The following is a 144,179-nucleotide window of genomic DNA, read 5'->3' as shown; positions in this document are numbered from 1 at the left end:
TGATTTTTCTGTGTTTTTCGATTTTTGACCTGTTGTTGGGGCCTTGACCAGGGGTAGTGAGTGGTGCATGGGCCTAGTCTTTCTGTGGGCTGTCTTGAACTTAAACATCATGGAGGGCATGGATGGAATGGGATTGTGCTGATTTTTCTGTGTTTTTCGATTTTTGACCTGTTGTTGGGGCCTTGACCAGGGGTAGTGAGTGGTGCATGGGCCTAGTCTTTCTGTGGGGTGTCTTGAATTTAAACATCATGGAGGGCATGGATGGAATGGGATTGTGCTGATTTTGCAGTGTTTTTCGATTTTTGGGGGTGTTCATGGGGACAGGCCATGTGGGTGGGGGCCATTTTGAGTGCTGGTACAGGCAGGCCCTGGCCATGTGCTAGGAGGCAAGTGGCCATTTTGAATGCAGGCTTTGTTGTTAGGCCTCCAACCATTTTGCCTACTTTTCAACCTTTATTTATGCCCAGGGGTAGTGAGTCTTGCATGGGCCTAGTCTTTCTGTGGGTTGTCTTGAATTTAAACATTATGGAGGGCATGGATGGATTGGGATTGTGCTGATTTTGCAGTGTTTTTCGATTTTTTTGTGCTCTATAACTGAACTGATGTTCCTCTGTCTTCCATTTTTTTTAGGTGCACAAGACTCAAGAGAACCACCAGTGCCAGGAAGAAGTCCTGCAGCGGTGTGTGTGTGCAGCATAACGTCACGCGACGTCACGTCTGGCCTCAGACAACTCTACAATTCGTGCAACTGCGGCCTGCTGTCTGACCTGCTCTGAAGAAGATGGCCCCAAAGAAATTTCTCCGTAGCTCCTCTAGCAAGAAAGTTGCTAGTAAGGAGCAGAAGAAGCAAGTTACCAAGGAGGCTGGTGTGCCACCCGCCACGTTTTTTGGGAGCAAAAAAAAAAGTACGCCTGCAGCAGCAGGATCTGCTGGGGACCAAGCTGAGAGCAGCACCCCTGCTCCATTGGGTTCAGTGCCTCCACCACCACGCCAACTTAAGTCAAAGCCCTTGAGTGCTTCAGAGGCAGTCAGTGTACTTCTCCAATCACCATCGACCAGTGATGTTGGCTCATCGCAAGAAAGTAGCAGCAATGTCCCTGAATCAACACAGGTTGTTGTAACTCATCTGACAAGTGTTGAACAACCACAGCCGCAACAACAACACCATGTGCAAGTACACGCCCAAGTACATGTGGAAGGAGAGGCAGCAAAAGGAGATGCGCAAGCAAAGGTGCATGGAGGTTCACAAGTGCCCACAATAGTTGTTCCTCCCGAAGTAGGGGCACATCAGGAAATCGACAATGAAGCCGAGGAGGTATCATTGGAAGCCACTCCTCCTGATGATCATTCATTGTCTTCGACATCCCTAGCAAGGAAAAGATCAAGGGGGGTGTCTACATCTTCTTCAAGCCCACCTCGTTCTGATGCAAGTGATCTGTCTTGGGAACCACAACTGCGGTCTGACAGTGAGGCACACCATGATCTGACACCGGTACCTAAGCGTAAAAGGAAGGTCGTCCAAAAACTCAAACCTATGGAGTGTGATGAGGCTCAACAAGAAGTGACAGATACTGCTGGTGATGAAGCCTCTCACGATGACGACGAGCCAGTCATCACAAAGGTCACTGCAGCCCCACCGGGCATGCAGCAAAGAGACATTTTGACCCTATCCCGAGAAGCTGCTGAGCGTGATGATGATGTCGGCGAGGAGGCAATGGAAATGGAATCATTAGATTTGGAGTTAGGTAGTACACCAAAACCTACCGCTTCCATATTTCTTCCTCGCAAGAAGGTACCCACCTCGTCCTCGACCTCAATTCGTGGTGGTGAAAGTGCAAAACGTACTGAAGTTCGGCAATCCACATCCTCCACTTCATCTGGCATTAGCAGCAGGACCACCACCACCAGTATCGCCGCCTCCTCCGGCCCCCGAAGACATTTCAAGTCTCCAGTTTGGGACTTCTTTAGTGTTTGCCCAAAAAAGGAAAACGTAGCCATTTGTAGCCTTTGTAAGCTTCGAGTTAGTCGTGGTAAGCTTGGTTCTAACTATGGTACCGGAGGCCAGAGAGGTCATCTTGAGAGAGCGCACCCTGTCCAATGGTTTCCGCACCTAGAGGCGGTCAAGAAAGCCGGAATTGCACGTAATGAAAACGTTGATTTTTCATCTGATGATGACGAGGAGGTAGAAGACGATTCAAACACTTCACTTACACCCAGTTCCCCTGTCAGCAGCACACCCCATGGGAGCCACACTAAGAGTGTGGGAGAGAGTGAGACATCAATGCGGAAAAGTTCATCAGCGAGCGTAACTGGGTCGAAGAGATCATCATCATCCCGTAAATCCTTGGTCCAGGGCAACATTAAAAAGATGTTGTTTACAGAAGCGCAATATGAACGCAACCACCCAATGACCCGTCTGTATAACACTAAGCTGGCTAAAATGCTAGCTCTGGACCTTCTCCCTTTTTCTTTTGTAGAAGGGGTTGGTTTTCTAGAATTAGTGACAGCGCTCTGCCCTAAATGGAAGGTTCCTAGCCGGTTCTATTTTGCCCGAGTTGCGGTTCCAGCACTACATGAAGATGTTCTGAAGGTGATTGGGGCAGCTTTGCAGAAGAGTGCTGTTCACACTATACATCTGACAACAGACATGTGGACCAGTGGCGCAGGCGCTGATTACATGTGCATCACTGCACACTGGGTCTCTTTTTCAGGGGCTAAAGCAAAGCTAAACGCAGGTGTTGACACGAACATTGTTTTTAGAGGTGCTCGGAAACATGCAACACTAGCCATGTTTGGTTTGGAGAAACGTCACACAGCAGAAAACATTTTGGATGTCTTTAACACAAAGGTCCTTAACTGGCTGTCCCCACTAAAACGCAAGGTTGGTTATGTTTCCACGGACAATGGCGCCAATATAGTTAAGGCCATGAGGGACGGTTACTATTTCAGAGTGCCGTGTTTGGCGCACTGTATAAACCTGGTTGTCCAAAAATTCTTGGGTAATAAAGGCAGTGCAGCGTACAGTGTATTGGAGACCTGCCGAAAAATGTGCAAGCATTTCAGGCATTCTTTTAAGGCCCGGAAGCAGCTGAGGAGCCTGCTATATCAACGTCAAATGCCAGTGAAAGCACTCATCCAGGAGGTGGTAACACGTTGGAACTCAACCTTCTACATGCTTGAGCGTCTGTATGAGCAGTATACGGAACTCGATCAATATTTCCTTAAAGAGGGTACAGAGGAGCTGAGGATGGGTGGGCCGCAATGGAACATAGTTGAAAGCCTGACACGCATGCTTCGTCCTTTTGAGTTCTTCACGCGTGCAGTCAGCAAGGAGGACTCTAATTTGGGAAAAGCTATCCCATTGTTGTACATGCTGGAGGACCAACTGAAGGAGGTGTGTTCTGTGTTTGGAAAAGATGACAAAAACCAAGACTCTTTGCTTCTGGCTGAGCAATTATTAGAGCTCCTACAAGGTGATGAACGTCTTAAAAAGATCCACTCAGAACAGCATTACATTTGTGCTACTATTCTGGATCCACGCTACAAAAAGGCGCTGGCAGGCCAAGCATTCTTTCCTTTTGATGATGAACATGTTCCAAAGTACAAACGTTGGCTAGCCTTGTCAGCCAAGAAGTTTGAAACAGAACGGCTGGAAATTGAAGGAAATGGCAGTACATCAGCAGGCCATCCCCAGTCAAAACAATCCACTTCTGCACCTGTGGCTGTGGCACAAGTGACCTCTCAGCCGTTAAAGACACCGGCAACCGGATCATCTGCACGAAAGACAACAGAAACATTGGAGGCTGAAGAGGATTGGCTAGCTCTGCGTGGGTTTGGTTCTCAAAAGGCCAGAGGCACAGCAAGAGCTAAGCAAAGTGGAGGAACCTTGGATGAGGACCTTGAGTCGATGGTGAAGGACTATCTGAATGACTCAACAGAGGTCTATGTTAATTCTGACCCATTGGCGTATTGGCATGGGAAAAAAGAATTGTGGCCACAGCTCACCAACCTGGCTTTAAACTACTTGTCTTGCCCACTCGCAAGCGTGTCTTCTGAACGGTTTTTCAGTGCGGCTGGTGGGATTGTAACTCCCAAACGGAGCCGCCTCTCGCCCAAAAATGTGGAGAGGTTAACAATGATCAAGATGAATCAGCACCTCATACCACCAGATTTCAGAGTACGAGAGAGCGTGCCGGATGAAGAGGAGGTCGCCAGCAACATAGATGAGGGAATTTCTACTCTGTCAGGTGACACTGAGCTCACCCTGCCTGAATTCGCAGAGTATGATGACGAAGCCTTATTCTTATTCCTGGACCGTGATACCGAGCCCTGAAAATGAGACAACGAATCAATAACTTTCTTTTTCATCCTTATTCACTTTTATTCCTGTGTGTCTGTCTTTCTTTGTTGTGCACAGTTAATATAATTCAAACTTTAATCAGATAATCACAAAAACAAGCCCATCAGCAGAACTGTCTTCACTTGTTTGCTAATTGATTTGAAGGTGCCGCAGTCTGCATTCCTCAGGTTCACAAGTTCAGGAGAACATGCTCCTCTATCCTCCTCCTCCAGACTCCTATTTCCATCAAAGCAGAGGGCTGGTTTACGCCCAATGAAGAAAGACTCAGCACTTGTGGGGGTGTTGTTCTACCTCTCTGCAGGTGAGTTGACGGGTCTGGGGCCATTGCTGGGAAGCACTAAAAGTGGTTTGGACCAAATCCGAGGCGGAAAATTTTTTGTGTTTTTGATGACTTGCTTGCCTTTGAGGTGCTCTTAGGGGGGGTTCAGTCTGTTTGTGGGTGAGTTTCGTGGTCTGGGAGCACTGCTGGGACACTCTAATCTTGATTGCATTTGCTTTTCAGGAAATCCGTCGTGGCAACCCCGACTTATGGCCTAGCTACGCAGTGCGTTTGGACCGAAGGCCCAGAAATATTGCAAGTATGAGATTTTGCTTTTGGCCTGTTTGGGGGTGTTATGCTTCTTGGCGGGTGGGTTGGCGGGTCTTGGGGCATTCCTGGGAAAGGTCTAATACCGGGTAGAAGTGGTTGGGACAAAATCCAGGCCGATTTTTTTTTGTTGCTATTTCTGACATTTTGCTCTATGTAGCGTTTTCGGGGGCCTGTTTGGGGGGCTTCCTGGTGTTTGTGGGTGAGTTTCGTGGTCTGGGAGCACTGCTGGGACACTCTAATCTTGATTGCATTTGCTTTTCAGGAAATCCGTCGTGGCAACCCCGACTTATGGCCTAGCTACGCAGTGCATTTGGACCGAAGGCCCAGAAATATTGCAAGTATGAGATTTTGCTTTTGGCCTGTTTGGGGGTGTTATGCTTCTTGGCTGGTGGGTTGGCGGGTCTTGGGGCATTCCTGGGAAAGGTCTAATACCGGGTAGAAGTGGTTGGGACAAAATCCAGGCCGATTTTTTTTTGGGCTATTTCTGACATTTTGCTCTATGTAGCGTTTTCGGGGGCCTGTTTGGGGGGCTTCCTGGTGTTTGTGGGTGAGTTTCGTGGTCTGGGAGCACTGCTGGGACACTCTAATCTTGATTGCATTTGCTTTTCAGGAAATCCGTCGTGGCAACCCTGACTTATGGCCTAGCTACGCAGTGCGTTTGGACCGAAGGCCCAGAAATATTGCAAGTATGAGATTTTGCTTTTGGCCTGTTTGGGGGTGTTATGCTTCTTGGCGGGTGGGTTGCCGGGTCTTGGGGCATTCCTGGGAAGGTCTAATACCGGGTAGAAGTGGTTGGGACAAAATCCAGGCCGATTTTTTTTTGGCTATTTCTGACATTTTGCTCTATGTAGCGTTTTCGGGGGCCTGTTTGGGGGGTTTCCTGGTGTTTGTGGGTGAGTTTCGTGGTGTGGGAGCACTGCTGGGACACTCTAATCTTGATTGCATTTGCTTTTCAGGAAATCCGTCGTGGCAACCCCGACTTATGGCCTAGCTACGGAGTGCGTTTGGACCGAAGGCCCAGAAATATTGCAAGTATGAGATTTTGCTTTTGGCCTGTTTGGGGGTGTTATGCTTCTTGGCGGGTGGGTTGGCGGGTCTTGGGGCATTCCTGGGAAAGGTCTAATGCCGGGTAGAAGTGGTTGGGACAAAATCCAGGCCGATTTTCTTTTGGCTATTTCTGACATTTTGCTCTACGTTTTCGGGGGCCTGTTTGGGGGGCTTCCTGGTGTTTGTGGGTGAGTTTCGTGGTCTGGGAGCACTGCTGGCTATATATACTTTACTTTGCAAGAGGTTTGAAGCCAATCCATGGTGGCAGAGGGGAGTTAGGGCCTAGCTGCAGAGCGCGCGCGGAGTGATTTGGGAAATTTGTGAAAAATTGACTAAGTCCCCATTTTTGTACTTTTGCTCTTTGGCTGTTTGGGGGTCTTCTACTCGTTTTCTCCTGGGTTGACGGCTCTGGGGCCATTGCTGGGAAGCTCTAATACCGGATAAAAGTGTTTTGGACCAAATCCCAGGCGGAAAATTTTTTGTGTTTTTGATGACTTGCTTGCCTTTGAGGTGCTCTTAGGGGGGGTTCCGTCTGTTTGTGGGTGAGTTTCGTGGTCTGGGAGCATTGCTGGGACACTCTAATCTTGATTGCATTTGCTTTTCAGGAAATCCGTCGTGCCAACCCCGACTTATGGCCTAGCTACGCAGCGCGTTTGGACCGAAGGCCCAGAAATATTGCAAGTATGAGATTTTGCTTTTGGCCTGTTTGGGGGTGTTATGCTTCTTGGCGGGTGGGTTGCCGGGTCTTGGGGCATTCCTGGGAAGGTCTAATACCGGGTAGAAGTGGTTGGGACAAAATCCAGGCCGATTTTTTTTTTGGCTATTTCTGACATTTTGCTCTATGTAGCGTTTTCGGGGGCCTGTTTGGGGGGCTTCCTGGTGTTTGTGGGTGAGTTTCGTGGTCTGGGAGCACTGCTGGCTATATATACTTTACTTTGCAAGAGGTTTGAAGCAAATCCATGGTGGCAGAGGGGACTTAGGGCCTAGCTGCAGAGCGCGGGCGGAGTGATTTGGGAAATTTGTGAAAAATTGACTAAGTCCCCATTTTTGTACTTTTGCTCTTTGGCTGTTTGGGGGTCTTCTACTCGTTTTCTCCTGGGTTGACGGCTCTGGGGCCATTGCTGGGAAGCTCTAATACCGGATAAAAGTGTTTTGGACCAAATCCCAGGCGGAAAATTTTTTGTGTTTTTGATGACTTGCTTGCCTTTGAGGTGCTCTTAGGGGGGGTTCCGTCTGTTTGTGGGTGAGTTTCGTGGTCTGGGAGCATTGCTGGGACACTCTAATCTTGATTGCATTTGCTTTTCAGGAAATCCGTCGTGCCAACCCCGACTTATGGCCTAGCTACGCAGCGCGTTTGGACCGAAGGCCCAGAAATATTGCAAGTATGAGATTTTGCTTTTGGCCTGTTTGGGGGTGTTATGCTTCTTGGCGGGTGGGTTGCCGGGTCTTGGGGCATTCCTGGGAAGGTCTAATACCGGGTAGAAGTGGTTGGGACAAAATCCTCGCTGAAAAGCCTTTAGTTTTGGCACTTTTTGTAACTTAGGGTTCGTTAGGGTTAGCCCTAGCAGCAGGATTGCATGTGTTTCGGGGTGTTCTAGATTTTTCCAACTGAGTTCTGGGGTCTTAGAGCACTCGTGAGAATGTGTAATTTTGGTTGCAAGTCATTTGAAGAAAATCCTGTGTGGGAAAGGGGGGATTTGGCATAGTTAAAGAAAGCCTTTGCCACTATTCTTAACTTAGGGTTCGTTAGGGTTAGCAGTATTTCTATTGCATGTGTTTGAGTGGGGGGGATTTCGAGTCTTGGAGCGATGCTGGCTATGGCTACTTTTGCTTGGTTGCTTGCAAGTGGTTTGAATGCAATCCACGGTGGGTAATGGGTAATTAGGAAGGGGGTACTTCGGCCTACTTTTACTTTCAAAGTAAGTTTTGTCACCAGTTTTCTGCTAGGCCTCGTTTTTTGAGATTTGATTGGGGGTCTTCTACATTTTTGCGACTGGCTTTAGTAAGGGTCTGGGTGGGAGCACTGCTAGGAAGATCTAATTTTGTTCTAAAACACAGTTTACAGTACACCTAGCTTGAGGGGCAAGATCCGCTACATTAATTTGCCCATACTTATTTATCCTTCAAAAGGTGACTCAGAGTACGCACTTTCAAAAATATTGTACTGTCTACTAGGAAAATCAAATGTGACTTTTTGCACTCCACAGCCTACATACCTTATATTTATTTATCAGTGGTGTTGTAATATTATATCACTTCCTGTTTTTCGTTGAATAACTACAGGCTGGGTTTCAGTCTCTGCAATGGGGAAAAAAGGATGGAGTCAGGCTTCACAGTAGCGAGCCACAATTCAGCATCAGGCAGGCAGTGGACAGGGTGTCTTCTGGTGACCAACATCGATGGACGAAGCGTCGGCTGCAATGGAGGAGTGCCGCTAATAGGAGGATTTTTTTTCTGCAGGCAACTTACTTACCACTTCCAACAGGACCACTACAACCACATAGATACAGTATCCCTTGCCTTTTTCTCTGACTGTGACTGCATTTCTTGGATCTCTCTCTGCTTCTAAATTGATCCCTTAACACATCACTTAGTCCACTCCACTATCACATCTGCACCACACATAGTCATTTGTAAGTGCTCCTACGTAATTCGCAAGTCGCAGCACGCCCCAGGCCGTAGAGGACTGGGATGGCCCCAATGATGAAGCATGTCACCAAGGGGCAACCCTGGTGAGTGAGGGGACACCTAGAAAACAAGCAATTTCTCCTTTTCTATCTACTATACCTTCCAGGCCAACCCCATTGAGTGTTGTTGTGAATGGATTTATAGTGACCAGCAAGGCTCTCGGGTATCTGGCTAAGTACAGAGACCTTATGTTGAATATCGTTATCAATAATTCCACACAGGCCCTGTACTGTCGCATTCTTTCTTCCACAGTTGTCGAATGTACTACTTACTTTTCACTGACATGCATGCAGTAGTGCATGCACTTTCAAAGATTGATGGATAGGTTTGTACCCAAAGAATTGTTTATGTTCCATTCTTTGTCTATGCTGTGCTTTTTTTTACAGGGTGTCTTCTGGTGACCAACATCGATGGACGAAGCGTCGGCTGCAAAGGAGGAGTGCCGCTAAAAGGAGGATTTTTTTTCTGCAGGCAACTTACTTACCACTTCCAACAGGACCACTACAACCACATAGATCAGTATCCCTTGCCTTTTTCTCTGACTGTGACTGCATTTCTTGGATCTCTCTCTGCTTCTAAATTGATCCCTTAACACATCACTTAGTCCACTCCACTATCACATCTGCACCACACATAGTCATTTGTAAGTGCTCCTACGTAATTCGCAAGTCGCAGCACGCCCCAGGCCGTAGAGGACTGGGATGGCCCCAATGATGAAGCATGTCACCAAGGGGCAACCCTGGTGAGTGAGGGGACACCTAGAAAACAAGCAATTTCTCCTTTTCTATCTACTATACCTTCCAGACCAACCCCACTGAGTGTTGTTGTGAATGGATTTATAGTGACCAGCAAGGCTCTCGGGTATCTGGCTAAGTACAGAGACCTTATGTTGAATATCGTTATCAATAATTCCACACAGGCCCTGTACTGTCGCATTCTTTCTTCCACAGTTGTCGAATGTACTACTTACTTTTCACTGACATGCATGCAGTAGTGCATGCACTTTCAAAGATTGATGGATAGGTTTGTACCCAAAGAATTGTTTATGTTCCATTCTTTGTCTATGCTGTGCTTTTTTTACAGGGTGTTTTCTGGTGACCAACATCGATGGACGAAGCGTCGGCTGCAAAGGAGGAGTGCCGCTAAAAGGAGGATTTTTTTTCTGCAGGCAACTTACTTACCACTTCCAACAGGACCACTACAACCACATAGATACAGTATCCCTTGCCTTTTTCTCTGACTGTGACTGCATTTCTTGGATCTCTCTCTGCTTCTAAATTGATCCCTTAACACATCACTTAGTCCACTCCACTATCACATCTGCACCACACATAGTCATTTGTAAGTGCTCCTATGTAATTCGCAAGTCGCAGCACGCCCCAGGCCGTAGAGGACTGGGATGGCCCCAATGATGAAGCATGTCACCAAGGGGCAAGCCTGGTGAGTGAGGGGACACCTAGAAAACAAGCAATTTCTCCTTTTCTATCTACTATACCTTCCAGACCAACCCCACTGAGTGTTGTTGTGAATGGATTTATAGTGACCAGCAAGGCTCTCGGGTATCTGGCTAAGTACAGAGACCTTATGTTGAATATCGTTATCAATAATTCCACACAGGCCCTGTACTGTCGCATTCTTTCTTCCACAGTTGTCGAATGTACTACTTACTTTTCACTGACATGCATGCAGTAGTGCATGCACTTTCAAAGATTGATGGATAGGTTTGTACCCAAAGAATTGTTTATGTTCCATTCTTTGTCTATGCTGTGCTTTTTTTTACAGGGTGTCTTCTGGTGACCAACATCGATGGACGAAGCGTCGGCTGCAAAGGAGGAGTGCCGCTAAAAGGAAGATTTTTTTTCTGCAGGCAACTTACTTACCACTTCCAACAGGACCACTACAACCACATAGATACAGTATCCCTTGCCTTTTTCTCTGACTGTGACTGCATTTCTTGGATCTCTCTCTGCTTCTAAATTGATCCCTTAACACATCACTTAGTCCACTCCACTATCACATCTGCACCACACATAGTCATTTGTAAGTGCTCCTACGTAATTTGCAAGTCGCAGCACGCCCCAGGCCGTAGAGGACTGGGATGGCCCCAATGATGAAGCATGTCACCAAGGGGCAACCCTGGTGAGTGAGGGGACACCTAGAAAACAAGCAATTTCTCCTTTTCTATCTACTATACCTTCCAGACCAACCCCACTGAGTGTTGTTGTGAATGGATTTTTAGTGACCAGCAAGGCTCTCGCTCGGGTATCTGGCTAAGTACAGAGACCTTATGTTGAATATCGTTATCAATAATTCCACACAGGCCCTGTACTGTCGCATTCTTTCTATTCTTCCACAGTTGTCGAATGTACTACTTACTTTTCACTGACATGTATGCAGTAGTGCATGCACTTTCAAAGATTGATGGATAGGTTTGTACCCAAAGATTTGTTTATGTTCACAATTGTTTGTCTATGCTGTGCTATTTTTTCTTGTCTCCCAAAACCTTCCCAAAAACCCCGTACCCATCCATTTTTCAAACCCTAACCCTCTTCCCCCGGGCTGTGTGGTTTTGATTGATGTGTGACTAAATGACAGCAATAAATCCACATACTTGCTGGGGAGGATAAGGTGATAGCAACAGGCTGGTGAAGAAATCCGAGGATATATTCTTACTCTGCTTGACAAAGAACCATTGCTAATGTGAAAGAACTTCAACCAAATTAGTAGTTATACTTTACCATTTGTTAGGCTACAATGTGGCACTGTTCTACTGTACTTCTGTCACCTGCTATATTCTCAGTTGTACCGTTGAATTGCTCAGGAGGACAAACCAGATTTCATTTTCTTTTTTTTCATAGGCATGCAACTGCCACTGTGTCACACCACTAGTACCACCGCTATGAGGAAATTTTATCCGACCAAGATTGCCAACCATATTCGCTGTCTCCCGTGGAGCCAGCCCTGGGTCTAGCCCTACTTTCAAACACAAATTACAGGTAAGATAAGCGTTTGGTGGTTTGGGGGTATAATGGAGTATTAGTACGAGAGACGAGAGACTGAAGGTAGTACTACTAAAGTCCTAGGACTCTTGGATTCACTTCGTCTGTGAGAGGCACTTAGTGTTGAAAACATTTGGGCATTTACACTTAAAGGAAGAAAATGGAACTAAACTTTCAGGAAAACAAAGTCAACGTTAAACCCCCACCCACCAGGCAAGCAGTAAGAAACGGGTATGCTCAGATAAAGTTTGAAAAAGTATATTTATATCCCTAACAAAATAATCTCCCGCAAGACCCTCCCTAACCCCAACGATTGTCCTTCAAAAGTCCCCAAAAACCCAACTCCCAATTCCCACCCCCCAAAAGTCTCTAAAAAAGGGGCAAGGGACACTATGGGCGGATGCTGTCAACTTTTTGGGCCAGGGCATCATGCTCCTGGCGGAGCAAGGCGTGCTCTACGCGGAGCCCCTCCAACTGGTTGGAAAAGTGGTGGAGCTCCTGCTGGAGGCGGGACACCATCAGGGTACTGCGGCGCAAGCTTGCCTTCAATGCCTTGTAGGTGCAACGGCTGTGAGAGGAAGCTGTAGCTGTTGTCCTTGCTACTCGGCGGTGGCGTTTGGCTTTGGCAGCCCGGCTCAGTCTGGGTGGACCACTGTGCTGGGTGGCACTGGCAGCCCGTGGGGGAACGGAGGCCGATGCAGACGACGTAGTTGTTGTGGTCGACTGCACACTTTCTTCGTCCTCCAGGGTCACCAGCCGCCGATATTCGGCCACAGTGGCATCGATCCTCCGTTGCCGGGCCGCTCTAGCCAGCTCCTTCCTCCTTGTTCGTTTGGAAGGAGAACCTATATGAAGAAAGAAAGACATAGTCTGTAACCAATGCTCCTTAAGATTAGCTCAATCATTCAGCAGAAATTTGTGTTGCACTACAACTAGCAACTTGCAAACGCATTACATAACTATTGAGGCCAGTATCTATCTAACCTCACACTTCTTCATCCTTGCTCTAACATTAGTGGGAGTTTAAGGAACAAATTCTACGAGCACTATGGACTTCCATTAGAGTCGACTATGAAAGTACACCAGTCTTATTCTTCTTCTTGTCTCTTGTTTTGGAAAATTGGTACGTTATCTTCTGCAAGCCGGCATAATGCCAGCGCAGTAAACTTGCACCCGAGAAAAAGAGACGCACGCCATGAGGAGTGACCTAGACTTGCGTTGCGTTACTGTACCCGTCCAGTACATGCAGGTGGTGAAGCTCTTACTTTTCTATTACGGGTGGCACTGAGAATACTCTGTTACAACTCAAGGGCTACTCCTTAATTAATTTAACTTTCACCCTACAGTGGAAATGAGTACTAGAAATGGAAAATTGAAGAAGATAAATAATCTGATTATCTATCACTTCAAATGGGATGTTTTTGCTTATATATGGGATGACTTTTGGTGCTTTGCTTTTTATTGAGTGACCAGTGATACATCCACACATGAATGAATGAGTACTACTAAACTTATTAAGAGAGGTAGGGAGTGGCCACCGTAATAACCGGATCTATGCAGTGCTTGCAATACAAACTACTGCTACTATTGATGGTAGTATTTGGACAAAATTAAAAGTTCTTTTCCTTGCCTTTCCTACACTGGAACGGACGTGCGGGTGCAGTGTTACATGCTCTTCAAAGTTACACTTAGTTCATCCACTGACCGTCTACTCTCTCTAGATCATGGGTACTCACAAACTTTCTCTCAGGGGCTACATTTACAGTGTAGTTTGGGGCCGAGGGCCGCACTGGTGGGGGCGGAGTCAGAGGGGGCGGGGCTAAAGCAAAACGATAACTTGTGACCATGAGGTTGCACACAGGTCCCTGCAGCAGATGCCCTCACCCACTGAGCCACCAGACCCAGCATTTACATACATCTCTCTCCCTCCTGCTCTCCCTCCTGCCCTCCCTCTCCATCTCTCTCTCCCTCCTGCCCTCCCTCTACCTCCCCCTCTGTCATCTCACTGTGTGTGTGTCTATCTGTGTCAGCCTTCAGCCCGGGTTGAGACCGCTTCCTCAACGCGCACACACAGACAACAACACCAAAGTACTTAACAGGTCTTTAAAAGACCATTAACATATTATTGAGGCTTTGTTTGTTGTAGCGCCCCTGCTTCTCCACCCTGACAATCACTGCTTGCCCGGCCCCACAGAGGCTTTGTTCTATTTCACCTCTTTGTGGCCTTGCATCTCCACTCTGCTCTGTGGGGGCCGGGGGAGCAGTGATTGTCTGCAAGGTCTGCGCACTGCCAAGGAAGGCTTGCCGGGCCACCACCGGCCCGCGGGCCGTACTATGAGTACCCCTGCTCTAGATACACATATGCTATCTAAGAGTCAGATAGTAGCATGATCCAGGTATATGGACACATACAGTTTCTGTGTCACCCACCCAGGCTGTTGTCCTTCCACCCATCATTGCTTCATCATTCCCCCAGCCATGCATCTCATATTCTTGCCTTCCCAGCTAGTCTTCAATCTCAATAAGTAAGGAATATATAAGAGCTTACCTCTGGCCGCCACCACCACCGTCTCAACTCTCACAGCCGCCGCCTCCTCCCCTGAAGAATCGCCCTCCGCCTCCGTGTCGAGCACCACCACCTCCACACTGGCCCCGCCACCAGATGTTCCACCTACAAAGTACATTTAAGAATGTTAGAATAAAGCACTCACTAGTCTTTGGTCTAGGAATGAAGACATGTGAAAACAATGTAATTTGTGACTGTCTACGTTAAAGTTAAAAAAAAAGTCCCTTTTTCCAGGGAAGGTTGTCTTGCTGCACTTTTTGGCACAACTGTTGAAGGCTGTTTTTTTAACACGCACCATTTTTCTCCACACAGACAGAAGATGGACTTCTAACAACAAGATCAAGTTGAAACCAGGTGAGAGCTCGGCTCGACCACAAGAAATGTATTCAATTAATCGTCAGCACTAACCACTTTTCCATTATCAGTTAAACGTTTAGTTTTATTATGACTTCATTTTAATAAATGTGTTTACTTTTAATAAAGCTTTTAAACTTAAATACAATCTGTGTATTTTGGTCCAGACTACAGTGACTGAGCGAAAGGTTTTGCAATTTTTGCAAGCATGAGTCCAGATAGAACACTTCAAAAGACATTATGGACAATCCCAGAGGACTGCACTAAGTTGATAGAGCTATTGCTGACTAGAATCATGGGAGTTTCGCCAACCGTGCAATTTTAGTTAGCTACACAGACAGACTAATAAGAATAATCTAGTAATACCACAGGGAGTCATAGTAGAGGCAGGATAAGAATTTAGATACAGTCTACAAGAAGAGCAAAGACAATTTTGAAAAAAGTCAAATGAGGAACGCTAGGAAAAATAGGTACTTGTCTAAAATGAAAACTTACTGGGGCCAGCAGAGGAGCCCTGGCCTGCCCGATCCTGGCCCTGTTGAACAGCATCCGCCGCCTGCTGCTCCTGTGTCCTCCTCTCGCCCCTGGGGGGAGCTGACGTACAACATGAAAGAAAGAACAGAAAACATGGATGATTGTTGCTTGTCAATGTCAACCAAATCAACATTTCAAAAGAACAATAACAAAATATTTCCGCGAAATTATATTGATTAGGGTTAGTTTTCATTTATTTGCGGACCTGTGACTTCGAAAGTCACGTAACTCACTAAACAAAGTACTGAAACGTTCACCTAGGACTGGCAGGCAGCAGTCCGCAGGCAAGACACAAAGTGACAGACAAACTCCATTGTGATTTCAGTCAGATCAGTGACAACACTAACAGTTGCCTGCTACATTACCAGTCATTGAAATAGTCAAACTATCAATCCACCGCCACTATTTTTCTTATTGTCAGGGGTACAAAGGAAGGGGCAGATTTAAGCCCCTTGCGGCTCTTTTGCGCCGTTCTTGCGTGACTTTTGTGACGCAGCAGCTAAACAAAAAAGGGCGCCATGGTGCGGCGTATAATATAGGAGTGCCGCTAAAAGGAGGATTTTTTTTCTGCAGGCAACTTACTTACCACTTCCAACAGGACCACTAAAACCACATAGATACAGTATCCCTTGCCTTTTTCTCTGACTGTGACTGCATTTCTTGGATCTCTCTCTGCTTCTAAATTGATCCCTTAACACATCACTTAGTCCACTCCACTATCACATCTGCACCACACATAGTCATTTGTAAGTGCTCCTACGTAATTCGCAAGTCGCAGCACGCCCCAGGCCGTAGAGGACTGGGATGGCCCCAATGATGAAGCATGTCACCAAGGGGCAACCCTGGTGAGTGAGGGGACACCTAGAAAACAAGCAATTTCTCCTTTTCTATCTACTATACCTTCCAGACCAACCCCACTAAGTGTTGTTGTGAATGGATTTATAGTGACCAGCAAGGCTCTCGGGTATCTGGCTAAGTACAGAGACCTTATGTTGAATATCGTTATCAATAATTCCACACAGGCCCTGTACTGTCGCATTCTTTCTTCCACAGTTGTCGAATGTACTACTTACTTTTCACTGACATGCATGCAGTAGTGCATGCACTTTCAAAGATTGATGGATAGGTTTGTACCCAAAGAATTGTTTATGTTCCATTCTTTGTCTATGCTGTGCTTTTTTTTACAGGGTGTCTTCTGGTGACCAACATCGATGGACGAAGCGTCGGCTGCAAAGGAGGAGTGCCGCTAAAAGGAGGATTTTTTTTCTGCAGGCAACTTACTTACCACTTCCAACAGGACCACTACAACCACATAGATACAGTATCCCTTGCCTTTTTCTCTGACTGTGACTGCATTTCTTGGATCTCTCTCTGCTTCTAAATTGATCCCTTAACACATCACTTAGTCCACTCCACTATCACATCTGCACCACACATAGTCATTTGTAAGTGCTCCTACGTAATTCGCAAGTCGCAGCACGCCCCAGGCCGTAGAGGACTGGGATGGCCCCAATGATGAAGCATGTCACCAAGTGGCAACCCTGGTGAGTGAGGGGACACCTAGAAAACAAGCAATTTCTCCTTTTCTATCTACTATACCTTCCAGACCAACCCCACTGAGTGTTGTTGTGAATGGATTTTTAGTGACCAGCAAGGCTCTCACTCGGGTATCTGGCTAAGTACAGAGACCTTATGTTGAATATCGTTATCAATAATTCCACACAGGCCCTGTACTGTCGCATTCTTTCTATTCTTCCACAGTTGTCGAATGTACTACTTACTTTTCACTGACATGTATGCAGTAGTGCATGCACTTTCAAAGATTGATGGATAGGTTTGTACCCAAAGATTTGTTTATGTTCACAATTGTTTGTCTATGCTGTGCTATTTTTTCTTGTCTCCCAAAACCTTTCCCAAAAACCCCCGTACCCATCCATTTTTCAAACCCTAACCCTCTTCCCCCGGGCTGTGTGGTTTTGATTGATGTGTGACTAAATGACAGCAATAAATCCACACACTTGCTGGGGAGGATAAGGTGATAGCAACAGGCTGGTGAAGAAATCCGAGGATATATTCTTACTCTGCTTGACAAAGAACCATTGCTAATGTGAAAGAACTTCAACCAAATTAGTAGTTATACTTTACCATTTGTTAGGCTACAATGTGGCACTGTTCTACTGTACTTCTGTCACCTGCTATATTCTCAGTTGTACCGTTGAATTGCTCAGGAGGACAAACCAGATTTCATTTTCTTTTTTTTCATAGGCATGCAACTGCCACTGTGTCACACCACTAGTACCACCGCTATGAGGAAATTTTATCCGACCAAGATTGCCAACCATATTCGCTGTCTCCCGTGGAGCCAGCCCTGGGTCTAGCCCTACTTTCAAACACAAATTACAGGTAAGATAAGCGTTTGGTGGTTTGGGGGTATAATGGAGTATTAGTACGAGAGACGAGAGACTGAAGGTAGTACTACTAAAGTCCTAGGACTCTTGGATTCACTTCGTCTGTGAGAGGCACTTAGTGTTGAAAACATTTGGGCATTTACACTTAAAGGAAGAAAATGGAACTAAACTTTCAGGAAAACAAAGTCAACGTTAAACCCCCACCCACCAGGCAAGCAGTAAGAAACGGGTATGCTCAGATAAAGTTTGAAAAAGTATATTTATATCCCTAACAAAATAATCTCCCGCAAGACCCTCCCTAACCCCAACGATTGTCCTTCAAAAGTCCCCAAAAACCCAACTCCCAATTCCCACCCCCCAAAAGTCTCTAAAAAAGGGGCAAGGGACACTATGGGTGGATGCTGTCAACTTTTTGGGCCAGGGCATCATGCTCCTGGCGGAGCAAGGCGTGCTCTACGCGGAGCCCCTCCAACTGGTTGGAAAAGTGGTGGAGCTCCTGCTGGAGGCGGGACACCATCAGGGTACTGCGGCGCAGGCGTGCCTTCAATGCCTTGTAGGTGCAACGGCTGTGAGAGGAAGCTGTAGCTGTTGTCCTTGCTACTCGGCGGTGGCGTTTGGCTTTGGCAGCCCGGCTCAGTCTGGGTGGACCACTGTGCTGGGTGGCACTGGCAGCCCGTGGGGGAACGGAGGCCGATGCAGACGACGTAGTTGTTGTGGTCGACTGCACACTTTCTTCGTCCTCCAGGGCCACCAGCCGCCGATATTCGGCCACAGTGGCATCGATCCTCCGTTGCCGGGCCGCTCTAGCCAGCTCCTTCCTCCTTGTTCGTTTGGAAGGAGAACCTATATGAAGAAAGAAAGACATAGTCTGTAACCAATGCTCCTTAAGATTAACTCAATCATTCAGCAGAAATTTGTGTTGCACTACAACTAGCAACTTGCAAACGCATTACATAACTATTGAGGCCAGTATCTATCTAACCTCACACTTCTTCATCCTTGCTCTAACATTAGTGGGAGTTTAAGGAACAAATTCTACGAGCACTATGGACTTCCATTAGAGTCGACTATGAAAGTACACCAGTCTTATTCTTCTTCTTGTCTCTTGTTTTGGAAAATTGGTACGTTATCTTCTGCAAGCCGGCATAATGCCAGCGCAGTAAACTTGCACCCGAGAAAAAGAGACGCACGCCATGAGGAGTGACCTAGACTTGCGTTGCGTTACTGTACCCGTCCAGTACATGCAGGTGGTGAAGCTCTTACTTTTCTATTACGGGTGGCACTGAGAATACTCTGTTACAACTCAAGGGCTACTCCTTAATTAATTTAACTTTCACCCTACAGTGGAAATGAGTACTAGAAATGGAAAATTGAAGAAGATAAATAATCTGATTATCTATCACTTCAAATGGGATGTTTTTGCTTATATATGGGATGACTTTTGGTGCTTTGCTTTTTATTGAGTGACCAGTGATACATCCACACATGAATGACTGAGTACTACTAAACTTATTAAGAGAGGTAGGGAGTGGCCACCGTAATAACCGGATCTATGCAGTGCTTGCAATACAAACTACTGCTACTATTGATGGTAGTATTTGGACAAAATTAAAAGTTCTTTTCCTTGCCTTTCCTACACTGGAACGGACGTGCGGGTGCAGTGTTACATGCTCTTCAAAGTTACACTTAGTTCATCCACTGACCGTCTACTCTCTCTAGATCATGGGTACTCACAAACTTTCTCTCAGGGGCTACATTTACAGTGTAGTTTGGGGCCGAGGGCCGCACTGGTGGGGGCGGAGTCAGAGGGGGCGGGGCTAAAGCAAAACGATAACTTGTGACCATGAGGTTGCACACAGGTCCCTGCAGCAGATGCCCTCACCCACTGAGCCACCAGACCCAGCATTTACATACATCTCTCTCCCTCCTGCTCTCCCTCCTGCCCTCCCTCTCCATCTCTCTCTCCCTCCTGCCCTCCCTCTACCTCCCCCTCTGTCATCTCACTGTGTGTGTGTCTATCTGTGTCAGCCTTCAGCCCGGGTTGAGACCGCTTCCTCAACGCGCACACACAGACAACAACACCAAAGTACTTAACAGGTCTTTAAAAGACCATTAACATATTATTGAGGCTTTGTTTGTTGTAGCGCCCCTGCTTCTCCACCCTGACAATCACTGCTTGCCCGGCCCCACAGAGGCTTTGTTCTATTTCACCTCTTTGTGGCCTTGCATCTCCACTCTGCTCTGTGGGGGCCAGGGGAGCAGTGATTGTCTGCAAGGTCTGCGCACCGCCAAGGAAGGCTTGCCGGGCCACCACCGGCCCGCGGGCCGTACTATGAGTACCCCTGCTCTAGATACACATATGCTATCTAAGAGTCAGATAGTAGCATGATCCAGGTATATGGACACATACAGTTTCTGTGTCACCCACCCAGGCTGTTGTCCTTCCACCCATCATTGCTTCATCATTCACCCAGCCATGCATCTCATATTCTTGCCTTCCCAGCTAGTCTTCAATCTCAATAAGTAAGGAATATATAAGAGCTTACCTCTGGCCGCCACCACCACCGTCTCAACTCTCACAGCCGCCGCCTCCTCCCCTGAAGAATCGCCCTCCGCCTCCGTGTCGAGCACCACCACCACCACACTGGCCCCGCCACCAGATGTTCCACCTACAAAGTACATTTAAGAATGTTAGAATAAAGCACTCACTAGTCTTTGGTCTAGGAATGAAGACATGTGAAAACAATGTAATTTGTGACTGTCTACGTTAAAGTTAAAAAAAAGTCCCTTTTTCCAGGGAAGGTTGTCTTGCTGCACTTTTTGGCACAACTGATGAAGGCTGTTTTTTTAACACGCACCATTTTTCTCCACACAGACAGAAGATGGACTTCTAACAACAAGATCAAGTTGAAACCAGGTGAGAGCTCGGCTCGACCACAAGAAATGTCTTCAATTAATCGTCAGCACTAACCACTTTTCCATTATCAGTTAAACGTTTAGTTTTATTATGACTTCATTTTAATAAATGTGTTTACTTTTAATAAAGCTTTTAAACTTAAATACAATCTGTGTATTTTGGTCCAGACTAGAGTGACTGAGCGAAAGGTTTTGCAATTTTTGCAAGCATGAGTCCAGATAGAACACTTCAAAAGACATTATGGACAATCCCAGAGGACTGCACTAAGTTGATAGAGCTATTGCTGACTAGAATCATGGGAGTTTCGCCAACCGTGCAATCTTAGTTAGCTACACAGACAGACTAATAAGAATAATCTAGTAATACCACAGGGAGTCATAGTAGAGGCAGGATAAGAATTTAGATACAGTCTACAAGAAGAGCAAAGACAATTTTGAAAAAAGTCAAATGAGGAACGCTAGGAAAAATAGGTACTTGTCTAAAATGAAAACTTACTGGGGCCAGCAGAGGAGCCCTCGCCTGCCCGATCCTGGCCCTGTTGAACAGCATCCGCCGCCTGCTGCTCCTGTGTCCTCCTCTCGCCCCTGGGGGGAGCTGACGTACAACATGAAAGAAAGAACAGAAAACATGGATGATTGTTGCTTGTCAATGTCAACCAAATCAAACATTTCAAAAGAACAATAACAAAATATTTCCGCAAAATTATATTGATTAGGGTTAGTTTTCATTTATTTGCGGACCTGTGACTTCGAAAGTCACGTAACTCACTAAACAAAGTACTGAAATGTTCACCTAGGACTGGCAGGCAGCAGTCCGCAGGCAAGACGCAAAGTGACAGACAAACTCCATTGTGATTTCAGTCAGATCAGTGACAACACTAACAGTTGCCTGCTACATTACCAGTCATTGAAATAGTCAAACTATCAATCCACCGCCACTATTTTTCTTATTGTCAGGGGTACAAAGGAAGGGGCAGATTTAAGCCCCTTGCGGCTCTTTTGCGCCGTTCTTGCGTGACTTTTGTGACGCAGCAGCTAAACAAAAAAGGGCGCCATGGTGCGGCGTATAATATTATAACAACGTGACGCATTTGGGAGATGCCTCCCGTTATTAAGCCCTGCGCCATCAGGGGGCGTTCGGGTGCAAGGGAGGGCATTCCTGCGCTGGAACACATCCTACTAGTGGCTGAGGGAAATCTACAAAATTTCAATCAGTCACCTTTAGGACAATGATGCGTCACACAAACCCTGCACCTGCTTGAAGCAGACGTACGGCTTGACCCAGCATTGGGGAGATAGGGTACCCCAGAGCATTGCTGGAGCTGCGCCATCGTTGTGACGCAACTCCAGCAGTAAAGCTTCGGTGACGTTTTGGGCCCATGGTGCGCCGCATTGCAAATACGGCGCACCATGTTTGGTGGTGGTAGCGGGCCGCACAATTAATGGCGCATCCCTGCTACTTTGCAGGGATGCGACGGTAATTGCAATTCTGCCCCTTAGGGGCATACTTACTTACGCGTTCTGGCGCATCTCCAGAGATGCGCCAGATCAAATGCGTCACGCAAAACTACCCTTGCGACACGGCAGATGCGCCTCATTTACAATGCGGCGCGCCCTGGCGCAAGGGTAGGCACTTGCGTGATGCATCTCGTCACGTAAGAGCGGCGCATCGCTGGAGTCACGTCGCCAACGCAATGCAACTCCAGTAATGCTCAGGGCCACCCAATACTTAACATGCTGTGTCAGTCCTTTAGCCTGCTTCGAGCAGACATAAGGAATTGAATTGACGTAGCAGCGTCGCAGAAGTGCCTGCGTTAAATCTTGTAGATTTCACGCAGGCAATTTTGCGAGGCGCACAGCCGCCGGACCGCCCACCCTGCGTACTAGGAACGCACCCATTGTGGTGCAGGCCCATGGCTTTATAACGTGACGCATCTCCCTAGATGCGTCATGCTGTAAATGACTCGCAGGGATGCGGCACGTTTACGCCGCTGTTGCGTCACGCAAGGCAATGTAAACGTGGCGCAAGGGGCTTGTAAATGTAATCTGCCCCCTAGTGTCTAGCATTACGCAGTTCTGTAAAGTACACTCATACATAATAGTTACTCAGGCCAATGAGACCACGAAATAGAAAACAAAGAAGCATAGTAGCAACGCCACTGAGAAGGAGAGCAGTGCACCTGAAATGCACAGAAGATTTTGAAATATAATTTAACTACAATGTAATCGTCATCAGCGGCATTATTGGCTTGCTCCATGTAAAAAACAAATATTTGCAATACAACAACACAGAGCAGGAGAAAACATCATAGTAGTGAGTGATTAAATGGCTACTACTACTCACCAAGCCCGGGGATCTCCAAGCCGAGCTGGTCCAGCAGGTCGCGCTCGCGGTCCAGGAGGTCCGTCCAGCGATGAATGACCTGGCTGTAGGTGCGCTGGACCCCGTAGAGGTGGGATATGGCCCAGCACACCTTCTCCCACCGCTTCCGACGCTCCCGCATGTTGTAGCCGCCGGCCGCGATCCTGCCGCCTCCCGCGATGGTCCTGGGCAGGCGGCGCTGGACGAAGTAGACCAGCGCGCCCACTTCCTCCGTGCTGAATATCTCCCGTCGCGTCACCTGCTCCCCCCTCAATCTCCCGCATGCTGTCCTGGCACTGGGTCCAGCACTACTCCCCGCCGCCGCTGCGGCCCTCAAGTGCCTGGGCAGCTTCACGGCGCCTGGCTTGACCATGGTCTGGGCAGGTAAGGTAGGAAGAAGTAGAAAATTAAGAAAGAATAGGATAGGGAAGAAGAAAAGAAAAGAGTTTAAAAAAGTAGTTTAAAAGTAAAGAAAAATAGCAGAAAAGACAAAAATATACAGCTAGGAAAAGAGAGGGATAGATAAGAAGCAAAATCGTAAAAAAAAAACTGAAAATAAGCAAAGGATGGCAAAGATACCAAGAGGATTAAACACCATGCCCAGACACAGGAAATGAATGAAAAACAAGATGGCCGGCGCCCGTTCACAGGCGCGAAAGTAAGTTCGCGCGAGATTTTCCTCGCGATCTCGTGCGAACCTCTAGATTTCCCGCGCGATCTCGTGCGAACCTCTACTCGCAATGCGCTTACTGCGCGAGATTATACATAGCGGGCGGAAACGGAAATACGTCACGCAAACAAAATGGCCGCGCCCGTACTCGACCTTGGGGTAAATTCGCGTGTTGCGCTGCAAGCAGCTCGCGAATACTGCAAAAAAACTCGCGAAACAACAAGCCGCAAAAAAATAAAATGCTCATTCGCACGAATTGGCGGCTTCCGCGGTCGGTTTCGCACAACGCCGCGCCCCGCGAATAGCGCGAAAAAAACCGAAAAACGATTTCAGCAAAAGCAAAAGCAATGAGCAGGTGCAAAAGGTCAACCTCATGATTTGTAACGATTCTTTGTAGTGCTTCCTGAGGTGGCCCTCCAGAATTCGGTTGCCTGCTTGCAACTATTGTGTGACCCTGCTCTGACCTTAACTGTATGCCACAAAGGTCCTGATTTACAGATAAAGGAGCAGACAAGCAGGTGCCAGGCTGGAACTTGAAATTCTTTCAGTGACACATTAATTAGCCCCTAATTCATTATTGTCACTTGGGGCAGGGCAGGTGTTGTTAATAAACTAACCCCAAATTAATTCATGTCAGTTCAAGCAGGGCAGGTGGGCTTGCTTTTCCCCCCCATCTTCTACAGTGATGATGAACCAGAGGGTGGCATTGATGTAACAGAGGGTGGCATGGGTCAAAGAGAGGGTGCCAGTGGTGAAACAGAGGGTGCTGGGAGGCGGTGATGATGAACCAGACGTAGAAACAACATAGTCGCGACCGTTGCGAGCCGACAAGTAAGTTCGCAATTGCGAACTAGTACCAAATCCTCGCGAACTGGCAGAAACAATTGCGAACACACAAAAAAAAAAAATCCGCAAATTCGCGGGAATTCGGGGATTTTGCGGATTGCGAGTTCGCAAATCTGCAAAATTCGCGAACGTGAGATCCGCAAAATTCGCCCATGGTTAGTCCAACCAGCCATTTGCATATATTTAAACCTTGAAAGGTTAGGACCAATTCTACTTCTCAGGCATTCCCACGGAAGCAGACTACCCTCCGAGAATAGGTCCCCCCAAACCTCCAACCCTGCTTCTTTAAGCGGGGCCACCAGACTATCACACAACCATAAGGGACTCTTTGGGAGACCCCAAAGGGGTGTCCTACTGCCAAAGTAGCTACTTTTTAGGTTAACCATTCATTTTGCCCAAGTTTTTATAAAGCCCTGCAGAATCTTCAGTTTAATTTTTTTTTAAACTTTTGGTTGCCAAATTTAAACAAAAAACCTGACTGGCTAAGACCTTCCCCATCTCGCAAAGCCGAAAGCAGGGAGCCCACTCCAGAATCAGCAGGCATCTTTAAAAGCATTCAGGCATGAGATAGTTGAAATGCCCAGGCGTACACCTGCAGGTCTGGAGCAGCCAACCCTCCCTTCTCTCTACGCCTCCCGAGTTTCTTACAGGCAATCCTCGGAAGGTGCCCGTTTCAAATAAAGGAAGAGATATCCGCCTGTAGCTTTGCTATCACGGAAGGATGAAAATAAAGAGGAATCGTGTTAAATAAAAAAGAGACTTTAGGTAAAATGGTCATTTTGATCAAATTTACTCTCCCCAAAAGGGATAACGGTGGTTGAGCCCAGGATCGCATTAACTGCCGACAGTGATTTGCCACTGCAGAGAAGTCAGAGGCTACTAACTGATTTATATCCTTTGTGATATTTAAGCCTAGATATCGAATAGAAGACACTGGCTGGATACCAATTTCACAGTGGTCATCATTCCAAATTAAAATCTCAGCTTTTGAGGCATTTACCTCATACCCAGATACTTCTCCAAACCCTTGTGCTGCTTCCAATACTGCTGGAAGTGCGGATTGTTCATCTGAAGAAAGTATAAGTACATCGTCCGCATAGAGGGCTACCTTCCTCTCCCATCCCCTATAAGACAATGGCTTGATATTAATATCATCCCTCAAGCGTTGAGCGAGGGGCTCGATATACAAATCAAATAGGATAGGGGAGAGTGGGCAGCCCTGCCTCGTCCCCCTGGAGATGATAAAGGGGTCAGATAGGACTCCGTTAACCAAAACCCGAGCAGTAGGGTTCTTATACAAAAGGCTAATGGCTCGTCGGAAAGCCCTCCCAATATTGAACTTAGCCAGGGCCTCCGACAGGTATATCCAATTTACCCTGTTGAAGGCCTTGGTGGCATCCAATGTTACAACAACCAGGGGAAGGGATGCAGCTGTAGCCATATCAATGGCGCCTATTAGATCATATGTTAATTCATAAAGCTGGCGCCCCTTTACGAACCCCTTCTGATCATGGTGTAGCAGATCAGGAGCCACCCCTGCCAGCCTCCTTGCCAGAACAGTAGCAAAGATCTTATAATCTACATTTAAGATTGAAATTGGTCTATAAGACCCACAAACGGAGGCTGGCTTACCTGGTTTCAAGATAAGGGTAATGGAAGCACCATTCCAAGATTCAGGGGGAGGCTGACCATCCAACAAAATTAGATTGAATAAAGTGGCAAGAGGTGATGTTATTTCTTGTTCTAATATTTTAAAGATTTCTACCAGTAGGCTGTCAGGTCCTGGTGCTTTCCCTTTCTTACCACTTCGGATCGCTGCCCTGACCTCATCCTCAGAAATCTCGCTATCCAAAAGGATACTCTGTTCAACAGAAAGGGCCAGGAGGCGAATCTTACTCAGCCAGTGCTTAACTGTTTCGGGGTTGATGATTTTATCTTCGTGGTATATCTCCTGGAAGAACTCTCTAAAGGCTAATCTTATGCCCTCATCCGAAGAGATTATAGAATTACTTGTGGCTATTGACGCAATATTATTGCGGGCCTGATCTGTTTTAGCCTTCCCAGCCAACAACTTACTTGACCCTTCCCCATATTGGAAATGGGCTAATTTCCTGGCCTCTCATCTTTGCTGAACTCTCTTGCCCAAAACTGAACCCAACTGCGCTTTTAAGACAAGCAACTTATCCTGAAGTGGTTTTAAATCTGAGTCCATAGAAGCTGCCATGGCATTGATATCTACTTGTGTTTTAACAATGTCAGCCTTAATGGATACAACTTCCGCCTTATATTGTTTAGAACGAAAGGAAACCTTGCCTGTGATAAGGCCCCTTAAAAAAGCCTTAAAGGAGTCCCAGACCACTCCAGCCGGCGCCAAACCAGTATTTATGCTCATGAAATTTTGAACCTCACTCTTAAGAAAGGAGACATCATCAGGATGTGAAAGAAGAGATCGATCAAAAGACCAACCTCTAGGAAAAATGGAAGGAGGCCCCTCACACTCCATGAATATTGCTGAATGGTCGGACAGATGTAAAGGGAGGGAACTTATGGTCTTGACAGTGTCCGTCAGTCTCTGACTAATCAGGATGAAATCTATTCTGGACTAATGGTGATATTTATAGTTCTAAAAAGAAATACCATGTTGCATTCCTGACCTTAGTCTCCAAATGTCCACGTACCCATATTGCTTCATGGATTTGAGCAAATAGATCCTAGATTTGGAAAGGACGAGAAGACGACTGCTAGGAGATCTATCCAGGAGAGGGTCCAAGACTATAATAAAATCACCCGCCCAAATGGTTGGCTCCGGAAAAGACAAAAGGTGAGCAAAAATGGAATCTAAAGAAGAGGGATCATCGATATTAGGCCCATAATATCCAACAAGTGTATATTGGGCCCCAGAGATGACCACAGTAGCAGTGACCCACCTGCCCCCTGGGTCCGCCATCTGGGCAATTAATCTCGCTTTAAAGCTGTTTTTTTAAAAATAATCAATACCCCTCTAATGTTGGAATTCTGTGAAGAGGACACCGCAAAGTCAATCCAACTATTTTTCTTCACTAGGTCTAGAGATTCGGCATGTGTCAAATGGGTCTCCTGAAGTATAACTACCTGCGCATCTGAGTCAGGCAAATACTGCAAGATTTTGTCTGCTCTTGATTTGGTGCGCAGGCCGTTGACATTCCAGGAAATAACTCTAATACCCCCCATAAATTATGGATGAAGCTCTGCCTAGATGCCCTCGCAGAAGGAAGATAACCACCTTACACCATATAAAAACCATAATCAAATCAGACAGCAACTTTTGAAATCCAACTAACTTCAGATGAAAAATGAGGAACCTTTTATTTTTGCCAAACCACCCTACCCCCATCCTACCCTCGTGACCCCCCGGCTCCCCTCCACCACTCCCATGGAAAACTCTTGCTATATCTAACCGGAAAAAGTCCAGTAGATAGCACCCCTTCCCACGTTCCCGCGAGAACTACTCAAACCCAACACTAAGTGTGTCATATGGTGACCTAATATTTTAAGGGAATACCATATAGGTCTAATCTATCCTCCCACTATAATGATGGTCAAAAGAGTTAGAGATATTGGGTATAGCACTCGACAAAGCTAAACTAGACTAGACAATACTCTATTTTACAATCCATAATACATATGTTGGCCCCCCCCCCAAATTTGTGACTTGTTTTTATATTTTGTTTTTATATTAATTATGTTGAGAAAACAGATTTTTCCTTTTTTCTTTTTTTTCTTTTTTCTTTTAGAGTGAAATTTAGGGGAGAAAAACCCCCGGAACTATCCCAGGGAGCCCTTATTGCCAAGAGATGGCAACAACTCATCTGCTGCCTGCACTGATCTTACATTGAACATCTTATTATTGTGCATAATTTTTAAGGCAGCAGGAAACATCAGTTGGGCTGTTGCTCCCAGCCCCCTGAAGGCGTCCAGTCACCTCCCAAATTCCCACTGCTTCTCTAACGTAACCCTCAAGAGATCAGACCTTATTTGAAAGGTGTAACCCTTCCCCGCTAAAGACTTTTGTTTCAGGGCCAAGTTAAGGATATGATCCTTAAGTGAATATGTATGAAAATTCACTAAGATTTTACGTGGTTTAGCCCTTTTGGGGTTGCGTCTAAAAGGGTCCCAATGGACACGCTGAATATCACAAGCAAGGTCTTCCGCTGATTGATCTAAACACAAGGACTCCTTCAGAAGGTGGATGATAAATTGCTTAATGTCAGACCCTTGTGATCCTTCCGGAACATTAAGAATTCGGATATTACTCTATCTTGCATTGTTTTCTAAAACTTCCATTCTATCTGCCAGATCCATATCGGCCTTTTTAAGCTTGGTGATGTCATCCTTAGCCTGGTCCAAATGAACAGATAGCACTGCTACTGTTTCTTCCAATTTCCCTGTTCTTTAAGTAAGACTGTCAATTTTACAATCCAGGGATTCGCAGTAATTCCTGATCTCCAATTGATTGGCCGAAGATTCATCGAACCCCTTCTTTATGTAAAGTGACTGGGAAGAGAACATTGCTTCCAGTGAACCTACGGAAACACCGAGCTCATTAGACTTAACAACAAGAGCTGAGGCAGACGGCACTTGCCCTTGTAAGTCCTCATGAGCATTGCCCTTTTCGAGGCCCGCTGAAACCTCGTTGAGTGCAACCTGACCAACAGTTAGGACAGCCACCGGATGGATAGTGTCGGGAATTCCAGGTGAGTCTGGCAGAAAGATAGCTTTTTCTGCCGTAGAGGCTGAAGCTGAAGCTGACAAATCCAGAAGTGGCACAACATTTACAGCGTTTACAGCATTTTGAGCAAGAGGAACAGCAGTACCAATTGGGTCAGAAGCAAGAGGAAGACCCATTAAAGCAGTGCCTGGAATTCAGAGCGGAGCTGACATGGTTCGATCCTCTGTGAGATCCAGCACCTGTGGGATGGCTTTAAAATACGAACGGAGAGAAGGAGTCATTTTTGACCCCACACTCAGAACTGCTTTAAGATTTCTAGTGGATTTAGCTGATCTTGACTTCTTGGGTTTTACCTCATTAGTTAGGTAAGATGAAGGTTTTTTCTTTGCCACTTCGAAACTCTCCGGGATACTGACGAGGTCTTTAGTCTCCGGGGCAACCTTTGCCAAAGCCTCTTTCTTTTTTCTCCCACGTTTACCCTTTGCTTTACCAACATTTAGGATGGGCTGAGATAAGTCAAACTGTTGTGAACCTTGAGAGGTACAAGTATCTCCGGCACAAGTATCTCCGGGCTCAAATTCACAAGTTTCTCCCCCTTCTACAACACTATTTGCGCAAGACGCCCGCCGTCTCCCTTCACTGTTAGAAAAGGCAAAGGTAAAGGATTTTTTACTCTCACCTCGTTTTTCTCAGAGACGCCGCAATCCCTACCACAGGGGGCTTGCATGAGGCTTTGTGCCTTCCTTCCCCTCTTAGCTCCAGGGCGGCCGATGACCACAGCTGCAGCCCCGAAGAAGCCTGTAACCGTAGCTGCGGCGAAGGAAGAAAGCCAATCCTCCCGGGCTGACAGAAAATGGTGCGGAAAACTCCGCAAATCGAATCTGGCATGCAGAGAGAATAAAGACTACCCAACCCAGGTGCTAGAGATAGAAAAAAACAGGCTGTACCACGGCAGACAAATAACTAAAAAGGTATTTCTTCCTCAAACACAGGACCTTGAAGGACTCCGGATAGAACTTAATACAGGATCACCACATTAGCCAGGCAGAACAGTTTACTGCAGGAGCGTGGTCACGGAGCACCGCTGCAGATTAGCCAGCTGCCGCTTGTTTCCCCCGAGGAGAACAAATATTTGCTATAGATTGACTTAGCATCATTGATCATGGCTTCCCATAGCGCATTAACTAAAACACTTGATTGATTATTTCGTATTTTATGCATGGTTTTAAGAAACTGATACCTTCTTGCTATATTTTGCTGCATTAAGCAAAATTCCAGACGGATTTGGGCTGGAGAGGCATTACAGGGTAGCTGGAAAACCTGTTTATAAGTTCTAGTTTGTAAACTGTCTAACAATTTAGCATCCATACCATTCATCACCACGCTTGCATAAGTTAGCGAGGGAAGCAACTTTGCTTTAATTACTGTAAGCATCAATAACACAGGGGGAACCCAATAAACCAAAAGGCATCTGGGATAAAACACTAAATAAACAAATGATGCCTCTGGTATTGTTTATCAATAATTATTAAGTAGGACTTATACCATTAATTATCTATTTTCAGAGTTTATATACTCAATGAACTCAATCAATCTCGACTTATGATTTTACACTCATTCATCTAATTACCATCCCTAAAATTAAATAAGTCAGAGAAAAACAGATAAAAAGGTGGTTTGCATAATTCATTTAGTAAACCATATCCTTTTTTTTGAAAAAATTAATTCTCTGAAACGCGTCGACTTTTTGTTGCACAGGCACCACCATAGAACGTGGAAGATATAAAAAAACATTGAAGAGGAGCCAAAATATAAAGGAAGGATAAAGGGTTTTACCTTCCAATGCTCCATCATAGTTGGATGTGGTGACCGGGATATAAGGAATAAGGTTTTGTAATTAATTGCCAACATTTCCTTTCTTTGAATAATTGGGCAGAAGGACCACTAAAAAAATTTCAAGATATTGTTTCACTGCTATTTGTTCGTCTTTTTATGTATTTTTATGTATGTAGATATTGTAGATAAGTATAAACATACATGTTAAACGTGTATATATGTGTAAAAACAAGAATAGAGAAAACAGAGAATTGATTTTTAAAAAAAGATATTGTTTACTAAATGAATTATGCAAACCACCTTTTTATCTGTTTTTCTCTGATTTATTCAATTTTAGGGATGGTAATTAGATGAATGAGTGTAAATTCATAATTCGAGATTGATTGAGTTCATTGAGTATATAAACTCCGAGGATAGATAATTAATGGTATTGTTCCTACTTAATAATTATTGATAAACATTACAAGAGGCATCATTTGTTTATTTAGTCAATCACTGTAAGCAGCGGTTGATAGGAGGGTCCATCTAGTTTTTCTGCTAGCAAGCTAAATGCATGTATCAAAGCTTTGTTTTTCCTAACCATGTAATTCTTTTGCACTTGAAAATTAAAATGTCAATCGAAATTAAACCCCAAGTACTTGTAGATAGTGACTTCTTCTATGGTTTGATTATCCAGCTTGATTTTTAGAGATGCACCAATGTTCCTCCCTATACACATAGGCTTTGTTTTGGAGATATTTATTTCTAAATTGTTATGTTTTGTATAAGTCGCTGTTTTTTTGATTAGTCTTTGGAGAGCTATTTCCGTATGACTCAACAGCACAATATCGTCGGCATATGCTAAATGGGATATCGTCAATGACCCTAGTCTTGGTGCGTGTGCATTAACTGAATCCAGGTCGAGAGACAAATCCGCCATAAATAAATTGAACAGGTGAGGGGCTAGCACACAGCCTTGCTTAAGTCCCCTAGCCGTTGTTATTTTTCATTGACAGTTTGGTTCCATCCCCTACTTTGATTTGAATCCACGTATCTGTATATAATGATTCGATTGCTCTTAGCAATTTTTTTTGTATGCCCCAACTTCTTAATTTGGCCCAAAGGAGTGAACGATCCACCCGGTCGAAGGCAGCCTTCAAGTCTATAAAACAAAGTTGTAATTTTTTCTTTAGACGTTTGCTTTTTTCCACATGACTCATATTGCTAACATGTTGATTGTGGTACCCTATCCCTTCCGAAATCCTGTTTGCTGGGGTGGAATCAGATTCTTGTCATTCGACCACTCTATTAGCTCTTCCAATATTATTGATGCATAGTATTTTGCTTCTGTATCTGTAAGAGATATTAATCTATAATTGGATGGATTTTTTTTATCACCACCCTTATAGATAGGGTTTATTATAGATCCTCTCCAGCTATCAGGGATTGAGCCTCTGTTTTCCACCGCTTTGAATAATAGCATTATGGGATTTGCCCAATATTTTGGGTCAGTTTTGAATAAGGCTGGTGGGATACCATTCGGTCCGGGAGCACTATCGCTTCTTCCTGATTTAATAACTTTTTCAATTTTAGTGCTCAATGTATCATTCAGTTTAGGTATATGGACATGATGTAATGATAGTTCATTATTTTGATTAGTTACGTTATTTTCATTAACTCTCAACTGATTACCGGATAAAAAAAGTTTTTTTAAATGCACAGCCCAGGCTTCTTCTGTTATGTTTGTTGATACTATTGTATTAAGAGTCTTATTTAGGCTCTTTATTGTTTTCCAAAATGCTTTAGCATTTGATTGTTTGAAATTATAAACCATCTTTACCCAAAACTCATCTATTGTTTTTCGTTTTTCTTGCCAGACCTGTTTCTTAAACTCTTTTTTCAGTATTTTTAGCTTATCCCAAGCATCTAAGTTGTTACCTTGATTTTTTACCTTTCTTATTTCTCTTCTCAATTCCTTTTTTAGCACCTTAATTTTTTCGATGGTGAGTGATTATGTTTTTTGATACGTCTAATTGTTAATTTTGAATTCTGTTTCGTCACTTCGAGCACAAATTTACTCCAAGCTTTTAATACGGTAGGCAATAGTACTATACTATCCTCCAGTATTGTTTTGGCTTTAGCTACGAGTTCAGGTAGTGGTTCGTTGACCAGTTCACTCTTTTGTAGGCGGTTACTATACTTCCATCATCCAATGTTGGTACTGGTTGAAATCTGTCCAAATAAGTGTTTATTACTATTTGCTGCATCGAATGGTTATTTTCCATGGTACACTAAATTTTGAACATATTTAATTGTTGGATTAATGGCAAGCTTAGAATTGTATAATCAATGACAGACCCTGCGGTTCGGCCATAATATGTTAAACTTGGTGGACTGTCGTCCAACATTCTCCCATTGATTACTCGCAAGCCCAAATGTTCCAGGGTAGTAACTAGTTCCTTACCCACTTTGTTTGGCTTCCTCCATTGATGGGCAGTTTGACGTTTTATCGACCATAGTTCATTTTCTGCAATTAACTGGTCGTCTTCGTCTGGTGTAAACATGATATGAGTATTAAAAGTCACCTGTGATTACTATTTCCCAGGTTGGAGTATTGTATCTTACTTTGGTTATTTCATTGGTTAATTTTTTGAAGGTTGTTAATTTTTCTTGGGCATTTGGGTGAGCGTAGATATTGAGCAGAACTAGCGAGGTCATCCAGTGACCGCTAGCAATGTTAAGTCTTATTATTTGTATATTCATTGAAGTTGTCGGCAGCTCTTCGGAATATGCATTAAAATTATTTGATATGTATACCGAAAGACCACCCTTTGCTCTTCCATAGTTGTTCGTTTTTACCGCATCCTCTTGATGTACTGTGAATCCAGGTAGCTGAATTGATTCTGTCAGCCAGGTTTCTTGCAATACTATAATATCATATGGGGCCGATATTTCCATTAGGGTTCAATCCATAAGCTTTGTAATTGCACCGGCAATGTTCCAAGAAGGTATATTTAATTTCTCATTTTGACAGGCAAGTTTTACTTCAGTAACTGGTCATTGCCTAGTTTGTGTTATTGGTGACCAATACCTATAGTTACTCCTGCTTTTTGTTAGAGACAGTGTTTCTGTACCTGTTGGACCTCGGGCATTGTGCAGAAACGAGTACACTGGAGAATGTGTACTCAGCTTGTTGACCCTTTGTGCCAATAGAGCAGGGTATCGCTGCAGTGTTGATTTTGTTATTGTTATACCCAAATTTTCAAATTGCTCCTTAGCATCTATGATTTGATTTACTATTGTATTAAGAGTCTTATTTAGGCTCTTTATTGTTTTCCAAAATGCTTTAGCATTTGATTGTTTGAAATTATAAACCATCTTTACCCAAAACTCATCTATTGTTTTTCGTTTTTCTTGCCAGACCTGTTTCTTAAACTCTTTTTTCAGTATTTTTAGCTTATCCCAAGCATCTAAGTTGTTACCTTGATTTTTTACCTTTCTTATTTCTCTTCTCAATTCCTTTTTTAGCACCTTAATTTTTTCGATGGTGAGTGATTATGTTTTTTGATACGTCTAATTGTTAATTTTGAATTCTGTTTCGTCACTTCGAGCACAAATTTACTCCAAGCTTTTAATACGGAAGGCAATAGTACTATACTATCCTCCAGTATTGTTTTGGCTTTAGCTACGAGTTCAGGTAGTGGTTCGTTGACCAGTTCACTCTTTTGTAGGCGGTTACTATACTTCCATCATCCAATGTTGGTACTGGTTGAAATCTGTCCAAATAAGTGTTTATTACTATTTGCTGCATCGAATGGTTATTTTCCATGGTACACTAAATTTTGAACATATTTAATTGTTGGATTAATGGCAAGCTTAGAATTGTATAATCAATGACAGACCCTGCGGTTCGGCCATAATATGTTAAACTTGGTGGACTGTCGTCCAACATTCTCCCATTGATTACTCGCAAGCCCAAATGTTCCAGGGTAGTAACTAGTTCCTTACCCACTTTGTTTGGCTTCCTCCATTGATGGGCAGTTTGACGTTTTATCGACCATAGTTCATTTTCTGCAATTAACTGGTCGTCTTTGTCTGGTGTAAACATGATATGAGTATTAAAAGTCACCTGTGATTACTATTTCCCAGGTTGGAGTATTGTATCTTACTTTGGTTATTTCATTGGTTAATTTTTTGAAGGTTGTTAATTTTTCTTGGGCATTTGGGTGAGCGTAGATATTGAGCAGAACTAGCGAGGTCATCCAGTGACCGCTAGCAATGTTAAGTCTTATTATTTGTATATTAATTGAAGTTGTCGGCAGCTCTTCGGAATATGCATTAAAATTATTTGATATGTATACCGAAAGACCACCCTTTGCTCTTCCATAGTTGTTCGTTTTTACCGCATCCACTTGATGTACTGTGAATCCAGGTAGCTGAATTGATTCTGTCAGCCAGGTTTCTTGCAATACTATAATATCAAATGGGGCCGATATTTCCATTAGGGTTCCATCCATAAGCTTTGTAATTGCACCTGCAATGTTCCAAGAAGGTATATTTAATTTCTCATTTTGACAGGCAAGTTTTACTTCAGTAACTGGTCATTGCCTAGTTTGTGTTATTGGTGACCAATACCTATAGTTACTCCTGCTTTTTGTTAGAGACAGTGTTTCTGTACCTGTTGGACCTCGGGCATTGTGCAGAATCGAGTACACTGGAGAATGTGTACTCAGCTTGTTGACCCTTTGTGCCAATAGAGCAGGGTATCGCTGCAGTGTTGATTTTGTTATTGTTATACCCAAATTTTCAAATTGCTCCTTAGCATCTATGATTTGATGTACTATTTTTTCCGATTTCCATGAAGATATCGTTGCCTCTGTGTGTGGATTATGTATATTTGGCACAAACCTAACCCAAAATAAATATGTAGTTTCAATAGACTGTAATGTGCTCAGCTCTCCTAGGAGCCTCAAAATATTGCCTCTATTTAATATATCTTGTTTTCCTCTTGATATATATAGTGGTATTAATGTAATTTGCCACTGGTCACTAGAACTCATTGTTTCAATTGAGGAGGCATGTTCACCCGATTCTTGTCTTGCTTGATTTAGCGTTGAAATTTCATATTTTGTTTGCCCTGGATAGTAGGAGGAATTATTTCCTTTGATTTTCTCTTCACACTGTATGCTGGATGCTATGTAATGAGGCTCGCATTTGTTGTTATTGTCTACTGGAGGACATGTAATCACTATTTTTTTACCCATGCTTGCAGTTACTGTGCGTTCGTGATTAATTTTTTTCTTACAGCAATTACTTGTTAGGACCACTGGTGGATTGTTATTAGGAATTTTGCGACTTTCCATACGGTTCTGTTCAGAACATTTACACAATGGTATCTCAGGGCATTTGATCTGATCCTGCCCTATTGAGGTTTCTGTTAATGTTTCTTGTTTTCTGTCTGTCATTAATGTCTCCGTTTGCAAGGTGTCTAAATATGCAGCCTTTTTAAAAAAAAAATGTGCATCCCTTTTTTTTTAAATGAAACTAATTTCACTTGGGTGAGTTTGTCTTTGCCCTTCTGACTGGCTTGCCAGGTTTTCATATTACTTTCACTGACCTTATTTTCTGTAAGATTGGAGCAAGAGTGCATGGAGCCATCCGACTGTTGATCTACCAAAGTACACTTTCTTTCAGTAGCTTCTGGAAGGGATTTCTTTTGTTTCATAGTGCTAAATAATGGGTAGCATGTATTGACCTCTGCATCATTTCGCATAGGACCATTCGTGTTCTGTCTTCCTTTTCTAGCGCGTTTCTAGACACATAGGGGAATCCAGGATGAGGTGACTTGATTGCCTCCCACCAGGTTCTGTTACCTAGAAAACCTTGCAAACCTAAAACATTGTAAACAAAAACACATTTTCTCCACATTTTTGTGATGGAATGTTCTGGAATCTGCGTTTATCCACAAATTTCCTTTCACCCGCGTTCCCCAAAGGCTTTCGAGAAAAACAGTACCCCACTTGTGTGGGTCCGCCTAGTGCCTGCGACAGGAAACGGCGTAAAATGCAACATGGTCACACCTCAATTTCGCAGTGAAAAATGACCCTTTGTTGGCAAAGTGCCTCGCTGTCGTTATTGAACCCTAGTTCTGCCGGCACCCAGGGAAACCTAGCAAACCTATGCATTTTTGAAAAGTAGACCCCCAGGGGAATCCAGGATTTGGTGACTTGACTGCCTCCTACCAGGTTCTGTTACCCAGAAACCCTTGCAGACCTAAAACATTGTAAAAAAACACATTTTCTCCACATTTTTGTGGTGGAAAGTTCTGGAATTTGCGTGTATTCACAAATTTCCTTTCACCTCGCATTCCCCAAAGCCTTCGAGAAAAACTGTACCCCACTTGTGTGGGTCGGCCTAGTGCCTGCGACAGGAAACGGCGCAAAATGCAACATGGTCACACCTCAATTTCGCAGTGAAAAATGACCCTTTGTTGGCAAAGTGCCTAGCTGTCGTTATTGAACCCTAGTTCTGCCGGCACCTTGGGAAACCTAGTAAACCTATGCATTTTTGAAAAGTAGACCCCCAGGGGAATCCAGGATTCGGTAACTTGACTGCCTCCTCCCAGGTTCTGTTACCCAGAAACCCTTGAGACCTAAAACATTGTAAAAAAAACAAATTTTCTCCACATTTTTGTGGTGGAAAGTTCTGGAATTTGCGTGTATCCACAAATTTCCTTTCACCTCGCATTCCCCAAAGCCTTCTGAGAAAAACGGTACCCAACTTGTGTGGGTCGGCCTAGTGTCTGCGATAGGAAATGGCACAAAATGCAACACGAACACACCTCAATTTTGCAGTGAAAAAAATAACCTTTTTTTGGCAAAGTGCCTAGCTGTAGTTTTTGAACCCTAGCTTTGCCAGCACCTAGGGAAGCCTAGCAAACCTATACATTTTTATGAACTAGGGAAATCCAGGATGGGGTGACTTGACTGCCTCCCACCAGGTTTTGTTACCCAGAAACCCTTGCAAACCTAAACAATTGTCCATAAAAACGCCTTTTCTCCACATTTCTGTGGTAGAAAGTTCTTGAATCTGCATGTATCCACAAATTTCCTTCCACCCTGCGTTTCCCGAAGTTTCCGAGACAAATGGTACCCCATTCGTGTGGGTCGGCCTAGTGCCTGCGACACGAAACGCTGCAAAACGCAACGTGGTCACACCTCAATTTTGCAGTGAAAAATGACCCTTTTTTGGCAAAGTGCCTAGCTGTAGTTTTTTAACCCTAGCTCTGCCGGCACCTAGGAAAACCTAGAAAACCTATACATTTTTTAAACTAGACACCCAGGGGAATCCAGGATGGGGTGACTTTACTGCCTCCCACCAGGTTATGTTACCCAGAAACCCTTGCAAACCTACAAAATTGTCCAAAGAAACACCTTTTCTCCACATTTCTGTGGTAGAAAGTTCTGGAATCTGCGTGTATCCACAAATTTCCTTTAACCCTGCGTTTCCCGAAGTCTTCCGAGACAAATGGTACCCCACTTGTGTGGGTCGGCCTAGTGACTGCAACAGGAAACGGCACAAAACGCAATGTGGTCACACCTCAATTTCGCAGTGAAAAATGACCCTTTTTGGCAAAGTGCCTAGCTGTAGTTTTTGAACCCTAGCTCTGCCGGCACCTAGGGAAACCTAGCAAACCTATACATTTTTTAAAAGTAAACACCCAGAGAAATCTAGGATGAGGTGACTTGACTGCCTCCCACCAGGTTCTGTTACCCATAATCCCTTGTAAACCTACAAAACGGACAAAAGAAACACATTTTACCCACATTTCTGTGGTGGCAAGTTCTGGAATCTGTGTGAATTCAGAAATGTCTACCCACCCTGCGTTCCCCACTGTCTTCTGAGAAAAATGGTACCTCACTTGTGTGGTTCGGCCTAAAGCCCTTGACAGGCAACGGTGCAAAACGCAACGTGGTCATACCTCAATTTCACAGTGAAAAATGACCCTTTTAAGGCAAAGTGCCTTGCTGTAGTTTATGAACAGTAGCTCTGCCGGCACCTAGGAAAACCTACCAAACCCACACATTTCTGGAAAGTAAACACCAAGGGGCTTACAAGGAGGTATGGATTGTGTTGATCCAACAATGTTCCCTTACCCAGAATCCCTTGCAAACCTCAATTTTAGCTGAAAAAATCAATTTTTCCACACATTTTCGTGTGGGAAAGTGTGGCATCACCAGGCGCACAAAAATTTCCTATAACCCAGTGATCCCCCAGGTCTCCCAATAAAAATGGTGCCTCACTAGTGTCAGAGGCGCAAGTACCCGCAACAAGCAAGGGTCCAAAACGTAGTGAGGTGACATCAAAATTGTCTATCTCAAAACTACCTGCTTTTGCAAGTGGGGTCACCTGGGTTTTTGGCCCCGTGCTCGATGACCATCTACAGAAACCTACCAAACCCACACATTTCTGAAAAGTAGACACCCGGGGGCTTCCAAGGAGGTATGCCTTGCGTCGATCCCCCAATGTTCACTTACCCAGAGTCCCTTGCAAACCTCAATTTCAGCAGAAAAAATCAATTTTTTCACACATTTCAGAATCAGAATGTTCAGCACTGCGGCTGAATTCGCGCTGCAGTGATGAGGTTAATTTGTAAAATATTAAATCCAGGTGCCCAAATTCTTGTAGGCCACTCCTACTTTCCCCAGCTCCACCCACTTACTCAAGTGGCTCCACTCGCTTACTATATTGGCTCCACTCACATCGTCAACTTGCACTGCTGAAAGCCAGATGTAATACTGGATCCTATATTTCTGCAAAACATATAGTTAATAAAATTAAGACAAACCCCAAAAGAGACTTGATGTCATAACTACTACACTTCACACTGTAAAGCCTGAGTTTTCTTCTTATGAAGCCTATTTCCTGATCACAAAGTGGACTTTATTGAGCGTAGAACAGATTAAATTTGCCTTGTAATGAGTTGTGATTTCATTAAACCGATTCCAGGACACATTTTGACACGTCTAACAAATGTGTGTTTTGTTTATTACAATGTAATATAATTATTTTATGGACAATTATGATGGGAATTCATTGTAGACAGGTTATTCAGAGCTACACTGTACACACATATGCTGGCGGTGTGCACCTGTAGACCGGTGCTCTGAAAGTGATGCACTTTACACAAGTGCAGTGACAGCCATATGCCGGCAGTGTGCCACAGTTGACTGGTACTCTGAAAATGATGCATTGTGCACTGGTGCAGTGACAGACATATGCTGGTGGTGTGCGGCTGTAGACTGGTGCTCTGAAAGTGATGCACTGTGCACTGGTGCAGTGACAGCCATATGCCGGCAGTGTGCCACTGTTGACTGGTACTCTGAAAATGATGCATTGTGCACTGGTGCAGTGACAGACAAATGCTGGCGGTGTGCCACTGTGGACTGGTACTCTGAAAGTGATGCACTGTGCACTGGTGCAGTGACAGACATATGCTGGCAGTGTGCGGCTGTAGACTGGTGCTCTGAAATTGATGCACTGTACACAGGTGCAGTAACAGACATATGCTATGAAACAGAGTTCAAACGTGACTTAGATACAAAGGACATAGCTGCATGGACAGAGATGCACTGTTGACAGAAGCTCAGCAGTGACAGAAATTCACTGTAGACAAGAGCGCAATCATAACAGAGATTCATTATAAACCTGTTTAAAAGCAATGACAGAAATACACTGCTGAGGGAGCTCACCAGTGCAGGTACACTGCACACAGGTGCACTGACAGAAATATTATGCCAGGAGATCTGTGGTGACACAGACATGTTGCAGATAGGGATGTTAGGGAGAAGTGATTTATTATTTATAGGTGCAATGGCAGTGACACATTACAGACTGGAGCTCAGCAGTGATAGAAGTGCACTGTAGACAAGAGCTCAGTGGTAACAGTGATTCAATATAGACAGGAGCTTGGTGGTGAGAGTGATTCAATCTAGACAAGAGTGCAGCCATAACAGAGATTCACTGCAGGCACCAGGGGTGGGTGGTAAACTCTGCTCAGACCGGCAGACTTTGCAGAGTTTTGCCCACTCCGCGCTCCAAAACCTCTGCCATGTGGCAGAGTTTTTCTCGCACACGGTTGGCCAACTTTAAGTTATTGAGCGCAAACAAGAAGAAACGAGTGCTAGACCACCTCGCGTGAGATTTCTCAACGGAGGCAGTTGCAGAAGGTAGCAACCGCTCGCATTGAGAAAGTTGCTGTATGCATTGCGAAAGCTGCGGCTGAGTGGAAATTCTACTCAACTGGCAGAAAGAAATAGCGCCCTCTGGTTTACCGCATGTGCCAAACACGCAGATTTTACAGTGCAGGACTAGCTCCTGACGCAAAAGGTCATAGTGAGCAGCGCAACGGAATTCCACTGCTTGTGAAAGGCCGTAGAATCTTTCAGAGTTTTTAGGTAACTCCATAGAAATCCACAGAGTAAAACTCTACGAGATCCACCCACCTCTAGTAGGCACATGTCCCAGCAATGACAGAAATATACTGCTGAAGGAGTTCAGCAGCGGTAGATACCAGGATGCAGCTGCAGTGACAGAGGAGCTCAGAAGTGCTAGATGTGCACTATAGACAAGAGCTCTTCCAACTCCGCAGTGAGTACAGAAGCCATGCAGAGCACGATGGACTCCTCTGACTTGATCTTCTCCAAAGTGGAAGGTCAGCGCATTCGTACTCCAAATGACAAAACAACAGAAGCACTTAAATTGATTCCTTGCTCAAAGCATGTCTTCCTTCTGTTTAAGCTTGATATAAGGCAATTTTCTTACTAAGTAACATATTCTTAGAAGTCCAGCGCCCAATCCACCCCCCCCCCCCACCCCCCAACGCCCCCAGCAAGCACTTCAGATACTGTGTCTTATTGGAAGGAGTGGTGCTCAGTGTCCTGCACTGTTCTCCCTGTCCACCAGGGTGTTCAATACCACCCTGGGGTTGGAGCAGGCAGACCAACTCACTTCTGATTAATGTAATAAAATCATTGGTTGCCATGACTAGCATCATTGACAAATCCATGCCCCAGCAATGACAGTATGTTACGCAAACTGAGGCTGCTGTGGAAAGCAAAACCTTTGCATATGCTAAGATTACGTCCTGGCGACGAGATATGTGCCCACGTGCTATGTCACATGCTTGGATCTCTTTGGCTCCATTCTGCATTTGTGAGCCAATGCCGTGGCTCTGGAGTCTCAGCAGATTGAGGGGTTCATACTTTACAGACCCCCATACTTCTGTATGATCCCAGCCTCTGGAAGTTCAGAAGAACACTAATTACCTTGCTATTCCAATGGATCACAGGCCTCTGCTCTCCACATGCCCACATCAGCTGATCCCTGAAACGTGTGCCACCTTGTAAGCACAGTGAAACAGCTAACTGGTGAGAGATAGGCACTATATGAAGCACTACTAATAACATAACGCATTGAAGCCAATTATGCTGATAACCTGAGTGAATTTAGGTTGGACCAAAACCAGCATTAGCTACTTAAAGCCCTTTGATGCTTCTTGCTCACCTAAAGAAGCAATATATAAATATTGTCAGAATAAGTTATTTCATTTCAGCTCTTCTTGCTGCGCACATTTATGATGAGGGAGTTACTAAGCGCCTACTGACCATTGGGCTGTAGTACCATAGTTGTCTTTCACATTGGTGAAAAGCTGGCTGAAGGGTCCTCTCTGTTGAACACTGATCACCTTTGGTTAGTCAGTTTTGGCCACCTTGTAGCCAAACACAAAACGTGTGAACTAAAGACTTAAAATAAGGGTCAGACATGAAAAACATCTGGTGACTCGCAGGTGTTAGCACTTAGCAGGACTCAAAAGACATCCAATTGAAATTATTATTATTATTGTTAACAGACACCCCGATAGCCATAGATTTTCACGTTGTGATTCTCTTCTGCTCGAAGCCTCGAGCAAAGCACGCCGAACCTAAAAGTAATGACGCAATGCAGGGCAGTACAACTGAATTAAGTGTTATCTGTGGCGTTCCTAGATTGCCATGGGTCCTACTACAAAGAAGGGAAATGGGCCACCTATCCCCTGAGTGGGTTGTAAAATGGCGCCATGTTTGTGCTTCAAGCCCTGGGTCCAGGTGCCACCGCACCTGTAACATAATTGATAACCCTGCCCCGTATGGTGATGCAATTATAAATGGTGCTGGGTAGGGTCTTCGCATCCTTAAATTGCCTTTATAAATGAAAATGAATGCACGATTGATGTGGCAATAGTATGGTCTCCCTGATCCGCTCCCCCGCCCTTCCTCGTCCACGTGTTTCCGGTCACTCTCTGTCTTCCTCGGTTCCTGCTGGCTCTCGCTCTGCCTTGTATCCTATCCAGGTGCAGCTCGAGGGATTGTCCGTCTGCAGTGGCGTAACACAGGCCCCAGCAGCACCCGCAGTGCGGGGACCCCCAAGCTCCAGGGGGCCGCCACTATGGCAGGAGAGCTCCACTACAGGACAGCGGGTGTTTCGCAACGACGCCCACTCACTCACCAGTGGCGTAACACCAATATACACACTGGTGTCACGTTCGACTAAAAAACAGGAAGGAGCTTGAACAAGGAAGAATTAGGAAATATGAAGAATCGTGCCGCAGTTGCCCCATGTCAAAGCCAGCTCATTAAACTGGGACAGTGCAATACCGACCTGCTGGCCTATGATGAGAGAACGCCTCCCACTCTCCACAGGGCCTCTCACGTGCACACACCCAGGCTCTACCTGTAAGAGAATGTAACAAGTTACCCTTTGACCTGGATAGACCAGGGACAATCTTGTAACACAGTGGCAGCTCAATAATATTACCGAAAATATTCTCTGTGACACCCTCCTATTTCTCTCATATGTGAGGTCCTGTTTTTAGGTAAAAGAAACTTTTTTTATGGATGTTGCATGAAACATAAATACTACATTGTTCTGCAAAATGTCCATTGTAGCAGGCACGGCCTTTCCATTGGGGCTGAGAGGCCATGCCTCTCCACCTTTCACCCCTCATGAACAGTGTTTGTCAGGCTGCACAAAGGTCAGCCTGACAGACACTGTTCACTTTCAGTTCAAGAGACAGACATGCACAAAATGTGCTGGCTCCTGAGCTGAATTTGCTGGCCTGAGGAAGTCACAGCTCTTGTGGGCGTCACTTCCTCAGCTTAGCAAAGGTCCCTTAGGCCCTCTGCTCAATGAAGAGGGGTAGCATCACTGATTGCCTCGCACCTGGGCCCTTCAGTTTTAAGCCCTGAAGAGCCCAGGGTCGAGTATCAACCAGTGACACTTGGTGGGGTCAGCAGTTTCACTGACCACATCCGAGTCCCAAGCCACCTGGAACCTCTGATGCAGAGCTGTCTGAAGGTAAGTGTGTTTTATTTTATTTTAAATGTTTGGTGCGTGCATGCGTGTATGTATGACTGTTTGGTATAGAGTGTTGTGAATGTGTGTGTTGGTGTGTGTATGTGCTTGTGTGAATGCCTGGCTGTGATTGTTTTTGTGTATGTGTACATGTGTATGTGTCCCGCCTGCCTCCTCCCTCCAAAACTTACCGGCCGCCACTGCATAGTAGAATCTCAGACATCATCCATATTAAAAATAAATAAAATGAAAAATGGTATTTAAAAAAATCAGATTAAGAATTATTCGAGGTCCTCAGGGCAAACCTCTGCAGATCCGAGCTGGGTCTATCAGGGGGCCCCTGAAAGACTGGGGCCCTGGCCCAGAGCCCACTTTGCCCATGCCTTAAAATGTCTCTGGGATAGGCAAGGCAGCAGCAAGCTCACACACAACGTATTGATAAGCTGAGAGTGACCCTCTTCAGGTAAGGGAGGCCAGGCCGGTGCTTTACACCCCTTGCTGCTAATACATCCACTCTGCGCATACTAGTTCTTCAATTGAGACATCCATGAATATAGCTAAGGACACTAGTTTTCATTTTTAGCCTCCAATTTCAAACTCGTATACACTTATACACCATTTTAAATCTTCCAATTTTGCTTTTTGTTTTTTCATGTGTATATACTTGATTTTTTGCTAAGCCTATTTAATTTTCTAAAGAGACCGCATCAGCAGGCAAAGCCCCAACGACAGTGGACCACAGGTTAAGAATAGCTTCTCTAATTGGTTCTCTGGGAAGAACTCACTAGAAAATGTTACTTTTATTGAGATAATTTCCGTAGATTTTTAAGTCGAGCCTAGTCAGCGCAGGCGCTGTTCTAATAAAGATGAATCTTCAGAGTAAAGGTAAAAATGTAGTATTTACTTATAAGGTCATATCTACTCAGCATCAACGAACCAGACCTCGGTGTTCTAAGTCCAGAAAGTCAAATGCACCTAACACATTCTATGTTACATAGCATCACATTTTGTGATGTCATTGGTTCTAAGAAGAATGTTCTAAAACAACCACTAGGCAAATACAACACATCCCCCTTACTAATAAAAAAAAATAAACAAAATACAACCTAATATTTAAAACAAGCAAGAGTAAACATAATGATCAATTTAAATCATAGGCTTTAAATTTTACTGGCATGTTCCTAAATCTACCAGAGAATCTTTTTGGACATCCTGTGCTTTCAGCCCCAAGTGGTATACTATCTTGCACAATTTTTTTCTTATCACAATTTGGGTGCTTCATGCATTTCACTAACCTCAACATACTCCATATGCACCCTGTATCAACTTTTTTTTCTCAAATTTGTCTTTTTATGAAGCATCAAACCATTTCACATACACAAGACAGCACCCACAATGGGGCGTGTAGGTCCCAGGGTTGCAAAACCTATAGCTATGATGGGGTCAGCTTCGCACGATCCCCCTGCCAGCCACAGTCCCGCAAAAAATGGATGATGCCTGTTTCAAGAACATGCAACACCCCTACCCCAAATCAAACAAGTCCTCCCTCCCCCCATCCAGTATGACTAAATGATAACAAAAACAGAATGAAGATAATACAGCAAAAGCAGAATACACCAGTGGCGTATCAACTGGTGGTGAGATTCTGGCCAATCCTTAGTAAAATGAAGGACCCCCCTAGGGCCAAAGTATCAAGGAGGGAGCGTTTATAGTTGGAAGAGGTGCATGGCCCATACCGTCGATGGACAGACCGCTGAGAGCAGACCACGAGACAAAAAGGTCACCAGGGGACCCCAACGAATCACAAAGTCTTAATAGTCATTCTGGAAAATGTCCGCTAGGCGCTCCAAGGATATGATCCTCCATAATCGAGCATGCCACAACGAAGTTGCTGGGGCCTCCGTCTTCTTCCATGCAGCTGCTAAAGTGAGTTTGGCTGCTCCCAGACATGTTCACAAAATCGCTTTTTCAGCCTTAGTTTGCCTGGCCAGGAGGTGATCTTGGAGACCAAAGAGGGTACAGTCAATGGAGGTTGGAATCGGGTAGCCCAATATGTCTTTGATATGAGAGAGGATCTTGTCCCAAAAAGGCCGAATCTTAGGACAATCCCACCAAATATGCCTGAAATCCCCTTGGAGCCCACACCCCCGCCAACAAAGATCTGAAGTGTCAGGAAAGATGTGTTGAAGCTTAGTAGGGTATAGGTACCAATCTTGTAAGGGTTTATAATGGGCTTCTCGAAGGACCAGGGACCTTATGCTTAAAATGATACCTCCAGAGATGTGCCCATTCCCCATCTGTAACATCCCTCCCCAAAACCTGCTCCCAAAATGTCACATATTGTGCTCGTGGGGGGCATGCCGTGCAGAGCAACATATCATAGATAGCCGAAATGGCACCCTTCATTGAACCCGCCCTAAGGGCCACAAACTTCTCCATGTCCATAAGCTCTCTAGTGGCCGCCTCTCGAATGGAAGGTGTTAAGACCCAGTGTTTGAGTTGCAAGTAGTGGTATTGTTCACTCTGTGGAAGCGCAAATTCCTTCCTGCATTCGGCGAACATCAAGACCTCTCCATAGCAGAACAGGTCAGCGATTTTAAGGCAGTCTCCCCTCCTCCAGCAATCAAAGGGCCCCTCGTGCAATGCCGGGGGGAAATCTGGGTTGAAATGAATGGGCGTGTATGGGGAAGGGAAAGAAGTCCGCCCACCCTCTTGTTAACCTTGTCCTTCGTGGACAGAGTCATACGAGTGGGAGTGCTGAGATTTGCATTGGGTGGGCGGTTCTTTCTGGGTTTCCACAATAATCCCATATATACCTCCCCACCACGGAGCGGTCCATTTGAAGCCAATGCTTATTGGATTCCCTGGCTGACCACTCGGTTACTACCCGCAACTGGGCCACCTGATAATATAAGGTGAAGTCAGGTAGGGCTAAACCACCTTGGACACGCGGGCGTCAGAGTACATGCTGGGGGAGGTGCACCCTACCCCATGCCAAATGAATTTGGTGACCAGAGTACGGAGATTCAGGAGCAGAGTACCCTACAAATTCAATAGGGAGCACCTGAAACAAATATAAGAATTTAGGTAGGTCATTTTTATCGCATTGATTCGCCCCAGCCAAGAAATATAGAGGGGAGACCACCGTTTAAAATCTTGCAGGAGTTGAGACAGTAGGGGTGGATAATTCATTTTGAATAGATCGCTCAATTTAGCCGTGAGGCGTACTCCCAGGTAAAGCAAAGAGTGCTTAGCCCATTGGAAAGGCGTCAAGAGTTTTAAACGGGACATCTCAGCAGAGGAGAGGGTAAGATTAAGTATGAGTGATTTTGTGTAATTTATCTTGAAGCCAGCTATTTGCTCAAAGCTTCGTAGTTCTCTTTGCACCGCTGGCAACAATTGCGCCGGATCTACAAGCGTGAGGAGAATGTCATTGGCGAACAAGAAGGCCTTATGCACGTCCACGCCAAAAGGGATGCCCCGGATCTCACCATTGGTTCGAAACCTAATCGCCAGAGGCTCGATACTGAGGGCAAACAAAAGGGGTGAGAGGGGGCACCCCTGACGGGTGCCTCTACTCAGAGAAAAGGGGGAGGAGGAGCAGCCGTTAACCGTCACGCAAGAGGTGGGATGGTGATAATTGGCCTTCACCATGTTAATAAAAGTATCCCAGAACCTGAATTTCCACAGGGTTAGAAAAAGGAAAGCCAAGTCCACCCGATCAAAGGCCTTTTCCGTGTCGAGGCCCACCAGCACGGCGGGGATCCGGAACCTCGCAGCCTTCTCGATCAAGTGAACCGTATGCCTGATGTTATCTTGCGTTTGCCTGCCTTTTATAGGCGCCGGCATAAAAGATTCCAGACGTGCTGCCAAAATCATGGAATAGAGTTTGGTGTCCAAATTGAGAAGTGCGATGGGTCTATAGGAGCCGCAGAGTTGTGGATCCTTACCCGCTTTGGGGATCACCGTAATCACAGCTTCCGCCATCGAATTAGAAAACAACCCATCGGAGGCAATGGCCTGAAAAGGAGTCGTAAGATGAGGAATGAGCTCTGTCGAAAAACATCTATAGAAGTGAGCCACAAGGCCGTCAGGACCGAGGCTTTATGCAATTTGAACTTTGAGATGGCCTCCCTGACCTCCTCCGATGTGATGGGGGAATCTAAATCTGTTATCTAAGAATCGTTGTTGCTGTTCCTTGTCCGGAATGCTGCCCTGATAGAGCTCACTATAAAACTCCCTGAATATGTTTGCTTTGCAGTGTCAGAATATGTGAGGTGACCCTGTCGGTCCAAAATCCCCCTGATGAAGTCCCTTTCCCTTTGTACCCTAAGCTGGCGTGCTAGATGCGGGCCCACCTTATTGCCCTGTGTGAAAGAAGACTGACGAATTTTTAACAGGGTGAACTCCACCCGATTAGAGTATATGGCCCTCAATTTACCCCTGAGAGCAGTAAGTTGCCTCTGGAGAAAACGGGTTGGGTTGGCTTTATAAGCCTGTTCCGCTACTGCCAATTCTCCCTCCAGAGCCTCCCTTTCCCTCGTACGTTGTTTGTTTAAGTTTGAATTAAGTTGGATGCACTTCCCCCGAATCACGGCTTTGAAGGCATCCCAGGTGTTTTAGGGGGTTGTGTCCTGCAGATCATTATGAAGGAAAAAGTCAGCAATGGCTGCTCTAAGGTCCACCCGGGTCACAGGATCCCTGGTCAGAGCCAGGGGGAAATACCACCGAGGTGTTCTTGGAGCGGTCCCACTCCATTGCAGGCCCAGAGTGATCAAACTATGGTCAGACACTGAAATTGGAAGAATCTGGGCCGCCTGGAGAGCGCCCAGCAGGGGTTGACTAACGAAAATATAATCAATTCTGGAATATATCCTATGGACATGGGAAAAATTAGTGTAATCTTTGCTGGTGGGATGGAGCCACCGCCAGGCATCAAGTAGCCCCAAATCAGAAATCTTCTGTCGTATTCTACTCGAGAAGGTATTAGTAGCAGCCCTGGTGGAATCTGAGCTATCCAAAGACCTCTGCCACGTGATATTAAAATCCCCCAAAAGCACAATAGGACCTTCCGCAAAACCTCTTATTTGGTCAAGAGCATGGGAAAGGAATGCAGATTGCCCCGTGTTGGGCGCATATAATGAGACAAAAGTGCAGAGCTTGCTCCTCAAGCGGCCCTTGACTAACAACAGCATCCCCTCCCGATCTGATTTGGAGGACTCAAGTTGGAAATTCACTGAGACATGGAAAAGCAGGGCCACCCCATTATGTTTTGTGGTGGCGGCTGAGGTATAAATCATCGGGTAATTCCTGTGACGCAACCTAGAAACCTCAGCCCTCTGAAGATGAGTTTCTTGCAATGCTACCACCTCAAATTTGTGATCATTCAAATATTTCCAAATTTTTTGCCTTTTCTGTGGGGAGTTCAGCCCCTTGACATTCAGGAAGCAATGTTAACCATCAAGGAATAAGAGCCCCCTCCTCCCTCCCCGGATTGCTGTAGAGATCTCCACCTCTCTGCCCAAACCCCCATACAGGGCACATGACCAACCCCACACCCCAGTCCACCGCCACCCCTCGTAACACTAAAGGGTTAGAAGCATGTCTCACAAAAAAGAGAACGCAAGATGCACAAAACCACCCCCCAGTCACCACCGGATACCCTCCCCCTCTCCAAAACCCTCCCCTCCACCCCCGACCCCACCACTGTAGGACCCGAGGACCCCCGGCCTAAACCCCCCCTCAAACTCATAGGGAGGAATAATGGGTGTCACGTACAAGGCCCGCACCCCCGATCAATATGTCAAGAAAACTAGGGAACAATAGAATGGCAAACAACCAAGAAAATAAAAACCTCAGTGTCCAAAGTATGTCGGTACTGCGATCAGTAACTCTCCCGTGGCCTCTCCCACTGCCGGGCCCAGGCACGGCAGCACCATTGTCCATTGCGCCGTGAAGGATCTTAAGAGCCACAAGTTAAGCAGGCAGCAGAAAAGAAACACCCCCGATGACGAGAGGAGTCCAGGTGGCCCCTTTGGTCAAACATTAGATGCCGAAAGTCCTCCCGTGGCTCCGGCAACAACAACCACGCGGGAGCTCCAATGGCGAGGCAGATCCAGATACAGAAAGGAGAAGGCCCCACTGGGCAAGATCAGTGCGACCGATCCCTCCGGGACTCCCTCCAATGACCCAGCCAGTCAACAGGCCATCAATATCAGAGTCCGTCCGGAAGGCTCAGTAACCACACAGCAATCAACCCCCGAGATCAGGAACAAGGAAAGGAGCGTCAACGGTTCCTTGTGACGGTGTGCCAAGGATTGGGGCCACCCCATGATGATCCCGACAGCCGCCTTGGACCCCTTGTCAGGAGACTCATCTGGAAGTGGAAGACCCAGCACCCGTAGCCCCTCCACCAGCTCGGAGATGTGGTGGGTTTTGTTGCCGTGTTCTAAGATGAACCCAAAGGGGAAAGACCATCTATAGCGAATCTTGTCTTCCTGCAGTTTCGCCGTGATAGGACGCAACGCCTGACGGCGTGCCAGGGTCGCCGAAGCCAAGTCTTGATAAAGAGAACACCCATGGCCCTGGAAGGACACCTCCTTCAGTTTCCAGGACGCCGAAAGGATGGTCTCCTTCACCTTGAAGGAATGTAGCTTGACCAGAACATCTCGAGGGCGCCTGCGACTCCCCCCCTGAAGGGCTCCCACACGATGAACTTGGTCTATTTTGATTTTCAGCTGCTGAGGTGCGATAATCTCCGCGAAGAGACCAGACACAAAGGCCTCAAAGTCTGACCCCTCTGCCCCCTCCTCCAAATTCCGGATCCGGATATTTTCCCTCCGGGTCCTGTTTTCCAATCCTCTGCCTTGAGTAAAGCCTGTTGGAGCTGAGCGTGATCCTGCATCACGGCTTGAGTCGGTGACATATCCTGTGCCTGCCCCTCCACCTCCAGGACCCAAGACCCCACTGCGTCCACATCTTGCCGGAGAGTGGTGAGCTTTTCAGTGAGATCGGCCTTCAGTTGGTCAACAGAGGTGCTCAGGTCCTGTTTGAACTCTCGACAGAACTCCTCTTTAAAATCTCTGAGGGTAGCCACCAGGTCTTCACGCGTAAGCGACATGTCGGGCGAGAGGGTGGCGTCCCCCAAGGATGCTGACTTTTCTGAGGCCTTGAAGTATTGGGAGACTTTGTTGGAGTGCTTCTTAGGAGGCATAGGGTCCCCTCTGTCGACCTGCATGGTGCCCGGTGATCTCCCAGTCGGAATAGAGCCCAAGGCTATCCTCAACTCGTCCCTTGGGGGGGAACTCTAAATGTCCGAGGAGTGGAACACCGCCCTGGAGGTCTCCAAGCAGGTACAGCACAGGGGGGCCCCCAGAGAGGACGAGCCGCACTAGAACCTCTTCTGACACCTGGGCACTGCTGCAGCCAAACCAACTGGGTGCAAATTCCTGTGGCACTCTTTCCTACCCTGGCTCCTCACCACTCTGGTGCAGTTGTGTCCTTAATTCCGCTGCTCTCGCACTACAGACGCTGCCAACATCGGGAGCAGAAATTCCGCCATCTTAGGGTCAGGCATTGAGATGAGACACTGCCAGAGCACGGGGAAAAGCACCACTCCGCGCCGCTCAAAGAAGAGAGGGGCACGGGACCACAACCGCCTCAGTCCCCCAGCCCAGGAGACGCCCCCCGCTGCTGTCAATCCTCGCCAGAGCCGCCACACTTTATCATTCAGAACGCGGCGCCATTACCGGGTCGGGAGCCTCCGGCTGTGTAGGTTCATGTCGGCGGCGCCCCAGAGTGCAGCTGCCGCCCTCCTCCATTACTCCGCTGCTAGGGACCCCCGCGATGTCAGTCCGGGGGCCCTCGATGCAGTCCAGCGCTTCAAAGCACACATGGGGCTCCCGGCACCGGCAACCATGAAATGGCACCCGGGGCTCGCGATCTTCTCTGGCACGGCGCACAATCACCGGGTACATGAGATTCCCTGCTCTTCAAGCCGCGCCCTCTGCTCAGGCAGCGTCCGGGAGGTACCGGACACTGAGGAAGCCAGAGAGGACTTCCCTAGTCATCTGGTAAGGCCATTCATCGATCGGGGGTATGAGGAGCTGAGCAGAATCATGACTACTCCGCCATCTTACTTGGCCAGGCCCCCCCGTATCAACTTTTACAACATTCTTCTTTATAGATACAATAGTAAATGGACCAATAAAGGAACTCATACCTTTTTTGGTATGTTTCGGGTTCTTTACCAACATTTTATCTCCAACATTAAATTTTTTTGTTTTTACGTGCATCCTAGAATCATATCCTTCTTTGTACTTACGTTGATACTCAAATATCCTGGAACATCTCTCTTCTTGAGATAATATTTGAACCAGAACACTCAGGCAACCAACTGGGATTAAGTTTTGAAACAGCCTTTCTACCTCTCAATGCTTCAAAATGAGATCTTACATTGGGTGTAGTACGGTGTGCCCAACATGTGTCTCTCAAGATACTCCTAAAGGAGAACCTTTTGTTAAGAGCGCGCTGTGCTCTATCTTTAACAATATTGTGCATCCTCTCAGTTAAACCATTGGCTTGTGGTGAATACATTGCAGTTTTTTGATGGATGATATTGTTGTCCTTAAGAAAATCACTCATCTCGTGAGAAGCAAATTGTACACCATTATCCGAAACCAAAAATTTGAGTACCCCTTCTGAAGCAAAGACTTGTTTGAGAAAATCTAAAACAATCCTGGTATTTACAAAGGCAGCACATTTGGTAACAACCCACTTTGACGTATAATCCACCAAAAGGATTACATAATGTTCATGAGACGGTAGTAAATCAAAGGGGCCCATGATATCTAATCCAAGTTTAGAACAAACCAAATCTGGTACATCAACTGGAGACAACGGTGCATGATTGATATTCCGGGATTTATCGCTCTCAGCACAAGTCACACAATCTCTTACCACATTCTCAATCTCACGATCCATCCCAGGCCACCAGTATCTCTCTCTCACTCGAGCTTTAGTGAGACTCCGACCAAGATAGCCTTCATGGGCAGTATTAACAATCGTGTTTCTAAATCTAACCGGTGGAATCACTCTTTCACCTCTCATGAGGTGTCCACAAGTAAATGAAAGTTTATCCCTGACAGTCCAATACACTTTGAGATCTTCCTCAAGAACTTTGTACTCAGGCCAACCTTGATTGATCCCATCCTCGTCGCCAGTGTAATAAAGATGAATCTTCAGAGTAAAGATAAAAATGTAGTATTTATTTATAAGGTCATATCTACTCAGCATCAACGAACCAGACCTCAGTCTTCTAAGTCCATAAAGTCAAATGCACCTAACACATTCAATGTTACATAGCATCACATTTTGTGATGTCATTGGTTCTAAGAAGAAAGTTCTAAAACAACCACTAGGCAAATACAACAGCTGTCTCTCGACTTGCTGTATCTCCTTCTCTGGGCTTTCACCATGTCCATCACTTTCATTCGTTCCTTGGGTAGCCTTTAAAAATTCCTTTGGTGTGATAGGTTAATGCTTTACTTTGTCCAGCCTTTTGGCTGTTTTGTTCCGCCCTGCAGACTGACCCTTTTAAATGGATTATTTCACCATCGGCCATATATAGTGTCAGTGCACAACTTTCTCTTTTGCCTCTGATCTTACTTTAGTACCTGTGTTCCAAGCTTTGCTCCCGAGGCCGAGTGCCCCACATTGTCGGTGCCGGCATTGCTTCCGCCCCTTCCCATGTCTGTGTTGAATACCTTCCTCCTGATCTCCCTTTTAATAAACAAGTGATGTTAGTGTTTTTTTTTTTAATAAATGCAACTTTTTTATTAGAATACATGGGCCTCTTGCAGCCCCACCTTTCCCCTAGCAAACACAAGCAGAGCCTGCTGCAGGTGTTTCCTGTCTTCATTAGAAGGGTTAACCTTCCCCACCCCCTCACCCTCACCCTTGTTTTCCGATGCCTCCTTGGGGGCAGCGTGGCTTTCCTCCTGCGTGTTAGTGCTTTATTGGTGCTGCCTCGTATTTGGACCCAGGGATCCAGATGCTGCTCCATTAGCTTGGATGTCCCTCCCCCAAGATGCCTTGTTTGGGAGTGGATCATCTTCAGGGCATGGCAGTCAGCAAGCTGCTGCTCAGATGATGGAGCTGTTTGTTTGGGAGTTCAGCAGCAGGATAGCTTCAAAACACAAACTTTCAACTTCAAGGCACATGGTTGCAAGTCCTGAAAATGGCTTGGCTTGTTGTCTTGAAGACTCTAGGATTGTGTTGCCGCTGGGCTCTCAGTTCTTGCAGGATGGTGTTCCTTGACAAGCCTTCGTGGCTCAGACCCTGGGGGAGAGGCAGCTGCGGAACAACGGTACCACCTAAGCACTTTGTCAGTTGCCTGCATGGAAGTGTCCGGTCCGTCTCTGGTCCTAGTGTCTGAATGGTACCCCGAATGTACGCGTGTCACACAAGTTAAGCCCGTGTTTATCTGGTGCTTCGTTCCTGTCTGCTGCATCAGTTCTGGGGGTTGGTGGTGGGAGGCATATAGCACTCTGTTGGGGTCTGCATGGCAGCTGTCACCTTTTCTTTAAACATCATTAAGTCTGTTTATTTATGTCTTATTAGGTTCCTCGTCCCACTTTGCTTATTTCTTTTCTTGCAAAAGCTGTCCCTCTCCGGAGTTTCCCTGTTACTTCTCCACCCCTCCTTTCCCTGTGTTGCTCCCTGTCACAGTGTAGCTGCAATTAGTTACTCACCCTCCACCCCCTGGTTTTTTAGGTCTCGGCATCGAGACCTATTGTTATGGAGTTCGCTCTGAAGGGAGTTAGAGCTGTGAACGCGCCGACCAGGGTCTGTGAACGCGCACACACACAGGCAGGCATGCGCCGTGCACACACAGACACACACAGAAACAGACACACGCACACACGCACACACACACACCCCATCCCTCTCTGCCCACTCCCTCTCTGCCGCCCCCCCTTTACCCCCACTCACCGGGCTCTTTCCCTCCGCAGTCGGTCAGTCATGGCAGCAGGCAGACTCTGTGTCTTCTCCGGCGATCCTTCAGCTGATGCGCACGCCCACGCTGCGTCACGTGCGCGCCCACCACGCTGTTTTCACGCCCGTTGATCCTCAGCTTGTTATATACTTTGGCTATGGACAATTAGACCACCGTTTTGCTCCGTCAATCATGTTTTCTTGGGCTGCGGTGTCTACAAGGCAAGGGGGCAGTGCACTGCACATGGATTTATCCTCGTCACGCCAATCGGTATTGTTTAATTTTATTTCTTTCGATCAGCATGTTTTTTTGTAATCTCTGGGAGAGCCGACGCTGGGACTTGAACCCCATTCCACAGTGTCAAAGTCTGGACACGGAGTGAAAGAACGTGGCTGTGCAAGCTACCACTGGACCCACTATACTCAGTTACCATGAGGTGGCGATATCTGCCACTCACTTTCCTCACTGCACCTTTGTGTTAGCCACGATGATCATAATCATTTCTATCCACTTCCATAATAGGCTTGTATTTTCAAAGATATCCTCTAATACTGAAAAGAAATTAGGGCAATAAATATCTATACAGCAGAGTACATAAACACAAAATTTCATGACATTTTGCACACTGTTGCAGGTCCGCTGTAGTCAAGGAGATTGTCTTCTGATAAGTGTTTACATCCTCAAAATGACTTTCCAGTGTAGAGGACCATTGGTGCACCTGCTTATCTGGCAATATGCATAAGGATTACTACCTATCTCACTAATATTTTATCTTCGTAAATAGTTTGTTCACAGTACATTGTAAATTGTTTTCACATCATGGGAGCTCTAAAAATTGAATTCTGTTCATCTCTTCTAAATGAGGCGCTTTTTGGCATTCTTCGACAATGCTTTCAAACTAATTTCTGCTACTGCGGTAGATGGATGGCACTCCGGAGAATATTGTGTTGATCGGTATAGCTCTATAAGCCGTGCGCGCCCCTGGTGACCCTCCCGCCCGACCCCAGGTCTGCCCAGTAGAACGGCGCTCACTTCATCCCTCTGTGAGGTAGAAGGTGAGCGTGAGTGCAGAGTGCGCAGAGTGTGAAGTAGTGAGTGCAGAGTGAGTGTGCAGAGTGAGTGTGCAGAGTGCAGAGTAGTGAGTGCAGAGTAGTGAGTGCAGAGTAGTGAGTGCAGAGTAGTGAGTGCAGTGTAGTGAGTGTGCAGAGTAGTGAGTGTGCAGACTACTGAGTGTGCAGACTAGTGAGTGCAGAGTTGTGAGTGTGTAGAGTAGTGAGTGCAGAGTAGTGAGTGTGTAGAGTAGTGAGTGCAGGGTAGTGAGTGCAGAGTAGTGAATGCAGACTAGTGAGTGCAGAGTAGTGAGTGCAGAGAGTAGTGAGTGCAGAGAGTAGTGAGTGCAGAGTAGTGAGTGCAGAGTGCAGAATAGTGAGTGCAGAGTAGTGAGTGCAGAGTAGTGAGTGCAGAGTAGTGAGTAGTGAGTGCAGAGTAGTGAGTGTGTAGAGTAGTGAGTGCAGGGTAGTGAGTGCAGAGTAGTGAGTGCAGAGTAGTGAGTGCAGAGTAGTGAGTGCAGAGTAGTGAGTGCAGAGTAGTGAGTAGTGAGTGCAGAGTTGTGAGTGCAGAGTTGTGAGTGCAGAGTTGTGCGTGCAGAGTTGTGAGTGCAGAGTTGTGAGTGCAGAGTTGTGAGTGCAGAGAGTGCAGAGTAGTGAGTGCAGGGTGCAGAGTGCAGCGTAGTGAGTGCAGAGTGCAGAGTAGTGAGTGCAGAGTAGTGAGTGCAGAGTAGTGAGTGCAGAGTAGTGAGTGCAGGGTGCAGAGTAGTGAGTGCAGAGTGCAGAGTAGTGAGTGCAGAGTAGTGAGTGCAGAGTAGTGAATGCCTAGTAGTGAATGCCTAGTAGTGAGTGCCTAGAAGTGAGTGCCTAGTAGTGAGTGCAGAGTAGTGAGTGCAGAGTAGTGAGTGCAGAGTAGTGAGTGCAGAGTAGTGAGTGCAGAGTGCAGAGTAGTGAGTGCAGAGTGCAGAGTAGTGAGTGCAGATAGTGCAGAGTGCAGAGTAGTGAGTGCAGAGTGCAGAGTAGTGAGTGCAGAGTAGTGAGTGCAGAGTAGTGAGTGCAGAGTAGTGAGTGCAGAGTGCAGAGTAGTGAGTGCAGAGAGTGCAGAGTGCAGAGTAGTGAGTGCAGAGTGCAGAGTAGTGAGTGCAGAGTGCAGAGTAGTGAGTGCAGAGTGCAGAGTAGTGAGTGCAGAGTGCAGAGTAGTGAGTGCAGAGTGCAGAGTGCAGAGTAGTGAGTGCAGAGTGCAGAGTGCAGAGTAGTGAGTGCAGAGTGCAGAGTAGTGAGTGCAGAGTGCAGAGAAGTGAGTGCAGAGTAGTGAGTGCAGAGTGTAGTGAGTGCAGAGTAGTGAGTGCAAAGTAGTGAGTGCAGAGTGAAGAGTAGTGAGTAGTGAGTGCAGAGTAGTGAGTGCGGGGTAGTGAGTGCAGAGTGCAGAGTAGTGAGTGCAGAGTGCAGAGTAGTGAGTACAGAGTGCAGAGTAGTGGGTGCAGAGTAGTGAGTGCAGAGTAGTGAGTGCAGAGTAGTGAGTAGTGAGTGCAGAGTAGTGAGTAGTGAGTGCAGAGTAGTGAGTGCAGAGTAGTGAGTGCAGAGTAGTGAGTGCAGAGTAGTGAGTGTAGAGTGCAGAGTAGTGAGTGTAGAGTGCAGAGTAGTGAGTGTAGAGTGCAGAGTAGTGAGTGCAGGGTAGTGAGTGCAGAGTAGTGAGTGTAGAGTGCAGAGTAGTGAGTGTAGAGTGCAGAGTAGTGAGTGTAGAGTGCAGAGTAGTGAGTGCAGGGTAGTGAGTGCAGAGTAGTGAGTGCAGAGTAGTGAGTGCAGAGTTGTGAGTGCAGAGTTGTGAGTGCAGAGAGTGCAGAGTAGTGAGTGCAGGGTGCAGAGTAGTGAGTGCAGAGTGCAGAGTAGTGAGTGCAGAGTAGTGAGTGCAGAGTAGTGAATGCCTAGTAGTGAATGCCTAGTAGTGAGTGCCTAGTAGTGAGTGCCTAGTAGTGAGTGCAGAGTAGTGAGTGCAGAGTAGTGAGTGCAGAGTAGTGAGTGCAGAGTGCAGAGTAGTGAGTGCAGAGTGCAGAGTAGTGAGTGCAGAGAGTGCAGAGTGCAGAGTAGTGAGTGCAGAGTAGTGAGTGCAGAGTAGTGAGTGAAGAGTAGTGAGTGCAGAGTAGTGAGTGCAGAGTGCAGAGTAGTGAGTGCAGAAAGTGCAGAGTGCAGAGTAGTGAGTGTAGAGTGTAGTGAGTGCAGAGTAGTGAGTGCAAAGTAGTGAGTGCAGAGTGAAGAGTAGTGAGTAGTGAGTGCAGAGTAGTGAGTGCAGAGTAGTGAGTGCAGAGTGCAGAGTAGTGAGTGCAGAGTGCAGAGTAGTGAGTGCAGAGTGCAGAGTAGTGGGTGCAGAGTAGTGGGTGCAGAGTAGTGAGTGCAGAGTAGTGAGTGCAGAGTAGTGAGTGCAGTGAGTGCAGAGTAGTGAGTAGTGAGTGCAGAGTAGTGAGTAGTGAGTGCAGAGAAGTGAGTAGTGAGTGCAGAGTAGTGAGTGCAGAGTAGTGAGTGCAGAGTAGTGAGTGCAGAGAGTGCAGAGAGTGCAGAGTAGTGAATGCAGAGTGCAGAGTAGTGAGTGCAGAGTAGTGAGTGCAGAGTAGTGAGTGCAGAGTAGTGAGTGCAGAGTAGTGAGTGCAGAGTAGTGAGTGCAGAATGCAGAGTTGTAAGTGCAGAGTAGTGAGTGCAGAATGCAGAGTTGTGAGTGCAGAGTAGTGAGTGCAGAATGCAGAGTGAGTGTGCAGAGCAGTAAGTGCAGGTGCAGAGCGGTGTGTGCTGTTGAGTGCAGAGTGCTGTGTGCTGTTGAGTGCAGAGTGCTGTGTGCTGTTGAGTGCAGAGTGCTGTGTGCTGTTGAGTGCAGAGTGCTGTGTATTGGCAATGTAAATGACAATGTCATTTGTTTATGATTTAAAGAAAAAAAAAGAAATGTCATGAGCAATGCCAATAGCTCTTCCTTTAATGATGCCGAGACCATTGCATTGTAAATGCTTGTTATGTATCTTTTGTTTTTCAGGGGGCTGGCTGCTCCAATTTGCTCCAGAGCTGCTCTTTTCTCTGTAAAGCACCTTTGTGTGCTTTTTATTTTATTAATTAACTGCTCCAAGATGGTCCCACACTTGGCCATCTTATTGGCCATCTTGTGGAGAAGCGTGGCTCAATGGTTAGAGCGGCAGACCCTGGTGCAGAAGTCGGGCCCGGGACCAGGGTTCAATTCCCGTCTCGGCGGCTCTTGGACTCATTCTCCCTGGGCCTGATAATTCTCGCCTCTGTGCCTAGTCTAATCATGGATCCCACTCTGTGACTCTGGGCAATAGCTTGCTTAATCTCCACAACGGCCCCAGAAGCACTTGGATGCCTGTCTTCACCTTGGGGGGTGCCCAGGAGTGGACATTTCATAGGAAAGCCAGGCTAACCATTCATGAGACTGCCGAAGGCGGGGACGGACTCAGACACACGGCGCTTATGGCGGTCGTGCCCGTCCCCCGCAGCCGGCAGGGAGGCAGAGCTGCCCCACTCACAGCAGTGACGCAGCGCCTCTCGCCTCCTTTGCTCTTCCCTAATTGGTGGACGGCGCACGACCCGGATGCGGAAGGAATTGCTTCCAGGTATCGCGTCGTCCTAATGCTGGCAAAGCTGGTCGGAACTGGCTTCTGCCGCCGAGGGGGATTTAAAAGGCTGTGGAGCGGCAGGGACATTCTTGTTCCTCGCCGCTCCGCAGCTGATCACACGCCACAACCTCATTCAGAAGTCCCAACAAATCCACCCACCCACGATCCCCTAAAGCAAAAGTTGTTGAAGAATACTTTGCTATATGTTTTTCTTATGTTCGATAATATTTTGTCATTAACAGGTTTTCATTTTAGGAGTTAAATTTGTCGTAATTAGAGATGCTATTCCTTGGTCAGCAGTAAGGTCATGATTGGTGAACCTAGTTTTACGGTCCTTAGTAAAATGGGGACGCCCGATGGGGAGGACAGATGGTCTCTCATCGAACTCTAGGAGCAGTTACAGCCGGTAGGCTTGAAGGGTGTAGGGAGAGAGGAGTTAAGCTTCCAGGAGGCTGGTTGGCCTCCCCTCACGCGCACAAGGGCGCAAGTAATCTGTGCATAACTGCACGGGCCCCTTATGGAGATAGTCTTCAGGGCGTAGGGGCTGCTGGGATGTGAGGTATCCTTCCGGTGAACAGAGCCCCCTGTGCAAGGTCACTCCGGTAGGAGTTTGGGACATAGCTTGATCATGATCTGTGGCCAGTCATTGACCTTGCCATAGGCTGAAACAGTGATACGCTGAAAGATAATGTCATGTTATTGAATGATTAGCTTAGGATAGGAATGGCTATGTATTAGAAACATGTTAAGAATAGCCAAATGACATACTGTACCTATCAATGTAACAGAACAGACTTTCTGAATACTGTGTATATAATATAAATATATTGTTTGATAATTGTTATGTAATAAATACGGCCGGAGTTTACAACCCTTAATCCAAACATTGGTGTTTATGAAGTTGTTTGCCTTGGGGGAAGATGGGCGGTGAGCAGCTTGGGCACCGGGAAATGTGGCCACCACCCCAAGGGTGGGAGTTAAGGGAGGAGGGGGACTCAGCTGTACCTGGCCATATAGGGTGCGGCCTACCACCTCTGGTTTACTGTTGAGGACAATACACATTGCATGCATGCAGTGCCCTGGGGGAAATCCTGGTTTCCCCCCTCCTTTCTTTACTGTGGAGATTGCGACAGGCGGGAAATCACAAGTGGTGAGATCAAATGTATGACGTTGCAACGCATACATGTACAACGCATGCCTTTAAAACACAGTTTTTACATCGCAACATCCTTTACAATGCATTCTTTTCCATAGCTTGCCATTACATCACGTTTTTAGAAACCACCTTTGCAACGCATTCCATTACATCGCATTATACCATTACAATGCATACCATTACAACGCATGCCATTAAATCGCAACATCCTTTACAACGCATTCTTTTACATCACATGCCATTACATCACATTTTTAGAAACTACCTTTACAACGCATTCCATTACATCGCATTATACCATTACAACACATACCATTACAACGCATACCATTACATCGCATTTAAGGTAAGTGTTGGATAGTGTAGGGGTAATAATTACTATTCTAAATCCAGTGAGTGCAACAGTAGGGTAGGTTTTGGATAGTGTAAGGGTAAAAATGACTTCTGACTCCAGTGAGTGCAACAGTTGGGTAAGTGTTGGATAGTGTAGGGGTAAAAATGACTATTCTATCTCCAGTGAGTGCAACAGGAGGGTAGGTGTCGGATAGTGTAAGGGTACTATGCGTAGTAATGCTATGTGTTGTAAAGACTTGTGATGTAATGCCTGCGTTGTAGTGACATGCGTTGTAATGACATGCGTTGTAGTGAAATGCGATGTAATGGCTGCGTTGTAATAGCATGCGATGTAATGACTGTGTTGTAAAGGTAGTGGGATGTAATGACTGCGCTGTAAAGGTTGTTTTCTGGTGAGATCACACCTCGGCTCATTCGCCAGAGGCCTGGTGTGATCTTAGGAGCTTCAGATGCTCCCCTTGTATACCTTGAATAAAAAGAAAGGGGAGCACCAAGAAACATGACATTCCCACACTGCCAGAGTTGTGCTAAAAAAAATCCTTAAACTGCAATTCTGACACAACCGACATTGTGAGCCCCTTTATCTATTGTGGGGTTTTTTCTGCTTAATTTGGACCTTTTGTTCAATTTTTAGCAAAACGCCAAATTTTTCCTGTGCATAGGCGTAGAAAAGAGAAATTCTGAACTCTCTGAACTGTAAACTAAAAAGTAATAGAGGCAAACATGAGCCGTCTGCCCCCCCCCCCCTCCACACCGCATTCAAGGGGTACTAGAAATCAAACAAAGCTGTATTTTCCCAAAAACGTACTCAAAGACTGGTTGTTGTCAAACTATTGTACAAATTATCGGTGAAGCCTCACCAGGAGTATCCATGACTCGTTCCCCGGGCCCTGGGGTTGGGGAGCGGGTGCTGGAAGAGATAGGGACAAGAACTCGTGCCCAGCTCTGGGAGATTCACCCTCATGAGCGAGTCCGTTTTTGGGAGTCCCCATACTGAGTACATTCATTGAGCAGTTCGGGCGGCCTCAGATTCCGCACTGAGATCGTTTCTGACTAAAAATCTAAAATAGCAGCTGTAAATAGTGTCCCTCACAATGTCCGGATCCGGTGACTCCTAATCGAGGCCTATGGGCGTACGGGGTCAATGGGAAACCAGCCTGGTCTTGTCGCTTAATATTAGCAGTGAGATGAGATTCAGTGTCAAGTGGATGCTTCATGTACTGTGTTATTGGTGGCATTGATTCATCTGGCAAACTGTAAAATTAAAACATAACTTTAAACAAGTAATGGCTGACCAAACAAGACAGTAGCTGAATCGGTCTTTCCCCAAGTCACGATGTTTGGCGTTGATAACTCCCTCTGGCAATACCTAAAACTGTCTGTACCCAGTGCTTTAATTGGGTCGGTACTGTCCGATACTGAGCACTGGCACTTCTTATTTTGAGAGGGAGAGTACCTCCATTTCTCATGAGAAATGTAATACTTCTAATTGGGGAGTACCAGCACTTCTCAGAAACAAGAAGGTACTCTGGTACAAAGTACCTGCACTTGTATTTTTCCATTTCAAGAACTGTCAAACTAAAATGAAGTAGAGTCATGAAAGAAAAGAAATGTGGGGTTGTATGAATGAATGAAAGGAGTCTTTTATGGCGGAACTTAGCCCAAGGGCATCAAGGCGCCAAAGCAGGTCATCTAACCTATAATCCGCCAGCGTAGGCTTTACTGAGGCTTTACACATTTCTAAAAGAGCCAAGTTTTAGAGCCTTGCGAAACAGAGCAAGCGAGGGCTGCCCTAAGAGTTCAGGAGGGAGGGAGTTACACAGCCAAATATGTAGAAAGACTAAACCAATCATTCATTAAAATATAAGAAGTAAATTGTGTTGATTACACTGTCGGCCGAGCAGCTCTGAAGTCTGATAGACCCTGCAGTCACTACAAGCCATATGTGGGAAGCTTATTTTGTCCTTTTTCTCTGCATTCTGCTACTTGTAGTTGTTCTATCATAAATGCAGAACAAAAAGTACCAGCATGCAATGTAAGGACTACTTGATCAGCTCCCACCTAACAGGGACAGGGTCAGAAGCGCTCCCAGCATCAATGCATAGTTGTTAAAAGAGTTGAGATATGACTCCCCTCCCCCACATCAGTATCACATTCAGAGAGCGGTCGCTTTACCTGCTGCACTTTCCCACCACTCCTGGCAGGACACACCAGCCTTGGGTAGAGCTCCCACCCTACATGGCCACTGGCCCATGCAGATCACACAAGAAATTGGTCCTTTAACACAGGGTCAAGATTGATTTGCATATGGCTGAGTCTGAACTAGTGTGGCGAAGTGAGCTAAAGAACGGTGATGGATTCAACCCAGATCTGTGACTGGGGGTGAGTGTCTGAAAAGTTTCAGTGCTCTGTCCATCATCTCCTTGTGTTTGCTTTAAAAGCTCAGGCATCAGAGCGGACACCTAGAAGATCAGCCTGCCCCATGAGTACATTTTATCTAGTAAAAAGTGATAATTCTGTAATTACACCTACCATGTTTTTTTTCCATAAAAAGCTGTACCTGCATACATAGACATAAAATTTCCCAGCAGTGAAGTGGCCCTCAGAGGCCTGTAAATCTAGGCTCGAATCTGTCCAATAGTAGGTTGTGCAAATGTCCAAAAACCGGTGTATGACCAACTCTCCCCAGCATTACCGAAATACTGGACTTATCTGCTGTGTTTTCCTTTAATAGTTGTACAAGTATGTGCCTGAGATAACTGACTCAGTCCCATTCCTAACAGCCTGACATTTGAACCGGTCCTTTGAGTAAATGTCGTCAAACTTATATAGACACCTGTATAGACATGTTTCTGACTGTTCAGGTGCTTTGATACTTTTGCAAATGATGTACGGAATGCTGAATAAATCATAAAATCACCCCCAGTCAAGAGATCTGGGTTAAATCCATTGTTCTTTTGCTCACCATGCCACCCCAGTTTAGACCCAGACATATGCAAATCAGTCTTGCCCCTGTGCCTCATGGGAACAGTCCAGACCGAACTGCCAAGCCAGGTCCTCCCTGGACCGGAAACAACCATCCTGGGACCGGTTTCTGGGTATTACCCTTCATTAGTCAGGCTAGCATGAATTCAGTGGCACAGTGAGCAAGGGACTGACTTCTAGGCAAACCCATCCCACTTAGGGTGAAAAGTGCTACGCAAACAAATGATGGACGGAATGCTGAATAAATCATACATTCACACCCAGTCAAGAGATCTGGGTTATGTTATGTTATGGAAACTTTTAGAGCGCGCAATTACCAGAAGGTGTCCTGGCGCTAGTAACTTCTCCTTAATGCAGAGCTAGACAAAAAGATGGTTTCTTTATCAAAAAGCCAGGTCTTCAACCCTTTCCTGAAAGCTAGAAGATTGGTACCATTTCTCAGATGGAATGGCAAGTCATTCCAGGCTTTTTCTGCGCATGAAGAGAAGCTTCTGCTACCCCACTGAGCTTTTTTTTTTTATTGGTGTGACTACGACCAATTTGGCTCCCAGTGATCTAAGAGTTCTTGTCGGTTTATACATTGAAACTGGTATATTAAAAGATCTGGTCCTAGGCCCTGAAGTGCTTTAAAGACCATGCAAAGAGATTTAAAATGCACCCGGTTCCTCATCGGGACCCAGTGCAATTTTTTGTATCTCTTTGGAAATTAGGGAGAAATTGGATGTGCCTGTAAGTAATCTGGCCGCTGCATTTTGTAGCAGCTGGAGTTCATATAGGAGTTTTTGATGTATATTTAGATAGAGGCTGTTACAGTAGTCCAGCCTCGACGATACCAATGCTGTAACCACTGTTTGCCGGCTCCCCAAAGGTGGAAGCCACAATACCTTCTTGACAGTTCTCAGGATACGCGCTGTTGTTGAAGTTACTGCATTTACTTGGGCCCCAAAGGAGAATTTCTCATGTAGTATTATTCCCAAATTGTTCACCTTTTTAGAGGGTGGGGGGGTGACCCCATGGAGGCAGGCCACCAGTTAGGAGTTCAGAAGTTAAGATCATTCACAAACAGCATTACTTCAGTTTTACCTGAATTCAGCTTTAGGCAATTGTCTGCCATCCATCTCCAAACAGATCTGAAAAGACGCTGTCCCCATCACCTGCTTTCAGTTTCTTAGGTGTGCACGACTATTCTACTTCACAGAACTAAAAATACTCGCTGGTCACTACTTCAGCATTAGTGCAGCTCCTGTACAGCATCACTTCAGCAGCAGCGCAGCGCAGCATCACTCAGCACCAGCTCAGTATCACTCAGCACTACCTCAACACCACCCCAGCATCACTTAGCACCCCCTCTGCACAAGCACACCGCCACCTTAGCATCACCTCAGTGTCTCTCAGCACAACCTCTGCATCAGTGCAGCACCACCTCAGCATCGGCACAGCACCACCTGAGCACCATCTTGGCATTATCACAGCACCACCTCCACACCAGTAAATCACTACCAGTGCAGCCCCACCTCAGCAGTAACTCAGCACCATCACTGCACCACTTCAGCATCAGAGAAGCACCACCTCTGCATCAGCACAGCGCCACCTCCACACCAGTAAATCACTACCAGTGCAGCCCCACCTCAGCAGTAACTCAGCACAAACACTGCACCACTTCAGCATCAGAGAAGCACCACCTCTGCATCAGCACAGCACCACCTGAGCACCATCCCAGCATCAGCGCAGTACCACCTCCACACCAGTGAACTACCCCCAGTGCAGCCCCACCTCAGCAGCACTTCAGCACCAACACTGCACCACTTCATCATCAAAATATGGGTTTTTAACATTCTGAAGATAATTACGAATGCGCTTTATAACTCGGTGACTCCAACCCTCCACTGTAAGGCTTGCAAAGTTTCCACATAAAGGGAAGGACCGTTCAGTGTTGAATTGATTTATTGGATTCATTCCAGTACTCTATCGATTTTATCTGTTTTTATAAAAATCATCTTTGTTTGTTTTAGCTGATATGACATATCAAAACTCGCTAGGTATGTATTAATTGTAACGAAGTATGTGAGATTTTATTTGAATTTTTGTAACAATTTTTATTAATTGACACCACAAACTACTCATTGATTGATTCATTCATTTATTCAGTCGCTAATGATGCGACTCAATTGTCCAAAGTTAAATCAATGGACAGTTGGACAGTTGGATACAACATGTCATCCGACAATAATTTCTTCCTGGGATTACCTATTTTTATCGGGTACTAGGTCTGTTTAGGTTTCTCCTACTCGAGGAGACCAAATGGGCAAAGTTAAATGATTGCTTGTGGTCTTTTGATTAAAAGAAAGAAAGTTACTGATGCACTTTAAATGTAAGACACCCTGTGATGCACTTTATACTGTAAATACTGTACATAACAAAGGTAGATTACATGTTTTGATCATTGTGTTTTTAAATAGTGTATATATATATATATATATATATATATATGAATTTTATTCAACCGAATGCCTTTTATTTACTGCTTTTTAACCATTTTATGCACAAAGGATGTATGCACTGTTTTTTCTTTTGTGATTTTAATTAATCGAAATAAAGATCGTTTGACTGACTGACTGACTGATTGCTTCAGACAGCACAGGTGATTGCCCTGCTAATATTCTTAAGTTGTTACGTGCAGCAGCTGTTGCCTTTATAAAGCCCACATGCAAAGCAAATGAGTTCTTGCTGCTGCTCATTTAGACAGCTCTATCAATGTGGCTATTCACACTCGAGAGCCACAGACTGGCGAGGCGAGTCTCTCTGCTGTCCCCTGTCCCACCAGCTCAGCCCCACCTGAGCACTAATGCAGCACCACCATCTCAGCATGACTCAACACCACCTCATCATGACTCAGCACCACTTAAGCATCACTCAGTACCACCTCAGCATCACTCAGCATTATCTGAGCACTACCACAGTACCAACTCAGCATCTGCACAGCACTATCTCAGCATCAGCACCACCTCCAGGGTTGGATTGGGATAAAAACGGTGATGGATTAAACTCAGATCTGTTGACTGGGTGTGAGTGTTTGATTGGTTCAGATGCTCCGTCCATCACCACCCCCCTTTTGTACCGCTTTGTTTGCCATAAGTTGGCAGGGTATGCTCAGACGTGAGTCCCTTGCTCACTTTGCCTCTGGATTTAAGCAAGCCGGGCTGAAGACGGCTGAAATGCCAGAAACCGGTCCTCTGAAGCTTGTTTCTGGTCCAGGGAAGGCATGGCTTGGCAGTTCGGGCTGGACTGTTCCCATGAGGGAATGTAGCAAAAGGAGGGTGGTCCACGAGAGGAGACCAAGTCCACGGACAGAAACGACGGGAGAGACGAGCTGCTTGGAGATACACGCCGGGGATTCGATCCCTTAATACGTTAACAAACCGGAATTTATGGTGAAATTTAACATGCACAGATTGCGGCAATATGCAGAATTGTAAATAGCCTTGAGAAAGCCCTGGCGCAATTCGCCACAGGGGCGAAACACGTGTCGGCTGTCCACGTTTGTATCATCATTAATAAAGAACTATTTTTCTACAAAGAATTGGCCACTTTGATCTTCTTCATTTAAAAAAGGATTGAGCCCAAGGATTTTAAAATGTAACACTGCACACACTCATCATCCCCTCTAAAGACTGTTCCCATGAGGCACAGGGTCAGACTGATTTGCATATGGCCATGTCTGAACTGGGGTGGCAGAGTGGGCTAAAGAACGGTGATGGATTAAACCCAGATCTGTTGACTGGGTGTGAGTGTTTGATTGGTTCAGATGTTCCGTCCATCACCACCCCCCTTTTGTACCGCTTTGTTTGCCATAAATTTTCAGGGTATGCTCAGACGGGAGTCCCTTGATCACTTTGTTATGTTATGTTATGTTATGTTAAGTAGGCTTATATAGCGCATGGATGCCCCAGCAACGAGGAGTCCCAGCGCTTGCGGACAACCAGACAGAGAGGCAGGGCACGGGGAGTAAACATTGTATGACAACCTAGGAGTCGGTCCCCTAAATGGAGGCGAACAGCCAGGTTTTTATATATTTCCGGAAGTGCCAGTGGTTTTGATTGGCCCGTGCCTCAATGGGAATAGAGTTCCATAGGGCCGGTGCAAGGTACCTAAATGATCAGCCGCCCGCTCTGCACATGCGTACCCTAATGGTACGAGCCAGATGGAGGTCAGCAGAGCGTAGGGCCCGGGTAGGAACATAGGGGGTACAGAGGCCCTGAAGTATTTGGGGGGCCTGTCCATGTAAAATTTTGTGGGTGAGGCAAAGGGTCTTTGCCACTGGATTCAAGCAAGCAGGCTGAAGACGGCTGAAATGCCAGAAACCGGTCCTCGGAAGCTTGTTTCCGGTCCAGGGAAGGCATGGCTTGGCAGTTCGGGCTGGACTGGAAGGGGGTTTTTAGGAGATTCAGAACTCAAGGGCGCACTGCCTAAGTTTATACGTTACAGTGTGTGAAGTGAAATGTTGCCGTGTAGTGCGTATAGAGCAGACGGAAAACACCCTTAACCGTCCAGAAAAGTCAAGAGACTAAGCAAAATTCCAAGGCAAAGCTCTCGCAACTACAATGTGTTTTCACAATAAGGTACAATGACCGATAAGAATAAAAGTACAGAAGCAGATTCTTTAGTGTGTTTCTTCTTGTCCCCTCCTGGCTTCTGCCTGAGACGCAGACGTACTCAGAGTGCCTACACTCGAGATTCATCACCGACCAATAAGGCAGGACCCAACAAATTTAAGTGTTCACCACACGTGACACTATTGGATATACGCCTCGATACCATTGATAACTCTGACTCTGAATTAACAGTATAGTGATTGCAACAACAAGGTCCAGACTCTTTTCAACCCATACATTTGGAGTTGAACTTTAAGCCCTGAAGAGTCGTGTTGACTCAACCGTACACGACGAAACACGTGTCGGCGATTGTGACATTCCTCAAGTCTGGAGAAAATAAAACCTACATCTTGCTGTGACAAGAAGAAACACACTAAAGAATCTGCTTCTGTACTTTTATTCTTATCGGTCATTGTACCTTATTGTGAAAACACATTGTAGTTGCGAGAGCTTTGCCTTGGAGTTCGGGCTGGACTGTTCCCATGAGGCACAGGGTCCGACTGATTTGCAAATGGCCATGTCTGAACTGGGGTGGCAGAGTGGGCTAAAGAACGGTGATGGATTAAACCCAGATCTGTTACTGGGTGTGAGTGTTTGGTTCAGATGCTCCGTCCAACACCCCCCCCCCCCCCCTTTTGTACCTATCTGGGCTCTGCCTGTTCAGGGACATGTGCAGTTTTGATTGGCTCCCAGGACTCGCTTCGTCCAATCAGGGTGTGCGTGGTCTTTCCTCCCCTGCTGCTCTCCCTTCCCTTGCCCATGGTCTCTCCTTGTCTCAAGTTGGATGCTTCTCCTTTCCCTTCACATCGCGCCCGGGGAACATGGTACATGTTCACTCTTCACTCCTCTTCGTGTTTCACAATAGTCTCTGATTTCATTGCACTACCTAGGCTATCCCCTTCCCTCCTCGCATCTGCCAGGATGGGGTCTGTGCCGCAGCTCAGTTTGTCCTAGCCCCCCTGGGGCCCCACCACCACTGTGTTGAATGCACCTGGAGGCCACATGGTGCTTTACCGGGCCACACGCATTACATGGTTCAACTCCCCTTCACTGCAGGCAGCGCTCTTTTATGTACCAATTTAAATTCGTGTGTGAATATTATATGTATTTATATAGTTAGGTATAGAGATATATTAATAGTCAGCTTTAAACCTTCTTGGCAAACGTGTATGTATAAATAAATCCGCACACCCACTGCTCCTTACAATTGCCCTGTGTAGGTTGCCCCAGCAGTTTCATCTGCAATCCATTGTGTGTCCAATTTAAATTATCTTCGATTTACGCCCCGCCCTTTACTTATCTTCCTCCCCAGGGTCGTAAGTGGGCCAGGTTTTGCCGGTGCCCAGCACCGGCAGTTTTAAAAAGTAGGTTCTGGGAGGGGCCACTTTCGGGCTTTACATTTTTGCCCTCAGCATCCGGATGCAAAAAAAAAAATCTTAACTCTGCAGCAGTTTCACCCTTCGATGCTTTTGATGTAACTTCAAAGAGACTCGGTTTAGTCCTTTCACAGTCTCATTTCAGAATTAAGCATTTTCAATTAGCTATACTACGAAGCCGTAGTTATTAATCTTAGGCAACTAACAACCATTGACAAAGCCATTAGTACTGGCTTGGTGTTTTAAGTGTAATGTATCTGGATGGAATGACAAAAGTTGCAAAATACCAGTTTGGCGGCACACTATGTTAAGCACAAATTTTCAGTTTCTGAGCTTTTAAGCCACATCCTTAATTACATCAATCGCGCCCCTTTGAGAGACAAACCGTTTTTTCATCCCACTTAAAGCTTCGTTCCTCCCTGATTTTACGCAATCACCTGCCCCTTCACTACCCCCTCTGTCTCTGATGTCATTCACCTCCTGTCAGTCACTCCTCCACCTTAGCTGGCCCCGCCCCTCCCCGGCACCTTAAATAACGTGCTCTTGGTCCACGAGAGTGACTCAGCCACCCGAACAGAGACAGCAGCTCCCGGCAGAGACTGCACAAGGTGAGAGGATTTGTTTTTCTTCATAGTAGCTTGTGATATAATTGAACATTTAAGTGAACGTTTCATTGCAACTTGTGGTAATTGGTGACGTTATTATTGTGTTACCTACGCACAGCGATGGGGTGGGAAGGCGGGCATTGGCGATGGGGCGGTGCCTTTTTAGGACATCGGTCAACCGGCCACAGAGCCTTACTGCCTTCCGTGGCCCCCGCCAGGCCAATGTAACCTGCAGGCAGAGCCGGCCTTTGCCAAGATAGCGCCCTGGGCGGAAAGAAATGCTGCCCCTTGCTAATGGTTGTGAGTTAAACCAGGCACTTGGGGGTCCCGTTTGTGTTCACGGGTCAGCTCCTGACTGAGCAGGGACCGGGCCCATGAGCACATGCCTTCATGCACACAGCTCCGAGCGCCCCTCCCATGGCGGGCCCTGCTCGCTCGTGCTGAAGGCCGACCCAGACAGTTCCCCCTCTTTTATCCGCTGCTCCATGGTCGCGTCCACTCCCCTGCTTCACCCCTTCCTTTGGAGGACAGGTTGCTCCTGTCAGTGAGAGCCTACGGTGAATGCTTACCGCGGATGAGGTGATGGGGCAGGGTTTTTTTCCTTGACACTTTCCCCTCCCACGCATCTCTTATTAAGGCTGTAAATAAAAAGGCTGACCCATGTCAAAGCTCTGCATCTATGGAGAGGTTTAAAGTGTCATGGAGAGGTTCAGTGTTTGCTGTGCAGCAAATCAACTTATTTCTGTATTGTTGACAGACCCAATGAACCAGCTATTTGTCTCTACTACTTAAATGTTTCAAAAATGTGTTCAATCCTTTCACCAGGTAGTTTCTCTGTACCTAAAGGCATTTCCAGTAATGTACTCTGGTCGTCGGGCAAAAACAACAAAACACATTACCACACCTTCCTTTCTTTTTATAGGCCAATGTCTTGCAATAGGATGAACGGTATCATTTCCTGTTGGCATAATAAGCTTTACTCACTACTGTCAGGAGCATCATGACACATTGCCCTCTTCACCCGTTTCCACAGCCAGCCCTGGGGCCATGCCAGTTTACTTGCAGTATTCACAGAAAGGGGCGAGAAAAACCGGATTTAAAACTCCTAGACTTGACCTCAATAGTTCCATCTTACAATGACTTTGGCTTGATGATGCCCAGCTTGTCTTTTGAGAATTCAGCCGCGGCCCGTGGAGGGAGTTACGGTGGGGCAGGAAGGTGGGGAGGGGCAGGGTGGGGGGTGCTAAAACCCGGAATATGGATAATTGGAGGTAAGTAAACAATTGAATAAATAAAATGCATTTCAGAGAGCGCCCTGCATCGCAAAATGCGATGCAGTGCGCGCTACGAAATTCGTTTTTATTAATTACATTGTTTACTTACCTCCAATTATCCATATTCCGATTTTTAGCACCCCCACCCTGCCCCTCCCCGCCTTCCTGCCCTACCGTATCTCCCTCCACAGACCTGGCTGTTTGAGATGTACTGTGACATCATCTACCAGGAAACCCCTTTCATGCTTTCTTTACGTCACAGAGCGACGCCTTTGTTGTAATCTGCGCACAGCTAAAACATGCTAATCCCGTTAATGGCCATGGTAAAAATAATATTTTGCCTTTTTAGGTCATTCGCCTAGGGTTGCAGTGTGCAGCACTGCTTGCGTATCGAGAGACCTCATGTAGGGGGTTTGAAAACGGACCTAGGAATTCCACACGCCTCTGCATGTGCTTTTCCTTTTGGCCCACGTTATTGGCCTTTGCGTGCGTCTTTTTATCAAAGACAGCACGCAATTGGCCAAAGGCGGGCGCATTGCTCCGCCCATGGCCTATTGGTGTCTATTACGCGCACCCCTGCCATCCGGTTTCAATTATCGTGCCCAGACACAGGCGCAATAATTGAAACCACATGGCTCGCTGTGACAGCGCACCACTCGTTTTGTTTTTTTTTACAATTTCTATCCTGTTGTGGCCTTTCAACTCTGGCATGGTGTGCGGTGAATGGGAATAGAACAAACAGTATTTTCAACTGAATATCGTAAATAGAACATGTTCGTATCCCCAGGCTACCACAATAAACAATTTTTTTTTCGATTCTGGTAAAAATTTACTTGTGCCAATAGAGAAAATATGTTCTCCAGTGCTGTCAAAGGGAGCTTCAGAGCTGCCTTCTAAAACCGAAACCTAGACATATTTTGTGTTTTTCACTCCCAAAAAACATGCTCGGTGAAGCCAGCGTTTGAAAACACGGTGAACAATTAGGAACCAGCCCTATTGTGTCTGGGTAGGAGGTGAGGGAAAGACCTGTGGAAGGCAGGGGTTTTCTAATGTTTTTTTTGGTCCTACGATGCTCCCCTCATAATTCAAAAGCACTATCAACTCAGGCACCTCTGCCATCCATCATTAATGATTTTCATTTCAGCATGTCATTTTGCTTTTCTGTTACAATGGAGATCAGAGCGGCCAGGTTCACCACCAGCGCGCCCCAGTTTTTTTTCTTTCCTGGATCTGAAAGTAATAGGCTCAGGTGTAATTTGCTGCAGCCTCAGATCCTACTCTTGACATGTGTCGCTCAGATGGTGAGCTGTCACTGAGCACCGGATGGATGAGCACCGGATGGATGTTTCTGTCCGTCGGCCCTTGCAGCTCTGTAACCTCTCACCAGCCAGTCTCCAACTTGTCTCTGCAGCCATCTTCTTTTCATAGAATATTTGATTTGTGTGCTCATACAATTGGCAGGTCAAGCTCTTGGTTAACTGCATGGTTTTATGGCTTCCAAAACGTGTACTGAAGGAGAGAAAGATGAAAAACCCAAGTTGCTGAATTATGGTTTTGCCCACTTTGGCCCTCATGGTGAATTTTCTCCACCCATGGAGTTTCCCAATTTCCCTGGAGCCGGTAATTCCTAGATGTGGTGAAAATCTTGCCCATTTGGAGTTGGACTTTGAGAGTCCATTCAGAAATGAGGAATTATCACGGAATCGGTAACTCAAGGTATGATTCCCTCAGCAACTCCTCATTCTGGGGCAGACTTTCACATGGAAATCTCCAAGTGAAAGTTGAGAGACGTGCGTTGTTTCCAAATATCTCAGAATTCCATGTGGGCCAGTAACTGTCACCAGCCCCGCCCCCCATCGGAATTAAGAGACCACTCGTAGTGAGGGCCTTTGTGGTAGATTTTAATTTACATTGACTTTATTACTTCCCACATCATCACTTGCTTATAGAAAAGTTAGAGGGGAAGTTGTATTGTGCACTCTGTGCATCACAACACTTGGTTGGTCTTGAAAGCCTCTGAAAGAGGTTGCTAAAAGAAGACAGAAATGGGAAGGGTATTCCAAAGTGATACTCTGTGTATTGTAAACATGCGTTATAATTAATAATCCAGTAGTACTTTACTTCTGTGTCATCTAACAGCTCCTTTAGAGCACTTTGTGTTTTTGAGGCAGAACTAGAACAGTTCGGTGACCTTGGGATGCTGGACCTGTCAGGATGGTCTCTGCTCATCCTGCTGTCTACCCCTTGAGTGAAGCTTCATGGCCTGGCCATGTGCTGTGCTTGAAGTCAGTGTCCATCTGGGTGTCTGCCTTGTCAGTAGAGGGTAGAGTGGGGTTTATGCTTGAGGTATGGTAGAAGTCCCCCCAGTGTACTAATGAGTAATACATTCCTCCAGGAGTCAGACAACTGGATGAATTCACATCCAGTCTCATCTCAAGGAATTCTGGTACCTTCGCTGAGATACATTTTGTACTGCTCCCCACATTTTGTATAATCAGTTGGTTTATGATTAGAGCCCCCGCCCCCATGGAAGTGCAAATTTCGACACTTTGATTTTTTTATCCGTACTATTTTTATGGTTTACTTTAATTCCTAATTCTGCGCTAAACCAGACACACTTTTTCACAGCAAAGCAATGTATATATATTAATGTGTTAATGCTGATTGATTATTTATAGTATTTATGTGGCAACTGTTTTAAAGTTCGCCTTGGTGGAGACTATAAAACAAAAATATAACGGAGAGATAAACTAGCGTGTGCAATAAAAAATGCATCACTGCCTACTAAGTGCACAAAAGATTGCACGAAAAAGGTGTTAGTCACCTAAAAGCTATTTCGAAAATATTTGTCGCTTAGCATACATGCAAAGTAACTAATATTTACTTGATTGCAGCAAAAATGTATGTCTAATAAAAAAATTATAAAAAGACAACATTTGTGCTGGATATATTTATGCAACATACAAAACTGTAGTTAGCTAACACATTCAGTACACAAAACAACAAACAAACCCAGCAAAATATAAACAATGCAAAAATCTCTAACTCTAACTAATGCGAGACCTGTTGCATTGCAAATGCTTGTTAGAACTTACTTTGAATTTATTTCATGACTTTTGTTTGTTTGTGTGGCCATTTCTGGTTTGCGTTTTCATCAGATATAGTTTGCCTCGTTTCTTTAGTTGTGAATGTAGTGACCAACGTCTATTAATTACAGTCGAAGGTTAGGAGAGAGTTCATTGCCACATCTCATAATCCCAACCCTGCTCAAAAGTGCATATGCGTCAGAATCCCAACACAGTCAAAGGATTTTAATTAATGCCTGGTAGTAACAGGGCCAGTATATCATAGATGGTTCACCACAAACTTTGATGTCTTTAATGGCTAATGTGCTGCATGGCTAAACACAAGGGGGCAGATTTATGAGGCGTTGCGCCTCTTTGCGCCGCAATTGAGTCACTTTATTTGACGCAACTGCGGCGCAAACAATGCGCCCTATTTACAACGTGACGCATCTAGGAGATGCGTCACGTTGTAAAGCACATCGCCATAAGGAGGCGTTCCTGCGCAGGGGGGGGGCGTTCCTGCGCAGGAACGCCTCCTGAAAGTGGCTGAGTGAAATCTATGAGATTTCACTCAGTCACTTTCAGGGCAATGCTGCGTCAAAACCCTGCGCCTGCTTGAAGCAGGCCTAGGTCTTGACGCAGCATTGTGCACATGGTGTACCCCCGAGCCTTGCTGGAGCTGCGTCGCGCTTGCGACGCAACTCCAGCAATGCGCCACATTTCCTGCACAGATGCGTCACGCATCTGTGCCGTTTTTGCACCATAGTGCGCCGCATTATAAATGCGGCGCACCATGGGTGGCGGAGCTGTGGCGCACTGTGGCTCATGTTAACTGGCGCATCCCTGGGGATGCGCGAGTTAACATAAATCTGCCCCAGAGTGCCAAAGGCGAGACGATGGACTATGCCAATGCTTGTTTAAAACAAGTTGACTATATCAGTGTGAATGACTGGAACGGTCCGGGTATCAGAAAGGATCAACTTTAATTCCATTAGACAATTTCTGGAACAGAGCGACTGTAGTTCAAAAGTAAGTACAAAGAACCAGTTGTATTAGAGAATTTGCTACTCACTGCAGTGTTAACACGATTTTTATAAACATGTCGCTGTGAGCTCTGGTCTTGAACAGGAACCCATGGCTGAAAGAGTGTCGCAATGCTGGGGGTCGGTTCCTTCAGATATCTGGTGCAATCTACAACACTTTAAACATGCAGTCCTCTGTGGAATAGCGCCAAGTAATGCCTGTGGTGGCGCTTTAAGGTGCACGCAGTTGCCAGTGTGCAAAGCCAGCCCTCACTTAAGCAATGTCAAATGTGGGTCTTGTGGCATATCACAACTTTGGTGACAATGGCCATATGACCTCTGCTATTTAGGTTATTTACATGGACTGTCCGTTGTCAGTGATTGTTACTGTAACAGATGTACTGTGTCTGATTTAATAATTTTAATTCACAGTATTCAGTTCGTTCATGACTGAAACAAAATCTAGTGCAGCCCCAGTGGCAGAGATCAGAACAAGCATTGGCAAAGCCAAAAGGTCGCTCCTATGAGCGCTATTGGCTTTGGCAAGGTTTTGGAGCCATGCTGCACAGTCGAAGAGATGATTTACAGTGCGGCTAAAACGAATTTTAAAAAGTGCTATGATGCAGCCAAGGTTAATGCACTTTAAAAAAAAAAAAAGTGCAGATGCGGCGAAGCAGCCAGAGCTGCGGACTCTGGAGCTGGGGATCAAGGTTAGAGTCTCAGCGGATCACTGAAATAATATCGACTGCCAAAATATCGACTTGCCAAAATATCGTGGACAAAATATCGACAGTCAAAATATCGAGTTTGTATCTACAAACAGGTAATAATAATAATTAATATTATTTTATCAAAATTAATTACTTAAAAATAACACAAAATTATATATATAAAAAATGTACTCTAATTAATGTAATTAACTAATTACAATTAATTAATTAACAATTATTTACTAATACAAAATATATTCAAAATTATATTAATTAATTAACTAATTAATATTAATTAATTATCAATTAATTATTAATTAAAAATAATAACAAACATATATTAATTAATTAATTATTATTAAATTACTTCCCACCCTATTCCCCTATAAACCCACAACCCGCTACAGAATTACATTACGCAATTATTATCAAAACAAAATTCATGTAATAAAATATTTAATAACATTAATACACACTATTCACACATATTATTACATAAAAATACACTATAAAATATTATATATTATTAAAAAATCGATATTTTTGCTATCTATATTTTATACAGTCGATATTACTTCACTTACCTGAAAAACGATATTTTTGTAGTCGATATTATGTCCAGTCGATATTTTGTCCAGTCTATATTTTAAACTCGATATTATGTCCAGTCGATATTTTGGAGTCGATATTTTGTCTCTATACCAGTCTCAGCATCAGCTCAACATCCAGTGATTCTGGGCAAATTGCTTAATCTCCCCATCTTCATGGACTTACCCTGGATACCCTCACCGGTGATAAGCTGTGCTATATAAATCTACTAATTACAGATGGTGCTGGATGCATCATACTCCCCCCCCCCCCCCAGTCCCTTTCCACCTGCCACACAACAGGGAAGCGCCCCAAACACAACATGAACACAGCACCTTGTTTTTTACAATGTGGGTAGCTGTGTTTTTTGGACCTTAGCTTAGCCAGTACCCAGGCAAACCAAGTAAACCTGCACATTGTAAAAACTAGACACTAGGGTTCTGACTAATGGCCCACAGATCTCAGCGGCGAGTGTTTAACTCATACCACCCTGCTGAGTCTCCGCTAAACTAAAGTTAAGCACTGGCTGCAGGCTTCATCAGGAACTGAGCAGGTACAGCGCAGTCACATTACTGGCTGTCTTGAGTGCAGAGGCACAGGTGCAAAACACTATGGACCAGGCCTCGTGATCTGCACAAGTGGCATGGGATCTATGACAGAATATCGACTACAAAAATATCGACCTACAAGAATATCGAGTCAACAATATCGAGGGCAAAAATATCGACATCCTATCTACAACATGGTAAGTACAAAAATATCGAAAAAATAATATCGTTGTAAAAAATATCGATGTTAAAAATATCGATTTTTTTTTAATATATATAAATGTAAAAGTAAGTATATAACACTAATAAATAAAATAAACATATTTAAAAGTATCTAATAATGTTTAAAATTAATAAATAAAAATATATACAGTAAAGATATAATATATATGTACTAAACAATAAGTATTAATAATTAATTTACTAAAAATACCCCTTTACCCAAAAACTGAAAACTGACCCTGAACCCTAAAAATACCCCTTTACCCAAGAACTGAAAACTGACCCTGAACCCTAAAAATACCCCTTTACCCAAGAACTGAAAACTGACCCTGAACCCTAAAAATACCCCTTTACCCAAGAACTGAAAACTGACCCTGAACCCTAAAAATACCCCTTTCCCCATGAACTGAAAACTGACCCTGAACCCTAAAAATACCCCTTTACCCATGAACTGAAAACTGACCCTGAACCCTAAAAATACCCCTTTACCCATGAACTGAAAACTGACCCTGAACCCTAAAAATACCCCTTTACCCAAAAACTGAAAACTGACCCTGAACCCTAAAAATACCCCTTTACCCATGAACTGAAAACTGACCCTGAACCCTAAAAATACCCATTTACCCATGAACTGAAAACTGACCCTGAACCCTAAAAATACCCCTTTACCCAAAAACAGAAAACTGACCCTGAACCCTAAAAATACCCCTTTACCCATGAACTGAAAACTGACCCTGAACCCTAAAAATACCCCTTTACCCATGAACTGAAAACTGACCCTGAACCCTAAAAATACCCCTTTACCCAAAAACTGAAAACTGACCCTGAACCCTAAAAACACCCCTTTACCCAAAAACTGAAAACTGCCCCTAAACACTCAAAATACCCCTTTACCCAAAAACCCAAAAATGACCCTGAACCCTAAAAATACTCCTTAACCCAAAGTTAAATAATATTATTTAATTAGCAATTAATAATTAATTAACAATAACAATAAAGTAAATATATTAGCACATAAGCTGTAATTAATATAATTTAATAATTATTATCATTTTTCCCCAATTAATTAATTAACAGTAACTAAAAATTATATATAAATAAATTACTCTAATAATGTAATTAACTAACTAATATTATTTAATTACCAATTAATTACTAATTTAAAATATGTACCAAATTATATTAATTAATTAACTAATTAATATTAATTATTTGCCAATTAATTAGTTATAAATATTTAAAAACATATATTAATTAATTAATTATTATTAAATTACTCCCCACCCTATTCCCCTATAAACCCACATCCCGCTACAGAAAATATATATCAATTAATCAATTAATTATTTCCCAATTAATCAATATTAATTAGCAAATAATTATAATTAATTAATTAATCCAACTAATTATTAATCAACTTACCATAATTAAATTACTTCCCACCCTATTCCCCTATAAACCCACAACCCGCTCCGGTACTAAAACATCAAATTTACTTATAAATTTCTATATTATTATAGAAAATGTATACACATATAATAGTAATTATTTTAAATACTTAAATTAAACATATAACACATACATAATAAAAAACTATAAAATAATACAAATATCGATATTAGTGTCATCGAAATTATTAACATCGATATATATGCTATCGATATTACTAACTTCGATATTACTTACATCGATATTAAGTATTTCGATATTACTTACCTTGGGTCGATATTCTGTCCTACGATATTCTTGCCTTCGATATTATGCTCCTTCGATATTACAGACTCGATATTATGGTAAGTCGATATTTACAACTCGATATTTTGACTGTCTACCAGTGGCATGTAGTTTTGCCGGGAATTTGTGTACCAATATTAGGACTCTACCACTGGTAGAAAATGTTTATGTTTAGCTGATTTATCAGTGCAACTTTGGATTTGTAACTGATCATCAGTGCATCGTTCACTGTAAAATGTTGTCAAAGCCTCTACACCAGTGTTTCCCAAACTGTGGTCCGCGGACCCCCAGGGGTCCGTGGCACATTCCCAGGGGGTCCCCAGCCAGCAGCTTGAAAAGCACTGCAAAGTTCCTGGTAAAATTAGCAGTTTGAGCAACAATAAAAGTGTCATGAAAATGCCAGTGATTAATGTATCTGCTGAAAAGAGTTGAGAGTTTTGTCCAGTGGCAGCTTTGACTTATCTTATGCAGCACAGAGGGTTAATATGCCTACTGCAAAGAACGTGTACCATGCATTTAAAAAAAACGCATTTTATGTGCATAGGTCAGTGGGTTTCTGCTTTTGTCACAGAGATTATTTTGTCAATGTGCAATTCATAAGGGGCAATCGTAATCTAGCACAGTGACCTATAAACTCTCATCAAAGAGCTGCTTGCAAACTGCATATTACAAGTTAGTAACTTATGTTTTTTCCCCAGTCTATAATTATCCGGATGCTGTTAAAAAGGTTTATTTGGGTGGAAATACATTTTTAATGTTAAAGTCAATGCTAACTTCTGTGTTATGTTCTGAATCCTTAGTTTGTGCTTCACCAGACCAAACACTCTTTAAAAATGCCTAGCAGTATGAATGATATGTGAATCCTACACCTTGTAGTCCCCTTTGCCTTATGTAACATTTTCTATACACTGATTTTCACGTCTGATTCATGGTCTATATGTGTGTGATGTAAATTGCTTTGACATCCTACAATGGTATGAGAGATGCTATAAAACAAATGAAATACATGTGACAGATGTGCTATGGAGAGATGAGAGGCCCTGTTGGAGGGTGATAATATGGGAATCATTGAAGAACCCCAACAAAGATTGTTGCATCCTGATGCACAGTTAGGTCCTCATTTACTCTTCTTTAAAAGCGAATACAATTCATTATATAATTATAAATGTTGTTTAAACTGCACCATTGATTCCTACTTTTTTGGGGGGGGTGAGCCTCCCAAAGCCCCCTTTGTAGTGGTCGGGCTCAGTCACTGCACTTGGTGTGCACCACATTGGGACTGGTATGAGAACATTTGCCAGGGCTGCTTTGGGTTTCCAGTCTGGCCCTGGCCGGAGCCTCGTACTGCGAAATGAAAGCAACCATTCAAAAGTTAGTCTTCGAGATGCAACACCAAACTCCACATTAAAATGTTTTATTTTTATGTAATTTCTTTCAATATAAAATACTAAGGGGGTATTTACAATAGAATTGCCGGAGCATGTCGTAAACCTCCTTGGCTTAGCGACATGCTTCACCACTTCAGAAATGCAGGGCTGCACCATATTTACAAGAATATGGTGCAGCCTTGTGTTTCCCCCTTCATTGGTGCTACACTTAGCAGTGTAGTGCCAATGCAGGCACCCTTGCCCCATAGTGCAAGGGTGTCTGCGTGCAGGGGAAGATTGTTTATGTGCAGGAAGTTCCCACTTCCTGCACATGAACAATTTTGAAATGCCGTTTTGTCACTTCTATGTGTGCTGCCTAATGCAGCACACATGGAAGTTACAAAATGTATTTTTTTTAAGATTGTTTATGTGCTGGAAGGGCCACCTTCCTGAACATAAACTATCCAAGGTTTTTTGATTTTTCCTTGGGGAAGAGCAAAATCGAGGAGAAATAACGCATTTCTCAACGTTTCGCCAAGTTAAGACCAGGTTTTCCATGGTCTTAATCTTAGTGCTGCCTCCTATTTACGCTGCCCTTGTAAATAGAAGGCAGCGTCAAAATCAATGGGTGTTGGGGTGGAACACCCGCCGCAGCTCCCACTGCCCAGCCCTTTCACGCTAAGCATTGCGTGAAAGTGGGGCATAATTACAAGGCAACGCTAAGCCACATTAAGTGGATTAAAGCTGCAGTGTAAATATGGCGAAGCCCCTATCACCACGGGAACATCACAAAAATGGACGTTCCCCCAATGTGATAGGGGCTTGTAAATATGCCCCTAAAATCCTTAGTAATTAGAGTATTTGTTTTGTGTACACACGTGTGTTTATTTTTTTCCGAATTACTGTTATGTTTGAAAATTAAATCCTACAATTGCTTGGGGGTCCCTGGCTTCCAGTGGTGACCAAATGGGGGTCCTCCTGAGTCAAAAGTTTGGGAACCACTGCTCTACACAATTGTCCAGCAGGTTAATTACACATGATTTGGCATTCGGCCTGGTTCTCAATAAAGCTCCACCCCTGTGCCCCTCCCTACTTGAGTGAATGCGCTCTTCCGTATCTGTGCACGCCTTGTGATAGGGTGTGCCACGCATGGCTTCCACCTTGTAACCAACACAATGCACACTGAAACAGCTACCAGACACAATGGACAGTATTTCTAAGGAGCCAACATACCTCAGTGAATTATTACTCGGCATTGACGTCTCATGTGTATGGATCGCGCAGTAAAAACAAATGAATCCTCCCCAGGTCGGTTAATTTGAGTATCTCTAGATTGGATACATAATGCTTAGAAACGGCAGAGGTGGTATAAAGCGATTTACAACTAATATTTACATGTACACGAGTCAAGTTGAACTGATGTTGCAATTTACCAACAAATCACATGGTGGTGCTGCAACGCTGGCTTTGCAATAGCACAGCTTACGTGCTTGGAAGCTGATTCTTTGTCGTATTTAGAGCATTTTGTCAGTCCTTGTCTGTCTGACCTCTACGTTGCATCAGACAAAGCAGTGGTGCACATTAATAAAATAATATAGGAAAAACAGCTGATAAGACATTTGACAATTTCCAGTTATTTAAAAAAAAAATGCACTTGTTATTTTTTCTTTTTCTCAACTTACTTGATGTTTATTTGAGAGCGTGGAGTTCTGAGGCAATCCAGGCTTCTCTTGCAGGCCCCAGTGCAGAGAAAAGAGCAGAGCTGTAAAGGAGGGGCTTGGGACCTCTGGGCAGGCACACAGAATCATTTCCAGGAGAGGCTGGTAGGGCTGGGTCAGCTGTGGGTACATCGACCAGTGGAGGGCCTCTTCAACAGAAGCCGCTGTCCTCCTATATTCCAGTTCTGGCTGGGTGGAGAGCAGATTTACAGCAAGGCACAAATTCCTCACTGAAGCTATTTTCTTATTTTCCAGGTGATGTCTGTCAGTCTGTGTGAGCCCTAAAATGAAGGGCGGGGCAGGTCATGGGCGAGGCCACCAAAGCATCCTGATGTGACCATTGTATTTGGTCACAGTAGGGGCAGGCCGGCAGCGTCCTCACTAAATGAAGTGTGAATCATGGCAGCGGCAGGGCCATCAGAGGTAGAAGTTTTCGCGCTAACCTAAGAATGATGGCCCTTTCAGTGTTGTTTTTCAGGCCCCTAGATACAGATAGGAAGGGGGAGGAGGTCATGGTACTGCAGAGACCTTCCTCGATGTGCACCTTACAGGCTGAATGAAAAAGTTATTGTTTTTAAGAAGGACTTCTTGCTGTCCCGGGATGCTTTTTAAAACAAAGAAGTAGGGGAACAGACTGCATTAATTTTTAAAAGAAGGGGCAGGCCATGCCCTTCCCATCCTGCCCCTTCTACCACTGGGTGGGGTGAGCAACAGAGACCTCTTGCGGGTGTGTGGGTGCCAGGCGAGGCCTCGTGGTTGGGTACCAGCCAATAACTGCACAAGGCAGAAAGGCCACATCTGATCCTGCTCTGTAAAACTCCAGGTGGGTGTCGGGGTCGTGAGGGCCCCCCAGGTTTCCGAGCTGTAGGGTCCATGCAGAACATGTCACCCTCCCTGCCTAGCCCGGGGGAGGTTCTCAGTTTGAGTCGGAGCAGGAGTGAGTGAAGCAGCCGGAGTATGGAAAAGTAAAAAGGACTTATTATAAGTTTTTTAGTAGTATGGGTTACCCTGAGACCTTCACGTTTAACCTGGTAAACCACGAGTGCTCGGAGGCCATTCTCTTTGCCCCACCCCTCTTGTCCTGGTCCGCGGGTTTGCCGCCTATATCCCATCAGGGTAGGGCGGCTAGCCAAGGTAGAGTCTTTGGCGCTGTACTAAAGGGCAGTGCCTGCTGTGGGTCAATGTGTTCCCAGGTGCATGGCTTGGTCAGTAAGATCGAGGGGGGGCTTCAGGTTTTCCAACAATCACTCTGGCACATAATGTTAAAATACATTATATGACAAGCAGGGCACATGAAAGGGGCTTCAGGGGCAGTAGAAGTAGAGGAATGCAGATTGGTAGGGGGTACTAAGGGAGTGAAAAGACTATATTTTGTAAAGTAGCCAACATTTTAAAAGTTTTCAAAACTAAGAGTGTTAGTGTTTGTCTGTGCTACTCCCCCCCCCCCCCCAACCTCCAGTGCTCTCATGTTGCTCCCTTATCCCCCCCAGCTCTCGTTTGCTTTCACCACCCTGCATTTTTTTATTTGTCATCCCACAAGCCAAGCCACAAGGGCCTGTGTATCTTTTTTATGTTTTTTTTTCGAGGGCCTGGGCTTTGCCTTTTGCTGTCGATCTGTCTCATATTGTAAAAGGTGTTTGCACAACTAAAGTTAAAAACGTTTTCTTTACCGCATTTAATGGTATCTGCCATCTTGTAGCAGTAAAGAAAAAAAGGGCAAGCGCCTTAATGGAGATGCACCTTTCTAGGTAAGGTATGCCACCCTCCCACCTGTGATGCAACACCACATAAGCAAAAACCACTGGCAAAGCCAGTGTACCCAGAAGTCAAGACCTATTGGCTTTGACAATGCTGGTTTGAATTAAGCGACCTTACCAGAGCCAACAAAAACATACCTGCACTCAAAGAGTATAGTGCTGCCTGCATATTCTCCTATGCAAAAACCACAGTTGATGGACAGAATGCAGAACAATGTCATACATTCACCCCAGTACAGAGATCTGGGCCCAAATCCATCGTTTTTTTGAACTCCACACCACCCCAGTTCAGACATGGCCATATGCAAATCAGTCTGACCCTGTGCCTCATGGGAACAGTCCAGCCCCAACTGCCAAGCCATGCTTTTCCTGGACCGTAAACAAGCTTCCGAGGACCGGTTTCTGGCATTCCAGCCGTCTTCAGCCCGGCTTGCTTGAATCCAGTGGTCTGGAGTGCATGGGACTCACGTCTGAGCATACCCATCCCACTCGGAGTGACAAATGTGTAGAAGAGACAGGCGCTTTGGATACTGCTTATCCTTTAACTGGCATGGAGCATTTACCTGGGACTAAGTAGAACTGACTTGTCTACAGGATGATGGTATCGCTCTAATCCATGCCCTATGTAATATTTGTAACTTCTGAATAATACCACTTCTCAAATAGGGCTCGCTCGTTGTCGAGGATTGACCTGCTTGCAGAGTGCATTTGCACTGCTAGTTCCATGCAAACAACTGACAGAAATAGATGGTAGGTTTGTTATTCCCTTCTGCCCAGAATAATGGAATAAACCAAAACCAGATCTTAAGCCTCAAAGACATTCAGTGAAAAGTTGGATGGGTAGTGGAGCATCCATGTGTCATCGGCCTCTTATCATTGAATCCAAGGGCCTGAGTGCTTGGCCTTCAGATGTCTATGCCAGGAGGTATCTTGGGGCCATTACTTGGTGGTTGCTCAACATGGAAAAAATAGTTAGAAGTTTATTTATACACACACAGTGAGTGCAGCACATTCCAACATTTTTGTATTTTCAATGATCAGTGAGTTTTCTGCAGGGTTTTGGAAAACGCAAGTGTAAAACAATGATAATAAGGCCATTTCAGGCCCAAAAGGGACACCAAAGACACTTTCCCAATTTGTGGCTTCAGACTCTAATTTGAACACACACCCCTTATTACTTCATTTCCTTTGCCTGATAGAAGTGTCAAATGGGTGACTTAAACAAATAATAAACTGTGTGGAGTGATGAACCAGTGGAAAGATGTAAAACTCATTAACCAGATGTTTTTCCTTCCTTCCTTTTCATTTTGTTACTAATCAAGTCCATAATTATTTTTTACAGATACAATCATGAAATATTTCATCCTTCTTCAAGCCTTTCTTGTGTGTGCAACATCAGGTCAAGGTAAGAGACATTTACAGACAGGGTGAAAGTCCTAACAAGCATTGGCATAGCCAATAGGTCTCACTTTTGGACCTTATAAGTGTTGAACCATGCAACAGTTAATGTTGTTACACCAAGGATATAGTGATGCATACATAAATACTTATAAGGTCTCAAAAGAGAGACCTATTGGCTATGCTACGCTTTTATGTTAAGAAAAAATCAATTTCTTCATTTAATGATGCAAGTGGTGACAATGGCAACCACGTGATTGTGAAGGTGCTGACATGCTTTGTGGCTTATGTCTCGCCTACAGAATGGCATGATCAGAAACAGAAGTCGTGTGATGACATGTTTTTTTTTTATATGATAACAAGAAGAGAGGTAGGGAGATTCAAGACACCCTCTTAATCCCCGGTTATGGTAGTCAAACAAAGAAAGAGAGGTCTGTGCTTTATCACTAACCACAATCTGGAGCAAGAATGAAAAAATGATGATAAAACTGGCCTGACTTAGGTCAGTTAAGAAAGCCCTCACTCACCGACCTGGTCGGTGACATGCTTCATTATCGGGCCCCACTAAAGAGGCCGAGTGCCTCTTTAGTGGGCTGCGACGCCAGAACTACAGCAGAGCGGTTTTTTTGTGTAAGGCGTGCAGTGAAATATAATACTGTTAAAAGTGTCTGTTAGTGTATCAAAAAAAGTTTATTTATAGATCAGTAGGACACAGATAAAAAAGTTTTATGCTTTGGGAATTTATCCAAAATTAACTGTTTGCTTAATTCCAATCAGTGAAAACGTCAGTTAACATGTTTCTGCCTATAAAACGGTGTGAGTTTACCAGGCATTCATCAGGACTATGAAATGTGCTAAACCCTGGCGGTATGAGCACTCTAAGGCTCACCCTTACCTAGGGGCGTGAAAGTAAAAAAAAAGGTTAAAAGGTGAAAAAGTGCATAAAGGGAAGAGCAAAGATCAATCCCCTTAACTCCTGGTTTAGGAGGCTTACCAAATTCTGGTTACTGCACTTGTAGGAAAAATGTGATCTGCACTATGGGTCACGGGAGGGGTCGGTACGAGGGAGTCACAGGTTCCGAGAGGGTGCCTGGCATTGAAGGCGGTGTGCCAATTACGCCTCCACCCCCCTCCCGTGACCCATGGTGCAGATCGCATTTTTCCTGTTTTTAGGGGTGAAAAAATAAGGGGGTCCGTAACAAACGAGCAAGTGGAGCTGAAAGGCTAACCACATCTGAGAGAAAAAGCATGGTGCGTCACATTTTGCAGATGAGAAGCAAAAAATCAACACCCGATTGGATGGCGCCAGATAATCTTAACGCAGACTTCATCCAGTATCATCATATCCTTTCAGGTGATAAAACTGGCATTAGGGCACTGCTGACGTAAATACTGTTAGAAACGGGGTCCCTGGCTGGCCAGGGCTCACGCCAAAGTCAGTCAGAGACCACCACTCCTAAGTCATGGCAAGGGAGTTACACGCCAAGATAACCCCTGCTCACCCTCTAGGTAACGTGGCGCGAGCAGCAAGGCTAAACTTGGAGGCGGTATGAGTTAAGTATTTGCGCACGCACCCCAGCAACAACACCCAAGGCCCACCACAAAGGAAACTCCACACAAGGTTATATAAAAAATAGCCTTTGTATTATAGTAAAAACACATTAGATAACACACAAACTTTACAATGTGCCAACAGGCACGGGCAGAATTTACAAGGGATTATGTACAGGACAGGGCCACATGGACCACTGTCAGGGGTAGGCACTTGTTAGAAATAATACTTGTAGGTATACACTTAGCACATAAACATATAATGATTTGCACCAAAATAGTACATGTAGCACACAACCAGTAATCACTGGTAAAGAGTAAATACCTCCTACGCAACCCTAAACACTGTAGGAAAATCACGCAGGGAACTAGGACCTTATCATCAGGACCTAAGGAAGGAATACCATCACCTAAGCAGGTCACTTTTAGCAAAGGGAAGGAAACCTAAACAATCACCTAAGCAGGTCACATTTAGCAAAGGAGATAAAGATAAAATACCTAAGCAGGTCACTTTTAGAAAAGGTAATGGGACATAAACAATTGCACATGAGGCATTAAACACATTCAGAGGTGCAGGTTAGAACATTCGCACAAGAATCACATACATCAGTAAATTACAATGCGCAGGGTGCACATAGCACACCACTAGAATTGTCCCTCAGGCCAACTGGCCTCGCAAGGGGCTGAATGCCCTGAGTCTCAATGTCAGGGGTTCTGCGCAGGCAGCACAAACCACAAGCCTAAACATAGCAACTGTCCACTAAGTGCTGGACAGTTGTGAAACACAGCTGGGCAAACGTTGGAGCCACGTGGGCTCAAGAACACAGGTGACTGCACCTAAGAGCTTCAGCGCTCTAAACAAATTAAATGCCCCCAGAGCCTCGGGCTCTAAATCAATTTGGCAGGTGGAGCCTCTCGGGCCCGTAAAATAACGGTGGCTGGAGCCCCTCGGGCTCAAAGAACAAATGCGGGGCCCTGGAGCCTCGTGGGTTCTTAAAACAATGTGCCCCTGAGCCTCTCAGGCTCGTAAATCAACAGGCCGTCTGAGCCTCGCAAGGCTCGCAACCAGAAATGCCCCAGGATCGTTGGAGTCCCTCACGGGGGACTCAGAAATCAGCCAATGCCCCAAGAGCCTCGGGGCTCTTACACAGCTGGGCCTCTCTCAGGCCCGGTCAGCACACGGGAGGGGCCGGCACCGGCAATGTGCCGCGACGCCCTCCTCCCTTCTCCCGTCTTCCCGGCCCCACTCACCGGCTTCTCCTGACCGCCCTCTCCTGGGCCGGGGCTCTCCCTTCTCTCGGGAGCCTCGAGGACGGCCGGCTGCTCTTCTCCTCGCTGCTCGGCTCCGGGGGCGGGACTTCCGGTTCGCCTCTCCCGGGCCGCGCAGCAATTGGCTGACGGTCCTAGCACTTCCGGGTCCTCGCGGGCAGCGCGGCGGCCCGTTTTAGACAGGCAGGCGGGCTCACAGTATCCGAGGAGTGGGCTCCCTCGTGATACTTACAATATCCAAGAACGGATCAATGCCGGGTGGGCACCGGCTTCCAAATTAAATATAAAGCGAGGTAGGCACTCGCTCTGCCGAAAATCGGCAAACCAAACACGGGCAGATGCCGGGTGGGCACCGGCTGCACAAAAGAGGGCTCCCCAGTGCTCAGGGACAAAGCACAGCGCTCTCAAGCGCCAAGAGAAGCGCGCTCAGCGCTAAAAGGAAAAAAAAACGCTCCTAGCGCTATAAGTCAAATGAAAGCGCTTCCAGGTGCTCTGGCAAAAGTCAAGCTCCAGCAGGGACTGGAGGCAGGCAGGGGGGGCAAGGCAGGGCCAGAGCCAGCACACTGGGTCTCCAGGCAGTGAGACAAGCCAAGTGGCGGTCCTTCTGGCCCAAGCAGCAGCAGCAGCCCCCTCTGGCAAGGATCCACAAGCAGAACCCGATTGTATGGGGACACAGCCCCTTCTTATACTGTAAAATCACTTTGTCTGTAGGTGCAGGGTGGGGGAAAACCAGTCGCAGCTGGTTTTGAAGCACCCTTGATGGCTCAACCACCCATTTCATTCACTGGCAGGGCTAGGGTCATCAGTCGCACTACAGGGGGTGGAGCCAGCATTGTGTGGGGAAAGTCCAGGGACCAGGGGCACTCCTCCCAAGCCATCAACATGCTAATCTCACACTCACCACCGGGCAGACCCATCCAGCCTTCCTGGAGCCAGGCTCACCAGCCTGCTCCAGCCAATCACACGGCAGGCATATTTTACATTAATATGCCAAGTCCTAGAAGTGGCATTTCTACACATGACACACACATGCCACATACACCATTGCAAAGCATTCATTCGCACATACCAAATTCGAGCATGCACTCCCCACGCATCAGGAACTACTAGGGACACAGACATTCCCCATGCATCCCTATGGGAGAGCAGGCCAGCCTAACTACATGCACGCACTTTACTCTGGGACACAGGGAAAAAGTGCGCACAGACCAGAAAATCATCCATACAGATCACAGATCTACAGCAAAAAGATTAGGGGTGAACCTGCCTTAAGGGCCAAGTCCAACAAATACTATCTCATCTGGCTTAGGTAAAACTGATAGAAAGAACTCAGGTTGCTACTGAAATTCCTGGTTTAGTTCATTAGTGTCTTAACTGCACTGGAGGAGAACAAGAATTAGCCACGCGGCCGTGAAAGTAACGCGGCTGCGCGGCCGTGAAACCAAAAGTGATGCCAGGGACGCGCTCTGTGGTGGCGGAGGGGCAGAGCGAGGCGCTTGGGAGAGCAAGGCTTAATGTGCCATGAAATCCACATGGCGGCGGCGCGCGTGGCCGCAAGCTTGAGGCCAGGAAAAGATTGTGTTAGCAATTTGAAAAGCCACTAACGAAATGTCTCGCAGAGCAGCGCATGCGCTGGCTCAACAAGACCTAAAAATGAAGTGGGTAGACTAACCAGGTTAGGCAGAATGCAAGTGACATCACTGTGCATGACATCACAGCAAGTGGCATCTTGACCTCACAGGAAGTGACATCATGTTTAGCAGATTTATCAGGAGTACATGTGAGCATATTATGAGATTTAACAAATGAAATCTGATTAGAACTTAAGTCTTTGACTCGAGCTTCCTGTCTAAAGGAATTAACAGCCCAAATGGGGATAACATTTAATGTCTGACTATCTACAGTAGACAATCCACTAAGTGCTACAAGACAGGCATACTTAATGGGGCACCAGAAACGAAGCACAGTTCATGCATTCCATACAAATGGTAAAAGCTGTAATTGTGAATATCAAAACTATAGCATTTATTAACCTGCTAAATGTACCACCATTATATACACCGATAATTTTACCACACTTTGACCATTATCAAATATTAATGGCAAGCCCCACACTGTATTTGGTATTCTGAGCATGGCACTATGAAAGTTAGTTATACTTGGATATTCTGCATGTTAGAAATTGAGTTTCTTTTTGGCAGAGGTATGCACCCTGTCCAAGCAGAAGCCATAAGTCAGATACACACCATAAATAAGCCTGTGCTCACCCTCTGGTAGCTTGGCACAGAGCAGGCAAGCTTGCCTTAAGAGTATTTGTGCAAAGCTTCAAACAGTAAGACAGTGAGTTATGAATTTTTAAAGAATAAACTGAAAAGTAGTGCTTAAAGGCATAACGTGAAGGCCGAGGCTGTCTGGTCATACCACACCAGATCATTTCCAAGCATTCAAGCTGACCATGATGTAGCCTGGGTCGGATACAGGGACCAGCTTTGGCCCACAACAAAGAACCTTAGTTCCAATGTTGAAGAAGCCAAGTTGCAAGAAGCAAAGAGGCAATGTATCGGTGCTGTGCTGAGCCCAGTCAAAGATGCATCAGAACAGGAAGTGATGCCCGAGCAGTCGGCGATGCATTGTCCTCGGTGTGTCACTGCATTGATGGAAATGTGCCGGTTCCAAGCAGCGCACCACAGTCTATGCGTGTTTTTTTGTTGCAGCACTTTACACCCATGTCCAAGTGTCCAGGACCAGATCGACACCACTTGACAGGGCAAGACTCTCAGATGGCAGAGTCCAAGTGCTGTAGCATGTGAGTTCGAAGTCTTTCATGCCCTTGAGACTGCAAAACAGGAGGCAAGCCCTTGGAGATACTATGGTTCTGGGTTGGAGAGATGCAGGTCCAGTCTTTCTCCCTCCCAGGCAAGGAGGGCAGCATGCAGCAGGTCCGTACATCAGAGCAAGGGTCCAGCAGAGTTGCAGTCCTTTGAACAGCACTGCGGTACTTCCTGGTAAAGTATCCACAGTCCTGAAGTGTGCTGAAGTGGTGGTGTCAGAGGTCAAGTACTTATACTTAGTTGTTCCTTTTGAAGTGGGAGGGACGTCAAAAAGATGCCTTTGAAGAGCACAGAGTGCCTGCTCTGGCTCCAGAGTCACCACAGAGGGGAATGCACCTTTTGTGTTGGGACAGAACACAGCCTAGTCAGGTGAAAGTGAACACTCCTACCTCCCATTCTGCCCATGATGGCTCATAGTGACACCTAAGCTCTCTCTGTGTGTGGCTGGCTAGAGGGAATGCTCAATGCCCAGAGATCACTGACCCCAGACATTTATTCGGGGACAGACAGAAGGTACCAAATGGTTAAAGTAAGAAAATGCCAACTTTCTAAAAGTGGCATTTTGTTAATAACAATTGAAAAATCTGACTTTACCATAAGTTGTAATTTTTAAATTGTGATTCCAGAGGCACCAAACCTGGGAGTTCCATATTTAACCAATTGGAAATCACACTTCTATAAGTAATAAGTTAGTCCCAATGTTATCCTTTGGGAGAAATAGGCCTTACAATAATAAAAAACAAAGGTATGAGTTTTTTACTACCAGGAAATGTAAAACCTAAAAGTACATGTTCTACTTTGTAAATACACTGCACCCTGCCCTTGGTCTGACCAGGCCCTTCCTTATGGGTGACCTGCATGTATTAAAAAAGGTTTGTGCCTGGCAAAAAGGTTAACTTGCCAGGTCCACTTGGCAGTTTAAAGCTGCCCACACAGGCTCTGCAAAGGCAGGCCTGTGACATGTTTAATGGGCTACTTAAATGGGTGGCACGATCTGGGCTGCAGACCCACTAGTAGTATTTGAGTTACAGGCCCTGGGCACACTTATTACAGTTTACCAGGAACGTATTAGTAAACGAAATATGCAAAAAGTGGATAAGCCAATGACGCCATATTTGAAGCAGAAAGCACATTCGCTTTAGCTTTGGCCAGCAGTGGTATAGTGCTGAAAGTCCGCAAAAACAGGAGGTCTGAAAGCAAAAAGTCAGGGAAACCACAGCAAGGATGCCAGATTTACCAATGTACATATCTTAATTGAGTCACTATTCCTGAGATGGGAATTAGGAGAACGGGTCAGTCATTTTTGAAGGGTGAAAAAGAGTCAGATAGACTCTTACTTGATGCCCCCACACACCCCAGTTTAATTCCTGACAGACCTGGGTTTTAATTAGGGAATATGCAGTACTGGCCCATGAGCATTAATGAATGAACCTCGAATCGGATGAGCAGTCCGAGAAGGTAGCACTGTTGGATACAGCAGTGGCTGATCAGACCAGTGTGAGCTATTTACACTTAACTAGAGCTTCAAACTCTGTGCTCACAATCCAGCACATCACACATGCACTGAACACTGAACAACAACTCATGTAAAGGGAATACAGTTCGCCTCTCCCTCTGTTGTTTCTTTTATCTAATTTTCTTGATGTGTCTCCTTTACCCTATTTCAGTGGATTTCTCCTTCTGCATTATTTCTCTTTTGCAAAGTCTTAATACTTTTCAGAAGCCTTCAACCTCTGTCTTTCACTGGCTCTCTTTTACTTTTTTACTCTTTGTGGACTCCCGGTCTCTTCCAACCTTTTTCCTATTTGGGATCTTTTTACCCTACATTTATAGATCTTTCTTTCTCTTTCAACATTTTTTATCACATCTCTGGGGTTGTTTCCTTCACCATTTTTGCCTTCCAGGGTCCCATACTATTGCTCCCTGAGGCCTTACTTCATCCATCTTCGCCTCATCTTTCGATCTATGAATCAGGGGTTTTATAAAGCGCGTTACTCACCCATGAGGGTCTCAAGGCCCTGGGGGTGGGGGATGGGTGGGGTGGGGGGGTTGCAGCTCCGGTTCTGTCGCAGAGCCAGGTCTTGAGGTTCTTCCTGAAGATGTCCAGGAGTGTCTGATGTTCACTGGGAGCTTGTTCCAGGCCTTGGCTGCGACATAGGAGAAGGCTCTTCCGCCTGCTCTGTTCCTGCAAATGTGGGGGGGGTCTCTGCCAGGGCAAGATCGGCGGAGCGGACCTTCCTTTTGGGTTCATGGAAGGTGACTCTCTCGTTGAGGTATTTGGATCCAATGTTGTGTAGGGATTTGTAGGTGTGGGTGAGCAGTTTGATGGTTACTCTCTTCTCGAGGGGAAGCCAGTGGATGTCTTGTAGGTGTTGGATCATATGTTTGTGCTGTGGGGTCCCGAGGACAAGTCAGGCTGTGGTGTTCTGGATGGTTTGGTGCTTGTGTAGGAGGGCTCTGTGATTCCGGCATTGAGGGTGTTGCCGTAGTCCAGAATGCTAGTTACGAGTGCCTGGGTGATGGTTTTTCAGCATTCGGGGGGATCCCTTTGAAGGTCTTGCGGAGGCCGCAGAGGCAATTGAAACAGGTGGAGGCAACGGAGTTGATCTGGTTGGTCATGGTGAGGGAGGAGTCAAGGATGATGCAGAGGTTCTGTGCGTGGTCTGTTGGGGTGGGAGGACTCTAGAGGGCAGAGGACCGCCAGGTGTTGTCCTAGGCAGAGGTGATGGATCCAGGGACGAGGACCTCAGTCTTCTTCGAGTTGAGCTTCAGGCAGCTATTTTTCATCCAGGCTGCGACATCCTTCATTCCTTCCTGGAAGCAGAGCTTGGAGTCTTCAGGGTTCTTCAAGAGGGAGAGGATGAGCTGGGTGTCGTCAGCGTATGATACTATGCTGAGCCCATGCTGTCTGACGATGGTGGCAAGGGGGGCCATATAAAATTTGAAGAGCATGGGGTTGAGCGATGATCCCTGGGGTACTCTGCAGTTGATATCTGTGGGTTCGGAGAGGATGGGAAAGAGTCTGATCCTCTAGGTTCTGCCGGGTCCTATTTTAAGGTATTTCTTTCACTCTCTCCTAGGTTGTCTAACATTACCTTTCTCCCTTCACACATCCTCTCTTTATTTATCCCCTGACGCTGGTCCTCGCAACACAATCTACCATCTCTGGCTTCTTTATTTTCTCTGCAAAACATATTTTGATCAATAGAAAGAACGTATTGTTTTTCAGTGATCCGTACAAAATCAATTTCTTCATCATCCAAATCCAGGACGAATTCATTTTAGGGGTTTTGGAAAGTTTCCTCCTCCTCGGAGTCCGTGTCTGCGTCGTTCTGAGCACTATTGTAGTTTGTGCTCCTAGGGACACCCATCAAATTTGTGCCACCAGGGACACCCATCCAAGTTGTGCCGCGAGGGACACCAGTAACATTTGAGGCACGAGGGCCTCCCATCAAGTTTGAGGTGCTAAGACCTCCCAAACCAGTTGAAGTGCTAGGACCTCCCATAGTGCTTGTAGAAAGAAGCTCAGAATGTTTAGACTTTTTGGTCCTCTTGCCCTGAGTTAGACATTGAGGATCACGAGATCGTCGTGATCGAGGGCAAGGGGTCTCTTTGAGGACATCACCTCTTTAAGAGTGTCCAGCATGCAAGACCTCATTTCTCTTTGGAGGAAGATTTTAAAAATTCATTACCATGATTAGGGGAACTAGCAGTGGCATTGTCAGAGTCCAGGTCAGACATAATATTGGTATGCTTTGGCAAAAGTATTGGTTTGTAATCCTTGTTTGGGCAACTGTATAGGTTTATAATGTGACTTTCCCCTTGTTTGGGCAACTGTATAGGTTTGTAAACTGATTTTCTCCTAATTTTATATATCTGTTTTATTTGCAGAGCGCAATCATAATAAAGAGGGGCCAAAATGATCTCCGGCAGCAGCTGAGGAGAGCGATGTAACTGACACTATCTCTTGAGCCCAGCCACTGTCGGAGAATTCAATTAAAGGAAAGACCGTAGGCAAGCAGGGCACTTGACGCCACTGTTGCTAAGGTGCATTCCTTTGTTGTGAAGACGCGCTCGCGAAGACGGAGGGAGTGCGTATAGAGATTAAAATAAAGTGATGCACAAAGGATTAAGGGAACAAATTTGGTTAAAGACTGTAAAGCGGACAAACAGTGAAGAAGTGAGAGGGCGTTTCGTAAACATATGGCACCGAGGAGAAAAAACAAACTTCAGTGAGGAAGGGGAGGGGAAGGGCGAGTAAAACTCGATAACCATAGATTGGAAATCGAGGGGTGGGGGAAGGATGGGGGGATATCTAGGGTGTAAACTTGAAGATTCAAGTTGGGAAAATAAAATAGCTAGATAGGCAATACAGTGAACAGGCCATAAAGAAGAACAGTCTACACGTCTATAAGAGAAGAAAAGCTTTATATTATGAAAAGCAAGTCATAAAAAACGAAGAGTAAAATGTGAGCAACTAATCTGCTTGCGAGCCACATTGAAAAGAGGCAGTATGTTTGCTCCTCATGCCTTTTATACCATGTGTTCACTGCATTATAGAATTGTTTTGTTTATGATGTAGTGCGGCTGCTTGTGACTGCATTAAAAAAGATGAACGGTCTTGTAATGAAATATCTCTGAGGCCCCCCCACCCTTGTCAGTGTCCTAGCGGGCTCTGACTGAAGAGTTGTTGCTTTGTTTTTCTCCAGCCCTGGGTCCGTGCAGGGGGCTCAGAGCAGGCTGCACACTGCAACTGCTTCAGAGCTAGATACACAGCTGTCTACAGATGAGCTGAGGGTGCCCCCCTCACATACTGAAGTCTGGTCCCCCGCACCAAGGGGGTGGCAGGGGTGTTTGTTCCACCCCTTGTACCTAGATTGGACCATTCTGCACTACTTTGTAATACTTTTTCAGTATGTTCCATATTGTCTGCTTTTAAGTCTTCTGTGCTTTCAGAGGGTGAGTTAATATGCCGACTGAGGTTACAAAGGAAAATGTGCTTTTGTCTGGTTTTCCTGTTTATCCTTAACATCTATTGACACATTTTCATATAGGGTCTTGTATTCTTTCATAATATAAATTTCTGTCTCTGTTTTAGATCCTACTCTCTTAGAGAATGTGGACTTTCCTGGAAGTGACATTGAGAGAATCTTGACTCCAGATGCGGAATGCTGCCAGATTTACTGCACTGCCCATTTTCGATGCACATTTTTCACCTTTATTTTAAGGCATCCTGACATTCCAAGGTAGGTAACGTTTTGTAATGTGTATTTATGGGTATATTGGCTGTTGAACAAGAAAGACATATTACTGGCCTCTAACATGACAGCAGAACTGAAAACTTATGTAAGCAGGCCCTTAAGTGCAGGTTTAGTATGGAAGTCCCCAAACCAAACTAATTCCAGGGTGCAGCTATTTGCAACCAATTTTCAGCAAGGTGCAGAAAGGCGGGGAATTACGGTTACAAATTATATTAGCACCTCCAATGTGTGCATCCTATTTATCCTGTACAGGTAGACGTTAGTTGATGTCATCAACAAGTTGGATGTCTGTGTGGACCAGTACACCGAAGAATACTCAATGATACCTGCAGTTATTGTGCACCACAGACCCTTTAGTTGTTAATGGGTGGTTTTAAGTGGGCTTTGTAAGAGGCAGGTAGCCAACGAGGGAATGGAGAAGATGTAGATCTGAGATCCATTCATTCCCCAGTAAAACTAAATGATTTCAAGGCACTGCAGCTCCCCGAACCCCCCACCCCCCTCCCCCAAGAGAAGAGTTGACCCCTATCGATCACTGATACCCGTGGCTAACTTTAGACACCCAAAGATATGGCAATGAATCCTCGCAGCTGCCATTCTGGTTTCAAGCAGCAGCAGGGAAATTTGGGATCCGAAGTGCTGAAGACCCAGGTAGATAGACAGCATCACATGCAGCCAGTCTGATCAGGGTTCTGGTGTCCATGGCACTGTGTAAGGGGTGTTCGTCCTGGCATTGGACAGTCTGACACATAGGGGAGGCACCGGGCTAGTGAGGGTGTGCCTCTTCTTCCTTGCATAGCGGTGGTTCTGACCAGAGGGACCTGTAAATAGTGTGGAATCAACAGCTCAAAATGAAGGAAAAGGTGGGCAGAGACAAGCCACAGTGCGGGAACTTGCCTACGAGCCCAGTGGCCTTGTCACTGTGGCTTTGCCAACAGGGTCTGTGGCCTCATGGTGCATAGATTGTAGGGGATGTGACCTTGCCTGCTGCACATTACCTAGTTGAGCCCTGAAAGTTTTGCTCATGTAGGGGCTGTATGAGGGCCACCTCCAACCACCATAGAGATTAGAGTAATAGACCGCAAAGGCCTCATTGATTGCTAACCTGACTATACAGAAGTTTATCCTCTGTGCTGTGCATTTGCAGTACTTGAGAACCCTTTTTTCTAAGTTAGTGAGCCGCGTTATCATTCAACCAGTCTTGTCACGTTCCGCATTCGCTCTTGTTATGCTATGTATGCTCGGTACTCGTATGCCTGTTGTCAATTCTCTAACATGATGAACTTCTCCCTTTCTGATCAGTCCTTCTTGAGATGCATGTGTTCCCTCATTTAGCTCGAACTATGTTAAAAGGTGCTCCTGGTGTGCAATCTTGGCATGAAGCTAGGCCCAAGTCCCCACCACCGCTGATATGCAGTGATCGCATGCTATTTAATTTAAATGCCTCCAATTCTGTTAGTAAAGAAGAAGCCTCACCAATGTTCTCCCTAAAGTAATTGCAGAGCATGTCCCTCTGTGCAAATGTTGTAGTGTTGAGTTTCGAGGCCGGAATGCTAGGTCTGGATATCTTCCAGTCAAGAGTCCACAATAGCGAGTTATGGTCAGAGTGAGTTTTTGCAAGATATTCAGCTTCTTTGGTTCTCGTCTATGTCAGTAGAACGTAAGAAAACATCTAGGACTTCCAATACTTCATGATTACTCAAGTAAAAAGAATAAACTCTGCCCTCTGACTATAAGATTCACCAGGTATCATCAAATCCCCAGTTGTTGATCCAGTCTCAAAACAATTTGTAGTCTTATGGATCGGGGAGGGGATGTAGGTAGTGTGGGATGGGGTCTAAAATTACATCAGCCACACAGTTGAGATCTCCTCTGAGTAATATAGGGTAGTGGTGCATACAGGTGAGGAGGGGCGCTGGAGAAAGATGGCTGGCCCACATTAGGAGCATAAATGTTAACTAGGGCTATGTCTTTGCCATTTAACTTGACTGCAAATAGCACATCTACCTTCTGGCAGTGCTTTTTTTGTAAAAAAGAGTGCTGGTGCTGAAAATGTTGCCAAGGCGGCCAGAGCCCACATCTACCTACGGTGTACCCAACTTTCAACTCCAGCATTGCCTCAGCCTCTATCCTGTAACCGTGCTGTCTGTTCCCTAAGTCATGCGTTTTACTTCTTTACCTACACCCGACAGATGAGTGCAAAAACAAAATGCAAGTAATATTGAGCCCATCACCTGCAGGGTCAGGAATCGTAGCCCTGGACTTGTGAAAGAAGTGCCGGTGCTGAGCACCGCAAAGCACATCTCAAATTAAGCAGTGCCTTCTGGGTCAGTCTTCTCTATCCGTGAGAAGAACAGGGTCCCGGAAAGCATCTAAGCCAGCACCCCTCTAGTGAGTAATGAATACATAGGAGCAAAGATTTTCCCCCTCCAGCACTTCTGCAGCGCCAGGCTATCCTCTTTTGTTAGGCGAGTCTCCTGGAGGAAAGCAATTTGGACCCTCCATCCTTTAAGATATGTCTGGCTGTCTGGCCCTTGTGCCTCTTGGAAGAGGAATTTCTTGGGAGCACCCCAATAGAGGGGGTAGTGCTAGACATCGGGTTACAGTCCGAATCTGAGCGACTTGCATCTCAACATGCAGCCTACTCCATACCTCCCTCCAGTAGGACATGCATGTGTAGGAATAAAGCAAACACCCAATTATATGATGAATGGAGAAACTTCAACAACCCCCCCCCCCCCCCCCCCCCCCCCACCCAATATGCCTCCCCGGGCAGTCGGGCCATGACACTTCATCCAAACAATAATAAACCATAGCATTAACGCTTCTCTAGTGAGATCTGATGGGACTGTCAATTGAGATTAGGGAAGGGGAGTAAACCCTCTTAGTCCTGGGATCTAAAGTTTGAGTCCTTCCCTACCCGTCCCCAGGACTCAAGCCATGCAGGAGGCAATTCAGTTGGTGTGTCACAGATATCAGGAGGGGTCTTTCCAGGAGACCTCCTGAGCGCAGCTTACTCCTCCCCAGCTGACCAGCCGGGGATATTGTACTGTCAAATGTCATCCACCGATTTAGGTGTGATCTCAGGCGGCTGGGCGCAGTAGCTAGTGATACTGTCCACACCAGATCCAGAGTCCTCGTCCGAAGGGACTGTACTTCCCTGGTCTCTCTCGCTGTGCCCCATCAGTGTAGACGTTGCAAGAGCCAGGCCTCTTCCTGCCCAAGCCTGTTACACTGAACCCTCAGCTTTCTTTCTCCTGGAGGAAGACCATCTGAATCTCCACAGTATGGGGATACCTTTCCGATGGTCTGGACTGCATTGGGGCACCTGCTTGTGAAGCCATTCCTGTGCTGCAGTGTGGGTGAAAAAAAAAAGACTTTTCATTCTGTTGTACGCTGAGTTTTGCAGGAACAAAGCATATGGAATATCTAGATCTCGCAGCCTCTCCTTGATTGGTATAAAGGAAATCATAGGAAGCCCTGGCAGCTACTGTGATGTTCAGAAAACATTTGACTTTTGTATTTTCCACTTGGACGGGGCCCGCAATGCAAGCCTGTTGCAGTAGATTGCCTGTCACAATAATGATGAAGCCAGGCCACCATGGACCGAGGTAGCACGCCTTGCACTGGGGAAATCGGTACGCTACCCTGTATGTTCAATACAGGGCATACATTTTGAACAGGCCTTCCTGGGCTACCATCTCTTGTAGCGAATACTCAAGAAAGGAAATCATTGAGTCACCTTTTATACATTTAGGAAGACCTACTGTTATATTATTACACTGGGCCCTGCCCTCTTGGTCTTCAATTATGGCCGCCAATGTTCAGATCAGATCAGACATATCGTGCAATGTAGATGAATGACCAGGGCTAGGTTGGCAACAGGAGTCTCCACTGTGTGCATTCGGTCTGCTAATTTTCTGTAATCTCTGAGTAAACCGAGATCTATCGCTACTGAATCAATCTTGGCCTCCAGCGCCTCTCTGATAGAGTTATTGCCTTTGATTAGCATCCAGTTTGACCCCTTTGGCGAAGTTACATCTACATCTGCTGCATGTATCGGGAGGGGGCAAACTGGTGTCCCCTGTCGGGGGGTCCCTGTGGAGGGGATGTTCTTCCTTGGTCTTATTAGTGCACCACATGAGCCTGGGAGTGATGATGCAATGGTACTAGATCATTGTGTAAGGACTATTTGGCAGATGCATCAAAGAAAATACCGGGAGCAAACGGGCAGATTCTCAGAATCTGGCCGTTTGCTCGTGGTATTTTTGCATTTTGGATGCATCATCCCAAATGCAGAAATCGCAATTTAAGGAATCTCTAAATAGCGATTCCTTAAATTGCTCTTGCATTTAAGGAATCCCAAAATGAGATTCCTTAAATGCAATGCATGAAACCCCAAAAAATAGCGATTTCGCTAATAGGGGGAGCAAATTACCATGAAGTTGAACTTCGTGGTAATTTGCTAAAACTTTGAAAAATGCACTTTTGTGCATTTTTCAAAGTTACATGTTGCGCACACACATGCCCTTAGGGCATGTGTGTGTATAACATTTGAGCACAGGTCAATTTCAGGGGTGCAACAGGGTGTCCTTTGGACACCCTGGCACCCTTGAAATAGCGGAACATTAGCGATTCTGTAATAGCTAATCGCTATTAAGGAATGGCTTTTCCATTCATTCCTATGGGCCTTTAGGCCCATAGGAATGAATGGGAAAGCCATTCCTTATTAGCGATTCGCTATTAGCGAATCGCTAATAAGGAATCTGTAGGAATCGCTAATAACATTGCGATTCCTACATGCATCCCGTTTTGCGAGTCTTTAATAGTGATTCCTTAAAATTCGCTATTAAGGACTTGCAAAACATAACTTTGATGCATCTGCCAGTATGATGTGTATATATGTGTGGGGTCTGTCTAGAGCTGGGGCAAGGCACAGAGAGGCAGGCTATAGCCCTGCGTATCCGGCTCAGCGTCTGTGCGCTACTCCTGTCTTGCGGAAGGAAAGTTTCTGATGAAGGCCAAAAGGGGGAAAGCATGGAGACGGAGGTGAATGGGGCTGTACTCCTGAAGAGCCTCTGCTTTTGAGGTCTCCATGTGGTTGCTGATGTTGGATAAGTCTCAGGGGTACTGAACACGGAGGGAGCCCCCTCCGTCTAGTAGTCAGTAATGCCCTGTCTGTTTCCTCTCACAAATGGAGTAACATTGTGTCTTGCCGCTCGTTGCTTGGGCTGTAGGTCCTGCTCGGGCTATGCCCTTGGTGCCCTCTATGCTGTGAAGCCCTCTGGGGTGGAAGGTGCACAGAGTGAGGCTCCGAATTCAGGTCCTCTCTGCAGGGCAACCTGGCCATGACAGTGCTGTGCTATTACCCCTGCAGTCCCCCAGCTGGCCAGGTTTGATGATGTCATGGTGGCGTTCATGGCACTCAGTTAGGTCTGAGCAAAGAAAGCACTGGGGCCTTCCTGAGAATTTTTCAGAGGATAGCCATATTGGTTATTTTGCTTGTGATCGCCTGGATGCATTCTCCATATTGTACACAGGGAAGCTCCACTTTGCTGCTCAGGGGCCCACTATCTGTCCTTTTAATTCAGCTCCATGCCATTCACACCATCTTTCCGTTGTCCAGACAGCCCGTGATACTTTCAGTGTGGGAAATGCGACATCCCCCCACAGGACACACAACACTGACACCAGGTGCTGTCACCACACACTGGATGACAATCGATCCGGTGGGTGGGTGGGTCATCCTCTGCTTCTTGGGACAATCGACTAGTCCTAGGAAAGGTAGAGAGCAAGCGGCCCATGCAGCCCCATGTCAAGAGGGTCAGACCGCATTCAAGGGTGCAGTCTAGTGATTCCCATTGGGTAACAGCAGTGGGCCTGCTTTGCGGCACAGCAGCAGCTTCCTTATGGTGCTATCTTGAAAGAACATGGTCAGTTGCATGCCATGGTCCCAGGGCGGCAATCTTAAGCGGTGCCTCCACCCCCGAGCAGTCTGCCGCCTCCCTCTTGGTCTTTGAGACACCGGGTCGAACAAAGAGAGCTTCAAAAGTTGGGTTTACCGCATGACGGGTAGCCCTGCCCAACCACCCCCCATTCCCAGGATCAGAACTTATCACTGTAAACATGGCTGTAGAGGGGGTTACTTGAACAAACTAAGACTCCTTCTGACTGACGGGCACTAGGGTTTAATAGAAATTAGTATTACATAGTTTCACAGCTCTAATATGTAGCTAGATGAGCAGTAGGAGATAAATCACCGGTGACTGTGTACCTCAGCTGAATTGTGGTCCAAGTCTCTGTTGGAGCCTGTAGATGCCTGAAGCTTCATTTCCGCAGGCTACGGCACATGACTGTTGTGCTAGTTATCTGAAAAGGATGGGCGTGCTCCTGATCCTCTTCGGTGGTAGCCCAGATTTATAGAGGCATGCAAGAATATCAATGTGTCTTGGAGCTGGGACTACCACTGTGGGTGAAGTGTTTGAATCACACGGGCTCCACACATTTGATGATATTAAGTCCAAATATATATCTATTGCACAGTTCTTGACATAACTGCTCCTCATCAAATCAAATGTCATAAGAATGAATTTGGTCAGATGTATTTGCCTGTACAGATGATTAGAAATAATTTTTCTTGCAGGTTCCCCCAGTGTGTTATTAATTTGTGTGATTTTTAATTGCTAAATAGTGTTTTTTTAATTTTTTTAAATTGTCCTTTGGAAATTATTGCTTTATGTATGATCATATGTTCAATTAGATTTTAATAAAATATTTGTATTTTTCCTACACTTGGCCTTTGATGGTACTGGTGTTATGTTCTGGTGATGTGATTTTATGTATGAATGTATATGTTGAAGTGAGTTAAGTTACCCAAGGGGGATTTCTTTCTGACTGAGGTGTTCTGAACAAAAACAATTACACAGAGACCCACTTTGTCACATGAAAACCCTAACACACCATTTAAACAACTGTCACATGTACGCTTTAACACCTCACCCAGACACATGAATGACCACTTATGCACAGAGTACTCCGTGACGAAATACAAACTACACCCACATTCACTTCCTGCACTCGTTCATGGAGATACTTACGCAGCTCACATAGGCAAACACAGTCGATTGAATTTATCTTCACACTATAGTTAGACGGTTGAAAACTATAAACCATGCAATTTTTTTTTTTTTTTTAATGTTTGTACTGCCAATATGATTGAGTTTAAGAATGTCAGGGGTTGTAGTGTAGTAAACATAAATTGACTGTCAAGTGCACATATTAACAAAGGTCTCGATTTTAGGGCTACAATTCCATTAATATTTCATTTTTCATTTCTTTCTTTGCAGCTTTACCTGTTTTCTGAAATTCACGAACAATGGTCTTCCATTAAGGAGAGCCACTTTGGCAAATGCTGTGTCTGGGTTTCGTTTATCCACAGTTGACCCAAACAACCATAGTACGTATTGTATAAATGAACGCTTCCACTTGGAATCATCGGTCCAATCTGTTTTATTTGAATATTAGATGAACAATGCACATCTGAGAAGCTTGTGCATTGTAACAACTTCAGTGCAATCACTGCTCATCCTTATGAGGTTATAGTCTGAAAACTGTTTGTACAATTTTTATATATTTGATAACTTTGTTGTTTATTGTGCATAGCAAACATATTTTCTAAACACGTGATCTTAGATAGATGTTTAACAATACTTTATATTCAGTTGTTTCATTCTTTTTCTTTTTTGTGTTTCAGTATACATACTATTTGCATCAATATGTTAAAAAACTGAAACTTCTAGACTGAGTTATATTCCTTAATTCTTGGTTCTTTATTTTATTCTTCATCCTTGATGATTCGAACATACCTTGTAAAGCAACACAAATTTGTCGATCAGTCTTAAGCACAATAATTGGCCTTAATTTTCGGAGTAAGTGGGGTCAGCAATTTTTTACATTTGGTTAACTTTCAAAATTATAAATTACACCTCGATACATCAGAGAGATCCCCAACGTCTTTATTGTTTTTACACCACCAAAGGCACAGCTGTTGTCCAACCATCTCAACACAGAAGCTTGGATTTCATTCTTGTTTGCCTTTGACAACCCTTTGTGAAAAATTGGGTTGTCGATTGGCTAGGATGAGAGTCCTGGTCAAGCAACAGCCACACTCCCTTGCAGGGTGAACCACAAAAAATCCCTACATTGACATGTTCCTAATCCTGGGTAGCTTTGCACAAAAGCAGTACAGCTTATTGTAGAGGAAATGTGTAAACTATTTATGCAGCACACACAAACAGTAATAAAGTGAAAACCCAACACATGAAAAATCCCAAAACAATTCTAATTAAGTATTCGAGTCCAAAATGACAAATTCAATCAGTAGGGCCAACTTTACCATTTTTTTATGATTTAAGTGCAATCTAACGCCTAAAACATCAAAGAGCCAAACACAGATATCTAGTCATGCAAGACCTGGTCAAAATCTAAAGGTCAGGCCAACTGTGATGGAGTGCAGTTTGAATACAAGAAGTAGGTTGTGCACAGTCAGCGCCCACATTCGGACTTTGGAAAGGAAAGTGTCTGAGAAGGTACAATTTCAGCAAGGCTGCAGGAGTGCCAAAAAAAGGGGGGGTCTTTGTCAGATGGCCATAGAGTGAAGTCGCAGAGAATTTTACCTTCAGGTTTAGCTGTCAAAATGGAAGTTGAAAATCTCCAGCAGGATGAAGCAGGAGGCTGTAGCTGAAGACCGTTTGTTCCATGAGGTCGATCCCCCTTTGGGGAAGGACCCACTGAAAAGGATTTGCTGCTGCTGACAAGGAGGTAGCGGGAGAAGCAGCAAAGTCTATCTGACCGGCAATGCATGTAGGGCGGATAGGCGACCAGGTTGGTCCCGGTGTCCTCATGTTTCTCATAGAACATTTTGGCCACATTTTGTCTGTCCTCCATTTTGGAAAATGCCCTTTTGGCACATTTAGCACCACAACCAAGGGCCCATGAGTGAAGGGAGACCTCTTGGGAGTTCAGGGCTCATTCAGGCAGGTCCAGGTGTGCGTAAGATGGTGGGAGCCAGTTATGTTCCTGTGGCTCTGAACAGGAGGTCAGCAAACTTGCCCTTGGAGGCACTTCTGGCAATCCTGGGTGAAGATGCAGGGATGGCCTCTGAGGGTTCAAAGCAGGCTCCAAGCAACGGCAGTCTGGCAGAGTGCACAGCAGGTCACCAAAGCAGGCAGTCCTCTGAGCCCCTCCGCAGGTCCAGTAGTTTATGCCCTCGTGCCCTGCTTCTAGAAGGCGGGAGAAGCTTCTGGAAAGGTTCTTTGAAGGGCATGGAATTTCCTGGCTCCACTACCCTGGCTGTTGCAGTGGCAATACAGGGTTGTTCAGCTTAATATGAGGAGACCGGACACAGGCTATTCAAGTGCAAGTGGGCTGTGCTCGGCTCTGCACTTCCTTCCAATCCTGTCAGTGATGGCCCATTGATTCTCAGTTAATACCACTATTGTGACTGGATGTGAGGAATTCACAAAGTTTGTCATCTACACATAATCATGTGATTTAAGACAGGCTGCAGGAACAAAGGTCTAAGTGCAGGAAAATGTCAACTTTCTAAAAGTGGTATTTTTCAAAATAGTAATGAGGTCCGACTTTACCATTAAAGAGGGTTTATCATTTCAATTCCATGTGTACCAAACGTGACATATCTACCTCTCAATTAGGAGTTACAGCTTACTAAATGTAATAAGGAATCCCCTATATTATCTTATGGGAGGGATAGGCCTCACAGTAGTTAAGAAACAAATGTGGAAGTTTTACACTACCTGGACATGTAAAATTTAAAAGTACATATCTAACCTTTTAGCTACACAGCACCTTAGCTGTGTAGCTAAACGGTGCTGTGCTACCCTGTGCTACCCAGGGCTTACCTTAGGGCTGACACATGTAATAAAAGGCGACTTTAAGACTTGGCAAGGGGTTTAAAAATCTTAAGTCAACATGGCAGTGTGGCACTGCATTCAGGCTGCAATGGCTGCAGGTGAGAACTGTTTAAAGAGCTATTTAAGTGGGTGGCACAATAAGTTCTGCATGCCCAATGGTAGTATTTAATATAGCCTTATAGCACACTGTAGTGGGCTATACCGGCTATTAAAGGCCCGCTCAAGCGTTAAGGGCTCGAGCCAAAGGCGAGAGACTTTAACAAGGGAGCAGGACTTTAAGAGCCGGTATAGCCCAGCTACGAAGGGCTATAAGGCTATTAGAACAAAGGGCAGAATGTTCAAACAAATAAAGCAAAGGCCTCTCGGAGTTCGAGGGGTTTAAATTCCCTCGGGCTACGGGATACCGGGTTAATCTCACCAAGTCCCATGCCCTTAACCATACCCTTTTGAATGAGGAGATCCAGGGCCTGAGGGCCCTGATTCCGATACAATGGACCGACAAATCTATTAGGTACCTGGGGCTAGATCTTACTCATTCGCTTTCGACATGGACTTCGATCAACTGGCCCAGATATAGACATGCTATCCAGGAGGAATTACGTAGATGGAAGGGTCTTGTTCGCATTAAAACCATCAACATGTCTTTGCTTCCCAAAATCCTATATCTTTTAGTCCCTTCCTACTGCTATACCACAGTCTGATATCCTGGCTCTGCAACAAGATTTCACCAAATTTATATGGGGGAACTCCCGACCACGCTTCTCTAACAGGATTTCAATGCTACAGTTGGACTGGGGAGAACTGGCGTGCCCTAATCTTTTAGAATACTATTGGGCTTGCCATCTCCGATATATATCGGAATGGGTGGTTAGCGAGAGTGAAAAACACTGATTCCATTTAGACCGTACGGTGTCCTGTAGCCCCCTATGGTACTTGGCCTGGCTTCCATGCGGGGCTCGCCCTCGCAGTGCATACATAGCTACCCACACAAAGACAGTCCTAGAGATCTGGGATAAGCTAGCAATACCCCAAGGTCTGACTACCTTACCCTCTGTCAAAACGCCTATAGATGATAATCCTGTGTTTCCTCCTGCCATGCAACCACAGGCATTCCTCGCATGGACCGATGTTGAATGTTGAGTCATTGAGGACCTTTTTCAGGGCGGCAATTTCCTTGCATTTGATCAATGCAAACAGGCTTTTCATCTAACGGACAGGGCACAGCTACAATACTATCAGCTGCGTCATTGACTTTACTCTCAGACTTTCCTCCAAGTGGCCACTAAATAGCTCACTGCTTTCGAATCCCTGGTACACGAATTTGAGGGCACAAAGGGTTTGATCTCTCAAACATATTCCGTCTTGCAGCGTTCCCGGAAACCCATACTTCATGGCTATCATACACCATGTGCGTCTGATCTGGCAGAGGACATACCGCCTGAGGGTTTGGACCGACTATGGCGGGATATCCCAAAGGTATATCCGAGTACGCTGCAGCGGGAGTCAGCGTATAAGCTGATGACGAGATGGTATTACACCATGACCCGCTTACATCAAATGGTTCCAAGTTTTAATCGACCTGCTGGAGGTGTCCGGGTGACAGAGGGGAATTTATCCACATATGGTGGTCGTGCCCGAACCTCACAATGTTCTGGAAGGAGGTCCTCAGTCACATCAAGGAGGTAGTGAGGTTTCCTATCCCCTCTACGCCATTAGTTACCCTATTGGGCATTAAGCCTTTACCACTGACTGCAATGACACACATGGACTGGTGCTTGATTTTACATTTGCTGGGGGGCGGCTAGGTAGTCCGTTGCTTTATATTGGAAGAAGCCACACCCTCCCCCCATTGTCACTTGGTTCCTCTATTTGTGGAACTTTCAAGCCCTTGAATTCCTCACTGCCCACATTAACCACACAGATGCCAAATTCACTCGTATTTGGCACTATTTTACTATGCCTAGACACTCCAGACTGGTTCCACCCCGCCTACGTGCTTTACAGTTGTTTGAAGATTCCCTTGAACAATACGCTAGGGGCCAGAAACTGGACTCACCGGATGACTTTGACACTCCCATGGAAATTGAACCCACTCAGCGCACCCCCTCCTTACTCCTTTCTTTTTTAATGTCTCTTTTTTCTTTATTTTTCTTTTCTTCTCTAAGTTATTTATTTATATATATATATATATATATATATCTCCATCCATACATACATAACATTGCTGATAGTTTCCTGCTGCCTTGATAGTTTAAAAGGCCCCGCGTCCAGAGACCTATACGTTTATATTGAATTGTCCCACATGGCCAGATACTAACGTTTACACTGATCTCTCAATAAGTGGACTCTTTTATATTGTCTACAATATCCTGGGCCTCTTTATAATGTTCGTAACCCCTGGCCGACATGTGCATTCTCCTAAGATAACTGGGGATGGGGGGGGGATCATACGATCTCTCCCTTTCTACACTACTGCAGCTCTATGGGACTATTTCAGTGAAATATGTGAATGGATCGATCTCATTGTATACAATGTCCTATTATGTAAAGTGGATAATAGCCTTGCTTGGTGATTCTCTTTGTAGGGGACATTGATTTGATTTTTCTATTTCTAAAGCGCACGAATGCCCGGAGGCGTCTTGGCGCTATGACATGTCCGTAGTCCTGAACTGGTCTTAGGTTTGTGCAGTGAACAACCATGTTTTAATTTGCTTTCTGAACAAGTCCAAAGATGGGCTGTTTTTTATATCTAATGGTAGTTGATTCCATGTCCTTGCTGCGTGGACGAAGAAACTTCTTCCCCCCCAGTTCGCTCGTTTGAACTTGGGTATTGCTATCAGTTTTTGTTGGCCAGATCTAAGTAGTCTGGATGTTTCGTATTTCCTCAACTGTGTCTTTATTTGATCTTCGCTGTCTGTTATATGATTAATGAACAGAATTGAAAAATAAATAAATTCCCTCGTACTCCGAGAGGCCTTTGAAAACAACATTGGAATGTTGCTTTGCGGGCCTTTAACGGCCCGTAAAAGCATGGAGCACTCCATTGTCTTCAGTGGAGCACCCAACATTACAATGCTCTTATTTAGAGGAAATCACTCCACAAGGCCTTACTAGTAAATTAAACATGACAAACTGGTATATGTCAATGAAACCATGTTTAGGGGAGTGAGCACAAGCACTTAAGCACTGATATATCAGTGGCAGAGTGCACCGAGACCTAAGACTAACACAAGCAAAAATCCAGAAAATTAGAGGCAAGCAAGCAAAAAGTTTGGGAGAAGACCACATTAAAGCTGACAGGTCTAACACCCTTTCACAGAAGGACCTTCGGGCAGTACCGATATTTGTGAACAAAATGTGATGTAGAAATCACTGCAAGGCGCGCATTTTTACATGAAACTGTGAGGTTTCTTCCAAGGTTTCAAATCAGACTGCCAAAACAAACTTATTTGGATGCTTCATCATGAATTTATTTCATTCCAATCGAAAAAAAAATTTCAGTTAATTATTCATATGTTATATTCCACATAAATCCTCGCATTACTTGATGCTTGCCCAATGCATTTCGGGTTAACGAGTGGTAACCCTTCATCAGGGGCCTATAAATGAAAATCATACAAGACCATCACTTTCAGGAAAAAAGAGCCATTGGGTCAACATGACCAAACATATATAACATATATAACATATATCACATAGCATAGAGAAAGTGACTATAACTCATGAGTTATAGTCACTTTCTCTATGCTATGTGATATATAACTGAAATTTTTTTTTGAAGCATCCAAATAAGTTTGTTTTGGCAGTCTGATTTGAAACCTTGGAAGAAACCTCACAGTTTCATGTAAAAATGCGCGCCTTGCAGTGATTTCTACATCACATTTTGTTCACTTCATTTAAGGCACTTCTTGGCAGAGTGTGACAAGGAAACGCGCTTAAACTGACTAAATTGAAATATAGTGTGAGTGCACGGAGATACTATAACCTCTGTACCGATATTTGTGCCTTAGAAACCCATAAAAATACATTTATATATAAATGTCTGCAAAAACTATATGAAAATGTAATCATTATTACTTGTTGGCTAGATCCCCATTTTTCTTCTGACAGACTTGCAACTGGAAAGGTCATTAATAGCATACACATACTTTATGCAGTATTCTGTAGCAATGAAACATGGTGAATGCTTTTGCGTACGTTTAATAACTACTTTATAGTGTACAAGCTCATTCTTACTCTACATACTTAGTTCTGAACTTCGATGACGTTTAGAGGAGTGAACTAAGAAAGGTATTTAGACAGAATATCAGAAACAGAAAAATCATTGACCAAAAGATCATGTCAAGATTATAGAGTATGCCAATATTGTGAAGGTAAGTCTTAAATATATGTCCCTGGACGATAAATTTATCTTCAAGGTACATGGATTTGGGGTTAAGAACAGTAAATGTATACTTAACTTTTTGCCTGTCCCTGCTCTATATTTTGGTCCTTGATATTTTTGACACATTAAGTCCACATGATATTTCTGTTTCTGATATTCTGTCAGTGATCCCATAGAGATGCATTCAGAATATAGTCACATTCACCAAACCATATGTTTGTGGGTGTGCACAAGCAAGTGTAATGTATTTCCTTCACATATCTTGAAATCCAGTAGATCCAATCACGTAAGCCATAGGGATTGCAGAAAAGAATTCCTAGTAGCGTTTGAAATAAATTTGTGTATGGATCTGAAACCCTTTATTGAAGGAAGAGAAATTCCACAAATGTCCTAACCTACGTTATGCATGATATTCGCACTGCAAACAATGTGCCTACATAGAATAAATGAAGTCACTATTTTTGGTGAATACCAAGCACTTGCATAGCTTTGTTTGTTGCATTTTTGAGTTGGAAATGGGAAATTTGGTACCAGGTCCAACGACATGTTGAGAATTACTGAGTTGGAAATGGTTCTGTAGATCTTAAAAATCTTTCTGGATTGTAGAGAAAGCATAATTCTCCTTAAATGGTAACATGGACCTGTTTCCTCAGACCAATGATGAGCTGGGTGTGGAGTGTCATACTTCAGGGGAGCCATATTGGATCACAAGAACCTGCTGATGTAGGACTAGGGCTGCTTCAACTTTTTTATGACGTGTGCTTCATAAAAGTCAATTTTTATGTTGCAGAGATATAATTGATGGTACCATGATATCTGGTACTCCTATCATTGTCTATGGGTCAAAGGATGTATTTGGTCACTTGCGTTACCCTGGCATTGCTTGCTTTAAGAGAGTCAGGTTATTTTATTGGGTATACCTTTGTTAAGGAACTGACTACAAGAATCTATATTAAATTGAAAATATTCTATGTGCCAGTTCCATTGTAATCTACTTTTTAAGTCATATTAAACATAAGGTGACCTCTTTGTATGATATACTTTTTTCTGCTTACTTTAAGGTTGTTTCACGAAAACCTACAAAGACGTTGACTTCTTTGGCAGCGATATAAGGGCTCTCATCCGAGAAAATCCCACTGAGTGCCAGGATTCATGCACCAACTCCCCTGACTGTCAGTTCTTCACCTATGTTACAGAGCAGTATAATCCAGCTCCCGAGCTGCGGTAGGTACACAGTGGCATGGTATTATTGTGGAACAATATGTTTTGCAGAAACATTTGACAGGCTATAGTTCAGTCTGACACCTGTTCACATATGAACTTCAGAAGATTTGCCACAGGTACAGTGGTACCAAATAGAGAAAGGGGCTCCACAATACCAAACCATATATACAATCACAAATGTATACCCATAAACATTTGGAGAGCTTTAGTTACCCATCACAAATCATCGACCTATAGAGGGAAACAGCTCTTAGTTGACAGGGCATTCTAATACATGTTGTCTGTAGATCACTAATGTTGTAGATTGTGGTTTTCTTTTCAACCAAATATACCTGCTTTTATTCATTCCTGCACATGGAAGTCTTTGGTTGTAGAATTCTGAACTCTAAATTCTATTATGCTACCAAGCGATAGGTAGGGTCCAGTACATATCCGATCCACCTAGCATTACAGTGGATCTGTGCTGGGGAACGAACCAACTTTTTGGGCTACATGTTTTTCCTGGTTGTGACAGACAGAAAAAAAAGATTACATCACCCACCGAAAATAGGATTTGCAATATAATGCCTTCCACTGACAGCCCTACAGATGCTTTGTCGACAGAAAACCACAGGTCTGGCTGCTGCAAAGTGAGGCAGGTGAACCAAGGGTTTGCAGGACTAGGTATTTTGTCATGTTTACCATGTAGAACAAACTCTACAGTAGACCCTTAATCAACAAAGATAGATCATCAATTGGTCATGAGAATTTTATAATCTTATAGATGAAGGCTATTTCAAAATGTTCTATTTCATTATAAATGTCTGGTATAATATAATACGCACGTTTTTATGTATTAGGCGGAAATAGCATTTTGGCTCATGTGCATAGATCAATAGGAAGCCTTCATCAGGATAAAAGGTAAAGGACGGGTATTTATAATTTGTTCTCCTATTATTACAAGTTGAGACAAAACATATAAAAGGGTATGATAATGGGCACACATTCTTGATAGAATTCAAATCAAATGATCCCTGTTGAAAATGATCCCTGAGCAAAATCAACATCTAATTTGTGCAGTAATGACAATGGTCATTAGGAGTCTTGTGCAGTTAGTTTGTTTGGAAACAAACTACACAAGACTACTGCCATATTTATCTGATCTAAAAATCAAGCTTGGGAAATTTGTAAATGTTTGCGTTATGCAATGTGGTGAAATTGTTTCTTTATGACGGACTGGATTGATTAGAAAATGTCTCACCAAGTGAAATTGTTTGCTCACACCATTTTCCTGACATTGTCTATCATGTATTCTTTCATCGGTGTATGTCCTCATTTGAAAATTTCATGCATGTAACCAGTGAAATGGAATTTTACTCCATTTGTGTAATTTCCACAAAATGTAGCAATTTTATTAAGTTGTATGATTTTGCACACACACCTCCGACCCTAAATCACATAAGCAGTGGATTTTGTTCTGAGTCTTTTCTAAAGATGGACCAAATCAGAATCGCAAAGTCATGACCAAGACAGTTGCCCATGGTCATGCCACCTACTCCAGGATCCTACCGCTCCTCTATGAGCATATGAGCTGCTTCTCTGGTGACGAAGGGCCCTTAGTGATAAACACTGCTACTCTGATACCTTCTCTGTGTCCCTCCCTCTGTAGGAGTTAGTTTCAAAAAGATGAAGAGCGCGCATGGATTGAATGGCTGTGAAGGAGGCTTGGGTCATTGAGCTTAGCAAATATAGCTTTACCTGGGGAAAGCTCATTTGTTTTTATTAAAGCGAGAGCAGTGTTTCATGCTTATGATATGCACTGCAGTATAGTACAGCCTACTAAGAAGGACACATATTTAATTCAAAACCACTGTGGTATCAGCAAGGCTGTGTATATAACGAGAGTTCTGGTATCAATATCATTATGTATATTTATGAAAAAGCTCTGTGATATCAATAAAGCAGTAACTTTAATGAGAATGCTCTGCCTTTCAATTCCAGTAAGTTGTGCTTCCAGAAATTCGCTACGAAGCTGCCATCTCCACCAGTCATTAATATCCTTGGCAATGTTGTGTCTGGGTTCAGCCCAAGGAACTGCGATGACAGCACTTGTAAGTATTGGACAATAGTCTGGTTGCTTCTGTGAAATGAATGTGTAGAAATCAATGCAAGAAATATTCCTGGGTTAGCCAGTGTGATGTTTATGGTCACACAATACATTTGCTTCATGGTATGAATTGAATTTCTTTTTCTCATCCTCTGCCACATCATGTTTGAAACTACAAGATACAAAAAACAGTAAATTCAGACATTTAAAGCTCTATCTGATCTCCCATGTCCTCATAATGACAAATCAGTCCTCTCTTGATGGCTCCATTGCATACTTCTCCAACCCCACAGTCACAAGACACAACTCAAAAGGTTCTTCTCTTTTCGGACCAGACAGTCCACCAATCACGCCTGTGCTCTTGTTTTCTGGCCAACAGATCCCAAGCACAATGTTGACTTCAATTCCAGCTAAGGGGTCATTAAAAACTTTGAAAGCAATGTGTAATTCTACTGCCAGGCCCACTTGTAAGTGAGGTGAGCACTGGCCATGGATGTAGTTCCATTTATGGCCATCCTACTGGATCCCTAGTAAGGTCAGTCGCACAACCACAGCAATTGTGACTCATTTCATGTGCACACAAACACTCTTTGTCAATTACTTCATTGACCTCACTTTAGAACCCACTTCAGTACTATTTTACAGCCTCTCTGGTTCCTGGCTGCAAAATCTACCTCTTGAGGAATAGCAGTGGAGGTCTCGCAGTACAGGACAACAGGGTGCGGTGACCATAGAAAAGAGTGGTTTCTTTAACGGATGCTGGCAGGAACAAGAGGTTGAGGGAGGAGGATGGATGGCCATTTGGTTGGGTTTTAAAGTTTGTTGTCTGAGAAGGACAAATAGGACCAAAAAGCAGCTACAGTAAGGCAGATGGAAAGAGTGTTGTAAGAAAGGAGGTAGGTGTATGTATTGTGGGTATCATGGAACAGACAGGATTTGTGCCTGTAGGAGTAGGCCACCTACAGATAGATGGGTGGTGGAAAAAAACTCCAATAGGATGACCTGGATGAGATGTGTCTTGGCTTGGAGGCATCTCCAGTAGGAGATTTAAGAATTACATTAATGACTTCAAACATAGACTAATAGTACCATATTCATTCATCTACCTGATCTCTCTGCTTTCAACCGCCACTTGCTTTTTAAGCACTTCTTCCTCTGTCTGCCCCCACTGTCTTCCCCCCTGTATTGACCATTACTGTTTCTACTTCTGCCTAACCCGCTGGCCCTTTTCTAAAACTCCTCTTTGTTTCTGTGCCTGCTTCCCCAGTCTTTGTTTGCCCTCAGTTGTGCTGTTGACTCAAAGTCTGTCCCTCTGCTTGCTCTTACATTATCTCCCTTCTCTCTACAGCTCTCACTGTCTCTGCCATCACTCCGTTCCTCTGCTTGCTAGCACTACTCATGCTGATTTGATCTCCTGGTCTTCCTCTGCCATCTCTTCATCATGTCTTGCACTGCTTGCCCTCTTGTCGTCATCCTATGCTGCCATCAGCCGTCTCACATTCCTGCCTCTGCTGTGCTTCTTTCCTCCTTCTGCCTTCATTCATATATCCTTTCCCCGTGTCTTACTGTGCCTGCCCTCACCTCTCCTCACAGCTTCCTTCATATCTCCCATATCTCCCTCTGCCTACCCTCATGTTTCCTCTGCCATAGTTTTGCTTTCCTCTGCCTACTTATGTTTCATTCCTCTTTCTCTGATGCCTTCCTCTGTCTTCTCTCATGTCTCATTCCACCTCCCCACATGTCGCCTTGCCTGCCCTCTCGTCTCAATCTACCTTCCCTCCTGTCACCCTCTGCTAGCTTTCATGTCTTCTACTTGCCTTAAGTCACCTGATGCTGAGGTGGAAACGGACCAGAACTCACAAACCTTCTACCACCCTGCCAATTCACCTCACGTTTCAGTTCAATAAAACTGCAAAACTAGTAAAAATAAATTCTGTTTAAATTAATTTTAATTAGTGCGAATGGATGTTCATCTCAGGGATTTGGTTGGTTTGTATATTGTCTAAGTATATCCAGAATTTAGTTTAGATTATATTTGGGACTGACTGCAGATTTGTTTCTGATTGTGGTTTCCTGCCTCCTCAACCAATGCTCACTGGAGTCAGGTAAGGGTCCTTTTCAGTGAGTCAAAACCTCAAGCCTTACACTACAGGCCTCTGGGTTAAGGGCATGTCATGCTCTCCACTTCCAACAAATTGTCACTTACAGAAGCAGCAGAGTGGGTGGTTGACAGTTTTGTCTTGGTGAAATGGAAGGTAGTGTTTGATTAAAATTCATTCTTCTCTTCTCCTTCTCTCCCTACTCAGGTGATTCCACATGTCCTGAATTTCTCATTCCCGATGTTAATTTTCCTGGCAATGACCTTGAGCAGGTTCTGGCTCCTGATGCTGAGAACTGCCAGCTCATCTGCAGCAACCATCCTCACTGCCAGTACTTCACATTTCACACAGAAGAATGGACTGCTGACAACAGAAGGTAAAACATTATTTCTCTGTCTGTCTGTCTATATGTTTAATATACAGTGGTGATCACCACTATGTAGTAATGCTTTAACTATTGACCTCGTGTATAGATTTAGATGAAACCTGTAAATCTTCCAACAATGTAAGCTACGTTTCAGCACGGCACGTTTCTAAGCTTTTCATCCTTAATTACCCCTGGGCATTATTCTTCATCTTTTCATAGTATTGGTGATCCTGTCCCTTAGAAACCAATTCTTTTGAGATTTGCCTGAGCTTGATGTTTCCCTCTTCTTATTCGTGGGATATTTTTTGGGTGATAGAAAATGTCTCAAAGCAATCCAAATACAAAAGTCTGTTACTCTTTTAAGAACATGTTCTAATTTGGTCATAGTCAATCAAAACTCCTCTCTGGAGTCAAGGCGGAAATACAAAATCAAAAGCAGCCCAGGAAAATATGTTCAAAGCCTGCGCCTTCCTCCCCATTACCTCCCTCTTTTAATGTATTCTTTCGATCTTTCTTGCTCAATTTGCTTCATTTCACCTCAGAGCTGGAGAAAGTCACTCAAGTGCATGCAATGGCTGTGGCCTTCAAAAGCCGGCCTCCGAAGCCTCCAGCTCCCAGTGGGATGCTGAATGGGATACATGGTCGATCTGGCTGTCTGGACTCCAAGCTGAGTTCTGTTGCAGGTAGCACAGGCTGCAGCTGTACATAGACTCTGTAGACTTGTATGTAGGTTTCTTTACACGTTCGCCAGATATACAAGGCACGTTCACAGACATACCACCACAAACATAGATGCTACCTCAGCCGATTCTCAATTTTCGGTCTTTGGCCAGGCTGCTGCCTTGAGAATTCTTGGGCTTCAGAAGAAGCTTGCCTCCAGCATATTGCACTGTGGCAAGAAAAAGTATGGCTGAATCCTAGTGAAACAAATAAGATTGCCAATGCAATCTAACCAGCAAATCAGAAAGCTGGTGAATATGGTCTGATTATCCACAAGCCTGCACTTGTTCATTCCTGTGCCCGCTGCAGAAGGACCATGCTCATTCGCCCTTAAGAGAAGGCACATGGGCGTTAGTAAGAGAGAGTACTGCCAATGTACGTATGCCAGAAGAAGCTCTCATGAATGATGAGTAAGAATCCTGAGCTGTCTTCCCTGAGGGTACCGTGAGTCCCAGAAGTCTGACCGACACATGTACCACAGCCTTTACCTGAACGTCAAGTGTAATTTGTTCAAGAACAATTGCATCTAATGTAGCACATTCACAAACTGAAGGCAGCTCCTGTATTGCCAGGCTGATGTTCGCAGGTCAAAGACTAAGGAGGCTCGCAAGAGACGCGAAGAACACCTGCAAGAAAAGAAGGAAGAGATCATAAAGACACTCTCAGAGAAGGGCGAGAATAGAAAGTAGTCAGTCATTCCAGTGTGTAAATAGTGAGCGTCAATCAGTGCCATAAAACATCCAATACTAATGATTCTCAACTTTCACCAATAGAACTCCTCCCACTGGAACAATCTGTTATCACACCCAGCCTGACATGGCTCACAGACAACCTGCATGGACTTAGAAACACTGAAGCTATGCAAGGCAAAATACCACTCACTTTGCAGTTTCATTGTTGAAGCATCAACTTCAGATATGCATTAACAAACTTTATTGTTAACATTCTTATTTCTCTTCATTCCTGCAGCTGTGAACTGCCCATATAGACCATGTTCATAATTGGTTTGAAGGCAAGCTGCTTAAGTGTCTACTATTTGCTTGTGCACTGTCCATGGGCTTGCAGTCTATTCTGGGCCTTCTTTGGGGCCATCAAAACATGGGTCATAAATGACATTTTAAAAACATGATTATTTCTGGCAACCACAAAAGTACAGGCACATAGGAGCTACTTTTGTGTCCTAGGTGACTGAAACCTGTCTAATAGGAGCAAAGGAAGACTTTTGCCCACGGGGCAGCCTCTTCTAGGTCCCCAGACTTCAGAAGGCACTGAAACTATTTGTTAAACTGAGAGTTGAGAGAGGAGTTGGTATTGGAGACAGAAACCTGAGAGAAGAGGAAGCAACATGAGGATCTAGTCAGAGCAGTCACAATTTAATGTAGGATTGGAGTGGAGGTTTTGTACTCCAGAACATCCCGTGGAGGCTTTGACAATGTCCTCTTCCCTTTTAAATGCCCTGCAGTTTCTTCTGTGGGTTGTCTAGATTCATCAAAGGAGCAGCAACTTAGTCTTTTCAGTTGGCTAAGATGGTTAAACTGTGAACAAATGCACATTATGCCTGTAGCCCATGATAGGGCAGATTTCAATATTTAATTTCTGATTAGTTGTTAATCTGTTTTTCAATAGGTTTTTTTGCTTTCTGAAGAGCTCTGCCATGATGCCTCCTTCATTCAATCGGTTAAACAACGTCGTTTCAGGCTTCTCGTTAAAAAGCGTTGGGATTAAAAGAAGTAAGTTAAATATATTCTCCTGCATGGCTTATGTTTAGGGTGGATTTTAAAACAGGCTTCACATTTGGGGTGTCTGTGAGTAAGTGCCCTGAGGTTGAAACATCAAATTGTATGGCAAGACAATCTGCCAGGTTAATTGATGATAGATCCTGGTTTCTCAGTGCAATGTTTATTTGTCTGTAGATGCACCTCAAGGATAACACTATAAATCAGGAAGCTACAGTTTTAGGAGAACCGTTTTTAGCCAAATATGGTCCTTATGTGTAGTGTTGATAATCTGCCTTTCTTTCTTTCAACAATTTTGTGTATTTCTGACTACTAATTTTCGTTGAGCCCATGCATTGCATGGTTTATGTACATGGATTCTAGCTAACTTTTGACTGTCTTCAATCCATGACTCTCAAATGGATCCACCTCATAGTTTATGTATTGCCAAATAAAGGATACAAATATTGTGATCTGGTATCCTAAAAAAACACCAGACAAACAAGTTAACATTTTGATCCTTTGTTTGATACATAACGGTCTCTTTGGTCCTGATTCACAATGGTAAAAGTACACTTTTGCGTAAGTTTACGAGTATTTGCTATCCAAAAGGGGATTTATGAGAAGTCTCTTTACGAGTGCAGGGTCTCCGCACATGAGTAGATAAGTCTTTTCATGTGCAGAGACTCCGCACTTGTAGAGATATTTCTCACAAATCCCTTTATGAATAGCAAACAATCGTAAACTTACACAAAAGTGAAAGTTTACCTTTATAAATTAGCCCATCAATTTCTGGTTACAATTATACCCTCCAGAAAAGAGGGCAGTGGCGGCTGCTGCTTAACCGCGGTGGGGGGCAAGTTTGCGCAGGGTGGGGGGAGGGATTTATATATATATATATATATATATATATATTAAATCTCTTACCTGTAGGCCAGTTGCCACCTCTCGGTCCTCTTCGGTTCTTCAGTCGACTGCAGGAGCTTGAAGCACACATGCTCCCAGGCTCCCCTAGCTAATCACATGCTGTTACAGCAGCATTGTGATTGGTCTGAGTGCTGTGGTTCGGCACTCAGAGAGGGACTGGGAGCCTGTGCATGGTCTCGGTGGAGAACATGCAAAGTGTGCATGTCTGGCCGGCCCAAAACATCCAGCCAAAACATTCATGTGCACTTATGAGACTGCTCACCAGTCCTCCTCCCTGCTCCTCTAACAGCCCAGTCCAGCCCGCTCCACCCCTAACCAGCTTAGCAACAGACAAATAAAGTGATAACTCATTGTTATTATCATTTTATTTTTACTTTTTGACCTGCTCACAGAGCAGTGGGGCAATGCTCCGTTACTTTAGCAGAGGAGCTGCTGCTGAGAGAGAAAGGCATTTGGTGAAAATCGGCTCCAAGCGAATTTTTCAGAAAAAGTGAAACACTAATGATCACTAATAGGGACTTTTTGCTCTCTGTTGTGTGTGACCTATCTAGGAGATCTAACCCTCTTCCTGCCTGATACGAATACTAAAAACAAAACATACAATTATCACTTTGAAATTAAGATAATACTTTGGGGACATGGCCTACTGGGTTTTTGGAATTGCAGACAATTGTTTTGTCGTTGAAAAGGATACCTCCACTTTCATACTCACTCCGGGGGTGGTGGATACATTTAGTATGGGTTAATATATTACGTTTTTGCTCGGATAAACGGAGTAATTTAAGAGGGTTTATCATTAAAATGTCGTAGGTACCAAACATGACATGTCTACCTCTCCTTGGGTAGGAATTACAGCCTATTAAATGTAATTAGGAATCCCCAATATTAACCTATGGGAGGGGGTAGGTCTCCCAGTAGTGAAAAATAAATGTTAGGTGTTTTTCACTACCAGGACATGTAAAACGTAAAAATACATGTGCAAACTTTTGTTTATATAAAACCCTGCTGTGTGAACTACCTAGGCCCTACTTTCTGTGCGACGCGCGTCATAAAGGGGACTTTAAGTCTTGTCAATTATGTTTAAATACCAAGTCAACATGGCAATGTGACCCTGCATTCAGGCTGCAATGACAGGCTTGGAAGATGTATTAAGATGCTAAATAAGTGGGAGGCACAGTAAGTACTGCAGGCCCACAGTTGCATTTAATTTACAGGCCCTAGGTGGATGGTAATCAACGCTACAAGGGATTTATGAGTAAATTAAATATGCCAATTTGATACATGCCAATCAAACTATGGTTAGGGGAGTGAGCACAAGCGCTTTAGCACTGGCTTGAAGTGGGAAAGTGCACAGTCCTAAGGTCAACAAGGCAATAATTGGAGGTAAGTAGGCTAAAAGTTTGCAAGTGACCATGCTGATGGGCCCAGGCCCATCAGTGCCCTTTCATAATCCATGGTGTCAGCAAATTTATGTGAACTTGGAAAAAAAATGTACAATTTGATTCAGGTTTTTTTCAACATTTTCTTGGGGGGGGGATACCATCCTCCCCCTCCAGTTCTCCTAGAAGAGATCTGATCCACTTTTTTGGCTCAAATGCTACAATTTAGTTCAGTATTGTACTACGCCATACCACTTTCAAAGATCAGGACACTAATATAGGTGTATCTAAAATAGATATTTGCGCTGTGGTATAAATCTTTTATTTTGAAACTTCAGCTATGCCAATTGTTGTTATCTCATCCTTGTTAAGGTCAAGTGACTTCACATCCTCTGTAGATTAAGGATCAAAGGTCATATGAGATTGCTTACTTTGATGTGGTATTTATGTCAAAGGTGTGTGATGTCATTTCCGCTACCCCTACAATTTTAGTGAATTGGCGTCCATAAGCAGTTGGTTGGACCATCATTTATTATAATAATGTGTGTTTGAGTTCAGAGCTTGAGCAGCCCACAATATCGCCCTGAGAAGTCTGTGACCTCACTGGAAGTCCACATCTGAAGGGGTTTTACTTGGCCTGCTTGCAGAGCCATAGTTGGCAGGACTGCCGGTCCACAGAGGCATACAATCACAACCCACAAGGTTGAGACCCAGTAGCCCATGCTTGCCCCATGGCCCACGATCACAGCCTGCCAGTTGCACTACTAGAACATGTCTCTAATAGCAAACACATGTACAGGTTGCCTTCTTCATACCACGTGTTAAATCCAAATTTCTAATTTGCTGTAAACTTAAATGCTGAATAGAAAAACAAACATGTAACACTGTTTGTCTAAGTGCTGTCAGGATCTGTAATTCGTATGACTGACCGGTGTATACTGATGTAGAAGAGAGATTGATTTTTGATTACCCAGTCAGACCCGAAATGTCCAGTGTTGAATCTTTCTTTAAAGTATGTGTACATTGGTACAATTCACTGCTCTTGTAAAGGGTCCCCCAAGCACCACTGGGGGAAACAGAGGGGGTCATCTCAATTCAGCTTGTAAAGGAAACTCTTAGAGGAGCTGACAGCACAGTAAACAAGAATCCATCAGACTCCATTTTAATGGTTCTCTAGGAGTGGAAGTGTGCAGTCCTTTCATCAGCTGTCATCTCTTCTCTTGCAGGATGCAGTGACCACATTTTTAAAGGATTGGACTTTCTAGGAAATGACCGTGGGGTGGTCAAGGTTGACTCGGACCAACAATGTCAACAGTTGTGCAAAGAAGATCCTTTATGCCAGTTTTTCACCTTTGTGGATGGCGACTTCTCTAACGTAGCCCAACGGTAAATTCTTTCTTTAAGTCAAGTTTGAATAAATGTCATATCACACTTTTATGTAACAAGAACTAGAATGAAATAATACATGAATATTTGTATTGCTTCTTGAGATGAGCATCAAGGAGCTCTAGGTGGCTAATGTTTTTTTAATTGCAATGTATTGGTACTCAGATTATCAGCATTAGATGGCTCTGATGTATTGTGCTATTGGTAGTGTTTCAAATAGTGCTCAGATCGCAGTTAACTGGTTCTGTGCACTTACAAACAGTAATGTGTTACAGGGACCAGGAGATGTGTACATGTGGTGGGTCAGTGTTGTATCCCTTTAACTATTGCTTGGAATTGGAATGCCTAGCGATGTTATGTTCTGTCTCCATGGTGCAGCTGTTGTCCCGTAGGGATTCCTGCTTGATGACTCAATCGGACAACAGCTTCACCAGAGTGCTTCCAAATTCGTGGGATTTACCCTTGCACTGGAAATTCAATAAACTTCTCTTCAACCAACTCCTTGCTTCATATTAATGTTAGAGATGCAACAGTCAGATACCTATAAGCAAGTGTGACATGAAGGTTCTTCTGAACTTTAAAGGCCTCGTGCCATTCAGAAGTCTGAGGGTCTCACCAGGATGTTATGTTAGCAGATACAAAGTTTCTGTTTTCCCCTGTAGCCTCTGTCTCTATACATAATGTCATTGCTGGGCCATGGATTCCTCAATGATGCTATTCATGGCAGCCAATGGCTTGATTACATTTATTTACAAGTGAGTTGGCCTACCTACTTAAACCCTTGGGAGATATTGAACATCCTGGTGTACTGGGAGAAAAGTGCAGGCCACTGAACGCCACTTCCTCCAATAGCCTTTGAGACAGGAAGTGCTTGGGATAGAAATCTGTTGCTGCAATTGAGAAAATGACATTCCATCCACCTTAAATTGATTTCTTGTTCAGAGGTCTCCTCCATTTTAAGTGTCTCATGTTAATTGTCTCTGTTTTGTCAATTGGAGTGTGAATACAGCGTTCTTCTTTCTCTTTGGACAAGATGGGATCCTACTAGTCGATCTTGCTCTGTTCGGCTGCTGCGCTCCCTGAGAAGTTGGAAGAGTACTTGTTCATGGAATATCTCACTGCTGAGCACCTGTGCATGGGTGGTCTCGATCACTGCTGAGCACCTGTGCACGGGTGGTCTCTATCACTGCTGAGCAGCTGTACACGGTTGGGCTCTATCACTGCAGAGCACCTGTGCACGGGTGGTCTCTCTCATTGCAGAGCACCTATGCATGGGTGGTTTCTGTCACTGCTGAGCACCTGTGCATGGAATATCGCACTGCTCAGCACCTGTGCATGGAATATCTGTCACTGCTGAGCATGGGTGGTCTCTGTCACTGCTGAGTACCTGTGCATGAAATATCTCACTGCTGAGCACCTGTGCATGGGTGATCTCTGTCACTGCTGAGCACCTGTGCACGGGTGATCTGTCACTGCTGAGCACCTGTGCACGGGTGATCTCTCACTGCTGAGCACCTGTGCACGGGTGGTCTCTGTCACTGCTGAAAACATGTGCACAAGTGGTCTCTGTCACTGCTGAGTACCTGTGCATGAAATATCTCACTGCTGAGCACCTGTGCATGGGTGATCTCTGTCACTGCTGAGCACCTGTGCACGGGTGATCTCTGTCACTGCTGTGCACGGGTGATCTGTCACTGCTGAGCACCTGTGCACGGGTGATCTCTCACTGCTGAGCACCTGTGCACGGGTGGTCTCTGTCACTGCTGAAAACATGTGCACAAGTGGTCTCTGTCACTGCTGCGCACCTGTGCATGGGTGGTCTCACTAATGAGCACCTGTGCACGGGTGATCTCTCACTGCTGATCACCTGTGCACGGGTGGTCTCTGTCACTGCTGATCACCTGGGCATGGGTGTTCTATCACTGCTGAGCACCTGTGCATTGAATATCTCACTGCTGAGCACCTGTGCACGGGTGGTCGCTGCCACTGCTAGAACTTGTGTATATGCTGAAGCTTTGCCACTGCTGCACTACTGCCCAAGGAGGATCTCTGTGCCTGTCTCCAGTGTGTCTTGCTTACATTTTGTGCCCCAGTCTACAATGTATCCCTATCTCTTCATCTGTGTACTGTGTACTGCTGTCACCGCTTGGACAGACATGTGTCTACAGTAAATCTGTGTCACCGCTATGATCCTCTCTACAGTGCACCTGTCACCACTGAGCTACTGCCTACAGTCTATCATTGTCATTGCATGTGTGTACAATGTATGTCTGTCACCATAGAGCTCCTGTCTACAGTGTATCATTGCCACTGCATGTGTGTAGAATGTATGTCTGTCACCACTGAGCTCCTGCATACAGTGTATCACAGCGATACCAAAGGGGATGATGAACGGAGCGCTTGAGCAAATCAAACACTCACCCACAGTCAACTGATCTGGGTTTAATCCATCATCATTCTTTAGCTCACTCCACCACCCCAGTTCAGACATGGCCATATGCAAAATCAGTCTGACCCTGTGCCTCATGGGAACAGTGCAGCCCGAACTGCCAAGCCATGTCTTCCCTGGACCAGAAACAAACATCCTGGGACTGCTGTCGGGTTCATAACGCTCATCAGCCAGGCTATCTTGAATCCATTGGCAAAGTGAGCAAGGGACCCACGTCTGGGCATACCCTGCCAACTTAGGGCGAACAAAGCGATGCCAAAGGGGATGATGGACGGAGCGCTTGAGCAAATCAACCCCCCCAGTCAACTGATCTGGGTTTAATCCATCATCATTCTTTAGCTCACTCCACCACCCCAGTTCAGACATGGCCATATGCAAATCAGTCTGACCCTGTGCCTCATGGGAACAGTCCAGCCCCAACTACCAAGCCATGACTTCCCTGGACCGGAAACAAGCATCCTGGGACCGGCAGTTGGCAGTTTGGGCTGGACTGTTCCCATGAGACACAGGGTCAGACTGATTTGCATATGGCCATATCTGCATTTGTCACCCCGAGTGGGACGGGTATGCTCAGACGTGAGTCCTGTGCTCTCTGTGTCCCTGGAATCAAGCTATCCTGGCTGATGAGGGCTAAAAGCCCGAAACCGGTCCTAGGATGCTTGTTTCCAGTCCAGGGAGGACCTGGCTTGGAAGTTTGGGCTGGATTGTTCCTATCGGGGGGACAGGGTCAAGACTGATTTGCATATGGCTGGGTTCAAACTGGAATGGCATGATGAGCAAACAAACGATGGATTTAGGCCCAGATCTCTGTACTGGGGTGAATGTATGACATTGTTCTGCATTCTGTCCATCAACTGTTATTTTTGCAGTGTATCTCTGTCACTGCACATAGATGCAATGTATCTGTTTTACTACTGAGCACCGGTCTACGGTGCACCTCTTCCACTGCTGGGACTGAGGCGTCTACAGTGTGTCTGTCACTGCTGAGCTCCAGTCTACAAGATCTCACTGCGGTTGCGCCTGCTTATAATGTATCTTAGTAGTGAGCTCCTCCCTGCAGTGCATCTCTGCCACTGCACCTGTTTACAGTGAATCTCTGTTATGTCTGTGCTCCTGATTACACCCAATCTCTGTCATTGCTGAGGTTACAGTCTGCAGAGTATCTCTGTTTCTACTCTGACCTGTGCCTACAGTGAATCCCTGGCTCTGCTGAGCTCCTGTCTACAGTGCACCTGTCGTTGATGTGCTCCAGCCTACAGTGTATCTCGGTCACTGCACCTGTTTCCAATGTATCTCTCACTTTCGTGCTTCACTTCGCAGTGCACTTTTGTCACTACTGATGCACCAGTGCACACTGCATCACTTTCAGCGCACCAGCCTACAGAGTATCGCTGTCACTGGTTCTGACAGCCCACGGCATATGCCTGTCACTGCACCTATTTCCAATCTATCAACCACTTTCGAGCTGCATTCCTCAGTGCATGTCTGTCACTGCGGATACACCAGTGCACAGTGTATCACTTTAACTCTCCAGCCTACAGAGTATCGCTGTCACTGGTACAGACAGCCCACGGCATATGTCTGTCAGTGCACCTGTGTACAGTGTAGATCTATCACTGCGGGGGCCTGCTGCAACGGATTATGTCACTGGAACTCCTGCCTAGAGTGAATTTCTTTCACTGTTTCTATTCTGCCATTTCATGCACTACAGTGTTGAAGCAGCCCAGCACGTTGCCAATCACTGAAATGAGTGCTGTGTAATAATAGGATAAATGTGTTACCAGTGTGAAGTATCACAGTAGTAAAGTGGCGTTTCCTTCTGCGAACAGTTCTCAAAGCTAAGTTTGGTGCAAGCTGCTCCTTCAACCTGTTCAATGCACTGAGGATGATAGGAGTGAGAGGAGGAAAGCAGGGCGCTGTGTGTGCATGAGCTTGCTGTGCCTCCAGCACCGCCTTTGCCCATTCAAGTTAGCCTGAAGTTTATTTGGAGTTTTCCATGACTAAGGGGTGGTTTACAGCTGGTTGGAAAGCAGGAAACACACCTCCCCAGCTAAAACCGAAGCAAATCCTGAATCAAAAACGTAAACGAATGGAATTTGAACTATATTTTTTATGACCAGTTAAATTGTGTGATAAGGAAGTAGATCATAATACATTTAAAAAAAATAACTTTATGTATTTATATTAAAAATCGAATGCTGGATATCAAGTACATGTATAAATAATTTGTATTGAACAATACAAAATAAACAAATTCAGAAAAAATAAAGCACGTAAACAAACCAGTAATTTAAAAAAGCATAACTGGTTATGATTGCTCCAGATGTTTGCCCTGAATAACTGTTTTCTTATGATCCAAACCATATGTTTCACACCAGTTATAGTTACCTGGAAATTTTACTGACATAAAACCATTGAAATTCCCACGTTATAGTTAATTGGACTCACTATAACTTGCGCGTGTAATGCACTGCTGATGACATCACATATTACATCACTCATGACATGGTCAGTGACATCACTCATGACATCACTGATGACACCATCCAGTGAATGTGTGTCTTTCAGATAAATAAATATGTTTTATATATGTATATGTTAAGGTCGATGGAAGAATATTTGTTTAAATTATTGTCTTAATGGATGTTTTTTTTAAAAAAAATGATTGGATAACTGCCTTATTAAGTGTATCTTAGTGAATACATATATTAGCGAGTAATGTTTAAATATTTAAATATATGTATCAGTGTTTCACTTTGTGTATAAGTGGCTGCATGGGTTGGTGAGTAGCTACATGTGTGTGTATATGGGTTATTAGATGTTTTTTTTAGTATCTTTATAATTGTCTGTTTGATTTGGTGGGGGTGTTACTTAGCACAAAGATGCATCAATGACTGACTCACTGTTTGTATGTGTTTTGAAGACAGCATATGTGTAGGATTGTAAGGGTGAATGAGTGTGTATATGTATGTGTTAGTAAGTGAATGACTGTGTCACTAGTGTCTTTATCAGTAACTACATATGTTTTAATGTATATAATTGAGTAAATGTGAGAGTGAGAGATTGAAAGAGTTCTTGTTTTAATAAGTATGTGTTTCTATAAGTGATTGTTTAAGAGAGTAAGTATGTGTAAGTTTCCTTAGAAGTAAGCTGGTAGTGTATGTATAGCTGTATATGCAAATAAATGGATGTTCAATAGTTTATTTGCATGTGTGAGTATGTGTGTGAGCAACTTTTGGAAGACTGTCGGTGTGTTAACGGATGTATAGATGTCTCACTACATATGATGAGTTAGTATATGTATGAGTGACTATATAGAAGTGTTGGTGAGTGAGTGGATGTGTATATAAATGGTGGAATTACTGAATTGGTTGTTGTATCTGGTATAGGTATGTCCACTTTTTTTTAAATGTTATTTTTTATTTTTCAAAATGTGTTTTAAGGGTTACTTTACAGTGAAAGTAGGTCAGTCTCTCTGTCACAAGGATGGTGTCATCAGTGATGTCATGAGTGATGTCACTCACCATGTCATGAGTGATGTAATATGTGATGTCATCAGCAGTGCATTACACGCGCAAGTTATAGTGAGTCCAACTAACTATAACGTGGGAATTTCAATGGTTTTATGTCAGTAAAATTTCCAGGTAACTATAACTGGTGTGAAACCTATGGTTTTTTCAGTGAATTTGATAGGTTTTTTAAATGCTAATTCCTAACTATAACTGGTGTGAAACCTATGGTTTTTTCAGTGAATTTCAAATGTTTTTTAAATGCTAATTCCTTTCTATATCGAGTTTCTAACTTTTTTTTTTTTTACAATTTGCTGTTTTGTGTAAGTATTCATTTTTTTTTTTATATAATTTTTTTCTTTTGCGCTCTGGGTGCGCGCTCCGGTAAGCTCTCCGGTAAGCTTTCCGGTAAGTTAACCGGTGAGCTCACCTGAAAGCGCACCCAGATAGCTACTTTCGTTCGTGACGCACTCCAGCAATGCGTCACTTTTCTGTTTACAGATATGTCAGAAATACTGACGTATCTGTAACTCCTTGCGACATGATTCGTCATACATTAAATATGACACATCTGGAATGTCGTAATGAGTGCGCATAGAAAAGTGACGCATCGCACCAGCGGTGTAAAAAAATGTGCCTCGTTGCACTATATTTAAAAAGTGACGCATCTACCTAGATGCGTCACTTTTTAAATATAGCGCAACGAGGCGCATTTTTTTACACCGCTGGTGCGTCACAAAAAGTGACGCACAGGCGGCGCAAAACTGGCAGCGCAAGGCCTTCATAAATATGGTCCTGGATTTTCCCCGTGCTACGCTCCCCGGTGCGCTTCCGGGTGCGCGTACCGGGCGATCCCCCTGCACAAATCGAAAAAAAATATTTTTTTAAAATGCCCCGCAGGACCCTATTTTAGCCCCCACATTAAACCTAGGGGGTGAGGAGGGGGTCTACCCTGCCCCCTTTTGGTCAATTCCCCCCTTTGTTTTTTCCACCTCTTGCGTCTCGATTTTACCGAGACACAAGATGGCGGCTGCTCCAGACTGTTTAGAATGTTTACAGACACCCGAGAGCCAATCAGCTTTCTGCGCGCAAGTCGCGTGTCGCGCCTGGTGCGCTCCCCGGTGCGCGCACTGGAGCGCGCCTATAGATATATATATTTTTTGGAACCTAAATTACTCAAAATCCACTGGAGCACATATCTTGAGACATAGCAAAGGCACATCAGGCTACCAGTCCCTACAATTTTGCCAAGTTTGGTGTAAATCCATTCAGCTGTTCGGGCTAAAAGTGAAATCGACCGCCCTATGGAAATTAACATGGAGAAAACGTGTTTTGGGACCCCCCTTTTATCTCGGCCCCCGCTTGACGAATCCCCCCCCAAACCTTGAGGGAAGGACCGGGGCGCCGCGGGGCCATTTTGAGAAAATTTTCAGGCAGATTCGTCAACCGAAGCCAAAGTTATTCCAAATAGAATTTTGAGATTTAACATTGAAAAAAATCCTAACTATAACTACCTACTGGTGACCGCCAGTAGGTAAAATATATATATATATTATATATATATATATATATATATATATATATATATATATATATATATATATATATATATATATATATATATATATATTTTGGGTTGACGACTCCAGCAATATTTATCTATATTGAATTGTCCTCATAATCGAGGTATTTTTCATGTTTGTTTTGTGTTTGGTATAAGAACGAAGTTGCATCTAGTAAATTTCCACATGAACTTGACAGATGAATGACTGTTCACAAGTTGTGTAGGGTATTAATGCCATGTACAACAAAAAATACACTCATCTGAAAATACGAGAATTGTTCTAATAGCACATGCGCACAGCTAACTGAACTTCTTTTGGAATCCATATTTTTTTAATCCTCTGCGTTGCGCATGTACACAGCATACTGGAAGGTTTCTGGGCACCCTTTTTAGAGGTGTGTGGTTAGTGCGATTTTGGATGTAGAGAGTGGGAGAGGTTGGTTACGTTACGCCGCATATGCGTGAAATGTTTCGAGAGTGTTAGAGGAGTCACAGCTGGGCATACTTATTAGTTTGAATTCATCATAGTTATTACCTTGTGTTTATATTGAAGAGAAATGCCAGGTTTTTATTGCTTCTGGAAATGGAGGTGGCCTGCCCCTCCATACAGAAAGAATGGAGAGACTCACAAAGGAAGATACAATATTTGTCTGTCTTTAGTTATATGTAAAAACCAGAAACAGCATAAAAGTGGACTCCCTAAATATGATGGTGGACAATATTGTGTCTATTACCGCCTACAGAGCAGGGAAAAATAGCACTTCCACTAAACTATACAAAAGCAATTAGTATTTACTTCAGATGAATGACCATTGTCTAACAAGCATTGGCAAAGCCAATAGGTCAGACATTGGACATCACCCTTCTGGCAATTCTTGTTTTGTTATGGGTTTAGCAACACTTTGTTTTGGAATATGCACAGCTCTTGTCAATGTAAAAAATAAAAAAATTGTGACAGGCAAAAAAACGTTTTGGGTCTCAAAAACACAAATTATCATAGTACTATCTGTCGCTGAAGGGAACTACTTAATGAGTTAATTAGTCTGGTATTGGCTGAAGAAAGATATCAAGAAAGACCCAGGTAACGAAAGAGGGAAGAAGGCAAGTGGGAGGGCAAGAAGTTAAGAGAATGAGGACAAGATGGCAAGAAAGGAAGAAGGAAAAAGAGGGAAAGAGGGTGAGAGGGGAAGAGAAAGGGTAAGGAGAAAGTATGATGGCTAAAAAGAAAGCAGCACGGGTGGCAAGAAGGAGTAAGAGGGCAGGAAAGAAAGATGGCAAGAGGGAAGGCAACAAATGTACAAGAAGGAAGGCAAGAAAGAAAGAAGGAAAAAAACAAGAAAATATGAAATGATAGAGAAAAGGAAATGGAAGGTAAGAACAGGAGATAATAGAAAAAAGATGGAAAGGAGTAAAGATGAGAGAAGGCAAGTAAGAGAGAAGGCAAGGCAAGAGAAGAAAAACAGGGCAATAAAGAAGTTAAGCATGAAGGAAAGACAGGAGGAAAGAGAAGGAAGTAAAGATATAGAGAAAAAAGAAGGAAAGGGTATTTAGGAAAGTAAAAGAAGGAAAGGGCAAGAAAGAAGGCAAAAAATATTAGGTAAGAATAAAGGGAAAGAAGGATAGCAAGAGGAAAAGAGAGGAGGAATGGGAGAGAAGGAAAAAAGAAAGGGCGAAAAGGAAAAGCAAGAGAAAAGTAAAGAGTGAAGGAAAGACAGCAAAGAAAAGAGAAGGGAAAGAAGGTGAGAGCAAAAGAAGGCCAGAATGAAAGGCAAAACAAGGTACGTGGGAAAGAGAAGGGGAAAAGTAGGAAAGAGCAAAGGAAAGAGGAGAGAGAGAAAGAAGGTATGAAAGAAGTCAAAAATGAGAAGGAAAGAACGCAGTAAAGAATAAATAAAGAAAGTAAGAATTACATGTCTAGAGGGGGAAAGAAAAGGAAAGAAGGCAATAAGTCAAGAGAAGGAAGAAAAAGAAGGAAAGGAAGGAAATAAACAAAAAAAGAGGTTCCAATATACAATAACAGTGTCAAATGGACACATTCTGGTATGCTGTGAAACAGCAGCAGTCAAAAACACAAACCACTCCAAAAGAAATTTACAACATCATTGGCAGGAGATGGGATCTGATAAAACTGGAAAGTGTACCAGAAGCATCCTGCGATCACATCACGTTCTAAATACAAAGTCACTACAAGTAAAGAGAAAATGTGGTTTAAGTAGACTGACCCACTGCTCTATGCTAAATTCTGTATTGGGCAGAAGCAAAAGCAACTGACCAATGGAATGAAGATTGGTGGCTAAAAGCCCCAATATGTAGGTATTGTACACATATTTAAGAAACATCAAAAGGTCTTGGCTAATGCCAGACCTAAAAATAGGATCAGGCAAAAAAGAATCAGGCAAAAATCAGTTCCTGTCATGAAACATAGCATGCAAATTGAACCCAAGCAGCCTTTCAAAGGGAAAATACCACATAATTATCCCCTTTCAATAACATTTCACCTTGAAAATTTGTCAGAATTTCTAATTGTCTTCCCCTTGTAATCCATTATACCAGCAACACATTAAAAAGAAAGAAAGAAATTGCACTTCCTGCTGGATAAGAGAAAAACAAAGCTTCACGGAGAAAAATCTGATCAAAGTAGCTATATTCAACTGGCATTTCTCTTTAAAATAATTTCCTGGAGGTCTGATCAAAAATGTGAGAATTATGCTTATTTTTTATCAGTTCACAAAAAGATAGTTTGCAGCAGTACATTTTTCAATATCAGTTTCTCAACATTTATTTTTGGGCATTTGTGTGTTTTGCTTATTAGTTGTGTCTTTTATGACTTTAATTTGAAGCTCAAAAGTATTTTTCCTAAATCGGTGGAAGTCCTAAAATGAACGCAAATACTCTGCGCCTGTTTTAGCAATAACACCCGTAAATAACGCCACCAAGGCCTCATTTCACTCAATAAATTGAGTACGAAAAATGTTTGGTCTTGTTTTAGCAGTTGTAATTATTTTGCGTTGTGTGCACATAGAGCAACGTAGTAGTCAAATAATTTTTATTTATTTTTATTTTAGCTGTTTTATAACGCGCTCTGTTACTACCAGAGTATCCTGTATGTATGTACAAATATGGCAAATTATCTGCTAAAACCTAGTGACAATCCAGTGCAATACATAATTATATCAATGAAGTTTAGAGCCTGTTATACCCCTGCTCCAAAATGGGCATTATTCATTAAGTTGTAAATCTAATCAACGTGTTTTTTTTCCACCACAGGAAGGACTGTTACACGAAGAGTGTGATTGCGCTCCCGCAGCCTTCTCAGATAACAATCACAAAAGACGTGGTGTCTGGATTTTCGAGAATACCATAGGAGGATTCCATTACAGGTAAACCAGACATGACATGGTATGACAAGACACACCTGTGCCATCAGGATGTAAACTCACTTGCTATGGTTCTGGCCCAAAGGGTAGCAGGGTTAGCTGTCATGAGATTTATGCGATTTCTTTATTTTTTTATTGTTAATAATACCAATCTACTTGTAGATTGGGTACTAGAGGGCGACACAATAAATACCTACAGAGACTGCAATCTATTTACAAATATCTCAAAAGTTAACACATTGTAGGGAAGAAAGTGAATTAAATAGTTGATAGAACAAATGTCAGTATATCATGTGGAATTAATTTTGAGTACAGTAGGAAGGGAGAGACAGATTGGGAAAAGCAACAGGCGGCAGTGAGGGGCAGGAGGAAATATTAATTAATGAGAGAGTGGAGACAGGGTGGAAGACAACCGGTGAGGACAGTGGGAGCCAAACAGTTAGACAATTGGGTAACTGGTGATAAGGTGGGTTTGCGTTGTTTTCCTTAAATGAAGATCTTAATGAAATGTGCGGAGACCCAAGGCACACCTGGATGAAGGATTCTCTTTCCCTGAGAGCAGACCTGTGACCCAGGCAACCAGATGTGGACCTTGGCTGTGAGCAAATAAAACCTAGTTTAAATGAGAGACGAAGAAGGAAAAAACTGAACATCAAAAGAGGGCAACGCAGAGGGAGGAATGGAGGTCTAGAGGCTATTTTGTAATCAAATTAAGATAAATAAGTGCATATAAACTGTAAATTTCAGTCAACATTTCGAGAGGAATACTTTTAATTTAGTCTACTAATGAAAGAAAAGCCTAAAATAAACCCACTTTATAAATGGACCATAGAAGCAATGGAGGCAAAATGCACTTTATGTAACATTTGAATAAGATTTCACTCAGTAGAAGACAGATATATTTAATGTATTTGAAAACACTTTGAACCAATAAGAAGGATATGACATGGTTCATTAAGGGTCATTCAAGTGCAATTGGAGACCTCCTCTATTGGACGCTTAGTAATTCTCTTTAAATAAAAACTTCTAGGAATACACCCAAAAGCACCAAGAGATGGGTCAGGAATATACATTAATCAGTAAGACGCCACATTACTGAATTCTCTCAGGCTAACATGATACTGCAAAGTGTTCTCTTTAATTTAAGTCAAATCATTTGCATCCAAGGTCCTTCCACCAAACTCTCCTCTGGGGGAACAACTGGCACTTTAGAAGCTGCTATTGCACGTTTTTCTAAAGGCCTTTCCTCTTCAGGGTTAGTTGAAAAATATTAAATACTAACTCTAGAGAATGAACTGCATCTCCCTTTCCAGGTACTTTAACATAAAGTAGTCATTGGGTGTGAGCAGAACATTAAACTCTGTGGCTAGAATAAAAAAAAGGTTTCAAAACACAACGAGAAGACAAAATACAAACATCACAGTCGGAAGCTGCAGGCTGAAGAATGGAGATCTCGAGGCCTCCATAAAAGCCCCTACCCCGTAGGTAGACCAAGGAGGAGCTGAGTAATACAAGAGCATGAGGAGAAGAGAAATATGACTCCAGAGAAAATATGTCCCAAATGTTTTCTGGTGTAGTTGTGTTGGATAGTGGGCATCAATTATCTAACCTTATACTTGCCAGTGAGTGCAATATTGAAGCAGTCTACCTGCCACGGAAACCTAACAGTGAGCCACTTGTCCCCTCCCCAACTCCCCAAGTCACCGCGACTCTCAACAGTCAAAGTGAGACTGAACGAGGCTAAAGATTCAGCCTCTGAAGACAGACACTCCAGGAGGCCTATTAGACTGCTAGCATGTATACCACCCATAGCAGTCCAACCAGCAATTCCCACAACTTTTGAAAGAGCAGATTGTGATGGGGAAAGTTCAACCTTGAGTGACCAGATAAGATAACCCATTAAGAGATGTGTACCAGCTGCTGGGTGTTTTACATAGATGGATGTACGCTCAGAACAGATGACTTGGGGGTAACATCCATGGACTGACAACAAACACATCCGAGAGCCACTTGTCCCTCTCCTCAAGGCCCCACAGTGGTCCAAGTGAGACTTCTTGAGGCTAAATAGCAGGTGTATGAAGTAAGGAGTCCGAGGAGGCCTGGCACACTTCCAGCAGGAAGGCAAGCCTCAGGGGCCCAAAGATCTATTCCTCAAAATGTGGAAGAGTGGGTTGAAAAGGGAACATGTCACCATTGAGTGACAGGAGGAGATTACCCATACCAGGATGTGTATCTGTTTCTAGGTGTCTTGTAGGTAAGGATGTGAGTTCAGAACATGTGGGCCACAGATTATCACAATAAGACCTAGCAGGATGTATAGGGTTGTGGCAATAGATATTAACAATATCATTGACTCAGCTGTTTCTTTTGCGGTATGGGCGGGACATATTGCAGAGAGGTTTGCCCCGATTTTAGTGTCAGTTTTAAAAATCACATTTGATTCCACTGCCCGTTTTGAAGAAGAGCTCGATTTCCACCTGGCCTTTACCTTCTCTGACTCTTTTCTGCCACTTTGAAATGTGAAAACTGACACAGTACTTAACAATATAATAAGAAATAAGGAGTCGAGCATCTTAAACCAGGGTTGAAAAATCTATCAGTTTAAAATTCAACACATTTCTCAGTGTTTGTCTTTGTGGTACATGGGGGGGGGATGAGTGACACCACTTCCACCCCCCTGTGTGTGGTGGTGTCGATGATGCCTAACCAAGGGTCACTGGACATGCCTGACAAAGGTCTCATTTCACTCATATTTAGTTTCACTTAACACTTACAATTATTTTTATCATGATTTATGGCTGTAGCTTCTGGTTTGAAAATTGAGTTTTTATATAAAATGTGAGCTATAATTTGTCTTTATGAATGAAAAGTGTGAAAGTGTTTTTTGAACAAATGTCGAATTGTTTACATATGTGAACAATACATTTTTTCTATATTATGTCCACCACATGCATGCAATTTAATATAATTTAAAAACAATATTTCTCTAAAGGAATTGTTGTAGGCAACTAACTCCCCGGTCAATCAAATCAATCAAAATTGTTTACATGCAAAATGTTATCTGGGACCAGATAATTACTTTGGAGTGCATAGGGCCTTACATCAAGATCAATAGTCTTCTTAAATTTGAAACATTACAATTATAACATATAAAATAAAATCATTTTTAACCACAGACTTCCCCGCACAACTTCTTCAATGATCTAGATTTCCAAGAGGGTCCTCCTGCATACTGAGTCAAACGTAATTCATTTCCATATTTAAAGTGAAAGGACAGTGCACGCTTTCCCTCTTTATCTGCTCCCCATTCATCTCCAAGCAGCCGATCAGTGCCGATTGGTAAATAATGGTTGCCAATTGTCCAGTGTGTGATTTTCGCTCGAAGCCAGTATTGAGTTTGTTGGACCAGCAGTCTCAGCACCAGCCTAGTCTAGTAGTTGTCCGCATCAGCCTGGCCAGGTCTTTCTACCGAGTCCTGGATAATACTAGCCACCATAGACCTAACTAGTGCCAGGTTTTCAGAGTTTCACTGGTTGTGTATCTGAACTTAGATAAGTTAATATTTCGTATATGTAGATGCATGCTATGCAGATCTTCTGAAAACTGGACTTGGATCTGGCCTTCGTAAGGAAACTATGTTTTAAGACGTTGTGCATATTTGGCGGGCACAGAGCTTTAAAATCCACATTTTTTAGGTGAATAACCCATCTTATCTGACTTAGTAAAATGGTGACAAGGTTTCTGAGCCGACGTTCTTTCGAGAATCACACACGTCTTCTTCTTCTTCAATTTACAAAGCTGACTTGTTCTAATCTTCATTTGACAGGTTGATGAACCCCGTCCCTGAGAGCTCCTGCTGGGGTCAGGAGAAAAGGCTGCTGATTGTTCCAGCCAATAACGTGATCACACTCCACATCTGATATTTTGAGGTCTCCTGGATGTCGATAGTTGAATCCTTTTTTCTGTAGAAATCAATACTTTTTACATAAAAAAAATAAACCCTGTAAAATGCAAAGCTTTGAATTGGCTGGACATTTTTTATTTTTTCGTTGCTTCTTGTGTATGTTTAGTTTGTCTGTAAAGCATGAGTTGCAGAACCTGATTGCTGCTAGGTACTATTGTATCAGTAGAGTGCACTAGATACAAATGTTTTGCAGCATGGACGTTGTTTAGATTCACATACTGGGCATATTCCGCCATCTAGAGTTGGAACCTGGCACACCCCCCGCCCCCCCACCCCCTCAGGCAACAGCCCCCTATGTGTGTGTGTAAACTCTCAGATTTTTTTTTTTGCAGAGTAGAGATCGAGGTGTACTGAAGACGTATGGACACAGTAGCAAACGCAGGCAAGAAGGACAAGCATTTGCAATGCAATAGGTCTCGCAGTTGTTAGAGTTTGAGCCATTGGCATTGTAAATGGCAATGCCTTTTATTTATGTGTTGTTTATTAAAACGTAAATAAAAGGCATTGTCAATTACAATGCCAATAGATTAAACTCTTGCAAATGCGAGACCTATTGTATTGCAAATGCTTGTTCTTGTACCATTCAACCTGTGACTATTCTCAGACACTTCCGTAGCCAGAATAGAAGGGTTTGCACTGCAGGCCACCGAGGCACATCCGGATTAGATCAGATGACAGAACTCCCCTCACTCTCCGCTGGAACGCCTGGATAAATCTGGGGAGGGTTCTTTTTTGGCTTGGTTCGTTAATCAAATCAGAATTCCTGATGAGGAGGAAGTAGTTACCAGCCAATGAGGAGCAGAGTGTAAAGGACATTTCCACTAGAACTGACATTACGGTGGCTGCCAGCAGCATAACATTCAAATATTGCTTTTCACGCTTGGAAGTTTGCATATAGACTTTAAATTGAACCGAGCTTGGTCTCCATGGGCCGAAAGACACTGTGGTGTATGTTGTGGGAGCAGGGGTCGTTGAGGTGTGAAAAAAACACCACCTAGTTCGCCTGGGGCCCGGATTGAGGGCTGACCTGACCATGTGGGATGAATTTCTGAGTAATTTCAACGGTACAGTTATCTGGAGGGCCCCTTGGGAGAGCAGCCAAGGCATCTGTTTATTTTCTGACGCATCAGGGAGAGTAGGATTTGGTGTCATATTTCGTGAGAAATGGTGTGCAATGAAATGGCCAGATGCATGGCGTAAGAAAGGGGTGACAGCGAATATCACTGTACTCGAGCTCTTTCCCATTGTGGTGGCTTTGCACCTATGGCCGGCGGAACTGGGCAACAGGAAGGTGGTGTTCTGGTCTGACAACCTTGCTGTGGTCCAGGCGATCAATGGCCTGAGTGCAAACTGCCCGCTGGTCCTTAGCTTACTGAGAGAGTTGGTCAGGGCAGGGTTGCGCCACAACATAGAGTTTAGAGCTAGACATGTGGAGGGTGTCAAAAATGTGGCAGCTGATGCTCTCTCTTGCTTTCAGCTGTCACGGTTCCGGGAGGCATGGCCGCAGGCAAGCAAGGAGATGACACCGTTCCCAGCAGTGTACTGGCGACTCCTTCGGTGGGGGAACGCTTAAAGCAGATGGGCCAGCGTTCCTTGGCGCTATCGACAAGGAGGAGATATGCATCCCAGCTGGACACATTCCAAGCAGTGACGAAGTACCTTGGTGCGACGGAGGGTGGCTTGATGGGACAGGTTGAGGGCTTTGTCGTTTGGGCGAAAGAGTCCGGCAAATCTCATTCTTGGGTGTGCAGCCACCTGGCCGCACTCAGGCATGATACTAAGCTGAATGGTGAAGACGACCCCACGGGGGCATTTAGGATTAGGGCGGCACTGAAAGGCTGGGCGAGGGATGAAATCAGGAGCCCTGACAAGAGAGCCGGGATAGATTTTCCTACCCTGAAATGCATGATAGACACAATGCCTGCGGTGGCCAGTTCGGCCTTTGAGGCCCGCCTGTTTGCAACAGCGTTCTGCCTGGCCTTCTTTGGGGCATTCCGGACCAGTGAGCTGGTGGTCAGATCCAAGAACGACAGGTCGGGGAGAGCACTGGACATGATGGATGTAAATGCCAGGGATTCCCTGATCTTATGGTTGCGCAGATCCAAGACTGATCAGGCTGGGAAGGGAGTAGAGATAACATTGCATGCTTTTGAGGACCCCAGATATTGTCCGGTGTCTTTGGCGCGGGAATATCTGAGAATTAGACCACTGCTGGCGGGACCTTTTTTGATACACGTAGACGGCACGCCTTTAACTAAGTTCCAATTTGAAAAGGTAATGGAGAAAGTGCTGGCAAAGGCGGGGTTGGCAGCAGCTGGGGATGGCAAAACATTTTCCAGCCATTCGTTCAGAATTGGGGCAGCCACAGCTGCATACAAGGCGGGCCTGGGGGAAGAAGGGGTCAAAAGAGTGGGGAGATGGTCATCAGCATGTTATCAAAGATATGTACGCCCATGATGCAATGCAAGGCAATGCCGAACTGTCATTTTCCAATTTTACATGTATTGGTGCCATTGAATTCTGGTGTGTTTTTGTTTGTGGTTTGCAGTGAAGCTTAGAATAAAAGCGTTATACCAAATGTGTCTTTTCTTTCAGTCGGCGTCTGCGTGTGGGTGATGGGGCATTCGTATGTCTCCAGACTCGAGCGATGGGCTGCATTCAGGAAATGGGAATTGGCCTTTCCAAAGACACGGATAGTATGGATGGGCTCACCTGGAATGAAGTGGGATCAGCTGCAGCGTAGACTGGCGCAGGGAGTAGCAGCCGTGGGGGGACCTCCCAACATTTTAGTAGTACATCTGGGTGGTAACGACCTGGTTACAAGGGGGAGGCGAGCCTTAGTGGATACAATGCAGCGGGAATTCACGGCAATAGCGAACGATTTGGGAACAACGGAGTTGGTATGGTCAGAGATTGTCCCACGCAGGACATGGAGAGGAGCGCGATCACCGCAGGCCATCGAACAGAGCAAGAGAAGGGTGAACAGGGCCATGCAGAAATTCACCGAAAAAAGGGGTATGGGTTTTATTAGGCATTCATTAATTCAGGACAGGGCTGTGGGTTACTATGAACAGGATGGGGTTCACTTGTCTGAGACGGGGATGGATGTGTTTCTCCTTGACTTACAGGAAACTTTGGCGGCAGCAGGCTGCGTTTGAGATACGGGTGCTAGGTCTAAGTAAGGTGCTAGGTGGTGGGGGACTCTGTCATCGGCGGAGGCCTCATCCAGAGCTGTGGCGGAGTACAGGGCGATCTGGAAGCAGATGGACAGTAAGGGTACCTCTGCGGCAGAAGGAGACTGCAATACCTCTGCCTGGCACAGTAGGGGTGCCCGAGCCAAAAATCTGGAGCCGAGGGGGTTCCAGGAAGCAACGTCGGCGCCCCGTTAGTCCTTCGGGCGGTCGGGGGGCCTAAACCGACCGGGGGTGTGCCTCATCGCTCCGCCCCGACAGGGGGGGCGGGAGTAAACAAGATAACCATTAAAGGTATTGCACCGTCAAGAGCATCGACTTACCGTGCAAATTGGCTAATTAGGCAGGCGGGTCAGCGAGGGGCTGCCGTCTTGGATCGCCTGTAAGATGACCCACCTATCTGCTGTAGTTTGCAAATAAACCTGCACCACCGTTTTCCCACAAGCATGTCTCATGAGTCTTCTTGGTGTGAATGTAGTGGGTACAAGTGGAGCGAGTGATGGCGGTGTGGGCACTATGCCGCTGGCCGCGCGACACGAAGGGGAGGTAACGCGAGACAGCGTCTTAGTGACACATGCCTCGCGAGCAGAACGTCACCAGCGCGACAGGCAGGGCGCCGCCCCCTTCCGTCTAGGGGACCAATGCAGGCGCGGCATTTAGGTGGTAGGCGGGCCTAGGGCCTTTATCTAGGCCAGCCCGGTTCAACACTTCCTCTTTCCGCCGCACGTTGGATGGACTACTCTGCGCTGTTCCCGCCCTGGCCCAGACCCAGCGGCAGAGCAGTAGGTTGGTGTGAACAATTAATGGTCTTTTTTGTGTTGCAGGCGGAGTCACAGGGCGATCTGGAAGCAGATGGACAGTAAAGGTACCTCTGCGGCAGAAGGAGACTGCAATACCTCTGCCTGGCACAGTAGGGGTGCCCGAGCCAAAAATCTGGAGCCGAGGGGGTTCCAGGAAGCAACGTCGGCGCCCCGTTAGTCCTTCGGGCGGTCGGGGGGCCTAAACCGACCGGGGGTGTGCCTCATCGCTCCGCCCCGACAGGGGGGGCGGGAGTAAACGAGATAACCATTAAAGGTATTGCACCGTCAAGAGCATCGACTTACCGTGCAAATTGGCTAATTAGGCAGGCGGGTCAGCGAGGGGCTGCCGTCTTGGATCGCCTGTAAGATGACCCACCTATCTGCTGTAGTTTGCAAATAAACCTGCACCACCGTTTTCCCACAAGCATGTCTCATGAGTCTTCTTGGTGTGAATGTAGTGGGTACAAGTGGAGCGAGTGATGGCGGTGTGGGCACTATGTGGTGTATGTTGTGGGAGCAGGGGTCGTTGAGGTGTGATGGCAGGAGGTGTGAGGAAAATGGGAGGAAGGTAAGGGAGTTTGGTGAGGAACATTAAGGGTCGATTACAAAGTCTTTAAGGACCTGATTGAGACCAAGTTGGATGGGCGAGCTGCTGTTTGCATGACTTCGAGTCAAGCAGGTTCCTGCTGCACCCCCCGGAATATTGGCGCCCTGGGCTGGGCCTAGCTCGCCCATACCCAAGGCCGGCCTCCGATGCTGCGTTGCTCTTGGTGCCACACACAGCAGAGCAGCAGCCATGGCTCTGCACAAATGATAGGCAGCGAGCTGTGATGGAGACATTGCCTCTCTCTCTCTCTGCCTTGTCAGACCTAGTGCCTTCAACCCCGGCTGTGCGCCGCATCTCACTCTGATAAAAGGCGGAGAGCTGCAGCGTGAGTAATGGCGGAGCCCCCCTGCAGCCCTCATCTCGCCGGTGCTGCTGGCCTGACCTCTGCTAAGGACTTGGTGATATGTAATGCTGAAGGTCACAGGTCAGAATCACGTGTGGGCTGAGAGTTTTCAACAGTTTTCGCAGCAGATGGACCATAAATCAGAAGGGCTGTGGAATGCGCCCTGCCTGTTTGTGCAGTTCCGGTGAGCGCTGGGTGTGCACTCTGACATCTTCCGTCAGATGATTTGTAAGAGAGCATTTGCATAACGCTTACTATCCCTGTGTTGGACGCTGAAGCGGTACACACACTTATATTTACTCACACCTGAGCACTTGTGAGCACCTGTGAACTGTTGAGCCGCGGTTGAGTCGCTGAAACCGCTGAAATCGCTGAAGCCGCTGAAGGGTGGAGCCACTGAGCCGGCGAGCCGCAAGAGCCGCAAGAGACGCGTCTCGCGTCTGGTGCCGGGTGAGAGAAGCTGCGAGCAATGAGTGCAACAAGAGCGCTACGAGCTACAGGCGAGCTGGCAGGCTGGCTGGTGCCGGGCCGTAATGGTGGGCGTGACTGTAGCTTCAATCAGGGCTTTGCGCTTTTGTAAGTCTGCAGGAGCATACGAGAGCAAAGAGCCGCAGTGAGTTTAAGGTCGAGTTCGGACCTGGGCCATAACTGTTGCCAGGGACATTCCTGTTTTTGAGCAGAGCGGGGAGCTTCGAGAGGCAGAGACCCGTGGATGCAAGGAGCAGAGAGTTAGGTAGAGGGCAAGTCAGAGGCAGGTGAGCGAAGGAGTCGGGGGTGGATACAGGCACTGCAGCCTGTCTTTC

The 144,179-nt window shown here is 44.9% G+C and overlaps 1 protein-coding gene and 1 pseudogene across 1 annotated transcript; both read left to right on the top strand.

Moving 5' to 3' along the window:
* The first annotated feature begins 70,943 nt into the window (after positions 1–70,943).
* LOC147748311 (coagulation factor XI-like) lies at positions 70,944–138,494 on the top strand. Its single transcript, XM_086960116.1, has 11 exons — positions 70,944–71,041; positions 86,386–86,448; positions 97,191–97,338; positions 104,700–104,809; positions 112,731–112,893; positions 114,874–114,983; positions 117,286–117,454; positions 119,792–119,895; positions 123,413–123,572; positions 134,362–134,474; positions 138,298–138,494. The coding sequence occupies exons 2-10, from the start codon at positions 86,394–86,396 to the stop codon at positions 134,456–134,458; spliced, it is 1,116 nt and encodes a 371-aa protein (XP_086816242.1). The 5' UTR covers positions 70,944–71,041; positions 86,386–86,393; the 3' UTR covers positions 134,459–134,474; positions 138,298–138,494.
* LOC147748312 (large ribosomal subunit protein eL19 pseudogene) lies at positions 118,123–118,908 on the top strand (annotated as a pseudogene).
* Positions 138,495–144,179: the final 5,685 nt, after the last annotated feature.

The sequence above is a fragment of the Lissotriton vulgaris genome, chromosome 1_1 (assembly GCF_964263255.1).
Source record: "Lissotriton vulgaris chromosome 1_1, aLisVul1.2, whole genome shotgun sequence".
Lineage (NCBI taxonomy): Eukaryota > Metazoa > Chordata > Amphibia > Caudata > Salamandridae > Lissotriton > Lissotriton vulgaris.
The sequence above is the reverse complement of the archived record's forward strand: the minus strand, read 5'-3'. Positions and strand labels throughout refer to the sequence as shown.

Coding starts and splice junctions, on each gene's coding strand:
- LOC147748311 (XM_086960116.1), top strand. CDS start 86,394: ATGAAATATTTCATCCTTCTTCAAGCCTTTCTTGTGTGTGCAACATCA. Junction 86,449..97,190: donor GTGTGCAACATCAGGTCAAG/GTAAGAGACATT, acceptor TCTCTGTTTTAG/ATCCTACTCTCTTAGAGAAT. Junction 104,810..112,730: donor AGTTGACCCAAACAACCATA/GTACGTATTGTA, acceptor GCTTACTTTAAG/GTTGTTTCACGAAAACCTAC.